This window comes from Dendropsophus ebraccatus, chromosome 14 (genome assembly GCF_027789765.1).
Source record: "Dendropsophus ebraccatus isolate aDenEbr1 chromosome 14, aDenEbr1.pat, whole genome shotgun sequence".
NCBI lineage: Eukaryota > Metazoa > Chordata > Amphibia > Anura > Hylidae > Dendropsophus > Dendropsophus ebraccatus.
Genome location: NC_091467.1, coordinates 59106966 through 59229709, shown reverse-complemented (window position 1 = coordinate 59229709; position 122744 = coordinate 59106966). Strand labels below are relative to the sequence as shown.

At 43.7% G+C, this 122744-nt stretch overlaps 2 protein-coding genes across 5 annotated transcripts; one reads left to right on the top strand and one right to left on the bottom strand.

The window, feature by feature from the left end:
* Window positions 1-2360: 2360 nt before the first annotated feature.
* NCOA5 (nuclear receptor coactivator 5) lies at window positions 2361-30187 on the bottom strand. 2 transcript variants are annotated; one of them, XM_069952048.1, is made up of 10 exons: window positions 29786-30187; window positions 20528-20711; window positions 18992-19099; window positions 13209-13275; window positions 11520-11930; window positions 9749-9834; window positions 8044-8170; window positions 7723-7922; window positions 3440-3757; window positions 2361-3338 (listed from the first exon to the last, which is right to left on the bottom strand). In XM_069952048.1, the coding sequence occupies exons 2-10, from the start codon at window positions 20688-20690 to the stop codon at window positions 2692-2694; spliced, it is 2127 nt and encodes a 708-aa protein (XP_069808149.1). In that variant the 5' UTR covers window positions 20691-20711; window positions 29786-30187; the 3' UTR covers window positions 2361-2691. The 2 variants fall into 2 exon arrangements, with proteins under 2 accessions (XP_069808149.1, XP_069808150.1); XM_069952049.1 differs by lacking the exons at window positions 18992-19099; window positions 20528-20711 and having other exon boundaries at window positions 29786-30178.
* Window positions 29986-121818, top strand: CD40 (CD40 molecule). Of its 3 annotated transcripts, XM_069952051.1 has the most exons (11): window positions 29986-30227; window positions 56530-56635; window positions 90532-90687; window positions 101032-101101; window positions 103038-103163; window positions 107669-107815; window positions 109294-109387; window positions 114232-114287; window positions 115999-116094; window positions 116995-117035; window positions 117131-121818. In XM_069952051.1, exons 3-11 carry the CDS (start codon window positions 90640-90642, stop codon window positions 117287-117289), a joined length of 837 nt encoding a protein of 278 aa, XP_069808152.1. In that variant the 5' UTR covers window positions 29986-30227; window positions 56530-56635; window positions 90532-90639; the 3' UTR covers window positions 117290-121818. The 3 variants fall into 3 exon arrangements, with proteins under 3 accessions (XP_069808152.1, XP_069808153.1, XP_069808151.1); XM_069952052.1 differs by lacking the exons at window positions 29986-30227; window positions 56530-56635 and having other exon boundaries at window positions 90359-90687; window positions 117134-121818; XM_069952050.1 differs by lacking the exons at window positions 29986-30227; window positions 56530-56635 and having other exon boundaries at window positions 90359-90687.
* The last annotated feature ends 926 nt before the right edge of the window (window positions 121819-122744 follow it).

Genomic DNA, 122744 nt, shown 5'->3' with positions numbered 1-122744 from the left:
ACTGGGTGACCTGGCTGCTTTAACATTTGTACATAAATAAGTGGCCCATGAGTTTTGCTATTTGTTCCTTGAAGTGCCTCTAAGAGTGAAAAACTGGCTCTCTTGTGCTCCAGCTGTTGCTCCAGTACATAGATCTTCGCGAACATATCCATCGGTAAAATAACATTTTACATTCAATCTTAGGATTAAAATGTGAGATTTTTTTCCCACCATTCCAGAAACCAAATAATGTTAATAAAGATTGTCATATAATGAAAAGTTTTTTTTTTTTTTTTTAATATATAATTTGTCAATTCCTCTTTGATCAGTATTGATGAATGGGAGCATTGTACTTTAAATTCAGAGACTGAAAACCATTAAAAAGAGGGTATGCTGACATTACGTTTTGAGCATCTGAGGCACAGTTATGCCAGCAAAAGCTCACTACTGGATGTTGAGGTATCTTTGCTCAGACAGGCATGGGGCCTACTTCAATAGCTCAAATGTAGGCAGCTAATGACTATGATCAGGTTATTTTTGGAGTGTTTTGACAAAACTCATACGGGCCAAAATTCACCCAGCTGTAGCCATTAGCTGACCTTTTGGGTTATTGATATAATCTGAGCACTGATGCAGCATCACATTTTAATAATTTTCCTGATGTAATTGTGCCTTGGATGCTAAAAATGTGAACTAAACATACCTTTAAGCAGGGTTGAGGAACCTTCGGCCCCCTCTCACTGTTGCAAAATCACTTTTCCCATCATGCCTGGACAGCCAAAGCTTTCACTTAAGCTGTCCAGGCATCAAGGTAATTATACTTTTGCAACAGGGTGCCAAAAGTTCCCCATTTCTTGCCTAGTGTGTAAAAGCTAAGAGTGTATCCAGTGCTGAACACCCTATGAGCTAAACATCACAATAAAATCTGTCTTCTACCCTGGGGTTTGCCAAATTGTGTCAGCCTGAACTAGACCATGGAGGACTGTAAAGACTGGATACCACACCAGTCTTTGTATGTAAAAAAGGATGCCACCATTCACCGACTACAAACATAATAAAACTGAAGAGGAATTGATAGCTATGACGTTGCAATCATTATACTGATTTCATTTTTTTTACATAAAACCAGACTTGCTTTGTTTTGTATCGGATATGAATATTCAAAGTTGCCAATTTCCAATCTGCACCATGAGAAAATTTAGGTAAGGCTTTAGGCCGCCAGTGCAACAGCCTGTTACAGATATGTTAAGGTTTTGTACAGTGGAGCAATTTACTAAGAGGCCAGGATTTACTTCTAAACCTGCTAATACTTAGTATTCATTTGTATATCTCAGAGTTGGAACGTGCACATTCTTGCTTCTATGCAGACATATCAGGGACCTTTGAAAAAATAAAATATTTTGGTAATTCTTTCATCTTAAAGAAAAAAAATATAAAAAAAAAAGTTGGGAGACCTAGGCAGTCCTCAGCCACTGGTAAGGACTGGAGTAGGCGGACATATTGCTTATGCTTTGCGGGATGATACAGGGCTGAGTAGTACGTCTACTTTGAAATCTTCCAGTACTATGTTGCTACCTGGCATGTTCTAATATTATGGGGTGGGAGGTATATACAGTTCAATGATAACGTGGCAGCTTAGTGATTTCAAATAACAAGTTGCACTACAAGCGTCAGAATAATATATGGCTGACACCATAACTTTAATAATAGACTCCAAAAGCTTAACTTTTCCTATTAATTTAACTCACTTTGTGCTACGTGTGCAATATACATAAATATATACATATAAATATATATATATACTTATACATATTTAAATGTGTTTTGCAAAGTTCTACCACCAATGTGATCTTAAAAACCCTGAACTGCACTCTATGTTTTATGTGACCCCCTCCCTTAAAGTTACCTATAAAAGTGTGCTATTCCCCTAGATGGCTAGTAAATAATAAAAAAATGCTTTAATTTCTGTTTCTAACTATGGATATAGATTGAAATCAGTGTACAGATATTACTGTTCCAAACCAAATGAAACACTGCTATAGACTGGCTGCTTTTGTTTATGTATCCTACAGGAAAATAGTTTCATGTTTTGTGTAGTTATTTACAGTGTGGTTCTCGTTGTGGTTGAATGCTATCTTACTTACTCATACAGCTTTAATGTGCCGATTTTATTTGTTTTGAGACTGTCAGCACAAAATGCAATAAACTTAATTTTATTACACCCTTTGGATGTGGTGTTCGAGCTGATATTGAGTTAAAGATTCAAAACTTAAAAGATATGAACAACGGTCAAGCCTAATAAATAAAGTTTCCTCTCAATAACTTGAAGTCAAGACTTGAGCATATACATGAGAAAACAGTTCAAAGAATCAAACACAAACTTTTGTTTTCCATATATCTTTTACTTAAAAAGCTGTTTACAGTAAGATATCGGACATGGCAAGTTTTCACAAAAACCATCACACCAAAATTATTGGCGACCAGCAGAGTGGGGAGAAACAAAAAAAAAAAATCAGAATACTTCTGTAAATGAAAATTGACGACTCCGCTAACAGATACAACAGTATGTAAAGTTTTTTTTTTATTATTTACTGAATTTATATATGAACTAGAACATAAATGGGAAAAAATATACAACTGTGTTCTTTAAGAAATGCACTAAAAGGTTACCATTAGTGGACAGACCAAGATCTGTAAGACCTAGAAGGTGAATTAGTAGTGGCGTTGATATGAGCCCATTGATGACTGTTGTGGAGGCCCACTGCGGACTGCTTGGCCTGCCGTCTGACTCACCAAGTGTGAGAGTGCAGGTCCACTCTGAATCAGTGTGTCCAGAGCCTTCTGCACACTAGGGTTGTCAAAGTTTATGCCTACAGATGCCCCCAGTCGCTGGTTTGCCACATTGCTAGGAGCCTGAGGACGAAGCTGCCCATACATACCCTGCATCTGAGATGCTGGGCCAGGTCTGGATGCTGCACTCCTTATTGTCTCAACTTGTGCCATAGAATTAGGATGTTGGTTCACTATGGGCTGAGACCTCTGTGCAGATGGACCAAGAGATGAAACATCCATTTGGGCTGCTGCCCGTTGTACAGAGACTACATTTCCATAGCTTTGGCCTGGGGCAGATGCTGCCCCTGAATTGGTTGGATTGGAAGTGATCGCAGAAGATGACGATCCGCTATTAAACAGACTGAGAATTTTTGCCTGTAACTCTTGTTGAGAGCTGCTGGGAGTCTGAGCTGCTGAAGTCACTGAAGTCAGCGGTTGTGTCATCTGTAATGTTTGGCTGCTTCCAAGAGTAGAAGAACTCTCCAGAGAAGGTCCAGAACTTGCTCCCAATGGCCTTGACAGTTGCGCTATAAAAAACAAAACAGCACGTGAAATGTTGTCAACCAAATTGAAGCTTTAAAATGGAAACCTTTGAAAGTTGCTATTTAGTCGGACAATTCCTACTTACACGATAATGTGTCACCAGATAGAGCTAGCATTCTTTCTTTACGATCTCGCAAATAGAGTATAACTTTATCTATTTCCTCAGGAGTAACATATCTATTATCTGCAAGCAAATTAAGCAGGGTCATTATGCCGGGGGGAGGAGGAGCCCTTATTCCTTCATCCAAGGCTGCAGCACGCTCTCTTAAAAACGCATCTGTTGACAGCTTGGCAGCTTGTTTTGCAATATCTTCACGTTCCTTGTCTCGCTTCTCTACCTTAAACCGTTCAAAGCTTCTTGCTATGAGGACCATGGCATCTGCAAGTGGCATATTCCTATGCTCTGTAATGAGAATGATACTTTCTTGTCTCCATAGTATTCAGTGATTGACAAAAAACACATTTAAATGACCAAGCACCAGAAATGTAAAGGAAAACAAACCAAACATTCAATACGTAGATTACTTAATCCCCTTACTTAAGTCCTCATATATGAAAATAAATTTCCCACTAAGGCTTTAAGCCTACACAGTCTCTAAACCAGCTAAAATGCCCTTGGTGTTAGACATTATTTTAAATTTATGCTAAAAAGTTTGTGATCTGACTCCAACAATTTGACCGGAAAACGTCAAACTTCTTCTTCGGACCAGTCAGGTGTCTGAGCTTGATGGGTGTTATTTTGCAACAGCTGGAGGAGCTACAGTTTTGGACACACGGTTCTCTAGGATACAATGACAAGTATTAATTTGTAGGCAGAGTGTGTTTTAGGATTAGGATTGGCCAATTATGAACAAGAAACACAAGGACCCAAACCAACAGATAAGCAGTCACTGTCATCGCCAGTGGGCCTGACCACAATTCCCTTCTCTCATTCTCTTTCTATAGAATAGTTTAATATCTAGCGTTTAATTTATTAATTTGTTAAAAAATAATAGTTTTTTGATATAAAAATAGGATTATTAAGGAGATGCATAAAGAAAATTTCCCAGTTATAAGTTATGGTTGTACATTTACAGTTTTAAGCTGAGAATCCATAAGCTACTACTGTTTCTCCCCACAAATGAGATCTAGGGTACGTGGGCCAACTACCAATGTAAGTATGGGGTACAACGCATAGTTAAGGGCCCTATTCCACCGGACGATTATCGTTCGCATAATCGTTAACGATTAACGATCTCAAACGACCGCTATTGCGAAAGACCTGAAAGCGTTCACTCATTTCCATGGAACGATAATCGTTACTTATGATCGTATTTGCGATCGTTTTTTCTTCGCTATTGCGTTCTTATCTACTGCAAACGACGTTTTATTCGATGCGAACAATTTGCAAACATTTTGTGAACGGGCAACGATAAAAATAGGTCCAGGTCTTATAAAGCAATCAACGATTTCTCTTTTGGTTGTTAATCGTTAACTGCATTTCAACTGAACGATTATCGTTTGGATTCGAACGATTTAACGATAATCGTACGGTGGAATAGGGTCCTAAGTACGGTGATTACCTGCATGGGGGGTGTATAAAGTATGAGAGGCATCTACAGAGGAGGAAGGGAGGTATAAAGTATGGGGACCACCTGCAGAGGGGGGTGTATACAGTTTGGGGAAAGAACTGCAGAGGGAGGTATACAGTATGGAGGCTTAACTGCAGGGGAACATACAGTATAGGAGCCTAACAGTGGGACATACAGTACGATGGCTAACTTGTATAGAGCGAGGCTACAGTGTAGGGACATACGAAGTTTCTCAGAAAATAATAACTACCCCTGAAAATAAGCCCTAGCCCTTTTTTCCTGAGAAAACAAAATTATAGGACCCCATCTTATTTTTAAAGAAACACATTGGGGAAGATTTATCAAACATGGTGTAAAGTGACACTGGCTCAGTTGCCCCTAGCAACCAATCAGATTCCACCTTTCATTCCTCAGACTCTTTGGAAAATGAAAGGTGGAATCTGATTGGTTGCTAGGGGCAACTTATCCAGTTTCACTCTACACCATGTTTGATAAATCTCCCCCATTATTTACTATAATATATATGCTTGTGGTTCAGGCAGCATTAAAAAGGAACTATTAGCAGGTTAGACAAATTTAACTTGCTGATGGCCCCCTATAGCGCAGGAGACACAGAGGATGCAGGTAGGTCTCTTACCTTAATCCTCAGCGCTGCTCCCATGCACTTTATACAGTGTATACAGTGGTTTACGCCAAAATCCAGTAAGATACGATTACTAGGGCACCATTAGGAGCACTGCTCGCCCCCATAGCGCAGATCCACCCATTCTAATAATAATCAATGGAGCAGGCAGGATCGGTGCTATGGAGGTGGGGCAGTGCTTCTAATGGTCTTACCGAACGCTGAGGATGAAGGTAAGAGGCATACCTTCATCCTCGGCATCTCCTACGCAATAGGAGGGTGTCAGCAGGTTAGATTCGTCTAACCTGCTGATAGTTCCCCTTTGAAGTGATGACAGGCTCCCATTAAAACGTGAGTATACAGTGGCCGGAATGTATATGCAGCTAGATAATTAGAACAGGTTGTCTAAATAAAAAAATCTAATTTAAAGGGACTGCAATTAATTAGTATTAGCTGCTTTCTTCCAAAACCAGCATTACCTGACAAGCTAGATCCAGTATGGTAGTTCACTTCAACTGGAATCTCCAGCAAAAAAGTTGTATGCTAGTAAAGATAGACTACTAGTACTAATTGTTTTGCCAATCTTAAGGTAATCTCAGATAATAATGTGCCTTACACTTTTGGCTATAAGTTCTATTTATGAACCAGCATTCCACGGGTGAACATTTTTTAGATGCAACTTTTTTAAAGTCTGCCCGATTGGAGTATTCACCAAAAAGTTCACATAATCCTGGATTAGCAATTTCTAAAAAGTCGCAGGTGCAGGTGCAGGCTTACGTCTGGTCAGTACCGGGTGAATGTGCTTGCGCAATTTTTGCATCTTTTTACTTAGATACATTTACTATGGCAGTGCTACATTTAAATAAATCAGTCACAAGATATTGGAACACAATATACCCCCAACCCTCATTAGAAGGGTTACACACATTAGACTCCTTAGTAAATGTCCCTTATGTGGTAAATATTTTTGCAAATACATTTAGCAAATGTGCCTCTATCTCCTGATATGTCCGCTTCTTTCCTCCTCCTGTTGACAGCTCTTGTCCAGGTTATCAGCCTTATCACCCTGAGTGGTGGTCAGTAACCTAGACCAGTGATTTTCAACCAGGGTGCTGTGGCACACTAGTGTGCCGCGACACATGGTCGGGTGTGCCGCAGGGAAAGTTCCCCAAACTATGGTGCCCCTGTGAAACAGGAGAAAACAATGGGGGAGAGAAACATGGGGATGTGGGAGAGAAACAGTGGAGAGAAGCAGGGGGGAGAGAAGTATGGTGGAGAGAAGCACAGGAGAGAAGCAGGGGGGAGAAGTATGGTGGAGAGAAGCACAGGAGAGAAGCAGGGGGGAGAAGTATGGTGGAGAGAAGCACAGGAGAGAAGCAGGGGGGAGAAGTATGGTGGAGAGAAGCACAGGAGAGAAGCAGGGGGGAGAAGTATAGTGGAGAGAAGCACAGGAGAGAAGCATGGGGGAGAAGTATGGTGGAGAGAAGCATGGGAGAGAAGCACAGGAGAGAAGCAGGGGGAGAAGTATGGTGGAGAGAAGCACAGGAGAGAAGCATGGGGGAGAAGTATGGTGGAGAGAAGCAGGGGGGAGAAGTATGGTGGAGAGAAGCAGGGGGGAGAAGCACAGGGGGGAGAAGAAAACAGGCCCAGGTTTCACACTGAGTGAGTATAAATACATTTAGAACCTATATTATTAACTATATGTATAATATGTACTGTTTTAGTGTCATTTTGTGCCATTTTGGTTGGTGGTGTGCCCCAGGATTTTTTAAGTATAAAAAGTGTGCCGCGGCTCAAAAAAGGTTGAAAATCACTGACCTAAGACAACAAGCAATCAACAATGGAAGAAAAAAACAGCATATCGGGGAGAAAACTTTGCTAAATATTTTAACTTGATAAGTCCTACATGTTTCTTTGTGGCAGACATCTCATAGAAAAAGTGTATTAACTGAACATGCTATAAAATTAGGAGTTTCAAGTTTTCTTCACAAAGGAACCAATATAGTTGCATTTTCTGTTATCCCTGGAATGGCCCACAAAACAAAAACAAAATGATAATATCTACAAATTATCAATGTTTGACTGCTGCTCTGATTCCCTAAAAGATGCTCGATTACATAATTTGGGTAGATAACAGAATAAAAGGTTCTATAGGAATAAATATAATATGGTTACCTTGAGGCGTTCCAAACAAAATATTTACAGTACAGGAGCGATGAGTTTGGTGTTGCTGTGTTATGACTATAGCGAAAGGTGTGCCCCCTCTAGTCACATCCTCCAACACTTGAGTTAAAGATACTTCTGTATTCAAAAATATTAAATCCACCAACATTCCTAGGTCACGGACCTTCCTGCCCACTGACTCTGCATATTCCCTGAAAGATATAGAGACTTTTAGTCCTTTAGTCTGATGTAACATTAGCAAGAGATCAAAACAATTAGGTAATAAAAGATGGAATAAGGCCAAGGACATGCACATATTGCAAGCTTTCTTACTTTGACTGCTTGTTTGAAACAACAACAGAGCAGTCCACACAGCGATTTTGATCCATTTTTCTTTGAAGTTCATCAAAATATTGTCTATATAGCTCCTCTCGTCGACGTTCCTCGCGCTTGTATCGGTCTGCAAAATATAACTCAAATGTTATACATATGTACATAAGGACCACAAGTTAACAACATGAACTTCTAGTGATCTTACACACACGCACATATAAATATATATGCGTTTCTTTTGTGACCTAGACAATCTATTCCGCTACCTTGCTGTGCAATCCTTCCCGATTCAGTCATTTCAGTTATGGAACCTTCATAATTTATGTTTATAAAAATTCATTTATATAGTCACATGTAGATTTCTGCAAGTCGGAGGCATACATCTGGAGTTTTCCCAATAACATACTGTATCTCTAATGTCCGTAGGCTTCCATGCTCCTACCCTATGCTAAACAAAAGTCCCCATCAAAACATTAAAAGGGAAACTAACAGCAGGCTACAAGGTTCTAACCTGCTCTTAGCATCCCGTGCACTAGAGAAAAAACAAAAGGGCATCCTTACCTTCATCCAGTGTCATTTTAATATATCTTTATTCAAGGTAATATGTAAATAATGCAATTTGGTAGACTGGAGGTCGGTCTACCGCCCCCACTGCACCAATATGCCACTGTAGAGCACTGCGTCAATATTCATGAGCAGGGCTGATCGGTACCCAAATTGAGGTGCTCCGGGCTCAAGCGCACCAAATTGCCTATTTTACATATTCATTGAACTGAAGATTTAAAGTGACACTGTCACCCCCTTTGTGCATTCTGACTTCTCTACACAGGTGTAAAGGGTAAATTTTGCAGTTTTCATACCTTATTTTATATCATACGTCATGGTGCTTGTTCAAGTAAAAAGTGACCTTTTATCAACTGCAGATTGTGTTAAGTGGGCGGGGCCTCGTGACATTAGCTACACTTAGCCCTGCCCACAACACCACTGTTGGCTCTGCCCATTGGTGGGTCAACCTAGAGGGGGTGGGGCCTAGACCTTTCAGCCAGCCTGCTCCAATGGGCAGCGAGGGGGCGGAGCCAACAGTGGCATTGTGGGTGGGGCTAAGTGGCACTAATGCCGCCCACTTAACACAATCTGCAGTTGATAAAAGGTCACTTTTTACTTGAACAAGCACCATGATGTATGATATAAAATAAGGTATGAAAAACGCTAAATTTACACTTTACACCAGTGTAGAGATGTCAGAATGCACAAAGGGGGTGACAGTGTCAGAAAATTAGGAGGATGAAGGTAAGAAAATGATTTATGCTATGGAAACATAACTGCAGCATCTTCTAACCTGCTGTTCCTTCTCTTACAATGAAGCCCTAGGTAACAAAGAAATAACTTCTATATAAAGGAATTCATTATAATTTGGTAACATTTATCTGAATATATGTCACAAGAAAAAAGTATAAATCAAGATTTTACCTATACATATATATTTTTACAATCTAGAGTATAAAATAGCCCTGAACTTGTGTTCTCTACTATGAGCAAGAAAACGGGACCAGCTATGACATCAGCTAAGCATCTGGCATGGATACTGTTTTTTAAAAAAAAATAAATTTAAAAGAAGAAGAAGAAAAAAAAAAAATCTATTTCTCATTAATGGAAACTTCTAATATCGTCTTTGTAAGACGAATGAGAATTTTTTTTAAAGTACCTTCCGGTTGTCTATCCAGGGGTTCTTTATAGCGATCATGGTATTCCTCCCGCTTCCGGTAATAATCATCAAGTACATCATCAATCCTGAAAATTAAACAAATACAGTGGTCTGGATTAACTAACACTGTAATTGTGAACGAGAAGATGAATAAATGCTACCAGGTTTACCTCCGTGGCTCAGGCTAGATGATAAATCAGATTCATGCTTAGACTCTTTTCAATCATGCTTAGACTGTCTAGTGAAAAGGTCCTATAACACAGGCTGACGGCGGCCCAATCAATGTAAAACGAACGCCAATCTGCTAGATCAGCGCTTTTTTACTTGGCTTATTACATAATCATTTAGCGAGGGCTGCACAGAAATAGTTAGTGATAGTGATAGTGATAGTGCAGCTCTTGCCCAAACAGTTAATACTTTCGACCTGTCGACGCTCTGGGTCTTCTCCTTTGCGCTGTATGCGTTCCGGCACTACGCGCTGCAGCTTCAGAGCTCAGCCAATCACTGGGCCCGACGGTCCCAGCCAGTGATTGGCTGAGTGGCCTGTCAGCTCAGACAGGCCTCTCTGAAGTCGCAGTGCGCTGTGCTGGAACACATACAGAATGCAGGAGAAGATCGGGAGCGCCGACAGATAAAGTATTAACTGTCTGGGCAGTCGTCTGCCGTGCATAGTTATTACACGTAGTAATGTGCAGTCGATGATTTTAGGTCTGGGCCTAAAGAAATGACCAGCTGGTGATCGTTGTATCTATTCCACAGAGCGATAATTAGCTGATTCGGCCAATTATCACTCCGTGTCATAAGGCCGTAAGTTTAGATCAATTATTAGTTGGCTTTCTCCAAGATGCTAACCCCCCCCCCTCCCCTTATTGAGTGAAAGGGGTCTAAAATTCATAAAAATGTTAACCGATTTTTTTGTTTTGGCACAAACTGCACCAGATTCTGGTGCATTTGCAAAAGTAAACCTGCCCCAATGTCCCAAACATCAACATCGCAACAGACATCTGTGCCTTCACAGATCACGTGGATTTTTAGTCTGTCTGTAACATGAGGTCATAGTTACTCTATGCACAGGTACGTAGGCATTCTCTGCAGATTCTACAGTGATATCATGACATGCCTCATTGGCTATATGTGGGAGTTTTCTTCTCTATAAATAAATGTAGAGTAAATCTCGATCGGTGTAATGCTTATCACTAAGTGGAAAGTGGCTGCAATATAATGTAAAAAAAAAAAAAAAGGGATGTTTGAGTTGAGACCTAATACTACATCCAATTTTCCAGGACAGCTTGCCATCATTGAAAGAAATAACTGATAATATTCAGAATTCATTGTTCCAAAAAGAATATGTCGGGATATCTGTCCTCAAGCTGAATCTCAAGAGAATCTCATGCAATAAAAAAAGTTGTTCTACCAAACAATGGTTTAAGAAAAAAAATGTTTATGGATATCTGTCAGCTGCAGTTCAGGTTCCAACCTGCTGACACTGTTAGGTAGCCTTTAGGTTAGTTTTTTTTTTTTAAACGCCAGTAGCCCTGAGGCTGCTGTGACAATGTTTCACTCATCACGATCTGATTGTGGAGAACCTATACGAACCCTAAACCACCAATTATGCAGATCCAATACTTTTTAAATGTCTGTTTTGATAGTGGCAGCTTAACAGTTAAGATAGCTGGCATTTGAGATTATTCCGTGGCAGCCCTCCGCTTCATACACAGTCATTTGGTTCATCAATAGGTAAGCAGCACTGAAAGAGAAGAAGATCTCATACCTGTAAGAAGCTTTTGTCTCTCGAACATCTCTATAACGCTCTATCAGCGACTCTCTGAGCTCCCTTGCATCACGGGGATCCCGAATGCGAACGTCTCTTGAATCCCTTAAAGCTTTTAAATCACGGGGGTCTCTATAATCTCTGGGATCACGGGCATCACGTGGGTCACGGGCATCACGCAGATCTCTGACATCCCTTGAACTATGTCCATCCCTCAGATCTCCATCACGAGAATCTCTCTCTCTCAAGTCTTTGGGGTCTCTAACATCCCTTGGTTCCCATCCATCTCGCGAGTCACGAATGGGGCGGGAATCCCTTTCTCTTGGCTCTCTACTCTCTCTCCTTGGGCTGGAGCGAAGAGGAGATCGGTCACGCCTTGGCTCCTGGCTGTCACCATAGCCATACAAATCTCTGGAGCACCAAAAACAAAGCTATTAGTTTCAGCTTAGAAAAACACATAGGGTGAGATTTATCAAACTGGTGTAAAGTAGAATTGTCTTCGTTGCCCCTAGCAACCAATCAGATTCCACCTTTTCCAAAAAAAAATCTGAGGAAAGAAAAGTGGAATCTGGTTGGTTTCTAGGGGCAACTAAGACAATTCTACTTCACACTAGTTTGATAAATCTCCCCCCAAAAGTTGCATTAATACTCAACCTCTACAAAGATACTAATGCAAAAAAAAAATATATATAATATATATATGGTAAAGGAGTCACCCCCCCCCCCCCATAAACCAGTACTGATTTAAGAGCGTGTACAGATTGTGATGAGACTCCTGCAAGGCTTTGGCCTTGAAACAAATAGTTGCAAAGGTTATTTGAACAGTTAAGAACTTTGCAGGTTGAAGTCAATACATCGATTTTGAATGACCTGTGGGTTCCTACCCTTTAATACTACCAACAGTTTTTGAAGCGTTGTGTATGTTTATCATATTAAAGATTAAAAAACGAATACAATTTAATCTTTTTCCCGTCCTTTTAATCCATTTCAACATCAAGATGCTGTGCAGGTAAAGGGAGTATAAGATGAAAATAAACATCTTATTGATCCGGCCAGAAAGAAGCTCCTGACGAAAAAGGCTCAATTTAGAATATCAACTGTGACGGGACTCCTCGAAATGCAATTGCACAAAGATGCTCCTCAAAGAACGCGGTTCAGAGCAGGGGGTAAAACATATTGCTCATTGATACAACGCTTTTGATCAAATAAAGTTGGTAAAATTAAAAATTGTTTTGTATTGGTTTACTTTTTTTTTTTTTTTTTTTTTATAGTTTCTCTCTCAGAAGGAGAAACTGGCCATGTTTAACAAGAAATTTAAATAAAAGAGTCAGGTTTAAATTTTAAATAAACAAATCTGTGATTATACCAGTGAAAGAGGTAAAAAAAAAAAAGAAAAAACAAAAAAACAAAACAAACGTATGATACGAGACCAAAGTATGATTAAACTTTTTTTTTTTTTAAGGTATCGTAGGAAGTCTTTTAAGTACTCTTTTGAATTAAAAGTTTTATACCACGTGAAAAGCGCAAGATGATTCTCCAAGTTTGTGCATTACATTTGCCACATTCGCAAATGGCTGAAGCATCAGAAGTAGGAAGACGTCCCGCTATGGAACCATAAAAATGATGGTGAAGACAGACTGATCCAGGAAATCCAAACAGAGGACTAAGTGTGGCTCTCAAATACTGTACCTTCTTGATGGGCTTGACCTGGATGGAGGTTTAAATAAATTTCTTCTGTCAGCTGCCATGTTAATATCTGAAAAGCACAATTAACCCATCTGTTCAATAACGTTCAAGTGGTCACAATACCAAAACAATCCTAGAAAGAAATAAAACTACAACCATGAAGTATTTTAGTGAATAGATATTTATTTATGGAGTCCATGTAGCAGCTACTAAGCTAAGCTACTACTGAAAACATTGACTGGCTGACAATGTGTAAAGAAAAATATATGATTGCTTTGAAGTTAGATGTACTTTTATTCTCCGACTGTACAAAAGGAAGACAATAGTCTCATTTTGCATATTTTATTGTAGAATTTATATTTTGTAGTAAGCAGTAAAATCCAAAATGGAAATTGGGCTTCACATCAAATTTTCTACGTTTTATAAGCTAGCAAGCAGTTACCATGTAAAGTTTTTCGAAATAAAATGGTGTTAGGGTGGTCTTCAAGGGGACCACATGAACATATGGGAAATCCCATATTAGCAAAAATTGCTTTAAGCTGGGAAAAAAAAAAAAATCTGCGATAGCTTCACGGTCAAATGCAATGCGGCATGCGCTCAGGTAACGCATTAAATAAAAGGGACTTAGCTTTTTTCTTATATGTCCAGAGTAATACATAATAGCAAGAAAGTCTTAGGCGCAAGAAACCTTTGCTAATGGCAATTTTGGGGGGTTTTATATTCTGGATTTCTTTGGAATATGGCATGGTATAAATAATTTGCACAATAAAAACACAAAGCAAATCACTTAATAAAATGAGCCATAACTTTATTTTTTCAAGTTGTGTAATGCTTGTTTTTTGCAGGATGAGTCCATGGATACAATTTTGGAAAACGTGTCTTTTCAAATGGTTTGAATGATGTGATAATCACATTAAAAAAGTTAAGTGTGAGGTTTTTTTCCCCGATGTTTTGCGTATCTTTTAGATAATTTAATGAAATATCGACTGTGCAATTGCCTGACCTTTGGAATACACTACAATGCTTTTGTTATATTTTTCACTATGAATGCTGATGGGCATCTTATTGGTGTACTAAGATGGTAGACCTGGGGACCCTCATTAAGACGTATGCCCCATCCTATTAGGGCAGGGTGGCTGCTCTCACAAACACTACATTTGTAACATGTACAGGAGTTGGACAAGACAATTAGAACACTGCTTTCTTTTTCTTTACAAAGTCAAGTTGAAAACTTTGACTCGCTATACCCAGAAACACCCCTTTATTTGTCCTCACAACTTATCAGCTATACAAGCCATTACTTCTAAAATTTTTATTTTTTTGGGATGTGGAGTTCCAAAGCGGAATTCCTGCTGGCAAGCGCCTGTGATCTGAGTTTTTGGGAGAGTATAGGTCAAAAGTTTCCTTGATTAAAAAAATAGCAATGACCAAAAAAACATCTGCAGAAAGAAGTAGCCATTGTTGAAATTCAAAGCTTTATGTGAGGAACAGAAGATACAGAACCGTAGCTTAATACACGTTTCTAGAGATTGCCAGATGAAGCCTACAAGGGGTTCCGTAATGTTTTCAGATGCGATACCATGACTCTCTGGGTCCAACAGTTGTCCTCCAAGATAAAGGGGCAGTTCAGAGGTATCTGGATATTCTAAGTGACTAGCTCCATTCCATGGTGGTGCAGACTTTGTCTCCAGATGGTGATACAATCTTCCAGGATGACATTGCTTCAGTGCTTCACTGCTCGGATCTTGGTTTGAGGAGCATGAATATGAAGTTAAGCCTCTATCCTGGCTGCCCAGTCAACACACTTGAACATTATTGAGCCTGTGTGGGACATTCCTGAGAACTAGGTTATGAGCAGATTCTCACTTCCATCAAGGAATTCACCTCTGTATTAGTTGAAGACCGCAACAAAATTTACGCAAATGTTTTATATGCAAAAGGTCTTCCCGCCTTTGCCACATACCTGTAGTTGCTGTTCTAGTTATTTTGTCCAACCTCTATAGAATATTAGATTACAAGCTATCAAAATAAATTTTACTCTATAGGCAATTTTTTTTTTATACTTTCCTCAATTTTTATTTTGATGTTAGGAAAAAATCTATTTGTACCGAAGAATTTATTTATTTTTTTGAAATTGTTGTAAGTAAAACAAGAATATATTTTGAAATAAGTCTCTTAAATTCTAATTTTATAGCTTAGACTAAGTTAGAGAGATAGTGAAGGGCCAGATATGTTGTTTCTTTTCTTTTTTTTTTTAATTTGTAGCATGGTAAAGTTAGAAGAAATTTAATGGAAAGAATACCATATAAATTCACCACAGGTTTACCATTATAAGTATATATTTTATTTTGGAAATGTTTAACAGAGAATTAGTAAAAGTAAATGAAGACTCCATCGATTTCCATATAAAACAAGGAAATGAAGGCCGCCCGACCCCCACTAGAGCCCCGGATACTTACCCCATCTCGCCATGTCCCGCTCCTGGAGCCGGTCCCGGGACGGAGATATTCTTGCCGGAAGCCCGACGCACGTGCGCTGCATAGTTGTGTCGACCGCCATAGAGAATCAATGGAGCCGTCATTCTCTATGGGCATCGGACTCATCTCTGTAGTGCGCACGCTGGGCTTCCGACAAGGATATCTAAGTATCTGGATATCTAAGTATCTGACTCTAGCAGGGGGGGGGGGGGGATGCTTGGGTCGGGCGGCCTTCATCCCGGTACGGGGGTTAACAGGTTCCATTTAACTGTCATCCTTTGAAGTGTGTTTCAAAGTTAAAAAAGTACTCAAGGCCTTTTTCCACCATGGCCACAAAGTGGGTGGATGAACGCAACAACATCCACTTACCTCCCCAGTTCCAGAGCTGGAGCCCGCAACTGGACCTGCTCCAGTCCCCGGGCGCTTCAGGGTCTGAGATGATGTTTCAAGCCCGCTAAGCCAGTCAGCGGCACATGTGACGTTTTAAGCCTGCTCAGCTATTCAGCAGCTGGTCTGCTACAGCTGCTGAATAGCTGAGCGGGCTTAAAACGTCACATCTCAAGCGCTGTCTCAGGCCAGGAAGTAGCCGGGGGCTGGATGCGGGCTGAGCTGGAACCAGGGAGGTAAGTGGATGTCGTTGCTTTCATCTAACCCTTGCCCTTTAAAGTGAAACGGTAAAATGATAAATCTTTTTCACTTTGTCAAAAGTTAGTCTTGGTCGGCTTTAAAAATGTTCAGGTAAAACTGACAAAACCAAGTGGAACCTGCAGAGGGGGGAAACGGCTGATAAGTTCAGGATACAAACCAAATGCTGGGTCCACAATTACCACTGTTCCTCAGGCACACAATGGCTTTTTCTAAAAAGTCCCTTAAAACCATCCTGACTCTGCTGTACACCATCAGCAAACTATCACATCTCAAGGGTCATGCAGCATGTGTCATGTGGAGCCATTGCAGTAATACTGGGTTGTGTGTGCTGAAACTCCTGTAATACTTCAGTAAAGTTCAACCCCTGAGCACCCCATGTACGTCCAAAACTAAATAATAAACTAGAAGCAGGGTGAACTTTGGCACCATTATGACAGGTTCAATAGAACAAAGATGAAGTATGCAAGTTTAATTTGCAATATGCAAGTGTACCAATAGATGCACCAGAATAAAACCGCTTCCTATCACATAATCTGATAATTCTTTTTCCACACTTAAACAAAACTCATGCATTGTGGGTGTGAAACTTTTTATTCAAAATGAAGACTTTAAATTGAGATGTGTGTACTGGCATAGAAATAATCAATTTACACAGGTTTGGATTTACATAGCAATCTTTAAAGGTTGCATCTAAATTTAAATGGCATTTAATTACAGATTAAACATCTAATATTGGTTATAAAAAGCAAAGGATCCACTGCCAAGCAATAATACAACAAATATGTCAAGTAAGCAGTCAAGGAGATGGTCAAAATGATCCAGTATAGAATGAAAAAAGGAAAACAGCAGCAGATACACACATTGGGTTATTTGCCAAGATGATGACTTTGACGACAAGTTACAAGGGACTGAAGAACTTTAAACTTGTTTTTTGTCGACAGTCATATGAAGGCTTGTTTTTTGTAGGACAAAAAACAAACAATTCTATTGCACTTTAAGGCTGGGTTCACACACAGTATATTTCAGGCAGTATTTGGTCCTCATAGCAACCAAAACCAGGAGTGGATTAAAAACACAGAAAGGATCTGTTCACACAATGTTGAAATTGAGTGGATGGCCGCCATATAACAGTAAATAACTACCATTATTTCAATGGTTGTTTTAAGATAACAGCAAATATTTGCCATTAAATGACGGCCATCCACTCAATTACAACATTATGTGAACAGAGCCTTTCTGTGCTTTCAATCCACTCCTGGTTTTGGTTGCTATGAGGACCTGACATAAGGACCAAATACTGCCTGAAATACTGTGTGTGAACCCAGCCTAAAAGATAACATTTACTGTACAGTGAAAAATACTATATTTATGTTCACTGGGTCAGTACAATTACAGCACTACCAATTTTTACCAATTTGTCCCAATAGAAACATAAGAAAAAAAAGTTTCCACAGTCCATGATCTGAGTTTATTTTTTGATAAATACTGGGTGGGGGGCTTGCCGTTTTAATTGCTATAATATACCAGTACATATGACTTTTTAATTCTATTTTTTTTGGAGGCGGATTAACAAAACAATTCTTGCTTTTTTTTTTTTTGCTCATAGCATTCACTGTGTGGCATAACAGTATACATTTTATAGTCTCAGTTGTTTTGACCGTGGCAGTAGCAAATATGTATTGTTTAATTTTTTTTATATAGTTTACAAACTCTTGTGAGCAGCGACCTCATTCTTTGTTTTCATTCTCATGTTTTACCTAATGGTTAAATATGTATTTCTGTCTTTCTTTATATGTACCCCCAGAATTGTGAAGTGCCATTTAATATTCTGGCAAATTCATGCATTTATACATTTTTGAGTAGGTATATATATTTGTTTACTTTTTAACGAACATCATAAGGAAACTTAAAACAAATGTACCATTAGGTACATAGTTTTTTTTTGTTTACAGTAGCAGAACCGCAGTGGCACAGGGATCCCAGTGGCGAGATCCTTTTTTGGGGGAATTCCACCCGGTTGCCGCACTTGTTGCCGTTCTTTTGCCGTGCACCGACCCAGCTCTATGCACTGGGGATGGGCTTGCTGCCCCCTAGTGGGACCATGTCCCCTCCCCACCGTGACAATGCTCCCACTGGGGGTCCTGGGTCGATGCACGGCAAAAGAACAGTGCCGAGCAATGTAATTGGGCAGCATTTCAAAACAGGCGCCACTGGGATCTCCTTTGCGGCAATCTGCTACTGTATAAAAAAAACAAAAAAAAACCTAATAGTAAAGTTGCTTTAAACTTGCGATCCTCCTGCTGCTCATATAATGAATATACAAGGCTGCTTCCTGTTTTCATGGAAACCCACTGGCCCCCAGCAATCATGTTGCCGGGCAGTGGATGGGGTGAGAGAGAACTGCCGATTCAGTAAATCACGACCGTGAATCTAAGGTTTCTCCAGTCCCGGCAGTTTGTGGGGGGGGGCCTTGCTGTCATACTGACAGCTGAGTCCCTGTGACGCGTGGGAGACCCACACCGAGCTACAAACAGATTGAGAAATGTAGCCATCATGCTGAGCAAAACTGTCAAAACATTTTTTTTTTTTATATACGCATACAAAAATGTATATTTTTATTTTTTATTCTAACATTGTTTAAACAAAAAAAAATTGCCTTACCTAATCTACTCCCTTTATACATGCGACCTCTTTCACCCTGCACAGCTGCTTCAGCATCTTCTTTACGTTCATATTGGACAAATCCATAACGACGGAACATGGTGAGTGCTGAAAAAATTATTATATGTTACAGCAAGAAGGAAAAAAAGGAAAAAAAAAAAAAGTCCCACTCAAGAGTAAATAAATGCCCAAAAAGGTTTTTAAAAGGCTGGAATCATTTATTTTTTTTTCAACTGTGCTGAGAGAACAGTTAAAGTGGTACTCCGGACCTGTTTTCTATATTACTGCACTTATATAAGTGAAAAATAATAAAGAGCCTATTCTTACCTGACCACATTCATTGCCACCTGTGGTGTCTTCAAGTTCTTCTGCTGAACAATCCCAACAGCACTTCAGAGACAGACTTGTCTTGGTAGTGACAGCCCACTTAGCTGATCGCTAACTGAGACAGCGCTGTGGACAGTCTTGGAAGTGGCATTGATCATCAGTGTGGAACCTGAAGACACCTCAGGAGGACTCCTGGGAAGTGTGGTGAGGTAAGCATAGGTTCTGCATTATTTTCTATATAACTGCAGCAATAAATACATTTTTAAAGGGCTGGAGGAAAAAACCTGTACTAACCCTCCTTGCTCCTCTGCTGCTATCTCTGTGTCAAGCCCTGCTGCGCTGTACTTCCTTGTCTGTGTTGGCACAGGGAAGTGCAGCAAAGCAGGGGCTGACAGAGCCAGTAGTGGTGGGAGAGTGAGGAAGGCAAGTATGTTTTTACTTAAAACGACTCTGTACCCACAATCTGGCCCCCCCAACCGTTTGTACTAAGGATAGTCCGAACCTGCCGAGGTTCGGGTTCGTATGAACCCGAACGCTCGGCATCAGATTCCCGCTGTCTGCCCGCTCCGTGCAGCATGTGGATACAGCAGGAGAACCGCCCGGAAAACTGGGATACAGGCTATGGCTGTATCCTAGTTTTCCAGGCGGTCATCCCGCTGTATCCACCCTCTCCACTGTGACACTACCCAATCAGAGCTGACAGTGCCAGACTGTGTAGACACGCCCCCAACTGGTAACACCCAGTTGTTTTTTTAATTATACATTTCATTTAAGTACCGAGTAACGGATATCACAGTGCCACAAGAAGTATCTAGAATTTCATGGTGAATACAAGGCCAGGAATCATAGAAAAGGGGGTTTCCAGTTAAAAACTGGGGGAATGAGGGAGTAAACACATTACTGGTCCCTCCTGTCACTCCCGATTCTGCACTAACATTGCCCCATGGAAGTGCCCTGATAGGGTCACAATACACAGAAAGGCAGCAGTGACCGACTATTTTATAATGAAGGTCCAAATTGCTGTCTGTGATGGTAATCTACCAAAGCATGTAAACTGCCCACAGCAACCAATCACAGCTCAGCTTTCATTTTACTACATATACGATTGGTTTCTGGGGGCAATTTACAATAGTTTCTATTTTACACACTGATGAACCTTAAACTACATTTACATCTATAATACAGTAAATTATATAAATCAATACTAACCACAAATTTTCCCGTATTTGGAGAAAAGGTCTTCCATTTCTTCACGACTCATACTGTCTGTAGGTAAATTGCCAACAAAAATTCTTCTGTCTAAATCTTTGGGATCATCGCTATCCGTCCGGTTCCTGGAAGGACTAATGCTCTTGTTCCTTCGACGAGACATATTTGACAAATCCCAGTGGAACTTCGCAAGAAAAAAAAATGGCCAGGCAGATAATTTTACAATATGTTTTTTTGCCAGCATTGTCACAACACAGTGCTTAAAGTAAAGCTTTTTTTTTATTTTTTAGATTTTCTTTGTATTCAGTTCATTTTTAACTCGCTCAGTTATGAGTTATGAATCATTTTAGACTAACACCAAAATTTCCATAAAAGACAACGAAGCATAAAAAGAAAAAAAAAAGAAGCCTATTAAAAGGTTTTTCTTGATATAAATCTGAACGGTCTGAAATGCTAGATAACAAATGGGAAAAAAACAGAACGCTGAATATGAAAAGCAGTGAAACAATGTTTTAGTAAAATACAATTTATTATATAAAATATGAATATAATCCTGAAGCAAGCAAGTTTACAATCCAGGCAACAAAAGCCGACAAGCAAAATGTGCCAACAGCTAACTTCTATGTATACTGGCTACCTGCCTTCTTGGTAAAGCCTGTGGTGTCTAAGTCTCACTACTACCTGTGTAACATACCTCTAGTTCATCGCTTTCTGGTGTTTAAATATAGGGGAACCACACTGTACCCAATATAGTTCACTAGTTTAAGAACTAGGGTAAGAACAGGACCAAGAGATGGGTCTTCTTTGAAGGTTTTAATTATATTTTCCTAGATACATCTAGGTCCCAAAACTTGTCCAATTTGGCCTAAAAGGATAAAAGAGCCCAAAACGGGAATCCAAACCCTGATAAGGTAACAGGAAAGAACCAGAAACCTGTCAGGATCTCTGGGAGTACTCGTCCTTGTTCTCTCTTCTATTTGTGTGGCAAAAAGAAGTCCCTAAAATGGCAGAGCGCGAAACCCAACAGCTCAGCTTAGGAACCAACAGCAGTTTATTAGTCTGGATCTCTTGCAGACTACTGCACTGCAATAGAAGTTTAAAAATGTCCCCATGGTATGAAATTATCCGTGTCTCCAGAAGTGTGACAGGTTTTCCGGAACTCCAAGAAACTACAAGATAAACTTAAAGACGACATGCTACCACCATTGGCCTGTCTTTTCTGGAAGATACATGCGGCGGCCCAGAAAGGGTGAATGGTTACACCAGAAGTATGAATTAATAAACACGCAAAAAGAAACAGCACTTCGTTTAAGCATTTTATAAGTTAAAGGGGAATGTTGGATACAGAAACGTATTTTCTATTAAAAAGTGCATTAAAAGTTATATGTAAGTTTTTACCGTCTCCGCACAGTTCTGCCACACCGGTGGTTGACTGACATACAGGGAGTGAATAAAACTGGCTTCTGCGCAATCCACTCTGTCTCATACTCTTTCCGCTGTGCACCCCCCTTTCCAAGAAATCACGTGACCTCTGTTTCACATTAAGTTTATTTGGCTGATGATGGAGACGTGCGAGGGGGCAGGACACGGGTGGAGAGGGGGCGTGGTGTGACAAGAAAGGGGTTGGGCATCAATGTGAGGCCTGGAAAGGGGTGGGGGAAAAAAAGGATGTTCTGAGAGTGCACAGCAAAGACTAATGGGAAATGGCACTGGAGTGTGAGGTGGGGGCCAGCAGACTGGGACCTGAGTGTTAATACTCTTATCACTTGATTTTTGTTCTGTTTGGTAGTATATCCCATAATCCTGTTTAGCGTACTATAGACATGATGTTTTGTTGCACTTGCACTTTATTTACATGCATTTATGCCGATGGAGGAGTGAATTGGTTTACTTACATGATATACTAGCACAATGAACCTATGAGACACATGCCAGCAGCATGGCCTCCCGACTCCAAGGTATTGTCTTCAATGTTTGTTTGTGATGGTGCGATAACAACGCTTTGGTATATAATTTCCAAGTTGGGATAATAGTCATTTATTCTATTCTGGGTACTTGATATCTGTAATAGGTGTACATGTTAAGTTGACGATACCATTGGTACTACAAAAGGACATGTCATGACACATGTTCCTTTGGGAAGTGTAGTCTGATAGCAGTGCATGGGAAAAACAAGTGGGATGAAGCACGCAGAAAACTGCAGAGGAGTGTGACTACTGTGCAACCACATGAAGAGTGTCAGGGGGAAGAAACTTGCACTGTTTGGAAGGTTTTTTTTTTTAACATGGCTGCCTGGAGTTTCCCTTAAAGCCTCTCCATTCAGCCTGCCACTGTACAGGTCCAATATACAGCAGAATTCCAAATAAAAGTAAAGGCTGACTAGACTTTGTTCTAGAACCAGGAACTAACACAGCAAAATATTAAAGAGGACCTGTCACCCCCCGTGTCAGGGTGGAAGGCTCCCGACCCCCAGCTAGATCTTCTTATACAGACCTCATCTGGATGAGAATGAATGGAGCAGTGTGCGCGCTGCAGAGATTAGTCCGGCTTCATTCATTCTCTATGGATGCCGTACCTCTCCCCACAGCACGCCCGCCGGCTTCTGACCAGGATATCTCCGTCCCGGGACCGGCTTCAGGAGCAGGACTCGGCCAGATGAGGTCTGTATAAGGGGATCTAGCTGGGGGTCGGGAGCCTGTCACCCCGACAAGGCACTGTAACCCTTTAAGGACGGGGACAATTTTCGTTTTTTTCCTCCTTGTGTTTAAAAGGCCATAGCACTTGCATTTTTCCACCTAGAAACCCATATGAGCCCTTATTTTTTGCGTCACTAATTGTACTTCGCAATGACAGGCTGAATTTTTGCATAAAATACACTGATACCAGAAAAAATGTCAAAGTGTGGTGAAATTGAAAAAAAACAAAACAAAAAAAAAAAACGCATTTCTTTTATTTGGGGGGTATTTGTTTTTATGCCATTTGTTACGATTAAAACGATATATAAAACATGTATAACTTTTCTTTTATCTGATAGCCTGTAAAAAATTCAAACCATTGTTAACAAATATACGTTCCTTAAAATCCCAGGCTTATAACGCTTTTATCCTTTGGTCTATGAGGCTGTGTGAGGTGTAATTTTTTGTGCCATGACGTTTACTTTCTATCAGTACCTTAATTGCGCATATACGACTTTTTGATCGCTTTTTATTAAATTTTTTCTGTATTTGATGCGACCAAAAATGCGCAATTTTGCACTTTGGGATTTTTTTTTGCGTTTGCGCCGTTTACTGTTCGATGAATTAATAGTCCGGGCGATTATGTACGAAGCGATAGCAAACATGTTTCTTTATTTATTTACTTTATTTTAAAACATGGGAAAGAGGGGCGATTCAAACTTTTATTAGGGGAGGGGGCTTTTTACTAATAATACTTTTTTTTTTTTTTTTTCACATATACTAGAAGCCAATCAGACCGTGCCCGCTAATAGCCGTGGTCCCGGGCTACACGCGCCACCCGGGATCGCGGCGGTTCAGAGCGGGGTTGCTCTGAACACCTCCTGGGGGCATATGACGTACGGGTACGTCATATGTCCCTAAAAGGTTAAAAGAATTCTCCAATATTAATAAACAAATGTCAGCCAGCTAGGGGAGTAAACAAACAAAAAAAAGTTTAGTTAGTATTACTTAGCTTTACCTGATGGTGCACTTTCCAGTGCAGCAAACCAATGAGAGAAATGACACCTAACCAAAAGGGCAAGTAAACCGAGGTACCAGGGCAGACCTGTATGCCAATGCTGAACTTGGCAAGGAGAGGATAGGCTATTTTATTTTGTACAGGCTGCAAATTATTGTTATTTCAAGCAGAGAACTCCTATAAATTGGGACTAAAGACTGGATTATTAAATCTTATCAATCGGCTGAATATGAAGTGCTACGTAAGAGAAGCACATGACAGCATATGGGTCAGCAGTGCTTATAAGGAAAGTGCTCCTCCAACCCCTTTCTTCAGCGACTGTCAGCCTTCTGTGTATACAGAGCAACATGTCAATGCACGCTTTTACACAGGATGATTATTGTGCAAAAAATTGTTAAGTTGTTCAAATTTTGGCCATAAACGTGGCAACGATCAAACTACCAACGAAAATTTGTTTGGATGTCATTGATCACATCTTCGGAGCGGACCTCAAAATCACTGTTACAAGTTAAAGTATTTCAGTGTAAGCACTCATCGTTCACAGTATATAGAAATGAACTCAATTATGAATAGATACAGTATATATATGAACACAATTACAATCATATTTACTATCGTAATTATGTCTTTTCATAGCGATTTATCTTCACGTCGTTCATCGTTTAAAGGGAACCAATCAGTGTTGATATGGTTCCCAGCTGCACACTAAAGATCTACTGTGCAGCTCCCTGAGCACACCAGACGAGTCTGCAGCGGTAGCTATACACCTGGTAAAAAAGTGTTTTATTCCATTGCGCGAGACCACTAACTGGTCTCTCTGCCAGTCAATCATCCCCAAACTGCATGCTGACAAGCAGAGAGCAGTGACTAGTCATGGGCAGCTCCCCGCCCAGATAACCGGCTGAATCCCCTCTCCTGGCTGGAATAAAACACCTATAACTATATCAGCCCAATCGAGCTGATTATCATTCGCTAAACAAGCGATTACATCATTTAACTCTGCCATAGGCTGTATCGATGTTTTCCAGAAACCCTAGGGCTGCATGATCAAAGGCAATGTCTGGGTTCAGGTTGGACCATTTTTAAAAGTGAGATGCCACCTTTGACACACCAACCTATAGGGAGAATCTTCATTTTGGATTAAAAGTCAGGAAAAGGCCATCTCAAAGAGTTTCTTATTGTTTAGGTTGTTTCTGTATTGTGTACATGTCCCCCAGTTAGTACATACCATGCATCTATGGCACGAAGAGAATTGTACTTTTGCAAGAGCTGGAGGGCTGCAGGTTTGACACCAGTGTCCTAAAGGCATGGGGCACTTGTCTACAAAGAGATTCAGAACCAACTACAACAATAAGATGCTTCCTATGCAACTGCCTTGTCCTTACCCTTAAAAAGAACCAATCACACCGAATATGCCCCTAATGTTAAGGAAACGTGCTGGTACATCGCCCAGCATGCTTCCCAAACATCCCCCTGTACCCTCCGCCCCCTCCTTGGTTATGCCGCAATTTAACATTTTTGAAGTCCCGCACTGTATGGTAATAAGGTGTAAGTAGTCACGGTGGGCGTATGTAGTCATGGTCCTGGGCGGCTGTGAACGCTGTAATCACGCCCAGAGGGGCGTGATTGAAGGAGCTGGCTCTGCCGACGTCACCCAGGGGACTGCGTTCACGTCGGCGGCGCTGCGACGTCATTAACACGCCGCGCAAGCGCAGGACATCAGCGCCTTCTCCTGCCGTACTGCGCATGTGTGGTATGCTAAAGACGTCGCCGCGCCGCCGACGTGGAACGCAATCCACGGGTGACGTCGGCAGAGCCAGCTCCTTCAATCACACCCCTCTGGGTGTGATTACAGCGTTCACAGCCGCCCACACCATGATTACATACGCCCACCGTGACTACTTACACCTTATTACTATACAGCGCTGGACTATACAGTGCTGGACGATGTACCAGCACGTTTCCTTAACATTAGGGGCATATTCGGTGTGATTGGTTCCCTTTAATCAGAACTGTTATATCAATCCCTCGCTGCAGCGCTGAGATATAAACTTCATGCAAATAAAGTGATAAAGCCCAACAGGAATTCAGTTGGGCTGCAGAAGCCCAGCAATGTTAAAGAGGATGTACCACCAGGTACATCCTCTAACCTGAACCCAGGGATCGAATGGCGTTGTCACGGGGAAGCCGATGCCGCGGTCCGTTTTTCGGACAGCGGCCCGGTTCCCATGCACGGCGCCGTTCTATGCACCGGAACCGGCCGGTGCTCAAGCACTGGCCGGCCCGCCCCCAGTGGGAGGGAATTCCCTCCCTGTATGACGTGGCTCCCGTAGAATGAATGGAGCCGTGTCATACAGGGGAGGGAATTCCCTCCCACTGGGGGCGGACTGGCCGGCCTCCAGTGCTTGAGCACCGGAAAAACGGACTGCGGCACCGGCTTCCCCGTAACAGCGCCGTTCGATCCCTGGGTTCAGGTTAAAGAGGATGTATCTGGTGGTACATCCTCTTTAAGCCCCTTCTCTCCTAACCAAAGCCCCTACACCTGCATCTATATGCTCACTCTGTGAACATTGCTGGGCTTTTGCAGTGCAGGAAACACGGGCTTAACAAATTTGCATACAATATCTAAAGCTTTTATCTCAGCACTGGAACGTCAGATTAAAATAAGAGTTATATCTCCATATTCAAAGTTAGAAGTCCTCTTGTATACTGTAGACAGCTCCACTTTTCAAGGACCTGGGGAGGATCAACATGAAGCGACAGTCAGCTAAATGGCAGCAGGCTGATGAGTGGATTGCAGAGATAACAAAATGCTTCGCTTTGTTAGTACTGTAAATTCGCTCATCATTAATCAAGATAACTGATTACATGGTGTCTGACTGCTGACCCAACATCAGCACCACAATGCGGCAACAACATACCTGCATCGCCTCTCCATTCATTTATTGGGGTACAACACTTGCTGGGGAAAGTCAATCCCCATTCTCTGCGCAGCGCATCCTAGATCCCAAATATAGGGAGTAACTTTATTCTGTACAACAACTAATTTAGGCTAGATTCACACTGGACATATCTGCAGGGGATTTTACGCTGCGAGTTTGCAGCGAAATCCGCTGCAGATAGCTCTCCTGTAATTTTCAATGTGATTACATACTTGCAGCGGGATTGTCGGCTGGATCTGAAGCTCCCGCACAGCCAGAGCACGGCCCCGTCACTTATTGGCTGCGCGGGACCACAGGGAGCCTCAAATACGGCTGGATTGTGGAGCGGGTTAATGTATCTTCCTGGCTTGGGGGGATAATGGCACTTACATAGTTGGAGCAGGATGACAATCCTGCTGAGAGTATGTAATCACATTGAAAATGACAGGAGAGGTAACTGCAGCAGATTTTGCTGCAAACTCGCAGCGTGAAATCCTCTGGGGATATGTCCAGTGTGAATCTAGCCTTAAAGGGAATCTGTCAGCACCCAGACCGGACCAGAGATGCTGACAGTGTAGTATAATTTGCTGGCCCCTTGCGTGCATGGTAGCTGTAGTAAATGTGTTTGTACAGTACAGTGGTACCTTGGATTAATAGAATTTTGCAAGAAGAGCTCACAGTTTTTCAAAATTGTGACTTGGTTTAAGAGCATTGCTTTGGTTTAGCAGCTCCCTGTACTGGGTGGGAGTGGAGGAGTGGCATGGTCTGCATAGGATGGTATACAGCTCTGTACTCTAACCCAAGAAGTCTCCCTCACCTTCCAAATCATGATTCAATCCAGATCCACTTCAGGCTGGGGCTTGCATCAGGGGACAGGACTGTGGAAGTAATCTCTTAATAGCTGTAACCCCTCTCTCCTCGGTAAGAGAGTGCTGCATGTATGTGCCCATAAATGCCCTAATTCCTTCATGCTCCCCTTGTGTTTCCCATCCTGTCCATTCCTGCTATAATGTGCCTACACTCACACTCAGCTATACACACTGCTGCTATAATGTGCCTGTACTCACACTCAGCTATACACACTGCTGTATAGAAAAGTTTCTGTCACTGTCTTCCTGCACAGCTCTGTGATTCTCACTTCTCTATACTAGCCTGTTGTACTATGCAACTGCATTATGGGGATCTGCAGCTCCATCCTGTATCTACAAACTGCTGCTGTTTTTTTCAGGTTTATGCAGTTACTATACATTATACTCCACATGCTGATTGCTATACTGTACAGTAACGTATAATATCACATATTCTGCAGTTTCTCATTGTTTGTTTCATCAGTTCTGCATGTTATTCAGAATAAAAAAATATTTTTGGGGTGTGGGACCAATTGTCTACATTTCAGTGATTTGAAAAATTTGCTTTGGTTTAAGAGTGAATTTGGATTACAAGCGCGGTCCCAGAATGAATTATGCTCGTAATCCAAGGCACCACTGTATATTTTATACAGTCTTGGTCTCCCACTGTAATCAAGAGTCAAAGAGTAGTATTGGCTTGGTGTTTGTGCTGCACTTTGGTGCTCCTCACCACTACTTTTTCCATCTCCTTTTTGCTGTATACTTACTGCTAGGGTCACCACATGCCAGGCTGATCTCTTGCTCCTTTGGCGCATCCCCGATCAGCAATGCAAGGCAAGGCAGCCCGAGAGATCAGTGGCACATGCATGAAATGGCAAGTGGGAGGGCCCTTGCCAGCAGTGACACATGCACGCAGCATGACGAAGAGTGCAAGGAGCAGGCTGAGCAGCAGTAAATATACAGCAAAAAGGAAGAGGAAGTAGCGGTGAGCATGCCAAAGTACAGCACAAACACCAAAACCTATTCTAATATAATGGTCATGCACGGAACTCTCCCTATTTGAACAGTATCCACTGTAACCAGATAGTCCGGTGGCAGGAGCGACCATACACAGGTCAGGATAGATCTGTATCATGACAGATACATTTCGAGAGATTTTACAGCCTTCAGGAAATATCCCTTAAGGGTGCGTTCACACTTACAGGATCCGCAGCAGATTTGATGGTGCAGATTTGATGCTGTGTTCAGTTATTTAAATTAAATCTGCTGCGGGTCCGCAGCAGAAAATAAGCTGCGGATCCGGTAAGTGTGAACGTACCCTAAAGCCGCCGGAGGATCAGGAAAATCTTGCCCCTTTAATTCTACATCTCTATGATTTCAGCCACTATTTATGGCAGAGCATGTGCTAGACCTCATGTCTGTCACCCCTGTGACACCCCATTGCTATGGACTTATACACAGTTGCCCATAGCAACCAACTAAAGGCCACTATAATCTGGTTGCTATGGACAACTACACACACCAATATCCATGAGGCCTAGTGACTGGACAGCCTTACACAAACCTATCAGAAAGACTGGAAGGAAATAGACAGTAGCCAACAGTATTACACTGAATGAATATAGCATATATGGAGGCAGTGCAGTGAGGTATACCGGGTGTGAGAGACTCCAGTCACGGTGTTATCCACTGCAGCATGCTCAGTACAACGCGCATCACACGTATAATACAGCATCACTCGGGCCCCATAGGTCACTATACACCCGCGAAGTACCAGCACAAAACATGGCGCTTACCTATCTCCAAACTCGTCCTCCCTTCCTCGGTACGAGTAACCGTTCCCGAACACAAAGCTTCCTCGCCTCCCTCAGCTCCTTCCACGCCGTTTCGCTTTACGGCTAATACCGCCTTCCTTCTTGGCCTCACGGACGCCAGTGTTCTGACTGGCCGCGCGAGGAGCGTGACGTCACCGCCTCCCACCAGCCTTCCGTCGCCATCTTGTCTTAGAGCGGCTCTCGTCAGTTAATGGCTGATGGTGACGCAAATTGTGATAGCTACCGATTCGGTGGGAATTGTGACTCGGAAACGCAGTTGAACGTTGCCAGTCTGCGTTTTTTTTTTGTCATGTGGTCGTGTTCTGGCTTAGTTTACCTCAGGGATAGGCGGGGGCAGAGGGCGGGAGTATTCGTGACACACTACCTCACGTTAGTTTCTGTGCAGCGCATCTCTTTTTCTCAGGTAAACGTTGGAAAAAATCAGGTGTATACCACATATATAGGTAAAGGAGAGTACACCTGCTGTGTATAGTGAGGAAACGTACATCCGTGTACTGTATATAGCTATATATCATGCAGTATATATACACTGCAGTCACAGGAAGGTTTACACCCTGTGCAGAGTAACAGTGATGCTGTCGCCCATATCAACCAATCACATTTCAACTTTCATTTTCACAGATGAGCGAACCTTGAGCATGTTCGAGTCCATCCGAACCCGATCGTTCGGCATTTGATTAGCGGTGGCTGCTGAAGTTGGATAAAGCCCTAAGGCTATTGGCTGTATCCATGTTTTCCAGACAACCTTAGAGCTTCATCCAAGTTCAGCAGCCCCCGCTAATCAAATGCCGAACGATCGGGTTCGGATGGACTCAAACCCGAACCCAGTTCGCTCATCTCTATTCATTTTCTTTTTTTAAAATGAAGCTGGAATTTGGTTGCTATTGTCAACTGCCCTCATTGCACAAGGTTTGATACATCTCCCCTATATCTTTATATATCTGCATTATAGCTATATACAACCAGCCAGACCACTGCTTTTAACCCCTTCAACCCCGGGACAATTTTCGCTTTTGCGTTTTCATTTTATCTTCCTCGTGTCTAAAAGGCCATAGCGCTTGCATTTTTTTCACCTACAGACCCACATGAGTTGTACTTTGCAATGGCAGACTTAATTTTTGCATAAAATATGCTGCGAAACCAGAAGAAAATATATGCGCAGTGAAATTGAAAATAAAACCATTTCGTAATCCATGTTTTGCAGACAACCTTAGAGCTTTATCCAAGTTCAGCAGCCACCACTAATCAAATGCCGAACGATCGGGTTCGGATGGACTCGAGGTTCGCTCATCTCTAATTACAATGATATGCAACTTGCATAACTTTCATTTTACTTGATGGCGTGAGCCCTCTCTGCAGCCCGCGGTCCCTGGTTGCTATGTGCAGCCAGGGACCGCGGGTATTAGCCGCCGCGGCTGGCTAATTAACTATTCAAATGCAGCTGTCAAAGCTGACAGCTGCATTTGAATAGCAGCTGTGCCCCCTGTCCCTGGTGTCTACTGGGGGAACTCCCCCCCCCCACGATGCGATCGCGGAGGGGAGATCACTTGTACTGAGCCGGCCGGGGCTCAGTGTCGCTCCGACGCTGTTCCCAGCTCGGCAATCTATTCAGATGGTCTGCTGCAGACCATTATAATAGAGCCATGATCTGATGGATCATTGCTCTATTATATACACAGGAAGTCCCAGGGGGTTCATATTACTGTAAGTGAAAATAAAAAAAAGTGGTTTTATTAATAAAAAATCCCCTCCCCTAATAAAAGTTTGAATCACCCCCCTTTTCCCATTTTACAAATAAAAATAAATAAATAAACATGTTTGCTATCACCGCGTGCGTAATCGCCCGAACTATTAATCACATTCCTGATCTCGCACGGTAAACGGCGCAAGCGCCAAAAAATCCCAAAGTGCAAAATTGCGCATTTTGGTCGCATCAAATTCAGAAAAATTGTAATAAAAAGCGAGCAAAAAGTCGCATATGCGCATTCAAAGTACCGATAGAAAGAATGCATCATGGCGCAAAAAATGACACCTCACACAGCCCCATAGACCAAAGGATAAAAGCGTTATAAGCCTGGGAATGGAGCGATTTTTAGGAACATATATTTGTTAACAATGGTTTGAATTCTTTACAGGCCATCAGATAATATAAAAGTTATACATGTTACATATCGTTGTAATCGTAACGACTTGAGGAGCATATACAACAAGTACGTTTTTCCATAGGACACACGGTGTAAAAATGAAGCCCCCCCCCAAAGAAAAATAATTGCGTTTTTTTTTTTTTCAATTTCACTGCGCATATAATTTTTTTCTAGTTTCGCAGCATCGTTTATGGAAAAATTCAGCCTGTCATTGCGAAGTACAATTAGTGACCAAAAAATAAGGGCTCATGTGGGTCTGTAGGTGTAAAAATGCAAGTGCTATGGCCTTTTATACACAAGGAGGAAAAAACGAAAACGCAAAAACGAAAGTTAGCCCGGTCCTTAAGGGGTTAAAGGGGAACGCCGTATAAGAAAAACTTGTTTTCTATTAAAAGTACATTAAAAGTTATAAAGATGTGTCTATACATTGTATTACTGTGTCTGTACGGTTCTGCCACACTGGTAGCTGATAGAAATCCAGGAAGTGGAAAAAAATTGCCTCTCTGTCAATCCACATTGTCTCCGCCTCTTTCTGCTGTCCCCCCTTAGAAGACAAATATTCCATGCCTCTGTCTCACATTGTGTGTGTCTGCTAGTCTCAGTCTGCTAGTCTCAGTCTGCTAGTCTCAGCAGGTGTTTCAACTTTCGCTGATTGTGCAAAAGTCTACGGAGAAATTAGGGCTGTGTTAACACATGTTGGACAATGCTGCGTTTACACGTAACGATTATCGTGCGAATTTGCGTGATAACAATCGAATTTGAACGATAATCATACGTGTAAACGCAGCGAATGATCAAACGACGAACAATAAATCGTTTGTTTTGATCTTTCAACATGTTATCAAATCGTTGTTTGTCGTTCGCAAAAAATTCGCCAATCGTTCCGTGTAAACAGTCGTCGTGCGATAGTCCGGCCGCCCGCAGCCCGACCCCCGCTCGCAGCCCGGCCCCCCGCGCTGTCTCGATCGCCACCCCCGCCGCCGCTCCGATCGCCCCCCGCCGAGATGAAAAGAAAAAAAATTAAAAATTAAATAAAAAATGTTCTTTGCTTTATTCCAATATCAGCATCACAGGTAGAGAATACAGCCTGCTGTGCGGGTGGGACCGCAATGAAATGAAATGAAAAACTGCAAATAATTCAGTAACACAATGAAACTGCAATGTGTGAACACAGCCTAGATGTTCTACAGCAGCTTTGGGCGGGGAATGTGCAGGGTGGAGGACTGTGATGGAACAGCTGAGGGAAAGCATTGCAGTCCCCTGAGGGACTTCTATATTTACTGCACTGATCTCCCATTGAGATTAATGGTGTGTATATAATAGAGCACTCATCCATTGGGTCAGTGCTAGAGATGAGCGAGTAGTGAAATATTCGACTTTCGAGAATTCGAATCGAATAGGCTCCGATATTCGACTATTCGAACGGGTATTCGATCCCATTATAGTCTATGGGAAAAAGTCCCCATGAAACCTCCCTAAAAGATGGAAACACCTCTGGAATGATACTGGGACATTAGGGGAAGCATGCCTGGGTGCACCCAACACCCCAAAATCGCAGTATAATGCCACTCTCTGCAGTTGCGAAGGAAAAATATTTGCGAACGCTTTAAGAACATTTATGGCAATGTTCACACATTTCATTCGTATTTCTTGCGCAGCGTTACATACATGATTCCAATGTTCGTCCGCAGAGCGTCATGTTATTCGTATCACACGTAATGCTGTACAAACGTTACTGGAACAGTATGTATGACGGGCCTTTTTCTGGGCTACTGGAACAATATGTATCATGTGCCTTTTACTGGGCTACTGAAACAGTATATATCAGGTGCCCTTAGTGGGCTACTCTGGAACAATATGTATAACGTGCCCTTAGTGGTGTTAAACAGGGACACTATAAGTCACTTGTACACACAGGGTACTGAGAAGTGCTTTTGATTCAGAGATTACTTTTTTGCTTGATTTTAGCCCTGAAGAAGACTTTTGGGTTCTGTAGTAATCCTGCCTAACCAAAACGCTATTAAAACCTCTCTCTCCCTGCTGCAAGATCTTTCCCTGACTAGGTTGAAAGCCAGGGGCGTAGCTAATGTCTCCTGGGCCCTGGTGCGAGAGGCCAACTTGGGCCCCCCCCCCCTCCTTTCACGACCAAGTGATGCTATTGTTGTGTGTGTGTGTGTATATATATATATATATATATATATATATATATATATATATACAGTGGTGCCTTGGATTATGAGCATAATTCGTTCCAGGACCGTGCTTGTAATCCAAATCCACTCTTAAACCAAAGCAAATTTTCCTATAAGAAATCATGTAAATGCAGACAATTGGTTCCACACCCCAAATATATTTATTATTCTGTACTGTACAGTAATGGAGAGGATGGGAAACACAAGGGCTGACAGAGACTGCAGGGAGCAGGAAGGAATGAGCAGTACAGATGTGGGCACAGTACAGCAGCGCTCTCTGTCCGGGGAGAGAAGTGTTACAGCTATGGAGAGATTACCCCCCCCCCACAGTCCTGTCCCCTGATGTAAGCCCCAGCCTGAAGGGGATCTGCTATGATTTGGAAGGTGTTTAGAGTACAGTGCTGTAGACCCCGCTATGCAGGCCATGCCCCTTCTCCACTCGCGCTCCCACCCAATACAGGAAGTTCTTAAACCAAAGCAATGCTCTTAAACCAAGTCACAATTTTGAAAAACTGTGAGCTCTTAAACCAAAACGCTCTTAAACGAAGTTACTCTTAAACCAAGGTACCACTGTATGTATATATATATATATATATATATATATATATATATATACACACACACACCAAGACAGATATTACCTATTACCGCCATACTGTTACCGACCAAATCCTGTATACTGAGACCAATATTACCAGTAATACCAGTATATAGGAAGGAAACATTACCGCCACACCACAACCACTACCATCACCACCATATTGTTACTGACCAAATCCAGTACACTAAATCACCTCATCCAGTCATATAGAGGTGGCCCCAGCTCTACACAGGCTCTATACACCATATACATTACAGTGCAGTTATATCAGGTGACTCACAGGAGACATCTCTGATCGGAGTTCTTTCCTTTTCATCTTCTTCTCCATCTGCCCTGTGCCGTTATGAGAACTTCTCCGAGCCACGAATCCACAGAATCTGCCAGACAGACATATTAGGCTCCACACTCTGACACCATCCTCATCTCTCTACACACTGCACATCTGTACTGTCCCCTTTACACCCTCATTTAGTGGGTAGCCCTGACTCTATGTGACCTCCTAATAATATATGCCCCCCTCTGTGTATTCCCTCTCCCCCTATGTTGCCCCCCCCCCAAATAGATGGCCCCCTCTACCCCCTCCCTTATAGATGGCCCCCTCTACCACCTCCCTTATAGATGGCCCCCTCTACCCCCTCCCTTATAGATGGCCCCCTCTCTCTTCACCCTCCCTTATGGATGGTCCCCTCTCCCCCCCCCCTCCCTTATAGATGGTCCCCTTCCCCCCCCCCTCCCTTATAGATGGTCCCCTTCCCCCCCCCTCCCTTATAGATGGTCCCCTTTCCCCCCTCCCTTAGAGATGGTCCCCTTTCCCCCCCTCCCTTATAGATGGTCCCCTTCCCCCCCTCCCTTATAGATGGTCCCCTTTCCCCCCTCCCTTATAGATGGTCCCCTTTCCCCCCCTCCCTTATAGATGGTCCCCTTTCCCCCCTCCCTTATAGATGGTCCCCTTTCCCCCCCTCCCTTATAGATGGTCCCCTTTCCCCCCCTTTATAGATGGTCCCCTTTCCCCCCCCCACCCTCATAGATGGCCCCTCTTTCCCCCCACCCTCATAGATGGCCCCTCTTTCCCCCCACCCTCATAGATGGCTCCTCTTTCCCCCCACCCTCATAGATGGCCCCTCTTTCCCCCCACCCTCATAGATGGCTCCTCTTTCCCCCCACCCTCATAGATGGCCCCTCTTTCCCCCCACCCTCATAGATGGCCCCCTCTCTCCTCACCCTCCCTTATGGATGGTCCCCTCTCCCCCCACCCTCCCTTATAGATGGTCCCCTTCCCCCCCCCTCCCTTATAGATGGTCCCCTTCCCCCCCCCCCCTTATAGATGGTCCCCTTCCCCCCCCCTCCCTTATAGATGGTCCCCTCCCCCCCCCCCTCCCTTATAGATGGTCCCCTTTCCCCCCCTCCCTTATAGATGGTCCCCTTTCCCCCCCTTTATAGATGGTCCCCTCCCCCCCCCCCCCCTCATAGATGCCCCCTCTTTTCCCCCACCCTCATAGATATGGCCCCTCTTTCCCCCCACCCTCATAGATGCCCCCCTCCTTCCCCCCCACCCTCATAGATGCCCCCCCTCTTTCCCCCCACCCTCATAGATGCCCCCCCTCTTTCCCCCCACCCTCATAGATGCCCCCCCTCTTTCCCCCCACCCTCATAGATGCCCCCCCTCTTTCCCCCCACCCTCATAGATGCCCCCCTCCTTTCCCCCCACCCTCATAGATGCCCCCCTCCTTTCCCCCCACCCTCATAGATGGCCCCCTCCTTTCCCCCCACCCTCATAGATGGCCCCCTCCTTTCCCCCCACCCTCATAGATGGCCCCCTCCTTTCCCCCCACCGGTACAGGCTGATAAAAAAACAAGACTTAACTCACCTGACAACGCGCTCCCACGTTGATCCTCACTCCTTCGGTCTGTCCCCGGCTGCCGGGGGTGTCGCGTCTTACCCCCGGCAGCGCGCGCATCCCAGAACTCCCTGCGCGCCGGAAACCGGAAGTCAGGGCCCAAGGCGCGCAGGGAGCTCTGGGATGCGCGCGCTGCCGGGGGTAAGACGCGACACCCCCGGCAGCCGCGCAGCAGCCGGGGGAAGACGGAGCCGGACTCTTGTGACCGCAAGCAAAACAATGCTTGCGGTCACAAGAGTGATTGATCGGGGGGCCCCGCGGGCCCCCCTTGTGGCGGGCCCGGTCGCGGCGGCGACCCCCGCGACCACGGTGGCTACGCCACTGTTGAAAGCGCATCTGCGGTTGAGAGGCGGGAGCCAAGTATTTAAGATTCAAGGTCATGTGGTACAGCTATCTAATGAGGGTAGATGCCATTTTCGTGCTACGTGCGTACTCCCAGGGTCCCTCACGGCCTCCCTGCATGGTCATTGGATTAAAAAAAGCGCCAACTGCGATGGGAGGGCTTTCGAATGTTTCCAGCGCATTTGACTCCCTACTCGATTGAATTAGAATCTTTCTAATACCACAATATTCGATCGAATACCTACTCGATCAAATCGTATTCGCTCATCTCTAGTCAGTGCTCTATTACTTTGGTCTGCTGCAGACCAGATACACAGATTGACATTAGCATCATTGCGACACTAAGTCTCGGGCCCAGCCAGTACAACAGATCTGGCCACTAGACACCAGGGATGGGGGCTATAATGGACATTTAAATGTCAAACATGACAGCTGCATTTAACTGTCCTAATTAGCAGATGCGACAATCGACCGCACCTGTTAATAGCCGCGGTCCAGGGCTGCAGCAAGCAGACAGGATCGCGGCAGTTCAGAGCGGGGTCACGGCAAGGCCCCCCTCTGAACCTCCCCACCCGCCGCAGAATGTACCGGTACGTCCTTCTGTGGAAAGGGGTTAAGGGGTACTTCGGTTGGGAGGCCTTTTTTTTTTTTTTTTACTATGGCCAGAGAGGGGGTCAATGAAAGCAACAATGTCCACTTACCTCCCCGCTTTCAGCACTGGGGCCCGTATCACGCTGCTCTGGTCCCCAGCTGCTTCCTGGTTTGAGACGGGTCTTGAGACGTGACGACCTCGTTGCATTCATCCACCCCCTCTCCGGCCATAGTGAAAAAAGGCCTCCCACCCAGAGTACCCCTTTAACAGCAGAGTGTTACTTGACAAGATTTTGAATGTGTTTTAACGAAAAGAAGAAAAATTACCCCAATTTTTTTCTTTTTATCCCCAGATATCTGTTTTCCATCCACAGAGCAATATGAAGGCTTATATTTTGTAGGATAAGTTTTTAACCCCTTTATGGACACACCAGTTTTTTTTACCTCTTCAGTCTCTCAAAACCATAATTCTCCATTTCTTCTATCCGTGGAGTCACATGTGCCTTTTTTTTTTTAAGCGGGACCAATTGTACTTTTATCCTTTTTCTTATCATAAAATATTTGTGCAGTGAAAATGTAATGATAAAATTTTTTGGGGTAGTTTATGTCACCGACATAACCCTTCCGTAAAAATCTAGTGAATGGAAAAAAGACTCATTTTCAATATGGGAAGCTTCTCCTTAGCAGCCTTGTAGAAGTGAATAAAGAAGCCTATACACATTCGATAACTGTGTACCGAACGGTTGTTATCTCTCCCATCCCCCCCATACACATGAACATTCAGTTAGTTCCCTATGGGGAGTGGTAAAGGTCCCCATACACTTCAGACTCTCATCGGTCTAACCTGCCACTCCCCCAAACAACCACGATGATGATGTCTGTGGTGATAGAGGTCACAGCCGACCCCTTTGTTCAGAGAGAGATAAACCACACTGTTTCTGGCTTTCTGGCTACGGCTTACCCCTCCCCATAGAGATCACAGGACTGCTAGGCTGTGCCGAATGTTCCTGTGTGTGGGGAAGACAGGCAATTGTTCATAAAGTTGTATGAGGGCCTTAAAGTCTACCTATCACCGAAAAAATGCTGCTGATCTTCCTATGATGCAAGCGGGGTATGGAACTCCCTGAAGCAACGTTGATTGCGTTGCAATACAATTACGGTGGAGCCTACACCATTTCCAGTTCCCAAAAGTGATAGGTACTCTGTTCTGTCAGCGGCTTATCTCTCTAAAACCGAAGGGGTCAGGTAGTGAAATTTCATCCACACACAGTTTATACTTGTAGCTGTATCATTCGTGCGACCATTTAAATACATTGTTATAAGCTGCACATTGCCTTTTTAGACAGGGACATGTGTTGGCGATAATGAGAATTTATATTGCTGAATTTTTTTTGTTTATCGCTGATCACTGTCTCTTTTATGCTGCGTTTACACGGAACGATTATCGTTCGAATCTTCGCGATAACGATTGCATTTGAGCGATAATTGGCATGTGTAAACACAGCGAACGATCAAGCGACAAGCGAGAAATCGTTCATTTTGATCTTTGAACATGTTCTTAAATTGTCGTTGGTCGTTCGCTAAAAATTTGTAAACAGTCTTTCAAAGATTTACCCTATGTGTGAGATGGGCTTAAGCGATCTTAAAAACAATTGCAATAACGATTTTTCTAATGAATTTTCTACCGATTTTTCGAACAATTTATTCGTTTAAACGCTGATCGTTATAAAAACGAATTTGTTGCTTTAAAATCGGTCTATTTGGGCAAATTATCGCTTCGGGGAAACAGACCATGACATGGGAAAATTTTGGGGTAAATGAACAATCTTAGCAATGCTCATTACCAATATACCTTTCTTTTGCGCCATAACTATACAGTGCAGGGTAGGAAGGAGTTAAAGATTCATCACTGTGACCCATTAACAAAAAAAATAATATTTGGCAAAAAGTTTTTGATATTTATTAAAAGTTAGGACATCACATTATAGATTTATTACTTGTACAGTAAGACATACTTGCACCAAGTCATGGCCTTCCTATATGTATCCTGAGGGATAGAGCATGTTGTGGTTTGGAATAAATCACAGTATGTTACAGAGAGCACAGCATGCCATAAAAGCCTGATGATATCCCTGGACTAAGCAGCTATGAGTAATAAATCCAAGGAGGGAATTCATAGAAAAATTGAAGATTGTCAGCAGAAAGACCACCTGGTCCGTCTAGTCTGCCCTTTTAGTATTTCCCTTCTTATCATCTTAGGATAGATATATGTATATACCAGGCAGGTTTACATTCAGTTATTGTAGATTTACCTACCACATCTGCTGGAAGTTTGTTCCAAGTGTCTACTCAGAGGACATCAGTGGGCAATCAACACATAAAGTCCGGAGCTGGCTCCTCCAGAGACGAGGTTCCTTGCTGCAATTCTCCGATTTGGGTAATAGTAGGACCCCGAGCAAGTGTTCTCTCCTCCATTACATTCATGTGCTATAGTATAGATATAGAAAAGGGTCTATCCCATGTATGCAACAGTATGTAATTAGAGGGGATATCGCTGCATAAAGGTGGCCATACACTTTCAATTAGGCTCCGTTCACTCAACGGAATCGAATCCTGCCTTCTATCAGTTTGACTGAAAGGGCCTGCGCATCTCCGCACCTCTCCACCCCTCTCCACTGACATGTCAATTCTTTGTGCAGAGAGCAGAGGTGCGCAAGCCCTCCCATTCAAACTGATAGAAGGCAGGATTCGGCGTCGGGTCCGCGTGGGGGGTTCCGTACGGAATCTCAGCGCCAATTGCGTAGTGTGAACAGGGCCTTACTGTCAGTTATATCTCCAGCCGCCTGTCCTTCCCATACACAGGAATGTTCAGCACACTCTATGGGGCAGAGTAAGCTGTAGTGAGAGTGCTGTATCACCACCAACATCATTTGTTGGTGGTTGTTCAGGATGGCCCCATACACCCTACACTGACTGGGTTTGGCGATCAAAGTCTAAGGTGTGTATATTGTGACACCACATATTTATAGTTGCCTGCATATTTTACTACTTTTGCACCATAAATAGGTGTTGCATGAAATAGGTGTTGTTTCACCACATTCTAAGAGCGGTAAAGTTTTAATTTTTTCACCAGGTAGCTTTTTTTTTCTCTGTACGGGGAAAGTAACAGACCTTTCCCTGCTTCCCGGACAGCCCCTTGTATTCTGCACAACTTTTACAGAATCACAATTATTTAATTATTTAAAATGTTTTGCTCTTTTTATATTTTTTGGTTGATTAACAAAAATATTAAATAGACTTGTATTGATTCTTACTATGTCTCTGCATTTAGGCTGGCTTCACACTGCCTTAAAATCCTGGAAAAACGCCAATAAGAACACCAGCGGCCAGATGTTAGCTGGAGGTCAATGGAAATTTATGATCTCCCTTAGGGGCCTATTCCACGGAGCGATATTCGGCCGAATCGGAATAGAGACAACGATAAGCCGATGATCGTGTCATCGGCTGATCGTTTATTTCGGCGCAAACCTAAAATCATTGGGCACTGCGCGGCGGACGACCGACGATTTAAAAACATCTTACTTTACTGATCCAGACTGTAGATCTTCTCCTGCACTCTTTCTCCCGGTCTCGCGTGCAGCAGCAGCTTAATCACTGGCCAGGACCACCGCGGCCAGGGATTGGCTGAGCGGTCTGTCAGTTCAGACAGGCCGCTCCGAAGCTGCTGCTGCGCGCGGGACCCGGGGAGAAGGAGCGCAGGAGAAGACCTGCAGCCTGGATAGGTAAAGTATGATGTTTAAACAAGGGCTTCAAGGACATCGGTAATGATGCCCCTGCAGCCCTCGCTAAAAAATTATCGGGCCATGGAATAGGCCCAGTAAATGAGCGCCAATCTAGCAGATCGGCGCTCGTTTACATTGTTGATCGGGCCCTCATTGGACCGTGGAATAGGATCCTTACACACATACACACACACACAGTGATTTTATCTCTTTTCTGGCATTTTTAAGGGTTCTGTGGAAGTTTTTCCAAAATGCAGCATGCTGAGAGTGTGGGATTTATTTCTACCATAGACTTCAATGGGATTGTTCTATTTGTCTCAAAAACACCATTGCTGTGTGCGTAAGGTGTTTTTTTGGGGGGCATTTTTGTCACCTTTTGCAACCAGGTCATGTGATGGCAGAGGGAAAAAAAAACACGCCTAAACCACAAAAGGGAACATTCACACGTAAAGTCAAAAACGCAAGAAAAAATGCAAATGCATGGAGAAAACACATTGGCAGTTTATGTTTTTTGGAGGCTTGAAAAACACCACACAAAAAGGATGTGTGAGGGCATCCTTACTACTTGAAGTGCTCTTCTCAATACAAGTCAATGTTTTTTATATACCAATTGTTAATGTTCTTTTTGCTAGTGTTTCAAATTTCCATTTATGCAACTGGAAAAATAGATTTCACAGACATTTAAGCAAACAAACCTTGAAAAGCAAATATTTAATAAATATTTTCTTTGTAACCATACATTGTAGTCTAGAAGGCTAAGGTGTTGGAATTAGTGAGCAGCGATTACCAACCTGCGATTACCAACTGCTAATGTAGGGGGTAAGGGGAAATGACATGTTAAAGCAGCAGTGGGATAGGGAGCAGTACATTAAAATCAATGGGGGCAGTTTGGGTGGAAGAGGATTTGGCTCCTGCATATGTGTTTCTGATCACACATGTGGGATTGTTGCAGATTTTCCAAACAAATCCTGTACTGTACGGCTTCATTTAGACATCCGTAGTGCTGTGCAATTCATGGACCACTACATAGAAGATAGTGATCCGTGGCACAATAGCAGTTCTGTACGGCCCTGTACACACGTCCGGATGGTTGAACAGGGTCATTGAAATTTATTGGTCCTAAATTATAGACGTGTGAATAGGATCTAACTCTACAACATAGTACAATATTGAGTATGTGAATAGGGTTTTACAAAATTACGCAGTGCAGAAAGTAACACAGATATGTGGGCATACAGCAGTTTTCCGTTACAAAGCAAAAGGTGACAATTGCAGCCAAACATCTGTAAAATCTGCATGTAATGCTGCGTTTACACGTAACGATAATTGGCCCGATCATACGATTAATGATGTCGGAGTAACTTTTTTTTTTTCATAACGAGCAGCGTTTAGACGGTACGATATATCGTACGGAAAATTCGTTGTGCGATCGTTTTGCGAACGCTTAAGCCTATCTCACACATTGGTTAAATCGGCGAACGACTGTTCACACGGAACGACTTGCGAATTTTTTGCGAACAACGAACAACGATTTGATAACATGTTGAAAGATCAAAATGTGCGATGTATCGTTCGTCGTATGATCGTTCGCTGCGTTTACACGTACGATTATCGTTCGAATTCGAAATTTGTACGATAATCGTTACGTGTAAACGCACCATAAGACTTAAAAATTAAAACCAGTATACAGAAGATATCGTATAATCCATGTGTTCACTAAATATAGCAAATATTTCCAAGATATTGTGAAAAGATTCCCTTAACTAGAACACACACATTATGCAATGTATAATTTTGTCAGTTTCCTAAAGTACGATAGTCTGAAGCGCCATCTAGTGGTAAAAATGTATATTGTAGTTAGCTGCTTATTTTCTGGTAAGTTTCTTTTTATGATACCATTACATTTCCTCTGTGGTGTCTGGCAACAGACCAAGCCCAAATTTGTCCTTGCAGTTCTGGATAGGAACCTAGCACCTTAGAGTTTCTTTTTTATTGTTAGGGTGGGTTCATACTAAGGAATTCTCGCGGATAAACTCAGCGAAATTCAGTCGGCTGTCCTCGCGCACGGCCGCACGCCTTTCCGCCGACTTCATAGACACCATTCTATGGGCCGGCGTATTCCGCTGTCTGTCGAAAGAAGTGACTGCGCAGAAAGCCGACAGAATTCTGTGGAGTTTATCCGTGAGAATTCCTCAGTATGAACCCACCCTTATACATGATGTTTTATAGTTAAAAGCTGCCAGCTACGGGCCTGTTTTAGTAGCAATTTTTTTGTCATAGTTTTATTTTAACCCTTTAAGCCTCCATGTCTTTCATCAAAATAACGCCCGTTGTTTACACAACTACGGCCGTTATACGGACGTGTTTTTCACGTAGTATGAACCCGGCCTTACTGTTAATAACCAGCATTAACACTCAGTCCAGTGCTATATATTAAACCTTCTAGATGACACTGTCAGTGCTGAGAGAGGCATCTAGACAGTTAAAAGCTATATCTGGGTAATGTCTAGGGTGTGACTGGCTCCACCCAAGACCTTCTTGGCTGACGTGATAGATCTGCTATTACAGCCTACCATAGACAGGCTGTACTAGTAGATCACTAATCTGACAGTTATCAGATTTTTGGCCAAATCATATACCAGAAAAAATATAATATGTTTACACACAGTAAAATAATATCAAAATACGGCAGTAATTTTGAGCGGGAGAATATGATTGCATTTTTAATGTAATATTGTACTCCACTAAATTCATTGGAAAATTAGCTAGCAGTGCACACACAGAGGCGGGGCTTCTCGTCGTTAAGTCTCCTCTTCCATCTTTCGTCCAGCGCTGTAATCTAGGCCAGGGCGAAGTGGGAAGAGGGGCTTTAACGGCCGAGAAGCCCCACCTCTGTGACACTGTCCAACAATCAATAAACATGTTTTTGGACATAAAAGAAGACTTGGACAACATTGAGAAAGGTAGTTTTGCAGTGTGCAGCAGAAGCGCTAATTGATGGTGCAGAAAACAGCACCAATTTAAACGGGGGTGACAGTATCACTTTAAGGCTATAGTCACACATAGTATTTTGTTTGGTTTTGGCTACTTACAGCAGTGATTTTCAACCAGTGTGCCGCGACACATGGTCGGATGTGCCGTGGGGAAAGTTCCCCAAACTATGGTGCCCCTGTGTTTTGTTCCCCGGCAATGCGCAGCGATCAGTGTCGGATTATAATGTGGGCGGTTGCGTGGTGCGCTGCGGCGGGCCGTAATGCACGCATCCAATCAACGTGTGCGCTACGGCCCGCTGCAGCGCACCACACTCCCGGTCTCCGCTGATTGGAGGAGCACGTCCGGGCCCTACGGGTGGCCAGTAGGTGAGGCGGACAGCAGTGGCGACCATCTCGGAGGAGGTGAGGAGGAAGGGGGGGAGAGAAACCTGGGGATGGGGTAGATAAACAGAGGAGAGAAGCAGGGGGGAGAGAAGTTTGGTGGAGAGAAGCACAGGAGAGAAGCATGGGGGAGAGAAGCACAGGAGAGAAGCAGGGGGGAGAAGTATAGTGGAGAGAAGCACAGGAGAGAAGCATGGGGGAGAGAAGCACAGGAGAAAAGCAGGGGGGAGAAGTATGGTGGAGAGAAGCAGGGGGGAGAGAAGCACAGGAGAGAAGCATGGGGGAGAGAAGCACAGGAGAGAAGCAGGGGGGAGAAGTATGGTGGAGAGAAGCACAGGAGAGAAACATGGGGGAGAGAAGCACAGGAGAGAAGCATGGGGGAGAGAAGCACAGGAGAGAAGCAGGGGGGAGAAGTATGGTGGAGAGAAGCACAGGAGAGAAGCATGGGGGAGAGAAGCACAGGAGAAAAGCAGGGGGGAGAAGTATGGTGGAGAGAAGCACAGGAGAGAAGCAGGGGGGAGAGAAGCACAGGAGAGAAGCATGGGGGAGAGAAGCACAGGAGAGAAGCAGGGGGGAGAAGTATGGTGGAGAGAAGCACAGGAGAGAAACATGGGGGAGAGAAGCACAGGAGAGAAGCATGGGGGAGAGAAGCACAGGAGAGAAGCAGGGGGGAGAAGTATAGTGGAGAGAAGCACAGGAGAGAAGCATGGGGGAGAGAAGCACAGGAGAAAAGCAGGGGGGAGAAGTATGGTGGAGAGAAGCACAGGAGAGAAGCAGGGGGGAGAGAAGCACAGGAGAGAAGCATGGGGGAGAGAAGCACAGGAGAGAAGCAGGGGGGAGAAGTATGGTGGAGAGAAGCACAGGAGAGAAACATGGGGGAGAGAAGCACAGGAGAGAAGCATGGGGGAGAGAAGCACAGGAGAGAAGCAGGGGGGAGAAGTATGGTGGAGAGAAGCACAGGAGAGAAGCATGGGGGAGAGAAGCACAGGAGAGAAGCATGGGGGAGAGAAGCACAGGAGAGAAGCAGGGGGGAGAAGTATGGTGGAGAGAAGCACAGGAGAGAAGCATGGGGGAGAGAAGCACAGGAGAGAAGCAGGGGGGAGAAGTATGGTGGAGAGAAGCACAGGAGAGAAGTATGGTGGAGAGAAGCACAGGAGGGAGAAGAAAACAGGCCCAGGTTTCACACTGAGTATAAATACATTTAGAATCTATATTATTAACTATATGTATAATATGTACTGTTTTAGTGTCATTTTGTGCCATTTTGTGCCATTTTGGTTGGTGGTGTGCCCCGGGATTTTTTAAGTATAAAAAGTGTGCCGCGGTTCAAAAAAGGTTGAAAATCACTGACTTACAGTATACTGACCAAAATGTTTGATGGACGTTTTTTCAGACAGCCATCATTTCAAGGCCAGACAGCAACCATTATTTTAAAATAACAGGCGTCATTTGGCTGCAAAAAGAAAACGCTGTCAAAAACTGCCAACAGAAGATACTGGGTGGGCATGGCCTATATGTGTTTTTAGTGGACTCCTCTGCATTATCTGTGCCCACATGCAGCCCGTCACTGAGCAACGGTCAATCCAGGGGGCAGCCCCGAAGTCTTCATTGACTTCTGTAACGCTGGGAGTTGTGGTTCCCCTGTGCCACCACTAGCGATGACGTAAGCCGCACCAGGGAGCGGAGTCTAAGGGGCGCTGGTCTTCACCAGAGCCCACCGCAAGGCAGGATTGATTTGCTGCGGCAGGCGACCCCCAGGTCGCTACCCCTGGCTTGGCTTGCTAGTGGTGGTGGCGAGATGCAGCAGGAGACAAGTAGGCAGATAGGCTAGAACCGCTTGACAGGATAAAAGGGCAGGATACACAGGCAGGAGTATACATCTAGGATACACAGGCTGGATACAGGAGAGCTGGGACTACACACTAATGAAAGCATACAGAGGCTCCAACACCTGTGGTGGGGCAAGGCTGCAATTTGTAGGAGAGCCTCAGAGCAGCAGTCAATTAAAGGCACAGTGACCCTTTAAGTTACAGCAGAGCCTGCGCACGCGCTCCCTAGGAGACAGAGACGTGCCGTCGAGCTGACAGGGAGCTGAAGGAGGAGGAACCCCGGCACAGAGCAGGAGATGGGGCAGCAGCTGCGCGGCGAGAGGTATGTGCCACGGCCGCGGATGTGACAACTTCAGCGCTAAACCACACATAAAAAAGTAACTTTACTTGATTATATTGGGCTACTCACTCCACAGCACTTCTTATTACTCCCTGTCCCCATTAGGACTCACAATCTAAATCCACCTCTCTGAATCTTTTGGAGTGTGGGAGGAAACGCACGCCAACACAGGGAAAACATACAAACTCCTTGAAGATGTTGTCCTTGGTGGGATGTGAACCCAGGAACCCAGGGCTCCAAGGTGATAGTGCTAACTACGAAGCCTCTGTGCTGCACTTTTTTCCTGTGTACCGAAGTCAATGGAAGTAGGTTTTCTAAGCTAACTGTCAGGAATGTGCAGTAAGCCTGTTTTTATTTTTTGGTTAACACACCCGCTTGCTTTTCAGCTTCCTAGCAATGCAGGAGTTACACTGCTCACCGCTAGCCTTGATCGCTGCAGCTGAGCAGTGTGGTTTGATTGACACATGCCTTTGCCTGTCCGGAACCTTGAGGATCAGAGCGCCGGTCCAATGGGGATCCGGACCGGGCTCTTGATCCTCATAAATGAAAGCAAAACCAGTCTTTCCCTGCTGGCTATTAAGGTTAATACCCTGATCCCAGCTCCCCCTGTCTACTCCTGTGATCCCCGTACCTAATTCCTCTGCTTGCTTGACTTGTTACCTGACCTCCAGCCTGACCTTTGAGTGTCCGTTTGATCTTTTGTACTGCACTGCCCCTTTATTTCTGACTTGGCTTGTTGACTCCCTTTATTGTGTTTGTCTGTCTGTCTTGTTCTGTGTTACACTTAATCAGTACAGGGAACGTCTTTGTGGTTGTCTGCGGCTGCCTAGGGCCGATTGAGGCAAGTAGGTAGGGACAGTGGGTGGGTTCAGGCGTAGGGCCCACTTTCTCCTATTGTCCCTACCTCCCCGTCCTGACACTAACTCCCTTTGTGCCCAGGGACAGCCCCTGTGGGTGTGATTCTTAATGCAGGAGCCTGCTGCATGTCAGAGAGGGGCCGCCTCTAAGTTCCGACGCTCCCAGATAGGCTGGATTACTGCCAACCCAGTGACTAGTTTGGCACTGAGGAACGCCCACATGACTAGTTGAGGGTAATTTGCATATGGTGCTGGACATTTACAAACTTCATTTTTGGGGGTTATGTGCAAAGCTTATAGGTGTCAATTACACATTTGGAAACAGTGCAGGGGGCGTCATTACACTGTACGTATAGCTTCCTGGGCATTTTTCGAGTGATTGGTTCCCTTTAAGACCAGACTTACCAGTGACTGTCATTTTTCCATTACTGTTACTTTTGTTTCAGAGAAATACTCGGCTCAGCCAGTGGTACTGTCAACGTGAATAATTGGAGAGGTTAGATCTAAAATACTACTTTCCTTTGACAATCTACATGGAATAGCCTAAATCACATTAAGGTGAAGACACATTATGACTGGGGTTGACGCCAAGCACATTTATATACATTAACAGTCACTGTTTTCTAATAAATAAATTGCTTATTCCTGCCTTACATTTTTGCCAGCAGCGTGGCTTCCTGCCCAAAGTGCTATAATCACTGGGGGAAAGAATGACTTTCCTCAAGTTATAAGCACAATAGTTCACATTGGATCACAGAGTAAAACAAGACCCCCATCTATTACTGTCACATCGTGTCCTCTCTCTGTAATTACACTCCAAAGAAATATGAAGCCTACATTCAAACTTTTCAGGGTGTTTTTTTATTAACATTGACTGGAAGTGAAGAATTATTTAAACAGGAACATATAAAAGTTCATAAAATTTTTGAAAGGATGATCAAACATAACTGAGAACAGTCGGGTAGTATTCAGTGGGTACATGGAAATTACCCAAGTTCTTTGCAGGTTGTGACTATATTCACACCAGTTTTTAAAGTGAGAAAAAGAAAACGGACGCTCTTTGATGATGATGATGATGTCCTAAAAAATGAACGTGCTCATTATTTACAGGCGCCATACAAAATAACAGCTCTTATTTATAAAAAAAAAAACAAAAACAAAAAAAAACTGCAGTTTTTTGATGAAGATGGTCAGGACTGAGTGATCACTGTGTGCTCTCTGCCTTATTAATCAATAGACCCCTACTCTAAGGAGTGTTTCCTCCCAAAACCTATATGATCATATAATAGTAAATCGGAAGTCTGAGTGCTAACCATTTCAGTGTATGCAGTTTAGTGGAACTCTGGGGAGCAGACAGTCCCACAAATAACCCTGTATATTTTAGAAAATTGACAGAATGTGGTCACTACTAGACCTTGTTCATTACGTTGAAAGCAAGCAGCCTGGTGGGTTCCCAAAACCGATAATGTAGAGGTGGTAGGCTATTTTTACACACTGTTGATTATGGTTATAAACTATGTGAGCCCACTCTATACACTGTGCCTCCGGACTGCTATCAGCAACTGGGGAAAATTGGCCCAGCTGGCTAATTAATTAATTGGTAGGGGGAATTGGTGGGATGCGATCGCAGAAAGCCGATCTATTCCAATCCTCAGCTAGGCTGCTGTGGCTCTAGGATTGCTATATGCTGCCTTTAGCAGCTTGTTGCAGTTGAGCGAAGATCGATCAATGTAATGTCTTTGTACTGCATTGATCTCTATGAGCAATAGTAGTATACATAAATGCATAAAAAAGTGTAAAAAATAAAGTTAAGATCACCCCCTTTCCCCATTTTTTAAATAAAAAAATCTTAACAAAAAATTAACATATTTGGTATTGCCATGTGTGAAATCGCCCCAAGCTATGCACTGATCACATCCCTGATCTCGCACGGAAAACAGTGTAAGAGCGAAAACCCGCCAAAGTACAAAATTGCAGATTGCAAAAATAGAATAAAAAGTGATCAGCTATCTGAAGCAAACTAGATTTTTGGGGCAAGAATGCACAGCTACTGAACTAAAAACCTGGATTACTGTATGGTGTCAACGGACTGTCATTTGTTGAGGCATGATTTTTTTCTTGATCCACCTGGAATAACAAGAAATCGAAAGGTAAAATGTCATTTACTGTAAAGCGAGTGATTTGTATGGAATTTTTTACAGCATGTGTTTAACCTTTTTTAAAAATATTTAAAAATCTATCCATTTTCTCTTTTGCTTGTTTCCTTATCTCTTATACTGAGATTCTGCAGAACTGCACATTGAGAGGTTTAGCTCATGAGTCTCGGTCATGCTGTGATTCACACTTCCTCTTTGCAGAGTAAAGGCCCTTTTACACGGGCCAATAGGCTGCAGCAAGTGAACTCTGTGATCGTCTCCTAAGCCTTCGCAAGGCACTACAAGGGACATTTGCCCATGATATTGCTGCAGATATATGTTCATAATATGTTTAGGGGAAACTTATACCTAATGCACCCTACTGTATAAGGATAAAATTTGTACAGAGCCATAATAGGGCTGCAATAGAGGTACATGGGGCCTGTACTGAACAAACAGGATTGCCTTCTCATGGATCATTGCACCAACTCAGCAATTCTACTTCATAAAACAAATTTGTAGATCCACTGTTCTTAAGAGGCTAAAATATAATGTTTATTTCACCATATTAAAACATTTGACATGGGGTTTTGCTAAACTTCACCGTGTTTCAAGTGCATTCCATTGTTCCATTATTAATTATGTAGGGGAATTTTCCTGACATCCCTCGTGCAGCTTGTTTACTTTATCATATATATTATTTGTATGGATAGTCCACTTGTGTACACATACATTACATGATTAAGTGAATGTATTTAAATAATATAAATGATAACAGAAAAAGAAAAAAATTATAATTTCCCACTCATGGTTAGTGGTCGGGAGAAGCCATTTATCCTCAATCTACTGTTTTCTCTTTTTACATCATAATGACAACCAAAAACATCCAAATGAGCCTGATCAAAAGTTTACATACCCCAGTTCTCAATACCGTGTATTGCCCCCTCTAACATCAGTGACAGCTTGAAGTCTTTCGTGGTAGTTGTGGATGAGGCTCTTCATTTTCTCAGATGGTAAAGCTGCCCATTCTTCTTGGCAAAAAAACTCCAGTTCCTATTAATTCCTGGGTTGTCTTGCATGAACTGCACACTTGAGGTTTTCCCAGAGTTGCTCAATGATATTGGGATCAGGAGACTCAGATCGCCACTCCAGAACCTTCACTTTGTTCTAATTTTTAAGGAATTGATAATAACTCAAATGTTCAAACTGTGATTAACAAATGGAAAACCAGGGTTCTCACTGGTAACTCACAAGTAACGTCAGCTGAAATATAGGACTCCCTAGAAAATAGCAGTGTGGCTGTTTAAAGATGCACAATAAGGAGGCACTTGAAGAAAAATGGGCTGCATGGTCAAGTATTTAGAAGAAAGCCATTACTGTGCAAATGCCACAAAGTATCTCCCCTACAATACGCCAAACACACAGACAAGGTTAAAACATCTGGAACAAGGTAATTTGGAATGATGAGACCAAAATTTAACTTTTTGGAGAGGTGTCAACAAGCCTATGATGAAAGGAACACCATCACTATTGTAACGCACGGAGGTGGATCGCTGATGTTTTTGGGACATTTGAGCTTCAAAGGCACAGGAAACTTGGTCATAGTTGAAGGAAAGATGAATGCAGCACATTATCAGCAAATACTGGAGGCAAATGCACGCTCATCAGCCCGGAAGTTGCTCAAGGGATGTACTTGGACTATCCAAATCACAAGCCCAAGTCGAAGTGTTAGTGGCTACAGCAGAACAAAGTGAAGGTTCTGGAGTGGCCATCTCATTCCCCTGAGCCACTATGGGGAGATATTCCAAGACATCTTGGAAGTGGTGGCGGCTGCAGTTCGGCTGGGAACACCAGAGACACCGCAAAAGAACACCAGGGGAGCGCAGAGAGATAAGCATGAGTTGTTTATTGTTTTTCAATAGAGCAGCATTGTAGGAAAAATTGTCTAACACTTGATATGTGATATACAGCCCTGTGGACTGTATGGCCTCTATGTACGCCACAGGAAATAAACATAATTTGCATTTGTTAAAGGGATTTCCTATGTAATAGATGGTAAAGTAATAAACAGGACAGAAATATCTGATGGGGACATCATTTAACGTCTGCAGAAAGCTTTCTTAATAATGAAACTAATCTGAGGCCAAGCGTGAAAAAAGGAAGTAACTGTATACAGGGCATTTTTTATTTTTACTCTTTATTTAAAAGGGCACTGTCATAAAACAAACGTTTGACATGTCGCAGGATCGGTGTCCCAGCATATTCTGTCCCATAGCTGAGAGTATGTAGTTATCTCCTTTTGTATGGAGCTGGAATTGGTAACATATTCTCTACGTTATATTTCTCCATGTATCTCCGATTACTATTAGACACAGTAACGCAGCAGCAGTCTAACATCTGGATGTCATGGTCACGGTCATTCGTTGAGGGGGTAGAATATGAAACATTCTTGTAAAGCATGGATAGTAGCCCTATGGTAGACCACTGAAACCTCCATAACCACAAGAAAACTCTGTAAGAATTCCAGAATGGGAAGTGACATTGCACTTCGCAAAACATATTCTTGGAAGTTTAACCAAATTTATCTTTCCTTTTGTATTTTTATTTTTGGGTAACCAGCAGGGGCAGGTGTGAACTTACTACAGAACACTAGCTTTCCTCTCCATGTACCTCTACACCGGATCAAGGACCTCCGCCAGAAGGCCTTATAATGTCACGATGAGGGGGAAAATGCCTTCCCAGCTGATGGATTGCCCGTTCAGCCAATCAGTGACTGCAGCAGCGTCCTGCCCCAGTCACTGATTGGCTGAGCAGGCAATCAGCCGGGTCATGACATCGGCTGGGAGAAGATCCCGGAGCCCAGTGGGGGTCCCGGAGTGACGGGAGAGGTTAGTAACGCTTGTTTTTACTGTTCCACCCTGCCCTTGCTTTCCTTTAAAAAAAGTCCCCTCACCAGACTTCTCCTTACATAATCAGCAATGCATTCTATTTCACTAATAGAGTGATATCTATTTTTACACACTGACTTAAAGTGACTCTGTACCCACAGTCTGACCCCCCCCAAAACCACTTGTACCTTCAGATAGCTGCTTTTAATCCAAGAACTGTCCTGCGGTCCATTTGGCAGGTGATGCAGTTAATGTTCTAAAAAACAACTTTTAAACTGGCAGCCCCGTGCCCTACGGGAGTGGCCTAGATTGTGTATGCATTAGGCTGGCACAACCTCTCTGTCTCTCCTCCCCGCCCTCCTCATCATTAGGAATGCTCCAGGCAGATTGTCTCCTATTCTTCCCCTGTGTCAGCAGTGCACATGGGCTAGATCTTTAAGTGCAAATGTTCAGCATGGAGAAAATGTTCCAGTGGCATTCCTAATGATGAAGAGGGTGGGGAGGAGGGATGGAGGGGTGGTGCAAAGTTAGGGCACAGATATTCTAAGCCACACCTGTAGGGCATGGGGCTGTAAGTTTAAAATTTGTTCTCTAACCTCTTAAGGACATAGGACGTACCGGTACGTCCTATGTCCTCATTAGCACTTCAAAGCGGGGCCGCGCGGCGGCCCCGCTTTGAAGTGCCGCGATCCCGGGTGCCGCGTGTAGCCCGGGACCGCCGCTATTAGCGGGCACGGTCCGATCGCCGTGCCCGCTAATTAGCTAATCGGAGGCAGCTGTCAAAGTTGACAGCTGCCTCCGATTACCGGAGGCAACGTTTCCCTGGTGTCTAGTGGGGGAGATCGCTCCTCCGGGACCTTGTCCCGGAGGAGCGATCTCCGTTACTGATGCCGGCCGGGGACGCGTCCAAGATGGCGCCGTCCTCGGCTCGGCACTCGTTTGTTTCCGGCTGCAGCAGCCGAAAGCAAACGAGTGCCGATCTCATGGATCTCTGCAGCATATCTATGCTGCAGAGTTCTCTATGAGAGATCAAAGTGTATATACTAGAAGTCCCCCAGGGGGGCTTCTAGTATATGTGTAAAAAAAAAAAAAAAAGTGTTGTTAATAGTAAAAATCCCCCTCCCCTAATAAAAGTCTGAATCACCCCCCTTTCCCCAGGTTTTAAATAAAAGTAAACAAATAAATAAATAAATAAACATGTTTGGTATCGCCGCGTGCGTAATCGCCCGAACTATTAATTAATCACATTCCTGATCTCGTACGGTAAACGGCGTCAGCGCAAAAAAAATCCCAAAGTGCAAAATTGCGCATTTTTGGTCGCATCAAATCCAGAAAAAATGTAATAAAAAGCGATCAAAAAGACGTATATGGGCAATCAAGGTACCGATAGAAAGATCACATCATGGCGCAAAAAATGACACCTCGCACAGCCCCATAGACCAAAGGATAAAAGCGCTATAAGCCTGGGAATGGAGCGATTTTAAGGAATGTATATTGGTTAACAACGGTTTGAATTTTTTACAGGCCATCCGATACAATATAAGTTATACATGTTATATATCGTTTTAATCGTAACGACTTGAGGAACATGCATAACAAGTCAGTTTTACCCCAGGGCGAATGGCGTAAAAACACATTTCCCCCAAATAAAAGAAATGCGTTTTTTTTTTCAATTTCACCACACTTCGAATTTTTTTCTGGTTTCGCAGTGTACTTTATGCAAAAATTCAGCCTGTAATTGCAAAGTACAATTAGTGACGCAAGAAATAAGGGGTCATGTGGGTTTCTAGGTGGAAAAATGCAAGTGCTATGACCTTTTAAACACAAGGAGGAAAAACCGAAAACGTAAAAACGAAAATGGGCCATGTCCTTAAAGGGTTAAAGGAGAAGTCCGGCCAAAATTAATTTTTGATATGTTGTTACTTATGAAAAGTTATACAAATTTCTAATGTACATTAATTATGGGAAATGCACATATACTGCTATTTCCCTTAATTTAGTAGATCAGGAAGTGTTAGAATTATCTCTGAAGAAGTGACGTCACGACCCAGGGTGTAATTCCTATGGAGTGTCCAGCAGGGGGCGCTCTCTATATAGAAGTCTATGGGACTTTATTGTTTCTATGGGTTTCTATCTAATGTAATGCAATGTTATGTACAGTGTGCTTTATTGAATGAATACATCTATGGAACACTTTGGGGAGCAAGTGTCCCTGCTCCCCAAAGTATTGCATAAATGTATTAATTCAATACATTCGGATATCACAGTAAGCCCGCCGATCCGCCGCATTTCCGCCTAATTTCCGCCGCACGCCGATCCGCTGCATTCCCGCCGATCCGGACCATATACATTGAACTACAGCTCCCATCATCTGCTTCTAGTATGAACAGGTGATGGGAGCTGTAGCTGGGTAATGGATATGACATGCCGCCGGGCGCAGGGGGGAGCCGCTCAGTACACAGCAGCTCTCCCCCCTCCTCCTCCTTCCGGGATAACTTCCGCCTATAGCACTGCTGAGTCCCTGCCTGGCCGCCGCTCTCCGCTCTCATATACCGGCTCCCGGCATCAGCGCGGACACCAGGATGCATCGGGTGCCGGTATGTATGGGGGGGAGAGCGGAGAGCGGCGGCCAGGCAGGGACTCAGCATTGGTATAGGCGGAAGTTATCCCGGAAGGAGGAGGAGGAGGGGGGAGAGCTGCTGTGTACTGAGCGGCTCCCCCCTGCGCCCGGCGGCATGTCATATCCATTACCCAGCTACAGCTCCCATCACCTGTTCATACTAGAAGCAGATGATGGGAGCTGTAGTTCAATGTATATGGTCCGGATCGGCGGGAATGCAGCGGATCGGCGTGCGGCGGAAATGCGGCGGATCGGCGGGCTTACTGTGATATCCGAATGTATTGAATTAATACATTTATGCAATACTTTGGGGAGCAGGGACACTTGCTCCCCAAAGTATTCCATAGATGTATTCATTCAATAAAGCACACTGTACATAACATTGCATTACATTAGATAGAAACCCATAGAAACAATAAAGTCCCATAGACTTCTATATAGAGAGCGCCCCCTGCTGGACACTCCATAGGAATTACACCCTGGGTCGTGACGTCACTTCTTCAGAGATAATTCTAACACTTCCTGATCTACTAAATTAAGGGAAATAGCAGTATATGTGCATTTCCCATAATTAATGTACATTAGAAATTTGTATAACTTTTCATAAGTAACAACATATCAAAAATTAATTTTGGCCGGACTTCTCCTTTAAGATAATAACTGCATCACCTGCCTAATGGACCGCAGGACAGATCTTGGATTAAAAGCAGCTATCCGAAGGTACAAGTGGTTTGGGGAGGTCAGATTGTGGGTACAGAGTCACTTTAAGGGGTTGTCCTTCTTGAGGAGGTCCTGCTCTGGGCTCTCAGACAGAAGAGACAGGTGGCGTGGGACAGGAAGGAGACAAACATGAGCTGCAGGGAACCAGGGAAAAATGAGTACAGTTTTTTTTTTGTTCCCCCAGCCAGCAATATAGAACTTTAAAAGAATTATTTTTAAAGGAACCCAGTGCACTAGTGCAGGGTTTAAAGCCACAGTGCATGTGTTTTATCTTATAGGACCAGCAATAGATGTAACACATTGCAGCCATTTTCCTGGAGTTCCATTAAGGCTTATACAGAGAACTAATCATCTTTCTTCTCTCTCTTTTTGGGTCTTCACCTGTTTTTTAGTGGCTGACTATCCTCTTTGTGGAGCTGTGACTAATATGTTATTATCTACTTGGAGGGTCTCTCTGGAAGGATTACGAGTAACTTGCTTGATGCTTTTATTCACCAGGTACAATTCCTTTAGACCAATTTGGTTTTTAATACACTTGTCATGTGTTATTGTGAATAGCGTTGTAGATAAATGAATGAGTTGAGGCTGGGGAGAATATATGTGATTTAAAGGGGTTATCCACCTAAAAGCGAGAAAATTAAATGCTAACTGGTCTTACTCGCCAAGTCGTCCTGAGTATTTTGAGCCATCTCCTGTCTCTCCAGCTGCTTCCATTCCTAAGTTACAAGTTTTTCTGTAAGCCGCTCTATTACCAAGATAGAAAACTACATTTCCCATCATGCATTTCCCTGATTAATCCATTGATCCTGATTGATCCACTTACCTTTTTTTCCTGCCCACTGCTGTCATTTCTTTTTTTCCCACTGATTTTGCATCACATTACCCCAGTATGTATTCCATACTCGCTGATGATGTAGCAGCTATGTGCTGCATAACAGGCATCTGTTTACCAGGGGTGGGGGGTTTAGTGTAGGTTTAGATCTCTGCTTGCTGACTGTGAATAAAAACATTTTAGTTCCATCCAGACTCTAAGGACATCTATTACATTTACAATATACAGAGCTGTGACACAAAGACAGGTACATATGTCTGCATTCAATGACAGCAAGCAAAGATAGAACTATACCTTTTCATATTACAAAAACCTAGGCTCAGGGATACATGTAAGTCTATGGAAGCAGCACAGGTGCATGGAGATGATGCAGATAATGTCTTCTGGGGGTCGGGTTACCAAGTTAATAGACAGCTAACCCGGCCCCAGAGAGGAGATCACATGTCCTCAGACCACAAAAGGAAGGGGGGGGGGGAAGAGGGAGCTCAGCGTGAGTACCCAGCTCAGCACCCAGAGAGGAGGATTTTACATCTTCAAAGCCTATCAAAATGAGAAAAAAACAGGGAAAGGGTGCAAGATAGTTTATACATGTACATTAGACATAGGGTGGTATTGGGAAGAGGGAACATTTAGAATATTGTTTTTGTTACCCAGATAACCCCTTTAATATCATAGACCATTGTTTCATCATTACATACATTAAGGTTGTTCAGTAGATCTCATGTGATCATCAGAATGTGAGCTGGCTCAGGCATGAGCAGGCTCTTGTTACAGAGGCACAATGTTGCCTCCAGCTGCAAAAGTGATTGACAGGGCTGGGAGCACTCCTTCTTAGTTCTATTTGCCAGGGTGCATGTGCATCTGTAGTTGTCCGGAATTCTGGATGCCACAATAGGGTTCTATGGGGCGTCAATGCTGGAATTCCAGAAAATTAAACGTCCTATAATTTCCAACCTTATTTTCCAGCACGGCCACCCTTCAGTTAAAATCCTGAAGGGTGTCCATGCCCCATAGAACCATATGAATCTGAATAGATTTTCCTGAAGTGTTCGGTCCAGAAAAGCCATTAAATGGCTTAGCTTTGCAGCATGGTTTCAGCATTTTAGGCATTATTCTCCTCTTTATGCTGATCTGTGAATACTCATGGCATATGGATGCAATATTGATGTTTTCTATGGAATGTGGATCAGCAGGTGTAGATAACGGATCGGTCGTTGTATGCCTACTGCATACTAGTGCAAAACAATGGATCCAATGTCTGCATCTGGTCTGCAAAAAACATCGTCAGTGCTTACGTATGACATTCGTATGACACACGGATCCATTGAGTTATAATAGCGAGGTTGTTCCTCGAAAGGGGAACAAACAATGGCAGGTTGTAACCAACATGGATTCCGGAAAGAACAAAGAACCATAGAAATGATTGGGCCTTATGCTTTTACCAATACACGGACAGTATGTGCACCAGAAGATATGAAAGTGGGCCTCTATGGTCCATGGGGCTCGCTGTAAAAAATCTCACTAAATGCTGTTAAAATAGCCTAAACAAGATGGCAGCCCCCATAGTAGTGTACTAAAGATAAAAGGTAATAAGGTACAATCAGAAAATGGAAAAAGATGAGAAAAAAAGAGAACATGTTTTACTACCTGTCTCTAATGGTGATACATTCCCTTTACGCTTACACATCCGATTTAACATATTATAACTCAATGGGGCTGATAATAATTGCTATGTTCTAAAATCCATTTCCATAGTGACCTTGTTATTCGCCTCCGGTAAGAGTAATTTTCAGATTCTAGTACTTTGTTTCTAAGGCCATGATTAGTTTTTCTAGTGACCTTATCTCTTGAATTCTAAGCAGCCATATTTAGGAAGCTATAGAAAATCTTCTGACTATAATGTCATTATCCTTTCATAGCCATGTACCTGAGAACACATATTTTTTGTTGCAATGTTAAACGTACTTCATTCGACTGGTTCTGCATTTTCATAGGTCATCTGTTTCCGCTTCTCTACAGAACAGTCGGTCAGCAGCCTCTATGGCCCATCGTAGTTGTTAGCAGGTTCTTCATTTCTAATAATGTTTCAATTTGCACAGAATAGAGAAGATATTATTATTATTATTATAGCCGACTGTTCAGAAAGAAGGTATAAGTGTCAGTAACTTACCTGATCGCGCTCCAGCGTCGTCTGGGCCGGCTGGAGCGCAGCGCCGTCCTCCTCGGCAGGGCCGGGTGACGTCACGGAGACCCGACGGCGTCCCTAGTAACCAGGGGAGCCGCGGGTCTCGCATCAGTGAGCGCCGCCCGGCCGAGCAGCTGAGTGCTGTTGGACTCAGGCTGAGTGACGGATCTCTCTGCCACTCAGCCTGCAGTGCACCAGCTGCTATGTGTCTGGATTCAGGAGGCCGGACCAATCAGCCTTTGGTCCGGACTCCTGGTCCAGTATAAAGTGTTGTCAGTACCAGCCTCTATCGCTGGCTATTAGTTGTTTCTGATCCCAGCTCCCCAGTCCCTCGTATTCTGCTATATCCTTCCTCTTTTGCCTCGCCTGGATTTTGACCTTTTGCCTGACCCCTGACTCTCCGTTCGGTTCCGATTTTGTACTGCGTTGCTCGTTTGGTTTCTGACTCGGCTAGTTTACTCCCCGCATTGTGTTTGTCTGTCTGTCTGCGTTTTATGTTTTGCACGTATACAGCATAGGGATTGTCTTCGTGGTTGTCCGCGACCGCCTAGGGTCGACCGAGGCAAGTAGGCAGGTGACAGTGGGTGGGGTAAGATTCAGGGCCCACTGTCAAGTGTCTTGTCTTCACCTGCTATTCCTGACAGAATAGCCAGCCGATACAGTTTCGTGACGTGCACCAGGATCTCTATTATGGATCCGATGAAAGCATTAGTGGAACAAATGCAGAACCTAAACACAGTGGTGCAGAGTCTTGCTGAACGGGTCCAGGAGCAGGAGGCTGCTCCCCGACAAGTTACCATGACCACCCCTTCTCCCCCTGAACCACCTGTACAACTCCCAGAAAAATTTAAGGGGGATAGAAGGAATTTTCTGACCTTCAGAGAGGGGTGCCGATTGTTTTTTCGACTACGTCCTCGCTCCTCAGGGGACAAGTCTCAAAGAGTGGGGATTATCATGTCGCTGCTGCAGGGTCCACCACAGGAGTGGGCATTTTCTCTCCCTCCCAATGCCATAGAGTTAACCTCTGTTGATTATTTCTTTTCAGCTTTAGGATTATTGTATGACGACCCTGACAGGACTGCGGTAGCCGAGCGACAATTGACGTCCTTAAAGCAAGGAAAAAGGCCAGTTGAGGAATACTGCGCAGAGTTCCGCCAGTGGTGTATCCCATCCGGTTGGAACGACTCTGCTCTGCGCTATCAGTTTCGGGTGGGCCTATCTGAGCAGCTAAAGGACCTGTTGGTAGCTTATCCACCCCCTGAAACGTTAGAGGAGACCATGACGTTAGCCATCAGGGTGGATCGTCGTATGCGGGACAGACGTAGGGAGAAAGGTACCGCTGAACTCTGTAAAACCCCTACCTCTTTTCTGTCTCCTTCTAAACCTCCTCCTTCCCTGTTACCACCACCGGAGGAACCCATGCAGATCGATGCTACCGATGCGAAAACTAGACGAGCCCATCGCATTCAACATAACCTCTGTCTGTACTGTGGCAAAGCTGGACACCGTGTTCGGGAGTGTACCTCCAAGCCTGGATCATCGCCGGAAAACTCCAGAGCCTGAGTGACTATCGAGGGGGTCACTCAGGCGCACAGGTACCACTCGATAAGAATAAGCTAATGGTCCCTATCTCACTATGTTTGGGTGAGAAATGTATTTCGGGGTTTGCCCATGTTGATTCAGGGGCATCAGCTAATTTTATTAATTCCGGGTTTTGGTCCAGTCTGGGGGTATGCCCACTTCAGCTTAAGTGCCCGCTGAGTATTACTGGGGCGGACTTTACCCCATTGGCTCAAGGTAGAGTGAAATATATCACTCCTCCTCTGGAAGTGAAAGTGGGGTCGATCCATTCGGAGTGTCTTGATTTTTTGGTTATGGACAATTTGTCTTCTAATGTTATTTTAGGTTTGCCCTGGTTGACCCAGCATAATCCTGTTTTTGATTGGGCAAGCAGAGAACTCGTTCAATGGGGGCCAGAGTGTGCTGCTCACTGTCTTTCTTTAAATTTAACAGGTTGTTCTGCATTAGAAGGGGAGATCCCCGAGTTTCTGTCTGATTTTTTTGATGTTTTTGATGAAAAATCGGTGGACGAGTTACCCCCTCATCGTCCATACGATTGTGCTATTGATTTAGTTCCTGAATCTAAATACCCAAAAGGGCGAATCTTTAATTTGTCTAGACCAGAGAGGGAAGCTATGCGGGATTATGTTAAGGAAAGCTTGCATAAGGGCCATATCCGTCCCTCCTGTTCTCCTCTTGGGGCCGGATTTTTCTTCGTAGGTAAAAAAGATGGTGGATTACGCCCCTGTATTGATTACCGGGAGTTAAATAAAATCACCATTAAAAATCAACACCCGCTTCCTTTGATTCCTAATTTGTTTGATCAGATTGTAGGAGCCCGGTGGTTTTCTAAGATCGACCTCCGGGGGGCCTAAAATTTGATTCGTATAAAGGAGGGTGACGAGTGGAAGACTGCATTCAATACCCCCGAGGGACACTTTGAATACCTGGTCATGCCCTTCGGGTTGTGTAATGCACCCGCAGTTTTCCAACGCTTTGTCAATGATGTGTTTCGTGAGTACCTGGGTCGTTTTGTAGTGGTGTACTTGGACGATATTTTGATTTTCTCCCCAGATTGGTCCTCACATGTCAACCATATCCGCAGGGTTATGGAACTTCTAAGGCCAAATCAGTTATTTGCCAAGTTGTCGAAGTGCCAGTTTGGTGTTCAGGAGGTCTCTTTTCTGGGATATAAGATCACCCCTAGTTCTTTTGGTATGGATCCCCTTAAAGTGGCAGCCATTGAAAAGTGGGAACGCCCCAGGAATCTGAAAGCTCTTCAGAGATTCCTGGGTTTCGCCAATTACTACAGAAAATTTATTAAAGGGTTCTCAGTGATTGCTAAACCTTTAACTGATCTTACCAGAAGGGGAGCTGATATGGAGAACTGGACTCCTGAAGCCATGCTGGCCTTCGACAAACTCAAAACATGTTTTTCTACAGCCCCGGTGTTGATTCAACCTGACTTTGAACTGCCTTTTATTGTCGAGGTAGATGCATCAGAGGTGGGTGTAGGGGCTGTCCTGTCACAAGGTCCAGAAACACTCACTAATCTCAAACCCATAGCCTACTTCTCTAGAAAATTCTCCAAAACCGAATGCAACTACGATATAGGCAATAGAGAACTCCTTGCCATTAAGTGGGCATTTGATGAGTGGAGACATTTCTTAGAGGGGGCTAAACACAAAATTAAGGTTTTAACCGATCATAAAAACCTCGTTTATTTAGATAAAGCCAAGCGCCTTACTCCACGGCAAGCCAGATGGGCTTTATTTTTTACACGGTTTAATTTTGAAATCACCTTCAGGCCGGGTTCCAAAAATATAAAAGCTGATGCTTTGTCTCGTAGTTTCAATATTAACGAAGGCCCCGTAAAGGAATCCGAAACTATCTTATCCCCTGGGGTGGTGGTGGCTATACTGCAGCCCGATCTGGCTGCTCAGGTGGTTCAGTCTCAGTCTATGGCGCCTAGAAACACCCCGGAAAACAAACTATTTGTTCCCCCAAATCTTCGGTTAAAAGTGTTGGAAGAAACACATTGTTCAGTACTGGCAGGTCATCCAGGTATTGCTGGTACCAAATATCTACTGTCTCGCCATTATTGGTGGCCATCCTGGGCTACGGATACTAAGCTGTTTGTAGAAGCTTGTGAGATTTGCGCCAGGTCCAAGGTTCCTCGCAGGTTACCGGAGGGACTTCTTCAACCCCTGCCTCTGCCTGCTAGACCTTGGACCCACATCTCCATGGATTTCATAACTGATTTACCACCCTCTAAGGGTAAAACGGTGATTTGGGTGGTTGTTGACAGGTTCTCGAAGATGTGTCATTTAATTCCTCTCAGCAAGCTTCCCAATGCTCGTACCTTAGTCTCTCCTTTTATCAGTCATATCTTACGTTTGCATGGGGTACCAGAGAATATTGTTTCTGACAGGGGAGTACAGTTTATATCTAGATTCTGGAGAGAGTTTTGTGGTCGCCTAGGTATATCTTTGTCATTTTCTTCAGCCTTTCATCCACAATCCAATGGACAAACGGAGAGGGTGAACCAGTCACTGGAGCAATTCTTAAGATGTTTTGTTGCAGGTTCACAGGAGAAATGGAGAGAATACTTACCATTGGCTGAATTTGCCCTAAACAATCATGAAAGTCAGTCTCTTAAAATGTCGCCGTTCTTTTGTAATTTTGGGTTTAATCCTCGTTGTTCTTCTGTACATGCGTCCGAATCCATTAATCCATCCGCCGAAAGAATCTACAGAAAACTGTGCACAGTTTGGGCCCAGGCTCTGCAGAACCTGGTTAAAGCCCAAGAAAATTGTAAAAAACAATCTAATAAAAGACGCATATCTGGCCCTGAGTACAGGGTAGGTGACAAGGTGTGGCTCTCTACTAGAAATTTGAAATTAAAGACACCATCTGGTAAATTGTCTCCAAAATACATTGGTCCTTATCCTATAGTTGAGATCATAAATCCAGTTTCATTTAAGCTACTGTTGCCTAGGAGTCTAAGAATTCACGATGTTTTTCATAAGTCTCTGTTGAAAAAATATGTTAATCCTGTGTTACCGTCTGCTCCTCCCGCTCCGTTGGTTATTCAGGGTGAACTAGAATATGAGGTAGAGAGAATTCTGGATTCTCGTCGGGTTCAGAATTCTTTGCAGTATTTAGTTCATTGGAAGGGATTTGGGCCAGAGGAGCGCACTTGGGTAGCTAGTAGGGATATGCATGCGTCACGTCTAGTTAGACAATTTCATCTGCATAATCCATCTAAGCCTGGTCCCTTAGGTAGAGGTCCGGAGGCCCCTCCTGAAGGGGGGGGTAATGTCAGTAACTTACCTGATCGCGCTCCAGCGTCGTCTGGGCTTGCTGGAGCGCAGCGCCGTCCTCCTCGGCAGGGCCGGGTGACGTCACGGAGACCCGACGGCGTCCCTAGTAACCAGGGGAGCCCCGGGTCTCGCATCAGTGAGCGCCGCCCGGCCGAGCAGCTGAGTGCTGTTGGACTCAGGCTGAGTGACGGATCTCTCTGCCACTCAGCCTGCAGTGCACCAGCTGCTATGTGTCTGGATTCAGGAGGCCGGACCAATCAGCCTTTGGTCCGGACTCCTGGTCCAGTATAAAGTGTTGTCAGTACCAGCCTCTATCGCTGGCTATTAGTTGTTTCTGATCCCAGCTCCCCAGTCCCTCGTATTCTGCTATATCCTTCCTCTTTTGCCTCGCCTGGATTTTGACCTTTTGCCTGACCCCTGACTCTCCGTTCGGTTCCGATTTTGTACTGCGTTGCTCGTTTGGTTTCTGACTCGGCTAGTTTACTCCCCGCATTGTGTTTGTCTGTCTGTCTGCGTTTTATGTTTTGCACGTATACAGCATAGGGATTGTCTTCGTGGTTGTCCGCGACCGCCTAGGGTCGACCGAGGCAAGTAGGCAGGTGACAGTGGGTGGGGTAAGATTCAGGGCCCACTGTCAAGTGTCTTGTCTTCACCTGCTATTCCTGACAATAAGTGTGATTTACACATAGCCGACTCTACATTAGAGCCCTATGTCTTCATCAGAAGTTAATTTTAAGGACTGTAGTCAATTCGGGTTGAGTTGGATTTCTAAATTTTACAACAAAATTGGAATTGTCTAAATCCAATTTTTTTGTGATTTATTTCAGAGCAGGAGCAGCGACTGCTGTCAGAGACTGTATAACTTGCTGCTCAGTTCATATACCCTGGTCTGGGCGCTCTGTGAATGATTGCCATCCAGAGATAGACAGCAATGCTATATGAATCACTACTTAAAGTTTCACTGTCGTTATACCTTTCAAAATCTAAATCAACAGTAGATGTGAAATGAAACAAGTTTGCAATTTACATTCATTATTTTTTTTGTTGTTTTCATGCTGTAAAACAAAGCTGAAATTACCAGAAATCCAGGTTCTGTCCCCTGAATGCAGATTTTCTGACTTGTGCTGGTTAAAAAAAAACCAGACTAAACACAGGAATTCCATCCAGAACAGAGAGTCACGGCTCAATGTGTCCATTAGTCACATGACTGCCTTCTCTCTGTGAGCGCTCAGATGGCCTGGGATACACCGGACTTCCTGTTTTCTGTTTCCTGCTTTTTGAGAAAAAAAGAGTCAGAAAACAGGAAGTGCCGTGTTCTCCATGATAACTAAAAAATAAATAATGAATGTAAATTGCAAACTTGCTTTATATCACATCTACTGATGATTTACATTTTAAAAGTTATAACAAAAGGGACACTTTAAAGGGAAATTATCAGCAGGTTATAAGTATCTAACCTGCTGATATGTGTCTATAGCACACATGGAACTGAGGCTGAATGTAAGTTTTTTACCTCAATTCATATGCTGAGGTGGTTAGTTGCACTGAGGGAGGGACTACAACCATTAGCGCACAGTTTCACCCTTTCTAATGACTATTAGGGCAGTGATGTCACTCCGGTGCTCATCTTCAGAGAGCGTCAGATAAATACTCATTAGCAGGGGCGGGCTGGCCCAGGCGAATCAATGCGCTAAAGGTGGTAGTCCTGCCCCCGATGCTCCAAACAGCCTCTTTAGCATATGAGATCAACTACAGGGTCTCTGAAAACAGCCCAGAGGATCAAGGTGAGAAACTTACCTTGATTCTCAGTGCCCTGTGCCCAGAGGGTAGATGTTTCTAATTGATAGTTTCCCTTTAAAGCCCATTTACATTGGATGATTAAGTGACAATTAAGCATTCCTGATACTCATCCCATGTACAAGGGCCAGCGAATAGCCGACAAAGAATTTAATGTTTTGTTTGACCATTTGAAATGGGAATTTAATGGGCCGCATGATTGATCAAGCCTTGTAAAGGTTCAGCAAACAAGCACCGATCACTGTATAAATCCCTTACGTTCTATATTTGCTTGGCTGGAGAAAGAGAGGAGTCTCAGCTTATCTGGATAGATCGTCGCTTCTTATCCTTCTTGGGCAAAAGGCAATGATGCATTGCTTCACCACTTAGGGCCCTATTACACAGGACGATTATCGTGCGGGAAAATCGTTATATCATTCCAATTTAAACGATAATCGTCCGGTGTAATTGCAGGCAGCGATCGAAAAATCGTTTGTGTGTCATTGATTTAGATCTGACCCTAAAATCCCGTTAATTGTTCCATAATCAGTCGCTGTACTTCCTCATTTGTTTGATGTCATTCTGCAATTGTTCACTAATCATTCAGACTAATTCCAAATAGTTCTTTCTTAAACGATTGTAGTAACAATCTTTGTAATGATTGTAACTAACGACTATCGTTCTATGTAATATGGTGAACGATCTCAGGTTAACCATAAACAATCTCAATCGTTTATTGTTAATAATCACTTTGTCTAATAGGTCTAATAGGACCCTTATGGTCCTTTTACATGGAGCGATCATCGTTCGAATTTTCATGGTAACGATCGCATTTAAGCGATAATCGGCTCGTGTAAACGCAGCGAACGATCAAGTGACGAACGATAAATCGTTCATTGTGATCTTTCAACAAGTTCTCAAATCATCATTGGTCGTTCACTGAAAATCCGCTGATCGCTTAGTGTAAACAGTCTTTTAACCTTTCACCCTATGTGTGATATGGGCTTAAGCGATCTTAAAACTATTGCAATAACGATTTTTTCAAACGATACATTGTTACTTCTAAACACTGATCGTTATAAAAACACATTGTTACTTCAAAATCGTTAATCGTTTGATTGGACGAATCATCTCTCCATGTAAAAGGACCATTAGACTGCTAATACTCTGCGATTAGTGTGCTCAGGGATTACTCACTGAGCAGCAAGGTTTACAGTGCATGTCTCCTGCTCAGCATGGTGCTATAATATAAGGTTCTACATAGAACAGCAATGCATCTCCACTTTGGGCCGTATAACACGGGATAACTATCGTTCGAAAATTTTTTAATTTAAATGATAATCGTTTCGTGTAATAGCAGGCAACGATTAAACGACCTACGAGAAATCGTTGATCGTTTGATAAAATCTGGACCTATTTTCATTATTGATAAAAAATCGTTTGAACACAGTTTGGTGTAATAACACGTTGTTCAGTCATTCCCTGGTCTATCAGCCAGGAAAGGACAAGCGCAAGAATGACCCTAAGTAATGATCATCGCCATGTGTAATAGGGTGAACGATTTAAGATCTTTTGTCATAGTGGTCGTTTGAGCTCGTTTATCAGTAATTGCCGGAAAAATTGTCCCATGTAATACCATGCGCTCCCTACACTCTGTACCAAATTTTTTGCAGAAACCACATTGAACCGGGAACCGGTGATGTATACACTCCTGCCGGTGGGGGGTTAACGGGGCGGGCTGCAGACATACTCACAGCGGGATGTACATCCTGCTGCGAGTTTGTCTGCCCATATGTTCACAGGGCAAGGATCTGCAGTGGGTCTCGCTGCAAATTGGCAGTGAGAAACTCGCTGCGGATCCGCCCAGTGAGTCTGTACCCTAAGAAAGAATCCTCTGTAATTATCTACTACTGAAGCGACAAACAGTCGTGCATTAAAATGAATGGCTACCCATGTAGTGCTCGAACAGGTTGGGTATGCCAGAACATATTGGCCTTACAAGGGGGGTTGCACTTGGGAGATTTGATGCGGCAAATGGTCAAGTATTGCAACTATAAAAGGAACTGTCCAAAATAATAATGATCTTATCAAATGTAGTATTCTTATTTTAGATATAATTATTTAGATGTCTTATATATATATATATATATATATATATATATATATATATATATATATACACACACACACACATATATTATGTTATAAAGTGCATCATGTACAGTTATTTCCATCAGTGGATTTATTACGCTAATCCTTATTTCCTGACCTGAGAATAATAAACGGATTGGTTACAGATTAGAAAACCAATATATGAGACTTCCAAATAGGGCGATTCCTAGAAGTGGTTGAAGGAAAAATATATTTCTTTATTTCTTTCTCGGGCCATGGAAATTTTGTGCCGTGACACTTACCAGCAAATCCACATAAAACCGTCAAGAAATTCAGCACGTGTAACATACAAGTGTTGTGGTGGAACTTGCTGTGGGTTTCATCCATTGCAATAACAAGGGTGAAATCAGAAATAAATCCGTGACACGATAGAGCAAGCCCTCGCATGCTGAAGATGTGTACAGCAAGCTTCCCTATAATCCGGCTGGCTGGGCTCTATTAACTGTGTACGGCTAAGAAAGAAAAGGATACAGCAACATAAAAAAATCCACAAAATTTTCAGGGTGCTTGGTGTATGTTCACCACCTCTTCCCCTTAATAGGAAGCGCTAGCTAGAAATTTCCAAATAGTTCTATATTGTAGAGAAAGTGTTATTTATAACATCAAGGCTACCATTTAAAGGGAACTTTTCATCACTTTCATGCTGTCCGAACCATGAGTCATCAGCATCATGTTAGGAAGGGAACAGCACAGCCCTGCTCTCATCCACACCACTGTCCTTACCTACTTGGACTATCCAGCCTAAACAATGCAATGGTCCCTACACTACAGTAAGGAGGGAGAGGGGGGTCAGACAGGCTGGGTCAATACCACAAAACAGGGCAAAAAAGCAGATAAACAAGCCAAAGGATCTGAACCAGAAAGGCAAACAGAGAAAGCAGGTCAGACAAGCTAGGTCAGGGGTACTCAACAACTTTTAGTGAAGGTCCACTTACCGTGGTCAATTGTCAGGTGAAGGTCCGAGATGAACATCAGTAGTAAACGTGTTTTTTAAACTTTTCACAAACGTTGTTGAACTATTTACATACAGAGTTGATGCTTATTAGTGGGAAAACTGGCATTTTTTCTCTCTCACCAGCCCTTATATAGCCCCCCTGTGCGCTCCCCCAAAAGTATATAGCCCCCTGTGCGCTCCCCCAGTAGTATATAGCCCCCTGTGCGCTTCCTGAGAAGTATATAGCCCTGCTGTTACTCCTCCAGTAGTATATAGACCCCTGTGCGCTCCCCAGTAGTATATGGACCCCCTGTGCGCTCCCCCAGTAGTATATGGACCCCCTGTGCACTCCCCCAGTAGTATATAGTCCCCCTGTGTGCTCCTTCAGTAGTATATAGCCCCCCTGTTCGCTCCCCCAGTAGTATATAGCACCCTGTGAGCTCCCCTAGTAGTATATAGCCGCCTGTGCGCTCCCCCCAGTAGTATATAGCCCCCCTGTGAGCTCCCCCAGTAGTATATAGCCCCCCTGTGTGCTCTCCCCAGTAGTATATAGCCCCCCAGTAGTATATAGCCCCCCTGTGTGCTCCCCCTAAGTAGTATATAGCCCCCCCAGTAGTATATAGCCCCCCTGTGAGCTCTCCCCCAGTAGTATATAGCCCCCCCAGTAGTATATAGCCCCCCTGTGAGCTCTCCCCCAGTAGTATATAGCCCCCAGTAGTATATAGCCCCCCTGTGAGCTCCCCCCAGTAGTATATAGCCCCCCTGTAAGCTCCCCCCAGTATTATATAGTATTATATAGCCCCCCAGTGCGCTCCCCCAGTAGTATATAGCCCCCCTGTAAGCTCCCCCCCAGTATTATATAGCAGGCCCGGATTGGTAATCTGGCAAAGCGGGCACATGCCCGCTGGGCTGCCAGTATTACCAATCCGGGGGCCGCCGTTCCTGGCCCCCATGTGCGCCGGCCCTCAGCAGTGGCTGCAAGAATAGCGCAGCCGGCCGCTGCGCTATTCATTCAGCCTCTGCAGAGAGCCGGCGCCCTGGCCCTTTAACTGTGAGCGTTCAAGATGAACGCTCACAGCTTGCAGCGGCCGCACTCTGCCTCTGACTGACAGAGCCAGGTAGCCATTGGCCCCCGGCCCTGCCAGTCACTCCTGTGGCCGGCCAGTCTTCCTAGTTGGAAGGTGTCAGGGCCGGCCCGGGGCTGCAGACGTGCCGCGCGCAGGCACGTCTGCAGGCACCTCTAACAGGACCCCAGGGGCTGACGTCACTTCCCTGACGCGCCGCTGAGGACCTGTGAGAAGAGACGCCGCCGACGCGCTGCAGCAGGGAGAAGAGGCTGCAGACTAAAGATCCGGGACCGGAAGGAAGAAGCTGCCGGGAGCGAGGTGACAGGTGAGAATGTGTGGTTTTTTTTTTTAACCCCTTAACATGTGGCCATGGGGGGGGGGGGGTATTCTATATTGGGGGGGAGGCACAGGGGGGGCTATCCAATATTGGGGGGGATGCACAGGGGGGGCTATTCTATATTGGGGGGGGAGGCACAGGGGGAGGCTATTCTATATTGGGGGGAGGCACAGGGGGAGGCTATTCTATATTGGGGGGAGGCACAGGGGGAGGCTATTCTATATTGGGGGAGGCACAGAGGGAGGCTATTCTATATTGGGGGGATGCACAGGGTGGGCTTTTCTATATTGGGGGAGAGGCACAGGGGGGGGCTATTCTATATGGGAGGATGCACAGGGGAGGCTATTCTATATTGGGGGGATGCACGGGGGGGGCTATTCTATATGGGAGGATGCACAGGGGAGGCTATTCTATATTGGGGGATGCACGGGGGGGGGCTATTCTATATGGGAGGATGCACAGGGGAGGCTATTCTATATTGGGGGATGCACAGGGGAGGCTATTCTATATGGGAGGATGCACAGGGGAGGCTATTCTATATTGGGGGGGATGCACAGGGGAGGCTATTCTATATTGGGGGGATGCAGGGGGGGGGCTATTCTATATTGGGGGGATGCACGGGGGGGCTATTCTATATTGGGGATGCACAGGGGAGGCTATTCTATATTGGGGGATGCGGGGGAGGATATTCTATATTGGGGGGATGCGCAGGGGAGGCTATTCTATATTGGGGGATGCGCAGGGGAGGCTATTCTATATTGGGGGATGCGTAGGGGGGCTACTCTATATTGGGGGATGCACAGGGCGGCTACTCTATATTGGGGGATGCACGGGGGGGGCTATTCTATATGGGGGATGCACGGGGGGCTATTCTATATGGGGGATGCACGGGGGGGCTATTCTATATGGGGGGATGCAGGGGGGGCTATTCTATATGGGAGGATGCACAGGGGGGCTATTCTATATGGGGGGATGCTCAGGGGGCTATTCTATATTGGGGGATACACGGGGGGGCTATTCTATATGGGGGGATGTACAGCAGGGGGGCTATTCTATATGGAGAGATGTGCAGCGGGGGAGGGGAGGCTATTATATATGGAGGGATGTATAGATGAGGATGTATAGAGGAAGATGTTGCTGGAGCATGAAGCCTAAAATGTCTGTCTGGCAGATCCCGTGGAGAGGAGTCATGGCCAGAGAAGCCTTCATGATGGCCGGGGCCAGATGGAGTAGAAAAGGAAAAGTGGACGTCTCTTCATGCAGAGAAGACGCCTACTGTGAGTGACAGGATGTAACTGCACTATAATCACCTATAAGGTCTGCAGAACCTTTACACAGCTGGGATCTACCTCAGTATCAGGGTGTCAAATTCAGGCCCTCCAGGTGTTGCAAAACTACAATTCCCATCATGCTTTAGCTGTCCAGTCATGATGGGATCTGTAGTTTTGTAACAGCTGGAGGGCCGGAGTGTGACACCTGTGTTCTCTGGTCACTGCTTTGGGAGAATATTGGTCTTTATATAGCGGCTGTTATTTGGTGGATAGTGGTATCCAGTCCCCGTATGCTGAGGAGGTAGTGGCCATGGTGTGATGGTATAGTGGTATTATCCATTCACCGTATGCTGAGAGTAGTGGACATGGTGTGATGGTATAGTGGTATTATCCAGTCACCGTATGCTGAGAGTAGTGGGCATGGTGTGATGGTATAGTGGTATTACGCTGTAGTGGCTGTACGCTGGGATCTACAGCTGTGTACCTGGATGCACAGGGGGAGGCTATTCTATATTGGGGGGAGGCACAGGGGGGACTATTCTATATTGGGGGGAGGCACAGGGGGAGGCTATTCTATATGGGAGGATGCACAGGGGAGGCTATTCTATATTGGGGGGATGCACGGGGGGGGGGGCTATTCTATATGGGAGGATGCACAGGGGAGGCTATTCTTTATTGGGGGGGATGCACGGGGGGGGCTATTCTATATGGGAGGATGCACAGGGGAGGCTATTCTATATTGGGGGGATGCAGGGGGGGGGCTATTCTATATTGGGGGGATGCACGGGGGGGCTATTCTATATTGGGGATGCACAGGGGAGGCTATTCTATATTGGGGGGATGCGGGGGAGGATATTCTATATTGGGGGGATGCGCAGGGGAGGCTATTCTATATTGGGGGATGCGCAGGGGAGGCTATTCTATATTGGGGGATGCACAGGGTGGCTACTCTATATTGGGGGATGCACAGGGTGGCTACTCTATATTGGGGGATGCACGGGGGGGGGGCTATTCTATATGGGGGATGCACGGGGGGCTATTCTATATGGGGGATGCACGGGGGGGCTATTCTATATGGGGGGATGCAGGGGGGGCTATTCTATATGGGAGGATGCACAGGGGGGCTATTCTATATGGGGGGATGCTCAGGGGGCTATTCTATATTGGGGGATACACGGGGGGGCTATTCTATATGGGGGGATGTACAGCAGGGGGGCTATTCTATATGGAGAGATGTGCAGCGGGGGAGGGGAGGCTATTATATATGGAGGGATGTATAGATGAGGATGTATAGAGGAAGATGTTGCTGGAGCAAGAAGCCTAAAATGTCTGTCTGGCAGATCCCGTGGAGAGGAGTCATGGCCAGAGAAGCCTTCATGATGGCCGGGGCCAGATGGAGAAGAAAAGGAAAAGTGGACGTCTCTTCATGCAGAGAAGACGCCTACTGTGAGTGACAGGATGTAACTGCACTATAATCACCTATAAGGTCTGCAGAACCTTTACACAGCTGGGATCTACATCTGTATCAGGGTGTCAAATTCAGGCCCTCCAGGTGTTGCAAAACTACAATTCCCATCATGCTTTAGCTGTCCAGTCATGATGGGATCTGTAGTTTTGTAACAGCTGGAGGGCCGGAGTGTGACACCTGTGTTCTCTGGTCACTGCTTTGGGAGAATATTGGTCTTTATATAGCGGCTGTTATTTGGTGGATAGTGGTATCCAGTCCCCGTATGCTGAGGAGGTAGTGGGCATGGTGTGATGGTATAGTGGTATTATCCATTCACCGTATGCTGAGAGTAGTGGACATGGTGTGATGGTATAGTGGTATTATCCAGTCACCGTATGCTGAGAGTAGTGGGCATGGTGTGATGGTATAGTGGTATTATCCAGTCACCGTATGCTGAGAGTAGTGGGCATGGTGTGATGGTATTACTCGTCCTGTGTATTCTGGTATTATTGGTAATATTAGTGTTTTATATAGTGGATTGTATTCAGTCACAGTGTAGGGGTATTAGTCACTATGTGGTGATAATGGCCGTGCTCATGGTGTGGTGATATTATTTGTTACTTATATACTGGTAGTATAGGAAATATTGGTGGGTTTGCTTAGTGACAGTATGGCAGTAACGTGTACAGTATGGGGATAATATTTGCTTACTGGTGTTATTAACTATGAGAGTATCATGCACAGAAAGTTATAGATAATAGATAGATAGGAGATAGATAGATAGATAGGAGATAGATAGATAGAAGATAGGAGATAGATAGATAGATGGGCAATAGATAGATAGATAGATAGATGGGAAATAGATAGGAGATAGATAGATAGGAGATAGATGATAGATAGATAGATAGATAGATAGATAGATAGATAGGAGATAGGGAGGGAGATGGATAGATAGGGAGGGAGATAGATAGATAGATAGATAGGTAGATAGATAGGAGATAGATAGATAGGAGATAGGAGATAGATAGATAGATGGGCAATAGATAGATAGATAGATAGATAGATAGATAGGAGATAGATAGATAGGAGATAGATGATAGATAGGAGATAGATAGATAGATAGATAGATAGATAGATAGATAGATAGATAGATAGATAGGAGATAGGGAGGGAGATGGATAGATAGGGAGGGAGATAGATAGATAGATAGATAGATAGATAGATAGGAAATAGGAGATAGATAGATAGATAGATAGATAGATATCCAGTAGGAAATATCTATCTAGCAGCTTATTATGTAGCTTTGATTACACATGAGATCACAACCAGCAGACACATTTTAATAATTAAAACCTTACTGTTTATACCGCCATTATATGGAGACATAGTCAGGATAAAAGGATTAAAAAAAATATAGTAACTTTTGTCCAAAAACAGCACCACCCCTGTCTTCAGGTTATGTGAGGTATTACAACTTGGCTCCATTCACTTCAATGGAACTGAGCTGCAATACCTCACTCAAACTGAGGTATGGCACTGTTTCTGGAAGAAAGTGGCCATGTTTTTCTCCTTTAAAGGGAATCTGTGAGGTCCATACCAGGTCTAGGGCTGTAGATCTCAGCAGACAGGTGTGAGGGAGATATCACTGACAGGACCTTTAATCCAGTGTAAACTTTTATAATTGTCCTTTTCATTACCAACTAAAGTTTCACAACAGCAGCCGCAGCAGCAGCACCCTATACGTCCATCAGTCAGGGCAGGAAGGGGCGGAGGCAGAAGGGGCGGAGGCAGAAGGTGCTGCTGTTGCTCCACATCTGTGACACTTCAGCTGGTAATGGAAAGAATGATTATAAAGGTTTACACTGGACTAAAGGTCAGGTCCCTGACCTGTACGCTGGGATCTACAGCTGTGTACCTGGTATAGACCCCACAGGTTCCCTTTAAGTGCACGTTCATACCTAATCCAATGCAGATTTGATGCTTCTGATTTAATCAGTTGAAATGAATGCATAAATATGCCGCATCAAATCCACAGCAGATTATGTTATAGCATTATTTTTAGGTGCTGATGGTGGGTTTCACATGTTTAAAGGGAACTAATAAGCCCGTTTGAGCTGATATGACTTTTATTCCCCGGCTCGTGACTAGATACAAGCGGGGAAGTAGTCATGGTGGTCGGCTCCCCGCTCGTATCTAGTCACTGCGCTCTGCCTGTCAGCGCGCTCAGAGGGGATGATTGATAGGCAGAGAGGTCCGTTACTGGCCTCTCTGCCTGTCAATCATCCCGCCGAGCGCGCTGACAGGCAGAGCGCAGTGACTAGATACAAGCGGGGAGCCGACCACCATGAATACTTCCCCGCTTGTATCTAGTCACAAGCCGGGGAATAAAAGTCATTTTCTCCGTTATAAAGCACCTGCTGCGGCCGTGGTCGGTACTTGTCGCGGCCGCTCCAGGTGCTTTATACAATGCTCCAGGGAACTGATCGGTTGATTGTTTCCCTTTAAGGGAGTAGTGGGGGACATGGCTAAATGAAGCAGAATTGATATACCATGATATGGTATGTGGGCTGCTGGGGTTTGATTGCCAGGGCTGATTTTAAGTCCCAGTCCGGCCCTGTTATATAGTATTATATAGCCCCCCCCATTGCACTCCCCCAGTAGTATATATCCCCCCTGTGCCCTCCCCCTCCCATATAGCCCCCCCTGTGCCCTCCCCCTCCCATATAGCCCCCCCTGTGCACTCCCCCTATAAGATAAAATATAAGATAAAAAAACAAAACACTTATACTTACCTGGGTCAGGGTGTTTTCTCTTTCCCTCTTGTGGCCGCACTGCAGGTATACTGAGCTGCAGCAGGGGTCCGGACAGCTGGCCTCCACGGTCCGTGTTCAGACCGCGGTCCGCCAGTTGAGGACCCCTGAGCTAGGTCAATACCAAAATGTAAGCAACGTCAGAGACAGGCTGGAAATCAGGATATTGGAAAAGCTGGATTCTAAACTAGATACTCACTAGTGAGCAGGTGTCCTGATTAAAGGGTAGTTCTCGGTAGATTATACATCAGTAGAGTACACAGCACTGATTCTATATCTCCATTTTTTATCTTTCTATGTTCTTGCATTCCCTTGCTATAAGCCACAGATGAAGGAGTCTAAGTAGTCCTCTCCATTATATTCTTGAGCTGAGTAGTCCTCTCTATGCATCCACATGCCCGGTTTATAAGCTTACACTGGGGAAATGCAAAAGAGTCAAAAGCTACAAATTACAGATTTGGAATCAGCATCCTTTATCCTACTTACAGATGACTTTAGTTTAGGGTTTTGAGGTGACTTTAAATACACAACACTAAGGAGGCATGGAACTTCAGTGCTGGACCTGACCTGGCTCGGTGCTCCCGCCACCAGATTGGTCGTCCGCTCTACACGAGGGACACAGTGTCGCTGCAAGATAATTACCCTTACAACATGGGAAGTTGTTCTCGGGCTCAGAGGAATGATTAGACAGGCACACGGTCAGGTAAGTTTCTGGCAGTCAGGGTATGTTCACACTGAGCAAATGGGGCAGAATTCCACAGCAAAACTCTCCGCCACAGAATCCTGCCTGCTTCAGTGACAGACAGGATTCTGCTCTCCCCCACTCTGTGCTCAAAGAATTGACATGTCAATTCTTTGAACGGAGAGCAGAGGATAGCAGAAGTGGGAGAGCCCTCCTATATAGATGCCGTCTGTCACTGAAGCAGACAGGATTCCGTGGCGGAGAGTTTTGCTGTGGAATTCTGCCCCATTTGCTCAGTGTGGACATACTCTTAGGGTATGTGAACACTACGGAAAAGAGGCAAAATTTCTAGAGGATTCCGCCTCAAAATGCATGCGAAATCCACTCGAAATTCCGCCTGTAAAATATGAATATTAGTCCTTTCCATGGGTTTTAATTGGCTTTCCTCTCATTCTTGCACACTGTGGAATTTTTGGTCGGAAAATTCTGTTGCGAATCCGCGGGCCGTCAGAAGAATTGACATGTCCTATAGACTCCTATAGAAGTCAATGGGGCTTGAATTCTGCTCGAATTCCGCAGAATTCCGCTCGATTTCTGCTCAAATTCTGCTCCTATTCTGCTAAAGCTGAATAGGTAAGGAAAAGCAGAAAGCAGAAAACTTTCCTCTTCAATCCCTTGCGAAATATGCGCAAATTCTGTAGTGTGCACATACCCTTAAAGGGGAACTTTTAGCAGGTTAGAATTGTCTAATCTGATGAAAGTTCCCCTTTAGGGTGCGTTCACACGTACAGGATCTGCAGCAGACTTGATGCGCAGGACCGTTGCGTGTATGTAATTCTGCCGGCCAGCTGACCCTTTCGGCTCCCGCTGCTGCCGCCGCCCGCTGTGTCTGTATGTATTACCTGTCCTTGCTGCACGGGGTCCCGGCGTACTGCTCTCCCGCCCGGCCAATCAGTGTGTTGCCCTGCTGCAGCGACTGATTGGCCGGACGGGAGAGCAGTACACCGGGACCCCGTGCAGCAAGGACAGGTAATGTATACAGACACAGCGGGAGGCGGCAGCAGCGGGAGCCAAAGGGGTCAATGGGCCGGCAGAATTACATACACGCAGCGGTCGTTCCGACCGCTGCGAGTATGGTGTGACAGCGAACTGCCAGGACCTGACAGACTCGCAGCGAGATTAACGCTGCGAGTCTGTACGTCTGAACTGACCCTTAAGGGGATCTCCAGCAGCTTCTCCCCACCCCATCAACCTTAATTTTTGGATTGATACCTCTTTTGAGTATAGGGGAACATGTTTTGGGCAGCATGAAATGATAACCAGTTGTCTTTAACCTTGACCTGAAGCCCGGGTCTTGTGTTTGTTGCATTTGTCTTTGTTTAGCGATGTTAATTATCAGAGGCGTAGTATAATACTCTGTCAGATAGAAGCGCAGTCACTCTGATTCCGTTCAGTAATTCCAATTGAACACTTGGATGCTTTGCAGATTTAAAGACTCTATTTGCTGTGCTGTATGATATTTGTATAATTATTTATGCTCTATGCACAACTTATTTACTTGTCTCTACTGAACGACAGACAATTACTTTACATTGTATCAATAAAATGTGATTGAAGGGGAAAAAAAGGACTCCTTAATGAAAATGTACTACTGCAAAGTCGTTTTTTATCAGAATTTCTTTTGCAAGGAATTAAAGGTAAACATTAAAGAATATGAGGTATGACTTTTCTTTTATGAAAACTCTATTATAATATTAACATCTGCCATAATAGTTTCATTGTTCTTCATCATTCAATATTTTCCCCTATTCATGCGATGAAGGTGTAAAGGGAAATTCCTGTGAAAACCAGAGCTTCCTATGTAAATTCCTGTAATCCCAATATATGAAACCAGCGCTGGCTTCTGACTTTTCACATAATCAGATCAGCTGTAATTTGGCTCATTCGGCCCTGGGCTATGTTCATATTACGTAAAAAAACACGGCCGTATTTTATAACAACGGGCCTATTTGCTGAAATAACTGCCGTTGTTTGCGCAAATACGGCCGTTGTTATGAAATACGGCCGTGTTTTTTACATAGTGTGAACACAGCCTCACACTGTGAAAAAATGAGAAAAGACGCCCGCTATTTTTGAAACAACGTTCGTTGTAACCGAAATATACTTGAAGTCTTTGGAATGCATTGAAGTCAATGGAATGACGGCCGTGCAATACACATAGAGGGACATTTATGAACATTATGGCGGGGGTGTACGCTAGAGAGGAGGTGTAGATTCAACCTTCTCTCTGGCGTACGCCTGCCGTATCCACCGCTTGCCCAATTTGCAGGCAGGGGGCGGCGAGGAGGCGTGGCCTCCTGCAGGCGCAAATCATAATCCAAACCTACACCTGCTGGAAGCAGGTGCAGATTTGGTACCCCAGGTGCAGTTTCACCGTCTTTACTACTAAATTCAATGGACCTTCAAAAAAGAAGCAAACGCAAAAGGGCCTGAAATAGAATAATGTACCAACGGCCATCATAGAGTATGTTAAAGGGAAACTCTAGTAAAAAAAAAATTATTTCAAATCACCTAGTTTCAGAAAGTTACACAGATTTTTAAATTACTTCTATTTAAAAATCTCAAGTCTTTCAGTACTTATCAGCTGCTGTATGTCCTGCAGGGTATGACAGAAACTGTCCAAAGCTGTATCAAATTCCAATAGAAAACCTCTCCTCCTTTCACAGACAGAAGTGGCCACAGAGAGCACTGTGTCAGACTGGAAAGAATACACCTTTTCCTGCAGGACATTATCTAATCTTAGATAATCTCTTTAAAAGAACAGAGTAATGTTAGGGCTGCGGCGGCATCCCGTGCTCTGAGCTTCCGTCGCCCCTGCTCTCTCTGTTACTCTTGCTCTGTGGATGCCATAGCCCACGTGCCCAGACCTGGCGGCGATCCACGGTCCTGCTCTCTGTCACCTCAGCTGACCTTTGTTTCCCCACCACCTAGCGGACTCGCGCCAGATGTCACAGATTTAAAGAGACAGTATGTCCCTAATTGGTTAATGTGCGCTAACACCTCTCTATAAATCCCGGGGTCCGCCGTGAGCATGCTACAGTATATGTGGGCTTACCGTTTTACTGTGATCCTGATCTATATTGACAAAAAACGAGGCGTGTATGAAACGAAGACAGAGTACAATACATAATAAACAATAGAGATCGGCTTAGAAAACAGACAAACACCACTGTGATATCATCAGAATGGGACACTGCTTGTACATGAGTAAACACTGTATTGTGTTTCCATCACATTGGCTCTCAGCTTATTGATACCGACTATAAACACATTGTCACAATAGAACAAGCCCATTGTGGCATCAGCACAATAAAAAAAACATGTGAATGATGAAGAAGTCTATTCCATGGAGCACATCCTAGGTCATTGTATACTCATTACAATAGAATCCAACCTGGGAATAAACACAGCCTGACAGCACTTCATCATATAAGATGGCAGCCCAGCTATAGAGACACACACCACTATATGAAACGCCACCTTGCTATAGAGACATCGCCATCATCATCGCTATAGAACATACCCGCAAATGAAAACAAAGGCTATTGTGATATTATAGGGATATTATAAATGACACCTGTCATTCTGAAATCCTCACAATAGAACGCAGCTCCGAAGGAAAAGCCAGTCCTGCTGTGACATCAATATAAAAGAGCACAGTCTGAGCGATAAAATAAAGCGCTTTGTGACATCATTACAGTAAAACACAGCTTGTGAGCTCGGAAATAAAAATCACAATAAAATATAGCCCGGGAATAAAACATTACTACGACAACAAATATGTTATAGCCCCAGGGGACCCCGAGTGCAGCCTGAAATATTACACTACTGAGACATCAACACAATAAAACACAGTCCAGGAATAAAGACAGACGCTGGGACCCCTGACTACAAGAAAGAGATTCGTGACATCATATCAGCCTAGGAATAAAGTCTCATTCTGTGTTTCACTTACCAAGCCTAGGGACCATCGCCCAGTTTACGTAAATGCCCCCCCCCTCCCCCTTTACTGGTCACTCCATTGCCCTGGTAGGATGGGTGTGTGGACTGGGAGTCACTTTCTTTATGTAAGGGGACTATTACATGGGCCGATGGCGGACGATCAATATTCTAAACGAGCACAGATCTGCTAGATCGGCACTGGATTACTGGGCCTTTTACACGGCCCAATAATCGTTTAGCAAGGGCTGCATGGACATTGTTACCGATATCCGTGCAGCCCTTGCCCTAACAGTTAAAGGGGTTATCCAGCGCTACAAAAACATGGCCACTTTTCCCCCTATTGTTGTCTCCAGTTCAGGTGCAGTTTGCAATTAAGCTCCATTTACTTCAATGGAACTGAGTTTCAAAACCCCACCCAATCTGGAGACAACAGTAGGGGAAAAGTGGCCGTGTTTTTGTAGCGCTGGATAACCTCTTTAATACATTACCTGTCCGTGCTCATGGTCCTGCACTCTGCATGCATCCTGGCACCGCACACTGCAGCTTTAGGGTCCTATTACACGGAGCAATTTTTAACGATTTACCACTAACGATAAACGATCGCAAACGAGATTGTTTATCGTTAACCTGAAATCGTTCGCCATATTATACAGAACGATGGTCGCTAGATACGATCGTTATTACCATCGTTATTGCGATCGTTTATTCCTTCTGATCTAAGGGAAACAATGGGCAATGTGCTATTACACTGAACGATTAGTGAAAAAATGCGGAATTACAGCAAACGATTAGCGAACGATTAACGATACTTTTAGGTTCAGATCTAAATCAACGACATACAAACGATTTTCCAATCGTTGCCTCCAATTACACAGAAAGATATCACGATTTTTCGCACGATAATCGTCCCGTGTAATAGGGCCTGTAGAGCGGCCTGTCTTAGCGGCCAGTGATTGGCTGAGCAGCTCAGAGACCGTTGTGAAGCTGCAGCCGTGGCCAATGTAGAGTGCAGGAGAAGACGGGAGCGTGGGGAGGTAATGTATTAACTGTTTGTTTAATCGACAGCCGTTGGCCATGCATCGCTGTTACGCGTATCTATGAGCGGTCGGCGGCCGATGATTTTAGGTCTGGACAGCTAGTCGTTGTCTCTATTACACTGAGCGATAATTGCCTGAATCAGGCTGATAAATCTTCATTTACTGTTCCGAAAATCATTTTTTAAAGGGGAACTCTCAGCAGGTTAGACGGATCTAACCTGATGATAGCCCCCTAATGCGCATGGGGTGCCGAGGAGGAGTAGTTGAATCCACAGCCCGCATCACCGGTAGGAGCACTGCCCCACCCCCATGACCCATCTGACCAGCCAGCTCCATTGATTATCATTCGAAGGGGAGGGCAGGCAGGCTGGCTGGCGATTGGGACGGGGCAGTGGTCCTAGCGGTGCTCCGGGACGTGAATTTAACTACTAACAGAACGGGAATTGCGCAAAGGAGGAAGGTAAGAAACATACCCCTTGGCAACAGGCTTCCTTCCCTGGAGGGATATCTGCCTATTCCCCTGTTTTGAGACTCGCAACTGAGGCTCCACAGACCTTTTTTTTTTGCATATTCAAATTTTGTAGGGAGCAATCAGTGGAGACTCCTAAATGAGTACTCCGTTGGATTTTTTTCCACTGATCTCCTCGAGCTCAGTGATTGTTGTGTTTTGTTGGTCTATTTTTCATTGCCCCTGATAGCCAGAATCCTGCTCCACACTGACGAGGGGCAAATACCCCAAAACGTCCGTCTGTTGATGGATGCCTAGCCTTGGTAACCCTTGTCTTATGTTGCTACACTCGCAACAGAGTTAGACTTTGACTCATAGTGGCCACCCTGGTGTTTCCCTATTTAGGTCCCAATGCTCGCAACAGAGCGATGACCTGAGGGACTACGTATCAGGGTGGTTTGGTGCTCTCCCCACTGGGAGGCACCCCTTGGCAACAGGCTTGCTTTTTTGAAGAGTTATCTGGCTATTCCCGTGCTTTGAGACTTGCAACTGAGGCTCCATGGAGCCTCAGGAGCCTTCTTGACAAACCTTCTGTCAGGGCAGGACGGTACGAACACGACAAGACAGTGGGCCCTGAGTCTAAACCCACACACTGTCCCTACCTACTTGCCTCAGTCAGCCCTAGGCGGCCGCAGACAACAACAAAGGCGTTCCCTATGCTGTATAAGTGACACACAAAACAGGACAGACAGACAAACACAATAGAGAAGGGTAAACGAGCCAAGTCAAAACCACACGGACAACGCAGGACAAAATCAGCAATACATTCGGATAGTCAAAGGTCAGGCGGTAGGTCGGATAACAAGTCGAGCAGTCAGAGGGAATTAGGAAGGGAATAACAGGAGTAGACACAGGGAAGCTGGGATCCAGGTATGAACCGAAATAGCCAGCACAGAAGTGAGCAGCTAGCTGTTATTTATCCAGGATCACAGGCTAATGGTGCGTTTACACAGACAGATTTATCTGACAGATTTTGTTAGCCAAAGCCAGGAATGGCTTTGAAAAGAGAAGAAATCTCAGTCTTTCCTTTATGACCTGATCCCTGTTTATTGTCTGTTCCTGGTTTTGGCTTCAAAAATCTGTCAGATAATTCTGTCTGTGTAAACGCACCATTAGTCCAGCAGCTGATTGGACCGGCCCTGATCCCAGCACCAGGTTCAGCTGAAGCATTAAAATCCTGCAAAGCTCAGGTTAACTCCTGCATTGCTGGATGAAAAGCAATCGGGTGTGTCATAACAAACCAGGCCCAGTTCACACCAGGCTACTGCACATTCCTGACACCTTCCACCTCAGTGCCCTATGCGCATTAGGGGGCTATCAGCAGGTTCGATTAGTCTAGCCTACTGATAGTTCCCCTTTAACAAAACAAAACCTACCTCCAGTTAATGGCTGTGTACACACATAGTATTTCTGTTAGTCTTTTTTTTGTGGGTGTATTTTTCCCTGTCAGTTTCTCTTCTGGCTTTGATTGAAAAAAGACTGACGGAAATACTAGGTGTGAACATAGCCAATCAGTGTCAGTAAAATATCAGCGAGGCAGAAAGCCAAAATCTTATAATAAGGTTGTATATGGTGTTTGGTGCTGAGAAATGAAATAGACAGAAATTACCCGGTTTGTCGGGTTTTTCCCTGATTTGGGTAAAGTAACTACCGTCACTAATAAGAAGTCCCATGGGAAATCTCCAGTATATTGTACTAAATTGGATAGCGCAAGAAGCTTTGAAATTATTATTGATATTTATTTATAACAATCATTTGTCACTCCAACTGGGCCTGGAGCCCTGGGCGGTTTTAACCCTTTAATAGTAGTATTCATTTCTTCTGCACTTAACATTTGAGGATAACCTGTTGTGTATATGTAAGGGCGACAAAGAGCAAACGTTTCTTCCTTTTAACGCATTAGTTGGTTTTATGGTGCGTTTACACAGGCAGATTTATCTGACAGATTTTGGAAGCCAAAGCCAGGAATGGATTTAAAAAGAGGATAGATCCCAGTCTTTCCTTTATGACCTGATCCCTGTTTATAGTCTGCTCCTGGTTTTGGCTTCCAAGATCTGTCAGATAAATCTGTCTGTGTAAACGCACCATTAGGAAGCAAAATCACAATTGCAGTGACGTGTGTATGACGGTGACAATAACGCTTCACTTTAGGCAGCTCATTCTCAGTGCCGCTCTTAGGGCCCTATTACCTGGGACGATTATCGTGCGGAACTTCGTTATATCGTTTGAATCTAAACGATAATTGTCCTGTGTAATCGAAAAATCGTTAGTGTGATGTTGATCGTTGATTTAGATCTGACCCTAAAATCATCGGTAATCGGTCGCTAAAATTACCTTTAAAAATTTTTTAAAAAAAGTTCCTAAAATTGCTCTTTTACCATCCTTATAACGCTTTTATTTGTTGGTCTATGAGTCTGTGTGAGATGTAATTTTTTGTGCCATAATCTGTACTTTCTATCGGTACCTTGTTTGTGTATAGGCGACATTTTAATCACTTTTTATTGCAAATTTTCTGGATTTGAGGTGACTAAAAATCAGCAATTTTGCATTTTTGCGGGTTTTGCGCTTACGCCATTTACCATGCGAGATCAGGAATGTGATAATTTAATAGTTCAGACGATTACACACATGGCGGCCAAATATGTTTATTTATTTTTGTTTATGAAATGGGAAAAGGGGGGTGATTAAAACTTTTATTAGGGGAGGGGATTTTTTATTAATGAAAAAACATTGGTTTTTTTTTTTATTTCACCAAGAAACAGTGTGGCATTCGCATCCAATCCACTCTCTTTATTTAGCCATATTCATAGAGATGATACAAACAATAAAAGATAGGCGACAATCGATATCTGCAGTGGAGCAGGTACTGTATATTCCCTAAACAGAGCACATTTATATGTAGTGAGGCCCTTAAAGGGAACCTGACACACTTAAAAGGCCGTCCAATCTGCAGGCAGCATGTTGTAGAGGAGGAGGAGATTAGCAGATTAATATATAATATATAGTAAGAAACATTTCAAGATAACTTGTCATTAATCATGTCAATCTCTGCTCATTCTGGGCTAAGTAGTCATGTGGGCGGTCTTATTCAGAAGGTGTCCAGGTAGAAAGAGCTGTCAGTCACTGAGTAGGACCACTCACTTAGCTATTCTAATTCTGGGTTTAGAAGTCAATTGGGTGTGATTAACAATGAGTCAGGAGGACCGCCCACATGACTAATTAGCCCAGAATGAGCAGGGACTTACATGGGTAAATGACAAGATATCCTGGAGCTTTCCCCAGCATATCTAAAGGGTAACTTTCTTTCTTCTTTCAACCATAAAAACTGGCCGCTGGGTATTACTGATTTGACAGGATGGTAGCTATTGTAATACAAAAACATGGGAGTAGCCTTGGGCTCCTGATAGCCTGAAGTTACTGCCCGTCAATTTTCTATGTTAGTGCCTCTAAAAATTCTATTTGTGCAGCAGTAGTCTTAGAAGTAAACCGCATACCGCATTGCATTAGTAACATTAGGGCACTGCACAGGGGTGACAATTTTTTTTTATTTGTTATTTACTACTATTTAAAAATCTCATGTCTTCCCATACTTATCAGCTGCTGTATGCCCTGCAGGAAGTGGTGTATTCTGTCCAGTCTGATGCAGTGCTCTCTGCTGCCACCTCTGTCCATTGTCAGGAACTGTCCAGAGCAGGAGAGGTTTTCTATGGGGATTTGCTACTTCTCTGGACAGCAAGGTATAGCTTGGCTAGAGTACTCACAACCAGCGTGCCCTTAGCTGTCCCTGTCCTTTGCATATACTGTACCAGGTCTCATGATAGTGGAATGGATTATGGATTTCTGTACATTATAAAGCTAACTATGTAACACTCAAAAACAGCAACCTGCAAGTGCTAGGACTCACCGTATATACTCCCTACATTGTACACACAATAAGGACCTGTTCTAAAGATATATATATATATATATATATATATATAAATATATATACTTTTTTTTTTTAGAAAATGAGTTTCTTAGCAAACTATTGATCAAATAGAGCCATCTCACCGTGTTAAGGTGACCCCAGAGAGATGAGTCTATTGTCTGTATATTGGCCACAGCAGTGTGCAACCTGCATAGTGTGAACAGTGGTATTGAAGTGCTAGCTATGTAGGGAGTGTGGATGCCTTCTTCTGGCGTGCACTCCACCCATCTCCTGTGGGTGTTTTAAACAGATTTTAGTTGGATTCTTCCTGCCCAGTTTTGTTGGCTTAGTGTTAGCCCAAGAGAGGCCGGTGCCAGTTTTAGGAACCATCTCTCTAAAGTCACCTTAAAGGGGTAGTGCGGCGCTAAAAAATTATTCACAGTATAACACACATTACAAAGTTATACAACTTTGTAATGTATGTTATGTCTGTGAATCGCCCCCTTCCCCGTGTCCCACCACCCCCACCCGTGTACCCGGAAGTGTTGGTGCATTATACATTACCTGATCCGTGTCAAAGGCCGTCCGCCATTTTGTGCCAAACGTCATCTTCGGACGGACGGCCGAGTCGCTGCCGCCCGTCCCCCCTCCACCGCGTCACAACTGTGCTCAGCCGCGATTGACTGAGCACAGTTATGCTCAGCCAATCGCGGCTGAGCATCGGATGACGCTGCAGAGGGCGGCCAGCATTCGGAACAGACGGAACTGTTCGCCGGCCGTCCGAAGAAGACGTCACTGAATGAAGATCGGAGACGGGTGTCGGCACGTGACAGGTGAGTATAGCGCACCACACTTCCGGGTACACGGGCGGGGGTGGTGGGACACGGGGAAGGGGGCCATTCACAGACATAACATACATTACAAAGTTGTATAACTTTGTAATGTGTGTTATTCTGTGAATAATTCTTTACCGCCGCACTACCCCTTTAACGTGGTGAGATGGTACACTCTATTTGATCAAATGGTTTGCTATATTTAAAAAAAAATGTTTATTTAAAGAGAACCTATTACTCACTTTCCCTATTATCAAAGTTCATCTCTCCCTCTCCCAAAGTTCATCTCTCATCTATTTATGAAGACACAGACTGCCTTTGCAGTCTGTATCTTATACTTTACCTAATCCTGTTCTTCGGTGCAGCAAGCCGGGCGCCGCCATCTTGATGACGTCACTTGCGTTCCAGCACTGGAATACAAGTGACGTCTTCAAGATTGCGGCGCCGGCCTTGCTGCACCGAAGAACAGGATTAGGTAAAGTATAAGATACAGACTGCAAAGGCAGTCTGTGTCTTCATAAATGGATTAGAGAACAGGGACACTAGATAATACACAGCGATCTTGCGCTGTATAGCGCGAGATCACTGTGTATTAACGGAACGGCGGGCAAAGGATCATGGGAACCTATCCCGCCGATCTGCATGACGAAAGTTTCCTGTCTCGTGCCGACTCTTTTGAAAAGAGGCGACGCGTGACAGTGTAGGTAAAGGTAAATAAAGTAAAAACACGCCCACTAAATTAATTAATCATATTTGCAAATATTCATTAAAAAGCCATATAAATTAAATGGATGAATAATAAAAAAAAAATCGGCCTTGATTGGTTCTCTTTATTGTGCGTTCACACGTACAGGATATGCAGCAGATCTGCAGCATATTTGAAGCTGTAGATTTGCTTTGAATCTGCAACTTCAAATCTGCACCATCAAATCTCCTGCAGATCCTGTATGTGTGAACACACCCTAAGGGTCTGTACAGACTCACATACAGACTCGCAGCTGAAATCTCGCTGCGAGTTTTGCAGGGAGATCATCTAAGAGTCAAGGTCCTGGCAGGTCCCAGTACTACATACTCTCAGCGGTCTAAAAGACGGCTGTGAGTATGTAATGCAGCCACTCCCTTAACCCCTTCTGCTCCCGCCCTGCTCCCGCTGTCGGTATACATTACCTCTCTCCTGCACGGGTTCCCGGCGTCCTGCTCTTCCGCCCAACACACTGATTAGCTGGGCGGGAGAGCAGGACGCCGGGATCCCATGCAGCAAGGAGAGGTAATGTATATACAGACAGCGAGCGGGAGACGGGCGGCAGCAGAAGGGGTTAAGGGGGCGGCTGCATTAGTACTGGGACCTGTCAGGACCTTGACTCGTAGCGGATCTCGCTGCAAAACTCGCAGCGAGATTTCAGCTGCGAGTCTGTACATGTTTTTTATTATGCAATAGAGACATGTGTTCTTACTAGACCTCTATGCAAGCTCTATTAGCAAACCATGAACATACCGGGTGCCATTGGCTTAACAGCTAAATAGCATATAACAAGAAGTATGAAGAGGGCTCCATCACTTCCATTAATACAAGAAAATCTTCTTAATTGAGGATCTATAAAATATACCGTATGTCAGCTCTCTGCTCCATCATGCACGTGGATAGGCTTCAGGCTGTTCAGACGGGATCCCTGTACTGGCCCAGTAGCATGATATGAGGTCAATGGGAAGCAATTACTACGTGGGGAGTAATGAGAGGGTAATACAGTAATTACTTAGTGGGGACAATACAGAGATTATTACTAAGTTAGGGCAATGAGGGATATTATTACTAATTGGGGCCATGAGGGGGCATTATTATAAGTGAGGGCAATAAGGTGGTATTATTACTGAGTGGGGGCAATTTTTACAAATAATGGCAAAAAGTTATTAATTGAGAGCAATAAGGGGGCATTATTACAGGTGAGGACAAGGGGTCTTTATTACTGGGGGCAATAGGGGGTCTTTATTAGAAATAAGGGCAATAAGACTTAGTTATTACTAAATAGGAGCAATATGGGGGTATCAGTAATAAGTGGGGTCAATAAGGGAGACACTTTTACTAAGTGGAGACATTGCTAAAGAGGACATTGTGGGAGATAGTAAAGAGGGGGACATCAGTACTCATTGAGTACACTAAGGGGCACCATTGAGCACTGCCCTCTATATACATCCCCTATAGCACATTACCATAATGTAAAGGGGATGCAAATAAAAAAATAAAAAAAAGTTTTTAAAGTGACACTGTCATCATAGAAAACTTTTGACATGTCATAGAGACATATCAAAAGTTTTGATCGGTTCGGGTCTGAGTGTTTAGACCTGTACTGATCGGGAGAAGAGCGCGGTAAGTGGTCATGTGATCAGTTGGGTTCATAATGTAAGTCTATGGAGCCTGACTGATTGTGCTGAAACAGAGTGGGGCGGATGAGCTGCAGCTGTGGTCCTCTCCCCACTTGTTCTGACAATTGTTACGGGTCTGAACACTTATGGTCCTTTTACACGAAGCTATTATCATTCGAATTTTCACGATAAGGTAAACACAGCGAACGATCAATCGACGAGTGAGAAATCGTGCATTTTGATCTTTCAACGTGTTCTCAAATCATCATTGGTCGTTCACTGAAAATTCGCAGATCGCTTCGTGTCAACAATCTTTCAACGATTTACCCTATGTGTGAGATGGGCTTAAGCGATCTTAAAACAACCGCATTAACGATTTTTCTAACGATATATCGTTCCATGTAAACGCTGATCGTTATAAAAACACATTGTTACTTTGAAATCGTTAATCGTTCGATTGGGCGAATTATCGCTCCGTGTAAAAGGACCATAAGACCTGGACCGATCAAAACTTTTGACGTGTCTCTCTGACATGTCAAATGTTTTCTATGATGACAGTGACACAATAATTATAGCGATTTATTTCCATTTACTGTAGTTTTTTTATATGTTCCTCTAATATTACAATGACGTAAAAAAAAGTCTCTAAAATACAAAAGTCTCAAAATACAAAACCTTTTAGCAATCAGATGTGCATGTACTAACAGGTGGTCATGAAGGGTGACAAGAAGCCTGGTCTGGAAGTGGTTAAAAGATCCCCAGTCATCCCAGTCACCAACAAACCCTGTGTTAGACAGGAGGTTATTAATATATATATATATATATATATATATATATATATATATATATATATTATTTTTTTTATTTTTTTTCCTTTTCTAGTAATTTTTATTTTGAGTGTCATCATAGGAAAAGAACATAGAGGATTGGGAACCTGTGGAGCTTATAAACATAGGATGAGTCAGTGCCTAACGTCTAACACAACACTAGTCAATGAACAAAATCAATAGAAAATGAGTAAATAATACATATTATTTTTTTTATTATTATTACTATTATGAAGAACATATTATGCACCATAAAACTCGTCCCTTTCACGTGTGTGGAAATGTGTGGAGTTCTTTCTCAGAAATCCCCTAGTCCTTCCTGGATCCCGTCAGTTCCCAGTTTCACTTTCACTCACAGTAACCCTTGGGCGGGTCACACTGCGTGCTTCAGAGCAGAGATCACATAACAAGCCCCTGTTTGCAGTCTGCTCTTCTCTTCGCAGTCGTCGCTCCAAGTCGCTGACACCCCCCCCCCCCATTGTGTTCTTCTTTTGGGGTAACCTTGGTCTTAATCTCCACACAGGACTGTGCCATCTTCTTCGGGAAGCCTGAGCTCCTGCCTGTCTACGTCTGCTTCTATTACGGAGAATCCCGACACCGTCCTGCTGATATTGTCATCCGCGGCCTTGCAATGTTCCCTTGGATTCTATTGCTGATTCTCTGTAGCCGATACTGTCAGGTGAGACATGACTTCAGCTGCCATCCTGTAATCATTGGTTGTATAGTCCTCAATACCCAGCAATCCCGGTGTGGCTCTGCCCTCGTGTGTCTCGTATACCCCCTGTGCGTTCTGCTACATCAGTCTCCTCTTTTCCCCCAAGGAGTTAAACTGTGTTTGTTCCTCATTTCTGACACCGGTAATTTCCAAGCACCTGCTGTTCGCCTCCCTGGGGACGTTAACTACAGACGTGAAGTGCTGTGTACTATCTAAATGTGTGTGCACTTTAGCTTCCCACTGGTAGGCTAATTTCATGCCATGATCGGCTAATCCCTTCAGTGTTAACAATAAGTAGATCTTGGAAAGTTGTGCACTGTGGCGGCACTGCTGTTTATGAAATAGCCCACAGAGAATTGGCGTAATGAACCCACCGTTGAGTGAAAATTAATATAATCAGAAAATGCCTGGAAGCAAAGTTAACAGTCAAGTTAAAGTCGATTTTCTATTGTTTTCGCGTCTTAAACATAAAGTCAGACTCAAGGGTAGAGATGGTAAAGTTTCGGGATAAAGCAACTTATTAGCACGATTCCTGTTACCTCGCAGACGTAACTAGGACGTCTTACGCCCTTGTCCGTCATCCTGCAAACTTAGCAGCAGCCACAACTCTGCATAAAGAGAATCTTCTGTAGACCCTGTTTAAGAATTAACTTCAAGAAGCTTGTTACCATTTAAAGGGGTTTCCACTGGCCACTGGGACCCCACTAATCATTACAACAGGATCATTTTTGGGATCTACTTAGAACTTAGGAATGGAATTGTGCAATTAAATATAATTCACACTTGTAGTCTTTAAAGGGGTTGTCCATCCTTATAACATGGGTCGTCTATTCTTAAAGGGGTATTCTGGTGTATTCTTCCCAGTCTGACGCAGCGCTCTCTGCTGACTGTGTCAGGAACTGTCCAGAGCAGGAGAGGTTTTATATGGGGATTTGCTGCTGCTCTGGACAGTTCCTTTATTATTATTATTCCTGACATGGACAGAGGTGGCAGCAGAGAGCACTGTCAGACGTAAAAAAAAATTTTTTCTCTATTTATACTTTCTACTTATTGGGGTGCAAACAAATCTTCCCCTTAGATAATAATTAAAAAAAAAATGCTTATTTTTGCATCTATAGCCTCTGCTTCTTGCTCTGTGAGCTCTATTTGCTCTCTATATATGTGCACAGCCTATATGATTCTCCCCTGCAGATTCTCTCTCTATCTTTCTCTGCAGCTAGAAGATAGAGACTATTAAGAAAGGTGTCCATATCCTTCAATCTTTCATCTGAGAACTGCATTAGAGTTACAAAGTTGTCAGCAGTTCTCCAGAAAATTGTATTGGGGAAATTAGGGGCTTACCATAAAAATAGGAAAATCCCAGATTATTTTAAACAGATATTACATGCTTAAAGGTATTTTGGGGGATTTTACATTTAGGGTCTATCCTTATAAGAGGCCACCTGGGGCAGTCTAAAAATGTTGGGATCACTTAACAGCAATACCTGTCCATACAAGTTTACAGTGCTTCGTACTGCAACTCAAACCCCACTCACTTAAATGGGCTGAGCTGCAGTTCTAGGAAGGCCACGCTGATATGGATGTCACTATTGCTGGGTACTGCAGTGTAAGCACTGTTTCCTTTTAGGCGGCAAGTGTCAGTTCTTAAAGGTGGCCATACACCTTCAATACCTGACGTCAGTTATCTCTGTCTGGCCCCAACCTCCCCATACACAAAAACGAATGGCATGGCCGAGCATTTCTGTGTTCTCTATGGGGAGAGCTCTGGCTGCTGCTTTTCTCTCCCAGAACAAATCCCCGTCGGGAGCCGTGCGCGTGCTCACCAGAGATGAGTACGACGCCCATAGAGAATGACTGGAGCAGTCATTCTCTATGGGCGTCGGACTTATCTCTGGTGAGCGTACGCATGGCTTCCGACAGGGATTTCACGGCGACGGGAATGGATCCGGGACTTCAAGGAAGGGGTAAGTATAAGGGGCTCCACCGGGGGGTCGGGCTTCTTCACCCCGGCAGCCGTGCTCCGGTACTGAGAGTTAACCCTATAGATACTGCGGTCAGCACGACCGCAGCATCTATAAGGCTTCTGACAGAGAATTCTCCCTCTACAGAGGGAGAATTCTCTGTCCGCTGTCCATCTGGGCTCTGCTTTCGGTTTCCTGGCTACGGAGGCCGACGGGGGGAGGGGGGAAGGCTGGGCGCACGCTGGGAGCTCTGACCCCTCCCCTTTCTCCCCTGCCGCTGTCACAAGATTGTAACAGCGGCAGGGGACAGAGTAGAGGGGGCAGACACAGGGACATCAGCTTATGGGATCATTATGATCCCATAAGCTGATATCCTAAAAGGACCTGGGCATTGAGGCATCAATGACCCCAGGTCATGAAAGGGTTAAATAACCTATACATAGTTTAGTGTATTTCAGGAATTTTATAATTGTAGAATTTCTGGGGGTCTTTAATAGTTAAGTTCATAAAAACAAAGAGTAAAGGCTGAAAACAAAAGTAAAAGTACTGTAATTGTGGATGGCTGCCAGGAGTCTTCCCAGCACTGCCCATGGTGTACTGCTCCTGGTCTCCACATATATGCAAATGTTCAGCCCCACAGAATATTCTAGTGTTCTTAATGGAAAGAGAAAAGATAAGGGTAGAGGAGTCTGGCAGTGGCTTATGCCTCCGATGGGATAAGGTATGCTATAACATATGGGAAAATGGTCAGGAAGGTAAATTTCAACATAAGCGACCCTTTCTGGCCCCTTGGAGATGATTTAGGGGGCCACCATGCACTTTGTGGTCAATCTAAATGGCCGCCATCCACTAAAAACGGCTGTCATTGTTTTCAAATCAACTGGTGCCAGAAAGTTAAACAGATTTGTATATTACTGTATATTACTGCATTCTTTCCATTCTGACACAGTGCTCTGCATGGTATCAGACTGGAAGGTATACACCATTTCCTGTAGGACATACAGCAGCTGAGAAGTACTGGAAGACTGGAGATTGTTGATCGTTGACCTGAAATCGTTCACCATATTACACAGAACGATAGTCACTAGTTACGATCGCTACTACGATTGTTACTAGGATCATTTACTCCATCCGCTCCCGGCAAAAAAAGGAACGATGTGCAATTACACGGAACGATTATCGTTCGAATTTTCACGATAATGATCGCATTTGAATGATAATCGTTCCAAATAAACACAGCGAACGATCAAGCAACAAGCGACAAATCGTTCATTGTAATCTTTCAACATGTTGTCAAATTGTTGTTGGTCATTCGCTAAAAATTCGCAGATCGCTTCGTGTGAACAGTCTTTCACCGATTCACCCTATGTGTGAGATGGGCTTAAGCGATCTTAAAAACGTTTACAATAACGTTTTTTCTCCGTCTAAATGCTGATCATTATAAAAACCCAATTGATGCTTTAAAATCATTAAACGTTTGATTGGGCGAATTATCGCTCCGTGTAAACGTGGGGAGTGGGGAGAAGGAATAGGATGATGGCTTAGCAATAGAGATGGGCGCAACTCCAGCATGTTTGAGTCGCGCTCATCTCTACTCAGCAATAGATGAAGGAATAGCAGGTCAGTACATAAGAAAGCAGCTGTGTCAATAGAAAATTAAAACCATTATGGCATTCTGAAGACGGGGATGAATAAGGTAAAATGTTGCCACCAAAATTGGCTTTATTTGAGCAGTGAATGTAGTAAATGCTGTCCTACCTGTAGTTCACATAGGGAAACAGAATTTCATTTTGACGTGACCTTTCAGACAAGAGGAAGAAAGCGACAAGTGATTCTGAGTCATAAATATTCCCTGAGTCCGGGGTTACTGCCTTAATTTACTTATTTCCTTTTTTAATTTATTTCCAATGCAGTTATCCTTGTCCACTCTCATTGATAGAGGTTGTTCTATGACTTTATTAGATTTCTGTAATTAAAGGGATTTTCCCATGCCAAGATTAGTTAATAGGATTTTCCAGTTTTACTGTACATACGGTTTAATAATTATTTTATATTAGAACGATTGGTCTCATTCACAGAATTTAAAGGGAACCTGTCACCCGGGACGCTGGACGCCCGACCCCCGGGTACAGCCCCGGATACTTACCCTTTCCAGCAAGTCCCACTCTTGGGTCCGGTCCCGGGACGGAGATCAGCAGAGATGAATCCAATGCCCATAGAGAATGAATGGAGCCGTCATTCTCTATGGGCATCGGACTAATCTTAGCTGAGCGTGCGCTGGGCTTCCGACAGGGATATCTTCGTCCCAAGACCGGGTCCAGGATCGGGACTTGCTGGATCCGGGTGCTGCACCGGGGGGTCGGGCGACAGGTTCCCTTTAAGCAGGGAAATCTATTTAGCGATAACTATAACGGAAAAACTTGCCCCTTCTTCGTGTTTTAGGTCCTCCTCCCAAGGGCGGGATTACAATTTTTAACAACAGATGCCTGTAGTGTAGTGTAGAGCAGTGATTTTCAACCAGTGTGCCGTGGCACACTAGTGTGCCGCGACACATGGTCGGGTGTGCCGCGGGGAAAGTTCCCCAAACTATGGTGCCCCTGTGAAACAGCAGAAAACAATGAGGGAGAGAAACCTGGGGATGGGGGAGAAGCAGGGGGGAGAGAAACATGGGGATGGGGGAGAGAAACATGGGGATGGGGGAGAAAAACAGCGAAGAGAAGTATGGTGGAGAGAAGTATGGTGGAGAGAAGTATGGTGGAGAGAAGTATGGTGGAGAGAAGTATGGTGGGGAGAGAAGTATGGTGGGGAGAGAAATATGGTGGGGAGAGAAGTATGGTGGGGAGAGAAGTATGGTGGGGAGAGCAGTATGGTGGGGAGAGAAGTATGGTGGAGAGAAGTATGGTGGAGAGAAGTATGGTGGGGAGAGAAGTATGGTGGGGAAAGCAGTATGGTGGGGAGAGAAGTATGGTGGAGAGAAGTATGGTGGAGAGAAGTATGGTGGGGAGAGCAGTATGGTGGGGAGAGCAGTATGGTGGGGAGAGAAGTATGGTGGGGAGAGAAGTATGGGGGGGAGAGAAGCACAGGAGAGAAGCACAGGGGGGAGAAGAAAACAGGCCCAGGTTTCACACTGAGTGAGTATAAATACATTTAGAATCTATATTATTAACTATATGTATAATATGTACTGTTTTAGTGTCATTTTGTGCCATTTTGGTTGGTGGTGTGCCCCGGGATTTTTTAAGTATAAAAAGTGTGCCGCGGCTCAAAAAAGGTTGAAAATCACTGGTGTAGAGTGCCATGGACAGTTATGTACTCTCAGGTCTGAGTAACACTTACCATGGAGGATTTAACTACATGACTGTGGCCTGAGTAATAGTAAGGCTATGATGGGAGTTGTTGTGTCAACCACAATCACTGCCCGTACAAGAGAACACAGTACTGATGCGACACCAGCAGGCAGAATACACAATGTCGTTCACAGGTGACGTCCTCACTGTACCGTGTTTCTCCAAAAATAAGACAGGGTCTTTTTCTTTTTAGAGTAGGGCATATATCTAAAGGGGTTAAATAAAATGTTATTTATCGCTGACCTGTTGGTAATAATAATAACCATGTTATGCTTACCTCTCCGCACTCCCTCGATGTCCCGAAGCAGCCTCTCCGTTGTCCCCTGCTTACTGCAGCTCCCTTAGATGAACTCCTCTAGGAAGTGACAGCCCCCTCAACCAATCACTGGCTATGGCGCTGTCTCATCTCAGCCATGATTATGTGAGAGGGCTGTCACTCCTGAGACATGTTTATCTCGGAAGTAGCTGTGCTGCAGTCAGCAGGGGAAACCAGAAAGGCCGCATCGGGACATTGTGGACGCGCGGAGAGGTAAGTATAAGATGTTTATTATGTTTACCAACAGACCAGCAATATATAACATTTTTTTAAAAGCAGGACAACCCATCTAAGGCCTACTCCGAAAACCCTGCAAACTCACACTAGGGCGTTTTTTTTGGAGCAGGGCTTATTTTTGCTATTTCCCCCTTGGCTCTGGGGTTTTACTATTTGGCTGACAATCTGCACTTTTCCCTGAATAGTCACATTGGCCTGAACTTCACTCCATTGCATCAGGAGTATACGTTTACTGTATTATACTGTACTATATACTAAAAAAAACAGCAGGTGTGGTCATATTCTTGTGAAATAAACAAGAACTACCACTTGACCTTTATTGACCTTACACCTGTGGTCACAGTGACGGTTCCCACTGCTCTTCCTTCTTCCTCTACCAACAGGACGTACAGCAGCAATGTAATAGATCATACCCACCACTCCAGGGCTAGGTTCACACGCAATATTTATAGCCAGAATAAAGAAAAGAATGTAAATTATTGTTCTTCTAAATTTGAACCCAACCAAAATTATTGAGACTTTTTCTGATTTTATTTTAGAGTTATGTAGTTTACAAATATGAGTAATGTTTTTTACAGCTGTTACTTAAAGGGAGTCTTTAACTAGTTTTATTCAGCCTTAAATGAGGGTAGCATAAACTAGTGACAAAAATGCTATACAGATCAGTGTATTACTTACATCATTCTGTTCAGCCGTTCTCCTAATATGCAGGAGAATCGGATTCTTGCCACTCCTCTCCCCCTGCCCTCCAGCTGCTGATTGACAGATGACTGCTTATACACAGCATGGATAGATAACTGCCGATCAGCAGCTGGTGGGCGGAGTTTTCACTTCTCATGAATATCCAGGACTACTGGGCTCATGCACATAATGGAGAGTACTACTTATTGTCCATGTTATTCAGGAGGAGATCTCCGGATCAGCTGCATAGAACAAAGTGATACCTCATTCTGTTCAGCTTCTCTGTCACTAGTATATGCTACCCTGAGATAGGACAGCCTAAACCTACTGACAGAGTCTCTTTAAACAGCTGCAAAGAGGAACTTCAATATTTCAAAACATTTTTTTTTTCTTGAGAAATGAAGAGCGATGGGCCAAGAATACATTTTCTAACTTGTCTGTCAGCTTTCAGCCTTCTCTGTCTGTGTACCCTGTGGTCGTCAGCCAACAATGAGGGGGGGGGGGTGTTACGGAATAGGCGGGGAAATGGTCTCTAGTGGACTCATTACTGCTTTCCTATTAATATGCTATTTGAGGCACTTCCGTGAGGCACTGGTGGGATCATACTCCGGTCTTCATGATATCCAGCCCTGATGACAACAGGACTAGTCTGCCAGAACATCCAAGTTTGGTGCCAACATCCCATTCCTCTTGCCAACCCATCTAAACCGATGGTCATAGCTGCCAAAAAATGCGAGTTCCTGCCATTAATAGCAATTCTACTACCATCTGTGTGTGCATTCCGGGATTCTGACCTGTGTCTTCATGCTGCCTGATACCAATTTGTATTCTGACTTGGTTCTTACTCTGCCCTCTGGTTTTAAACCCTCTCTTGACTCTTTGATCTCTGATAGTGATGTTGATATACCTGTTTGGTAATGACCAGCCATTCTGCACTTAGTGTAACCATTGTTGTCCAGTTGGGGGCCATCGGTTATGGTGGATCATCCAAGTTGGTGGAGACAGTGGGTTGGGTTCACTTCCCGCCAACCCATTACAAAGCCTTATGGGGTATTTGAAAATGAGAACAATTTTCGTATTGAAGATACTCCCATGCATTAGCTTAATGTTGGCCTTGCTCACACTCCAATTTGCCATAGACGGCCGTGTAATGTATGGCCGGGAGCCGTACTATAGACTGTGAGCACAGCCAATTTTGTACAGCCGCTGTTCACTGAACTGCGTCTGTAAAAAATAGACCTTTCAATTATCTTGAGTGGCCGCAGAGAACAATGGCCATAGAGTATACAGGGTGTATACTTTACGTCCGTTGTCCTATATACTTCAATGCAAGTGAATACTGTTAGTTAACAACCGCCGTTGTTTCAAGCTGCAAATAAAGATACAGCGAACATGGCCTAAATGAAGATCTGTTCCTCATAATTGACCTGCCAGTGATCAGGCTCAGAGCAGGAGAGGTTTTCTATGGGGATTTGCTACGGCTTTGTACAGTTCCTGTCATGGACAGAGGTGGCAGCAGAGAGCACTGTGTCAGACTGGAAAGAATACACCACTTCCTGCAGGGCATATGTGGTGTCCCACCACGGGTGTTGCTATTGGTTACACCCCTCGCAAAAGCCTGTACTTATTGTAAGTAAAGTGGTGATGAAGTAGTGACAAAGTTCCGCCACTAGATTTCGCTGTTATAGGTATGTGTACAGTGATTGCACGGCTGAAGTATGGAAAGGGTTATTGTTTATTTGTGTGTCAAATGGATCTGTGAACCTATAGGAGTATCTTCTTCCTTTGTCCTATCATCTCTTACTTTACTTCTTCTTTATGCACTCCTCACCCACTCACAGCGCACTTTAGATACGCTGGAGATAGGAAGTCACATGGGTAGAGGAAGTGTGTAGTCTTTTGTGTTGGATGTTGTAGGGGAAGGACGCAAGCTAGAACGCTCCCTACAGAGGTCCCTTCGGGCCCTGGCCCTCTGCCAGGTCCCCAGCCTTAAAGAGTAGTCTTAGTCAGGTTCCTGTGTAGTGAGGAAGCAAGACAAGACACAGGTAACAGTTTCTCCTCAAGTAACCCTACCTAGCACTATGCAGTGTTAAACCCCTTACAGGAGAGGACAAGTCAGAGATCATCTCAACCCACGCTGTGGACTAGGAGAGAGTATCCACAGACAGCAAACAAGCTAGGAACTGATCAGAATAGAGAAAAGTTGCTAAGAGCCTAGGAACTCTATCTCACACTGTGGTTGTCAGCAGGAAATCCTCAGCATTCCGCTCATCCCAGGTAACAAGGTCTGGGGCTTGTGTCACCCTCTAGAACGGGTCCCCCGACACTGGTAGGACAAGAGGTGGTGGACGTGGTGGAGGTGGTGGACCCAAAGGTCAAAACATGGGCACAAGTATTCTTTCTTTCTTCTTAAGTATTCTTCTACCTCATCCTCCAACATACCAGCAGAGCACATTACTACTTGGGTTAAGACTTTCACGAAATCCTTCTCTCTGCTTCTCTGATTCCTTGTATCTCTCAACACACAACCCAGTCAGCACGACTGTACTCCTCGCTATACTCCTATTACAGATCTGGATCCTGTATTCTCAAGTGTATTATCAAGTGTATTATCGAGTCTTCTATCAAGTGTAAGTGTATCCTGTCAATGCACAGCTGTATGTTCTGCTGCACCAAGTACCTTCAGAGTAAACAAAAGATTATTTATGGTGAAGAGACTCTGTGATTCTTCGTCCCGCATCAACACAGTACATACACAATCCTTGGGACATTTGCCCTTTCTGTGGGTGGCAGTACCAATAGTCCTGGTGGGTCAATACTCCACTCCGGACCACCGTGACTATATTAACCCAAGGGACCCCGTAGCAGCCCTGCAGGTCACTGACCACAGGGGAACAAGATGTATCCGGCCCTTTAAACTAAAAGCAGGTGTGCCATCATACCTGTGTGCCCAACCGGCACTGACGTCACGACACAACACCCTAGGGTCCGGTTACATCTCGGCCAACCACCACAGGAGTGGCGTCACCATTCACCATCTAGCACTTGACCGTCCATACCTCCGCCACACCACACAGCAGCTGATAAGTACTGGAAGACTTGAGTTGTTGTTTTTTTTTTTAAATTTACATATCTGTATAACTTTCTGAAACCAGCTTATATAGATAATAACTTGTTTTCTCCGGAGTACCCCTTTAATACAGTCAAGTTTTAAAACTTTCATAACCGTTCTACATTTACCAGCAGGATCTCAGCAGGTTTCCTCCATAGCCTCCAATATACAAACTACTTTGTCATTTTTCGTCGGGAGCGGACATATTCCTTGTCATCATAAAGACCGATGCAGCCACTTAGACACCGCTATTCTTCATCGTACCGAGAAACAATGAAAACGCACACCTTATTATCGACCAACAGAGTAGGGAGTAATAATAGGAACTTTTTACATGAGGGAAAGCTTAGGTTTAATGAAAACCTTCTCTTTTGCTGCCCTCAACAAATGCTGCCCGAGACGGATTGTTATTAGAGGCCGGATCTGGTTAATAACTCACAACGGGGCTCATTTATGAAAGCTAGAGCGAAAAAAAGGGAAGCACTCGCCTGTGGCAGCCGTTTTCTATTCATGTATATAGAGCAGAGGGAAGAACATGGTTGGCTGTGGCCAATGGCTTCTATGCAGCTGGTTTTATCCTGTAAATGGTTCCTAATGGATGGCGGGGAAGATTTATGACATCACTGATCTATATAATGTGTCTTCTTTTTGTAGAGTTCAGCATCGGTGTGCAGTGATAATGAGTATGAGAAAGATGGCAGATGTTGTTCATATTGTGCACCAGGTAAGCGCCCATAGAATACAAATAAGGCTGTGTCCACACTACATTTTTACTATCTGTTTAACGTATACGTTTTATGGAAAAAACGGATGCCATTGTAAGCCATTTGTTTGAATCCGTTTTTCCATCGACTTCCATTATATAAAAAAAAAAGTGTCGAAACGGATGTGTTTTTTTTTTTTAACGTACACCAAAGTAGTGTTGACTGCATTTTCTGTCTGTTAAAAGTAACCAAATAAAACCGGATATGTTGAACGGAAAGGAAAAGCGTAGTGTGAACCCAGCCTAAGTAAGTAAAGCTGGGTTCACACTACGTTTTTGCCAAGTTTTTTTCATCCGTTTTTGCAAAAAAAATAAGGATGGAAAATGAGGTCAGCTACGTTTTTCTGTGCGTTAAAATAAAACATGCGTTTTGATGCGTTTTTTTTTATAATGGAAGTCAATGGAAAAACGGATCAAAACGGATGCACACAAAAACGGATTGCAAAAACGTAGTGTGAACCCAGCCTAACACTATATTTGTCAATTGATCTGACTACTCATGTTTGGGAGATGGAATACAGGAGTGGTGGTGAATTAAGATCATAAAATTTAACAAGATTTAACGCTATTATCCCTTAAGGCTTTGTTCACACTAAGTAAGTTACGTATTAATCATGGCCGTGGTTGCTGATTTGCAACAACAGCCGTGATTAATATGTAACTCACGCAATGCTGCCCTCAATGGAATCCCGGCTGGAGTGTTTACACATGTTATAAATGATTAGCGGCCGCAGAAAACTTTGAATGCAGCGGCGAATTCGAATGCGAGCGTGCCAGATGCGCCCACATCTGAATTCAACTGCAGTGAACATCATCGGGCCGGTACTGCGGTACCGGACAGAATGATCTTCTCTGACACCGGTCGTTCTGTGATCCATCCGGGTCACATGGCCTAAAGGTGTATTCTAGTAAAAAAAAGCTGAAAGTTATATAAACTAGGAAATTACTTTTATTTAAAAATCTTAAGCCTTCCAGTACTTATCAGCTGCTGTATGTCCTGCGGGAAGTGGTGTATTTTTTCCAGTCTGAGACAGTGCTCTCTGCTGCCTCTTCTGTCCGTGTCAGGAACTTTCCAGAGCAGGAGAGGTTTAGAGGTTTTCTACGGGCATTTGCTTTTGCTCTGGACAGAGGTGGCAGCAGAGAGTCTTGTGTCAGACTGGAAGAAATACACCACTTCCTGTAGGACATACAGGAGCTGATAAGTACTGGAAGACAGAATAGATTTTTTTTTTCCCCGTCCTTTCACTGTCTTTTCAATCCAATTCAATGGACCACACCCAAAAGGGCCATCAGCAACCTGAAATAGAGTAAATTACCAACGTAAGGGCCAAAGTAGATTAAAAAACAGCCATTATTTTTGAGTATCAAATAACGACCGTTAAAGTGACTCTGTACCCACAATCTGTCCCCCCCCCCAAACCACTTGTACCTTCAGATAGCTGCTTTTAATCCAAGATCTCTCCTGGGGTCCGTTCAGCAGGTGATGCAGTTATTGTCATAAAAACAACTTTTAATCCGGCAGCGCTGTGTCTAACGGCCGGGGCTTACGTTTGTTGCTTTAAAGATCATTGTGTGAGCCTGGCCTTAGGCAGGGCTCTGTATACAACAGGGTCAGGATAAAGAGAGCCAGTAGATTGTGACTATTGTATTTGTTATTATCGATGTGATTTATACTGGCTTTACGGTACCCTCAGGACTGCCTAATAATTGTAATAATTATTGGTGTATTTACCTTTTTTTTGCTGTGTGTGAACCTAGCCTGACGATTTCCTGTATCTTCTATAAACCTCCCTGTCACTGTGCATGTATGCAGCCTGCACCACTCGATTTTTTTTACTCTTGATATATCAGGTTAGTTATTTTTTACGCTTCTAATGTCTGAAGTCATCATTCACAGGACAGCACTTGGTCAGTGACTGCACCGAGCATGATAAAACAGTGTGCCGTGCCTGCTCAGCTGGAGAGTACCAGGATAAATATCACAGAGAAACGAGGTGTCTGCTGCACAGAGAATGCAATGAACGTATGTACTGACCTATCTACTCTTCTTCTTCACTAGATTTTCCCTAGTTTTATTCATATATTTTTTTTTATTATATTATACTGTTGTTATTACAATGGGGCTGTTATTACTTGCTGACTATGGCAAAGGCTTTGGTAATATTTTGATAAGGCTGGGTTCACACCACGTTTTTGCAATCTGTTCTTTTTTCTTTTTTCCCCCCAAAAAAGCACCCGTTCTTTTAACTTGCACAAAAAATGTAGCCGACCAGATTTTTGTGTATGTTAAAAAAACGGATGCATTTTAATCCATTTTTTTTTACTGTGGAAGTCAATGGAAAAACGGTTCAAAATGGATGCATACAATTGTATCCGTTTTTCCATCTGTTTTTGAAAAAGTGGATAAAAAAATGGATTGCAACAACATAGTGTAAATCCAGCCTTACGGCTAGATTCGCACAGGACAGATCCACTGCGGATTTCACGCTGCGAGTTTGCAGTGAAATCCACTGTGGATCCAAGCTCTCATTTTCAATGAGATTACATACTCGCAGCGATTATTGTCATCCCGCTGCAAATATGTAAGTGCCGGCCCCCTTAACCCGCCACTGCCCGGAGCAAAATGTACATGCTCCTCGCCTCGGCTGCCTCTGAAGCTTCCAGTTCCCGTAGGTCCCGGCCAGCCAATCAGTGACTGTAGCTGGGCTGTGCACAGATTGGCTGAACGGGACCTACGGGGACTGGGAGCCTCAGATGCAGCCGGAGCGCTCACCAAATAAAGTATGCTCTGGACGGCGAAGGGTTAAGAAGGCCTGCACTTAAGGCTGTATTACACGTAGCGATTATCGTTCAAAGATTCGCTATAAGGATTGTTCGCTAGCGATAACTAGTGATTTTTTAGCGAACGATTCTGAGGTTATTACATTCACTGATTACTGTTATGAACAATCGCTTTTACAACGTAATATGGTCGCTAATCTTTCCTCAGGACAGCCACACAACATGTTTTATCGGCGAACGACATATTACACAAACAAATATTCAAACATGTTGAAAGACCAAAATGAACGATTTTTCATCCGTCGTTTCATTGTTGGGTGTTATTACACGGACAGATAATCGGTTATTTTGATCATTTTATCGAATTTTTAAATGATAATCGTTGTGTGTAATACCTATTACACGGCACGATTATCGTGCGAAAAATGGTTAAATCGTTTGAATTTAAACGATAATCGTTCTGTGTAATTGCAGGCAACGATAGAAAAATCGTTTGTATGTCATTGGTCGTTAATTTAGATCTGAACCTGAAATTATTGTTAATCCTTCGGTAATTGTTCGCTGTAATTTTACATTTGATCGCTCAAGTTCCGAATTTTTTCACTAATCGTTCAGTGTAATTGCACATTGTCGATTGTTTTGATGGAATCACAAGTAGTAAACAATCTTAGTAACGATTATCGTTTTGTGTATTATGGTGAATGATTTCAGGTTAACAATAAACAATCTCGTTTGCGATCGTTTATCGTTAGTCGTTAAAATCGCTCCGTGTAATAGGACCCTTACATACATGCCAATTCTGCTGAGAGTATGTAACCAAATGACAGTTTGATATCCGCAGAGGATCTGTCCTGTGTGAATCTAACCCTTGTAAATTATCATGCAGAATGCCGTTTTCAGTTGGTCAGATAATTTTTCAAAAACTAAAAGTTTAATCAAAAATTTTACATTGACAGATCAAGTTACATAGTCATAATAAGAGATGAGCGAATTTACACTATTAAATTGAAACGCTTTGTTAGCTCGGCAGTCTAATCACCCAGGGGCCTTTCAACTCTGTGCCACTCTGTGCCGCTCCGCCCAAGGTGCCTGGAAAAGCTGGATCCAGTCCCGGGAGACTTCTCCGAGGACTGGATCCAGCTTTTCCAGACACCCGGAGTGGAACGGCACGGAGTTCCAAAGCAGCCGGGTGATAAGCTGACGGCCGAGCTAACGAAGTGCTTTGATTGTAAATTGTAATATCTTTAAAGGGGTATCCAGAGCTCCTGTTATGAGGGATACTGAAGGACTCTCTCATAGATCAGAGATGATGGTGGCCACTGGTGTTTTTTGCATTGTCTGGCATGAAAAGGATTTTATTTTGGATAGGTGTGATTTTTCTTTTTATGTAAAAAAATTGGCATTTTGACACCCTCAGGGTTTCCTAAAGGAACCTACCATACCACTTCCCAAATCATCACCGACAACTCTTTGCTGCCTTTGCAGTTTTGTTGGAACGGGAACTCCATCCATCGGGACCATCCATCAATGAGTAAAACTGCTTGTAAATTTGTCTTTTCTTTGAGAGCTTTGGTTAAGGGAGGTCGAACTACAGGTGGATGTACGAATGCCAGCCCATGGTGGCAGCAAATGCCAGCCTAAGGGCCCTATTACACGGGACGATTATCATGCAGAAGATCGTTATATTGTTCGAATTTAAATGATAATCGTTCTATGTAATTGCAGGCAACGATCAAAAAATCGTTCATGTGTCATTGATCGTTGATTTAGATCTGACCTTAAAATAATCGCTAATCGTTCGATGTAATTCCGTATTCGTTCACTAATCCATAAGTGTAATTCCAAATTGTTCCTTTTTTTGTTGGGATCAGATGCGGTAAACGAACGTAGTAACAATCATTGTAACGACTGTAACTAACGACTATCGTTCTGTGTAATATGGTGAACGATTTCAGGTTAACGATAAACAATCTCATTTGCGATCATTTATCAATAATCATTAAAAATCCCTTTGTTTAATAGGACCCTTACCCTGAAGATCTTGCACGCTCAGCAGCTTCGAACACCAGTTTGCTGTTTGACAGCAGCCTTTCTCCAGCTGCCCCTTTAACAGAATTATTTTGTCTGATAAAAACTTTCCTTAATAATCCTTTATCAGACAGTATTCGCCTGCTCTCCGAATCACTCACATATCTTTTCACAGTCCAATGATCTCCCTTTGAGTTTTTGTAAAATATCAATTGTTTTCATGCCTTTTGCAAGGCACTGAACTACTTCACGCTTTTCATCTTCAGCAAGGTCTTTCTTCCTCCCTACGCTGCACAAGAACTGTGGCTTGCTTAATAATGTGGAACAATCTCTTTAAGTGGCTTAATTAACAAACCTGTCTGGCGTTGGAAAAGATATGAGAAATAAATCTCAGGCCTTGTTCACACATTTGCACTTACTGGCAGCCTAAGTGATTCCATAGTCTCTGCACTCTGAATTGAATGTCTGGACTTTGCTGTGTGATTACCGGGCTTCATCAGATCATTTATGACTAGAATAACACCAGCAATAAAGCCTGGTAATGATGATCACGTTATAAATTAATAATTATTTAATATTTGTATAATTTATTCAGCTCTAATTATGTAAACTAAGAAATGCAAGTGTGTAAACGAAGTGAAATAATTTCAAAAACGTAATTTTGCAACGTATTAGGGTATTCTTACTAAATTTGATGGAATGTGCTCAGTCTTGTAGAAGACATAGTAAAACAAGCTTGTATGTGCCAACCCTGATAACCAGAAGCATGGAGCAATGGGAACAGCTCTGGGGGGATGGCAGCGGCAGGTGTAAGGAAGGTAAAAAGATGTTTTTGTTTTTTTGTATTCCACCAGGCTAAGCACATTTCTACGTGAAAATTAAAATTTACGGGACAGTGCTGTAAATTCAATCTCAAAGATTCCGTTTCTGGCCTTAGGGTCCTATGAGACTAAGCGATTTTTAATGATAAACGATAATCGTTAACGAAATGAAATAATTCACCATATTACACAGAACCATGGTCGTTCATAACTAAATGAAATAATTCACCATATTACACAGAACCATGGTCGTTTGTTACAATCGTTACAACCATTACTTAGATTGTTTACTCCATCTGATCTCAGCAAAAGAAGGAACGATGTGCAAATACACTGAACAATTAGTGAACGAATGCGGAATTACCATTATCGTTTAAATTCGAATGATATAACGATTTTCCCACGATAATTGTCCCGTATAGTAGGGCCCTTAGCAAAGCACATATTTCCTTGTTTATAGGCTTTTTGTTTACCCATGCAACCAATACAGATAATGTCACTGCAAATCTAGATCAAATACATGTTATCACTGCATGTCAAAAAACTGGTTAAAAAATACCTTATATACTTTAAAATAAATATACAGTAAGTCCTAGATAGGGAAAACCGAGATAAGGAATAAGCAATATTATAACACAAAAATGAAGAAAGGCGCTCAATACTCGTGTAATGGGCTTATTATCATCTAATTTGGCTCCTACCTACACACTGGCCCTGCCCTAGTCTCTACCTTACCCACAACACGAGGCCTGTGCAGCTATCAATCAGCATAATATAGGCTGCAAAAAAGTCAAAAGTCAAAAACTTGCCTGACGTGTTTCACCCATGTGATAGCACAGCGGATCATCAGGGGATTGCTCAATTCTATTCTCTATCTGTTATATTGTTCTTACATTAGAGCTCGGCTTCGAGAAGATAAGAGGAGGAACTCTAACCTCAAATGTAGACTGCCAATGTCAACAGGGCAGGCACTGCTCAAGTGAAGGCTGCGAGACCTGTGTGTTGAACACAGTATGTGGTGAAGGAGAAGGAGTCATACAGAACGGTAAGAAAAGGGATGTGGTCACCTATAGTGGGTACCAGACGCCTCTTCATTATACATTTCTCTGTTGGCTCATACATGTCTACTAGACCTAAATAATGTTATAATGTAACATGACATGACCATAATACAGCACTATTAAAGGGGTATTCCGGCTTCCAAGACAAGATGTCCATGCAGGCCGGGATAGGACACTGCTATAGCCAGTGATTTGGCAGGTACTGCTCTGACATCGCATTTAGGATGCAGGAAGAACAATAAGGAGTGGGGGAGGAGAAGTCACTGAAACGGGAGCTGCAGGGGACTGTTTTTTTGTTGTTTTTTTACACTTTGCAAAGCAACATATAAAAATCATGTTATACCCTTTTAACAAACCATTTTAGCAAACAAAATTCATCATAGGCAATCCCTTTAATACTAAATATAATTCTGACAGTGTTCAGTTTTGGTGCAGTACTTACCTGCCCACGCTTCCCTGGGGTCCTCTTCTGTGTCCCCTTGCCTCCAGCCTGCTCAGCCAGTTACTGAATGAAATGGAAAAGTGGCATCCAGTGATTGACTGAGCGGGCTGTCCTGTCTCAGTAAGTCACTGATTTGCTGAGCTGGCTGTCACTCCGGAGACGAGATGATGAGAATCTTTTCTCATTCTGGACTAAGTCAAGTCAAGATTAAAGAGACTCTGTTAGTAGGTTTAGGCTGTCCTATCTCAGGGTAGTATAAACTAGTGGCAGAGAAGCTGAACAGAATGATGGATCACTTATATAGATCTATGCAGCTGATTCGGACATATCCTCCTGAATAACATGGACAATAAGCAGTCCTCTCCATTATGTGCATGAGCCCAGTAGTCCTCAATATTCATGAGAAGCAGAAAACTCCGGCCACCAGCTGCTGATTGTCAGTTATCTATCCATGCTGTGTATAGGCAGTCACCTGTCAATCAGTAGCTGGAGGGTGGGGGGAGGGGTGTGGCAAGAATCCTATTCTCCTGCATATTAGGAGAACGGCTGAACAAAATGATGTACGTAATACACCAATCTGTTCGGCATTTCTGTCACTTGTTTATGCTGCTCTCATTTAAGGTGGAATAAATCTAGTCACAGATTCCCTTTAACATCTCTTTCTACAGTCACTTGGTCGCTGTGTAGGACCGCCCACTTGACTACTTAGCCCAAAATGAGCAGATTAAATGAATAAATTACAAGTTATACTGAATCTTTTCCAAGATAATTATATATCAATCAAATCGTCGTCCCCTCCTCTATAACATGCTGCCTGCGGATTGGACGGCATTTTTAGGTGACAGGTTCCCTTTAACTGTATAGTTGTTCAGAGATGGCATGATTATGATATAATATTCCTGTAACAATATTCTACAAGCTATAGTAAAGATTTTTATTATTTGCCTGTTTATATTATAACTATATGATATTATATATAGATTTATATAGATTTTACCATTCTCTCATCTATTTTGTCAGCTACCAGACTTTCGGACACCCAGTGCTCACCGTGCATTGAGGGGACGTATTCGGATACAAAATCGGACACAGAGCCCTGTAAAAGCTGGAGAACGTAAGAAAACATTTATACGCCCTGGTTAGGAACAGTTTTATTGTGATATTCAATTCAGCAGATAAAAGTACAATTGCGTCCGGGGAGCCGCGCAGCGATGTGGTCTTTTGAACTCAAGATTACCAATAGTTAATGAAATTCTGCAGTGTTATTGAGCTTATCTGAATTTTCCAAGCTCAGCTTCTAAGATTTGCATTTAAAGTAAAGACCTGACATGAAGTTAGCAAGTGTAAGATCTAGCATCATAGTGTCTGTTTCTCAATGCCACTGAGTATATTTAGTTGCTGGATCTTACCCTGGCTAACTTCATGTTGGGTTGCTGTTGATGGATCCTAAAAGAAACAACCACTTTATTATACAGTAACCCATGAGAATAGGAAATACTCAAAATAATTGCTTTGAGTTCATTTGTATTATGAACAAGACTGGGGGATACTACACAACACTCAATGACAACAGCTTGCTGTCAGGCTATGCTCACACAATGTCAAAATGGTGGCCTAAGATGGTCGTCTGTTGGACGGCAAATGGACCTGATTAGAGATGAGCGAGGCAGCCGGAAATTCGTTTAGTGAGCTTGGCGAATTTTCGTTCAAACTCGTTAAGATTCGCAAAATCTTAACGAATTTCATTAAAACAGCCCAAACTTTAGTAGCTACAAAACTGGGACTATTACAGAAGGACGAATTTGTTAAAGCATGTTGTTGCAAAAGTGTCAAAAATTGGAAAATCACAATAAAAAAAAATATCAATCAACCAGTCAGTCAACCAATTTCTGCCATTCCTCTCCTCTCTGTCCCCATATCGCTCTGTTAGTCTCTCCCTGCTCTGCTGTAACTGCCTGCTGCTGTCCTGCTCTCTCCTCCACACACAGCCGACTGGCCGCCACCATTACCGAGCTGCCTTATATAGACAGGGAGGTGCTGACATCGCAGAGGGGCCTGCAGCTGATTGGACGGGCACTAGAGATTATGGTTAATCCCTTTTTCCCGCCCAGTGAATATAGCTGAATTGCAGAACCACACACACAGATGGCTTTGTAGTGAAAAAAATTACCAGTTCTTATTTGTTGGGCAACAGTGGTGCAGACTGCTTGAGAATCTGGCACATCTTTAAAACTGCCAAGTCTAAAGGTGGTCATAGTCATCAATAACAGTTATCTCTCCCGTCCTCTCCCTGTCTCCCCCTCCCCCCCCTGAAAAGTTTGGTGCGGCCGATCGTTCCTGTGGTCTCTATGGGGAGTGGAGGGCTAAGCCACAGCCAAAGTGCTCTGATTGTGACTAAGGGACGGGCAGTGATTTTGTATCACACCTGACCCCTATCTCTACCTATCTTGACATCAACTGTTGGTGGACTATCAGGAGAGCCCCTAATGAGGGGGATGGGTAGAATGGGGACTTCTGGGAGGCCGGTGGAGTCCAGCAGTGGCAGCAGGAGTTCAGGGTGCGCTTTTATCAGTGAATTCCAGGGGGGGGGAGGTTGTGGGGAGTTGTGGCAGTCAGGGAGCCTGATCATGACTGCGGTCCTTGGTGGAGGGTCGATGGCGTCTGACAACTGGTGCGCTGTCTGGCCGGGGGCCGTGATCATCCCCGGGGGTCTGCGGAGGATCAGGGGGCCCTAGTGCTGATGTCTGGGGGGGGGGGGGGGGGGAGCATCAGCTTTCCTGATGTGCATCAGTAAAGTGTTCAGGATTTCGGTGCCCCCATACCCTCCTATTGGCGTCTGTGTCGGAATTACGGACAAAAATAGGACAGGATCTATAAAATCCTGACCTATTGTACGGAATGGACCCCTTCAGGAAAAATCCTGAAAGGTGTCCATCAGTTATGTAAACCTATGGGTCCGGAAATCAGTCCAGAATTTCCTGATTCTCCGGAATATGTGAAGGGGGCCTTACAGTATTGTAAATGGCACATGGAGTTATGGCGATGTGTGCGGCTATTATTGTTCTGTCATTTATAAGGTTGAGTCTGGCTATAATATGACGGATAATATATGGATTTGGATTATTGCCCTGTGTTATTATTGTTATAGTGTATAAATAGTTCCCAGGGGGAGCGCTACATATCCGAATGGTGATATATCTGAAGCCATTGTAGTTTTACTGAACTGAGCTTAGGTCACTATTGATCCCTATGGGGATCTAAGCTTCAGTAGAACTGTGCGGCTGTATGATCTCTGTGTGGAATCGGCCTTATTGGGACTGGAGGGACAGCTGATGGAGGACTTGGCTGTGGGGCACTTCTGAGCGATGTGACTGTACATCGACCACGGACGCAGCATAGATTTCCACATGGGACGGATTTTCATATTTGGCTGAAATATACAGACAGACAACTCGTCTCTTTCTGTTTTATAACATATCAAAGTATTGTTTGTAGGTTTCATTTCCCTTTAATGTCATTCTGTCGTTTCATTTATTTGTTAAGTGGAAACTCTTATAATGCACATAAATTATGAATGTGTCGTCTATCCATTCTGTTTATTAATAAAATGTTATGGCTGCGGGGAAGAGCGACTTTGAAGAACTCAATCCAGATAGCTTTTTAATTGCAAAGTGTTGTGCAAAACAGGCCGCGACGATATAAATGGGGTTTATACGGAGAGAGCCTCAATCTGCTTCCGCATAATACATTACGTCTGGCAATCCTTCTATTAAGCGCTGTACTATTCACGCAGCGCATCGATCGGATTTAAAGGAAATCACTTCTCCCTTTAACTGCTCCGGTCAATAAAATATCAGTTGATTACAAACCTGATAGGTTAATTGGCCTCTTACCAGCCTGTTTGGAAGAGGGGAATTAGATTGCGAGCCCAATTGAGGACGAGGACTTATAGAACGGACATGATGACTGTTGGCCCTATCGGCTTAAAAGTCCCCCTAGTATGTCAGCTATAAACTTTTATAATTTTACCCATTTGACGTCAGAAGTTTTGATTTTTAGGGGCTCCGGGTGGTGATAAAAAATAAGATGAGTGGTGTGCCTCTTTAAAGAAGAAAGTCAATGATAAGTCTAGAAAAATCAATGATAAGTTTAAATGACAGAGGAGAGAAGTATTGTTGGGGGAAGGGACAGGTTTGAGCGATCTTTTCACCTATCTATGTTTAGAACCCCATAGAGCAGTGCTTCTCATTTCGAGTCCTTGTGGCCCATCAAAAGGTCATGTTTTGGGGATATCCCACACAAAGGACACCTGTGAAAATACCTTTGTAATTATATCAACTGGAAAATACTAAGGAAATCCTCAAAACATGACCTGTTGGTGGGCCATGAGGACTGAAATTGAGAAGCACTGCTATAGAGAATGCACTTGCACACCATTCCAGCTCCTTTCACCACATCAGTGGAGGTCCCAGTGGCAATAACGTAGCTACCATGAAAGCAGAAAACGCAACTGCTATGGGGCCGGTGCACTAAGGGGACCACAGGCCAGGACTGGCATCTGGACCTTTAGTTATGAGTGTTCGCAGTCAACACTTACAGTTAAATGGTGCGTCTCTCTAGTGGCCGGAGGCAGCATTGCACCTCCAGCCACAAGAGGCCGATGTCTGTCGCAGCTCCCCGGCACACAAGTGACGTCACTTGTGAGCTTCAGAGCTGGGAGAGAGAAGGAACGCTGGGGTCAAATGAGTACGTGTATGTATGAGTATGGGTCTCCATTAATCCTAGCCTTGACCCTGCCCAGTGGTCATCCCTCCTTACTGGTCCACAAGTTATCCCCTTTTTTGTGGATTGGGGATGCATTTTACTATTGAGAATTCCCCTCAGAGAACACTGATATCGTGGGCTCTTGAAGACAGCTTTTGTTTTATAGTACAGGTCAGTACTGATTGAGCATTTATTTTTTCTTAACCAGAAATGTGGTTTATTTTGTCTTTTTCCCTTTTTTTTTTTTTTTAATACTTTTAAACTATTTTTATTTTTGGTCCCAAGGGACTTGACCTCTTGACCATTAAATTCCTTGATCACTTTACGGATATACAGAAACACTTTTGTATTGCTGGATATTGTGCCTGTCAGCACTAAACCAAGAGGTATCCTATTTGGCCTTGCCTGGTGAATACCCAATAAGAAATAGATGTCAAACCTAGAGGCCTACTCTTTGCCCCTTTTGCTATGTAAACCATCAGAACCCTATGATCATTATTGACTGCAGCATCCAAGAATTTAAATAACTTGCATTACCTCTCTTCGATGACGGTGGGAGTGCATGGCGACAGCACATTGAGGCTATGTCCCCACAACACCTTTTTAGGTGAAATTATGGCCGTTGTTTTTAAAATAACGTCTGTTATTTTATAATGGAGGACATAAATATTGATTATGATCATTATAAAAAAAAAAAAACTACTGTTTTTTTTATCTCAAAAAGACGTTGTGGGAACACAGCCAGGTTTTGTGCCAAATCTTTATTTGCAAGAAGGTCACTCCTATACCGAGCTACTCACATGGTGTCCCATTGCCATCTGCTGTTATCTGTAGCTGTCTGCTGAAACCCAGCAGCATAAAAATTTCTTGCAGTGCCCCCACAGGCACAATGAAGCATTACACAGTTCCCTTTAAATCTAATAGACTATCCCCAGCATGCAAAGACGTACCAGATCATCCAGCATAAGAGGTGCTCTTTGTAGAGGGGCTCTTTGACTCTCCGTTTTTTCTCAAATGTGAGGGGCCTGAACGAGATCGCAAATCTAAACAGACAATTCTTCAGGTTTAATGCAACTTATAGTTACCATAGCTGTTCAGATGCTTACATGTAATATAATATACAATAACTTATTTTATAAAAATATATATATATATATATACTATTGCTACTAATGCCAAGTTCTTTTGCTTTAGGTGCGGTGATACAAAGGTGATAAAACAAGGGACGCCTACCAGTGATGTTGTCTGTGGTGAGTTGTTACCCCTGCCTAAAAAATGTCATGTTTAGATATTTGTTTATTTTTCATATTGCTCAGTGAAATCCTATAGTAAGCAGATCAATCATCCATTTCAACGGTCAGCGACAAGGTGAAATATAATGGCCGCAGTATGCAGTATAACTTATGGTGACCTATTAAGTAAATAATAAGCCATCCCACTTACATAGGTACATAGTACGGTTAAAAAAAAAAAAAGACACAAGTCTATCAAGTTCAACTAAGGTGGGGATGGATGATGATGGGTACATTCTATACATCTGCATTTACATTATTTTGGCCTGTTTTGAAGCCCTCCACTTATTACTTTCATTTGCTGAAGAGTATTTTGAAGTGGCGGTGTGGAGAGCAGAATATAGTGGCCATATATAGCTCCTTTAATACAAATAGAGTGGGTTCATACTAGTGTTCATACTGTTTGGCTTATTAGACTCATGGTCAGAACATTTGGTTGTAATACAGATATAAAAATACATTCATAATAGACTCAACCTCATGAGTGTCAACCTTAGCCTTGGTCTTATCTTGTCGACTTCACTTCTGTAACTCAATATTCATCATGTCTGAATTTGTGAACTCAACAAACCCTTTAAGAAGAGCCACTTTAAAGTAGAAGTCCCATGGAAGTACAAAAAAAATTAATAAAAACTGAACTCACCCGTCCTCGTGCTCCCAGGTCCCATTTACGTCAGACGGCTGTCATCTTCAGAATAACGTCACGCACTCGGCTTCTCCAGCTGAAACATCATGGCCCGGCTGAGCAATTGCCCGCTCAGCCAGACAGTGACTGAGATGGTGTCCTGTCCCTGTCACTGATTGGCTGGGTGCACAGTCACTTACTTCTGTGGAACTTCTCCTTTAGGCTATGTTCACACTACGTATGAGTCCGGCCGTAGTTCGTACGCAGCCGTACATGTGCGGCTGAAAGTACGGCCGTGGGAAAAATAGACATACGGCCGGATTGCGAACATGCGGGCGAACCGCAAACATACGCCAGTAGTAGAGTTATGCTTCCCTAGCTTGTTTCGAAGTCATTTACTTGGAAATCTTCACCCAGCCCAATAAAACACACAGAACCTTTTGGATCTAAAAATCACGTTCAATTTGGCTGAAATAAGTACTCCGTACGGGACCGCATGGAAATCCACGGCTGTGAGTTGAAACATTTCCGTCCTCAAACAATGGTCTTGTTCATTTTTCACGGCGCCGTATACGATCCGGCCGTAAGCTCATACGTAGTGTGCATTGTGCGGGCGTATATCGTATACTTTCAAGCGAATGCATCAACTTCAAAACTACAAGCATATATTTGCGGTTCGCACTACGGCCGGACTCATACGTAGTGTGAACATAGCCTAAAAGCGTACCTGCAAAACTGCTTGTGATCGCAAACCCTATTGATTTCTTAAAAAAAAAAATTGCACCAAAGATATCGTTGGATCTTGCCTTGGGAGATTTTAGGTTTTCCTAGGTTTTCCGATTTTCCTGGGACAGGATCTAATTCTGATCTTTACACTAAGAATAGATATCATGCATGAAGCTGTATGACACTCATGTACATATAACTATAGTGTAGCCTACATCACAGCTTCTATACCTATAAAATGGGGCATCCTGTTGTACACAATTCCTATACATTTACTGCTAATTGTGACGCTGATGTCTTTTTTTTTTTCTATTGCAGAACCGAGCCCATCTGATGCTCAGTCTTACGCTTGGGTCTATATCATAGTTTTCTTGGTGATCTTACTGGTGCTTGTTTTTTTTGCCAAAATCTATTGTAAGTACAACAGAGAATAACACTTTAGCTTAGAATTTTTTCCCATTTTAGTAAGATCATCTAGTAGTCCAATGTGTGCAGCGTAGCAGTCTCTTGAAATCTTCCATAGGGGTAGGAAGGATGTTGGATATGAGACATGTCTGGAAAGGTCCCCATACGTCTTATACTTTTGTCAGCCATACCCACCCGCAGTATGAGGTCTGTGAGGCTCCCCCGAATGACCACTGACAGATGATGTCAGGGGTGATAGGTGTTGGGTATGATGAAGATGGAAAATGGAGCAAAAAATTTGCCCCCAAACATCCTCGTAGGTGGAAAAATAAAACTGTTATAGAAGTCACAATGAGTAACGCTAGTATGACTGATATAATCCTACATTAATCTCCTGGGATGAGCAGAATTATTGTGATACTATACAGTGACCACCTATGCTAAAAAGTAATGTTCTTGATGGATGGGGGGGGATCTTTTTTTTAAATTGGAAATTTTCTTATGACTTTCCGCATTCCCCCGGTTTCCCCCTATGACATCTTTGGTCCCCGGCCAAACAATCCTGCATCCATTTTCCGGGACAGACTTGTCAGCCAATCACCAACTGAGATGGGACAGCGACGCGGGCGGTGATTGGCTGTGCGGGCTGTCACTGCCAGACAAGTCCGTCTCATAAGTGGAGGCAAGATGGTTCAGCCGGGGACCAAAGATGACATCGGGGGAGCATGGATAGGTAAGAATAGGCTATATGTTCTGTTCTGTGCCTGGGCAGCAACATATTGACTTAATTTTAAGCGGAATACCCCTTTAGCACCATACTACCTTCTTATTATGTAGGACATGAAATCTTTAGCCATCCTTTATATTATGTTCTATAACCTGCATTACTATTATGTATCTTTCATTCAGTTATGAAATCATGCCGTAAAGACAAGAACAAAGATAAGCAGGTAAGGGATTATCATAATCATCTATGCGTAACACATGTACGAAACTATCCCCCCCTAACACTATTGTCATGGTTCTTTCTTGCCTCGAATTTTAGCAGAATCCACCAGTTGAAAACAACCAACAATTGCTTATCAGAGATGTGGAGGGAAACCATCCTGTAGAAGATCAGGACGATCAGGATATTACAATGCAAGGTCTGCCGGTGGCCCAGGAGCAGGGGAAGGACTACCACATGTCACAGGAGGAGGTCTGATAGGACCATGTCAGCATCGGCATAGGCCTGGAACTGGACATTTGTGATGGGCAGCCGTCTCACACTCATTATTAACTTCTCAAAGAAGAGTTTGCCACATCTGTAATAACGATTGAACTGGGCTTCATCTTCATCTCCATGTGTTTTTATGTGACTTTGCAAAATATTTTTTTTTTGTATTATTGTTATTTATTCCTTTTTGTTCCTCCCTTAAAATATTCCAAATGGCTGTACTGACTGTCACTTTAAGTAATGCTCACCAGTTGATGTGAACATGTGCAGCATATGCCTCGGAATAACTCCAGGTACATATCCCAAATGTAACCCCTGGCGACCTGATGGAGACCTATGGCCTCTGCTGTGTTAGTATACCATGGCATACCATTATTCTCACTGTATAGCGGATCACCACATGGTATTATTAATATTATTATTTATTATTTTCATTATGGCTAATGTCTGACATACGCTACTACAAGGCTATACGGTCACATCAGAGGGATGCATTACAAGTCACGCATAGGTTGTGATTAACGTTGAATACAATTTAGTATATAAGTATATGTACATAATTTATCTATGTTCTAAGTTGAGTAAATTTGTAAATACGTTGCATCATTTATACTGTACTGATCCTGAGTTACTACTTGTGTTGTTGTCCAGAGCTGCATTTACACCTTTGCTGGTTGTTACTGGAAACAGTTGACAGGCCTAACACTTTAGCTGAGCTCCTGTGTCTGGTGCACACTGTAGGTCCTGTAGGTCCTGCAGCACCACTGTACAAAGCAAAACAGTGAAAGGAGAAGTCCGGCGATTTATAAAATCCAGCAGCTGGAATAAGCAGGGAGGAAATTCATTAATAATACTACTAACCTCTCCCTGTGCCCATGGTGAACGGCGGGACTGGCCGTGGGACCTCCGCCCGGCTCTGGGATCTCCAGCTCTGACATGTCACAATGGATCGACGTCGCTCCAGCCATTGATTGGCTGAGCAGTCAGTCCATCAGCCGGGACAGGCATTCTCCCCCGAGTTGGGGGAAAATGCCTTCTGGCAGGGGTCCTGGGGCCAGTCCCACCTCTCAACATGGGCTCGGGGAAAGATAAGTTCTTACCTGTAATCAATTTCCCACCTGCTGGCTGCCAGATTTGATAAACCGGTAAACTTCTCCTAGGGCTTAAAGGGGTTTTCCTATCTTGCACTATAGGAGATATCTATCTGATTGCTGGAGGTTTGACCTCTCGGGCCCCCATTATCTTGTTGCAGAGACTTTGAGCATGCTTAAGACTATTCATTTGGCATATGAATATCGGTGTTTGAAGAGGTTGGATACAGCCTTAGGGAGTGCCGGAAAACATAGATACAACCATATGCCATAGTCTGTATCCATGTTTTCCCGGACTCTCTTCTCCAGTGACCAGTGTTCAAATGCCAAACAATCGGACTCGAGCATGCACAAACTGAGCTCATCTCAGATACACAACTATAGATTCTTTATAGGAGCCATTGGTGATAGCCGCTCCCTTCTTGGAGACTCGGATAGGGGATGCCTCAACAAGATGGGGAAACCCCCTTAATTCCCAAGATTGGTAGAGAGGTTAGATCCCCACGTTCCTATCACTTTATGGGAATACCTCTTCAATAAGAATTATTTTAATTGTACAGAGCGAGTCCCTTTTTAAAATGTCTTTGCCCATTTTGCCAAGGTGCTACAAGTTTTTATTTCTTATTCCTGATGCTTTTAGTCTTTCTGGAACTGACTCCTTATAATTAATGGTAAAAGTATCCTCTAATGTGTGTTGTACAGGAATGGGGTTGCGGTCATAGTAATAAACTCTGTTAGACAATCCATTAAAGAGGAAGAATAGATGTCTTTTATTTAAAGAAATATCCGCTTCTGAACCGCTACTTAAACATTGTCAATTTCCAATTGTTTGCTTTACTTGCCTTGTTCTGATTTTAGGTTCTGTAGTTTTTCTGGATTCTGCTAGATTCCTTTTTTTTTCAGAATCGGTGTCAGTAAGGGTCCTATTACACGGAGCAATAATCTGCTGAATCAGGGCGATTCGGCAGATCATGGTTCCATGTAAGGCTATGTGCACACTGAGGAAAAGGCGAGTAATTAGGTGAGGAATTGAAGAGGAATTTAAGCTTGAAATTCCTCCCGTAAAATATGTACAGAGCAAAGTCCCATTGTGTTCAATGGGTTTTCTGCTCTGTTGTTCACACTGCAGAATTTCCGAGCAGAAATTTCTGCTGTAGATCTGCTAGAGGAATCCTATAGAAGTCAATGGGGGGCTTAAATTCTGCCTGAAAACTTTCTGCTTCAATTCCTCGAGAATTGCTCAGTGTGCATATACCCTTATAGGATTCCTCTAGCGGAATCTGCCCAAAGAATTGACATGTCAATTCTTTGGGCAGAAAGCATATCAGCAGCAGAAAATTCTGCTTGGAAATTCTGCAGTGTGAACAACAGAGCAGAAATCCCATTGAACACAATGGGACATTGTTCTGTACATATTTTACGGGGAGTAATTTCAAGCTGAAATAAGAGCGGATTCCTCTTCAATTCCTCGCCTAAGTCCTAACCAATTCCTCAGTGTGAACCCACCCAAATAGAGAAAGCGGTCAGCCAATGACAACGATCATCGTCCGATCGTGTCTCTTGGTCCTGACCATCAGCTGCTGGGCGCGCATTACTACGTGTAATAGTGATGTGCGTCTGACAGCTGTCGGCTGTATACATATAGACATACATATACATATATACATACATATACATACAGCCCTAGCAGATTGTCGCTCGCTTAAACCAAGTCATGTAATATGGCTCTTAAAGACATCTTACCACAGTGTCATTTGCTGTTGTCTGTTTAAAAGGACCATTGGCAGAATTTAGAGTGGCTAAAATTGGTGGCTGCTGTGGTATCCCTCCTAAGTCAATGATTGGCTGAAAGTGCAGTTCTTGTGGAATGTATATGTAACAGGACGAGCGGGGAGTGATGTGCATATTGGATTCTTTTATGAAAAATTTAGACCCCAAACAGAATGCCATACAGTGGCTATGTTCACACAATGTATTATTTTTTTTTAAAAACGTCCAGTCTATTCATACTGAAATGATATGAATTGAAGTCAATGGAACAATGGCCGTTGTTTTCACACAATGCAATAAACAACGACCTCTGTTTGGCACTTGAAACAACAGCCGTTGTTGAATACATGGAAAACAATGTCAATTCTTTGAAAAATACTATGTTGTGTCAACATAGCCTTGAAGGTGCACATTTATTTTAAGGGAACATTTTCATAAAGGAGAAGTCCAGACAGACCTCTGTTATTCACAAGTTCCATGGAGGATAAAAGAAATAACAGCCCCGGCTCCAGGGCTGGTGGCCACATACCGCCGATTCCCCCTGAGTGGGGACCCAGGTCATGACGTGTCAGGTCCGCTTAGTCACCGGCCGAGGCTTGTTCCTTTTTTCAAAACGCTGCATTTGGCAACATTTTGTTCTCGTGCATCTGCCTGGCACTATGCAGTGTAGACGGGCCCCCAGTGTGATGATATCCCCTCCCATCAGTGACGCGCCTCCATTAGAATCAACAGGGCCACGTCACTACGGAGAAGGGATATCGTCACACTGGGGGCAACGGGCCTACCTCCAGTGCATAGAGGCCGGTTGGTGCATGAGAAGAGAACGGTGCGGAACGTGGGGACTGAGTGGCACACCACCGGGAAAAATGCCTTCCCTAATGGTACATTCACTTTAAAAATAATTTATATATATATATATATATATATATATATAGACAATGACACTTCATTGTCAAATTACAGAAGTAAAGTTCTTCTATATAGAACTGTTTACACCCATAACCACTTACATATTAAGCTGCAGTTCTTGTCACAGTATATGAGATACAATGCACAGCTGGTTATTTATTTGCTCGTTAGAAGTATTATCAGGTGTTTAACACTGTCTTGTAGGAAAACCGTATATCATTATTATTCATCCTGTACTGAACTGGGATCCCGCTGCTTACAGTCCGCAGGGTTCCACTTACCCCTTTCCCGGATATGTTGATTTTCAGCATTCAGCAACTCTTCTGGTTGTATTAAGGTTCCTTAAAGAATATTTCAGCTCAGTTTTTAAAACGCAGATTGCCAAAGATGTGCCGTATTTATTAACCCCTGATTGATACAATGACCATTCCATGTAAATCTGCCCCATAGTGCTTACTACTCATCCAATGGGCAATCTGTATGCATTGTGTCCATATTTTATGGATGATAGTTCAGATGGAGGAAGTTGATCTTTCCACTAGACCAGTCATCTCTGCCATTCATGCTACCTAATATAAGTATATCATTGGATAATGTAAGTATATGTGTACAGGAGCTATGTGCATGTAGTGTGTATGGCATCATTGCCAAATAAACCTAATTATCAATTTAACCGTTTTTTTCTTCTTAAAGCTACAGTATGTAATATTTTATGCTTGGTTTCTTAATAAAACATGGTTATAAAGACTCTATGGTACTGTTGATCTCAGGGAGACTATGCAAAACGATAACACTGCCGGCTGCTAGCGAAAGCGCTCAATGCAGTGAAATCCTAGGTGCATTGCCCCCTGGGAAACATGAACATGCAAAAAAAAGAGCCCGTGGAGCCTCATTGAAGAGTCTCAAAACACAGGACTAACCAGATATCCCTCCGGGAAGGACCCAGCCGAGGGGTGGCTCCTGTAGGTAAACCACCATATTAAGTGGCCCTATAAGTCAATGTAATGTCAAGGGAAAAACCAAGGCTAGGTATCCATCCACAGACAGCTGTTTCGGAGAGTTGCCCCTCATCAGTATGGAGCACTGTTACTGTTGACTTTTTACAATTTTCTCACACTTTGAAAAGAGAATTTTTTGACAAGCTGAATGTAGTTTCATTATAAAAATAGGGAATTGAATATTGCTATTCAACAATTTTAATTACAAAATATATATTGTGTTAAGCCTTTCTTAGCAAAGGAGAAAAGCTTCCGTTGTGCTATATCACACGTGCTGAGATTTGGCCGTATCCATTATACTGAACAGTCGCTAAACATGCATGACCCTGGGGGTAACACAGACAAGATTGACAGCAAGGTTGAAGCAAGGTATTCTGAGGTCCTTCCATGGCCAGTTCCAGGTTTTTTGTGGGCTTTCGGGCAACAGAGCCTCAGCGGGCCCCTCATTCTTCCACTATGCACCCATCATCCACACACTATGCACAATCAGTTGAGACACCACTAACATACACAAACATACATTATTTGTCAGGCTGCTCTCCACACTGTAAGGTTCAGGACCTTCGGGTCATGTGATCAGGTCCTTCACCCTTTTCTCTCTCTGTACAGGTCCTGCTCTGTCTCCTGTGTCTTCTGCACTACAGTGAGCAGGCTCAATATTAGAACACCGGGCCC

Coding starts and splice junctions, on each gene's coding strand:
- NCOA5 (XM_069952048.1), bottom strand. CDS start 20,690: ATGTCTCGTCGAAGGAACAAGAGCATTAGTCCTTCCAGGAACCGGACG. Junction 8,171..9,748: donor CCTGGATAGACAACCGGAAG/GTACTTTAAAAA, acceptor TATATTTTGCAG/ACCGATACAAGCGCGAGGAA. Junction 3,339..3,439: donor ATCTGGTGACACATTATCGT/GTAAGTAGGAAT, acceptor TGTTTTTTATAG/CGCAACTGTCAAGGCCATTG.
- CD40 (XM_069952051.1), top strand. CDS start 90,640: ATGTTCCCTTGGATTCTATTGCTGATTCTCTGTAGCCGATACTGTCAG. Junction 101,102..103,037: donor TTGTTCATATTGTGCACCAG/GTAAGCGCCCAT, acceptor CATCATTCACAG/GACAGCACTTGGTCAGTGAC. Junction 107,816..109,293: donor AGAAGGAGTCATACAGAACG/GTAAGAAAAGGG, acceptor CTATTTTGTCAG/CTACCAGACTTTCGGACACC.